Source organism: Antechinus flavipes, chromosome 4, assembly GCF_016432865.1.
Source record: "Antechinus flavipes isolate AdamAnt ecotype Samford, QLD, Australia chromosome 4, AdamAnt_v2, whole genome shotgun sequence".
In the NCBI taxonomy this organism is placed as follows: domain Eukaryota; kingdom Metazoa; phylum Chordata; class Mammalia; order Dasyuromorphia; family Dasyuridae; genus Antechinus; species Antechinus flavipes.
In genome coordinates this window covers 7,169,869-7,301,159 of record NC_067401.1, presented here as the reverse complement: position 1 = coordinate 7,301,159, position 131,291 = coordinate 7,169,869, and the positions used below count along the sequence as shown (strand labels likewise).

Below are 131,291 nucleotides of genomic sequence, written 5' to 3'. Positions count from 1 at the left end.
AAATCTCTATTTTCTCTGCCTTGTTGTCCGTGAGAAGGTGATTTGCTTAGTGTTCCGTGGCCAATATGGCAGATGTTGGATCTTCTACACTTTGAGGCTGCTCTCTCTCCTTCACCTGCTCAGTGCTGGAGATACAGAGAGAAAAGCAAAAGATCGCCTGTCCTCAGAGAGAGTTCTTTCTACTGGAGGAGCAACAACCAAGAATATTTTTGGGGGAGGGAGGGGAAGAGGTGCTACTTGATGAGAAGGGTGGTCAGGAAGAGGTTCATGGACTTGTGGCAGGAACTATCCCAGGCCCACAGTTGGCCCTTTATACCTATTGAGAAAGATGGAGTGTGCCATGTTCCTTTGGGAGTCCAGAGGATGCACCCCCTGTAATGCTTCATAGCTCTAGATCTGGGAGTGGCTCCAGAAGCCATGTAGACCAACCCCCTCATTTTAGATATGGGGAAACTGAGGCTGGGAGAAAGAAATGATTTCTTATTTGATCCTAACAATAATTGAAGGAGGTAGGTGCTCTTATTTTTCCCATTTTACAGATGAGGAAACTGAGGCAGACAATGGTGACTTATCCAATGCTCTACGCTAGTAAATATCTGAAGTTGGATTTGAACTCAGGTCTTATTACAATCCTGGAGCTCTATGCTCTGTGCTACCTAGCTGCCCCTAAAACCTTTCCACCAGATTTCAACCTAGATAAGAGATTGGTTGAAAGATGGAATCTTCTTTGTGGACTGCCTCTGTCATAGAGGGAATCCTCAATGAGGAAAGCAGCATGCTACGGCAAAGTGAAGGGGAGGGATTCAAATCCCGTGACTTTGGTCAATTTTCTTTAACTTTCTGTACTTCAGTTTTCTCATCTCTAAAATGAAGGGATTGGCTCAGATGGCCTTGGAAGACCATTCTAGTTCCATGAGCCTCTCTGGACCTCAGTTTCCTCATTTTGCACTCACATGCTTGGCACAGTGTCTGGCACATAATAAATGCTTGTTAACTGACTGACAGATTGACTGATCTGTAAAATGTGAGTATTGAATTGAAGGGCCCCAGAAGTCCCTTCACCTCGGCTTTCTCCTCTGGAAACCCCAGCTCTTCTGCTAGTGTGGGGTAACAGCAGGAGTTTCCTCCATCTCTTCGGGATAGCCCTCCCCGATTGGGTGATAATAAGAGGAACAATGATGTGGATGAGGAGGAGGAGGAGGGTGATGATGAGGATGATTATGATGTAATGATGATGAGGAGGAAGAGGATGATGAGATTAAGGATGATGGCAATGAAGTAAATGATAATGAGGAGGAAGATGAAGATGATTTGATGATGATGAGGATGAGGATAAGGATGATGAAAATGATGAAGATGAGGATGGGGATGATTTGTTTGATGATGGATAAGGATGATGATAAGATGAAGATGATGATGAGGAGGATGGGGATGATGGTGATAATGAGAATGGTAACTAGCATTTACAGAGCCCTTTAAGGTCCACCAATGCCTTACCGGTATCGTGTCTCTTTACCTTCACACCGAAAGGGGAGCAGATGCTATAATCATCTCCTTTTTACAAACGAGGAGCCCGGGACAGGGACAAGTTCAGTTATTTGCCCAAGGTGGCGCAGCTGGGAGAGTGCCCAGGGCCGCTGGTTTATTTTGGTCTCTGTGACCCCACGGCCTAGCAAAGGGCCCAGCACCGAGGAGGCTCACCCTGAATGTTCGGTGATTGATGAGGGTGGGAGTTTCTAGGTGGAGTTTTTCAGAGGGAGCGGAATCATCTGTGGTATCGGCTCAGAGCCAGGGAGTTCTGACCCCATATGACTACTAACGGTGTGATCCCAGCCAAGTCCCTTCACTTCAGTTTGCCTCAGTTTCCCCCTCTATCATACAGAGCTCCTGAGGTGCTTCTGCCCTATGACCTCATGTCGCAGTGATGGGCTGACTCCCGAATCCTCTGCCTCTTCTGAGGGCGCCGGACCTCGGCCAGGACAGGCCGCCATTGCTCACGGCTGCCCCCAGGGGGTGGGGATGCTAAGCTTGGTCGGAGACCTCTGAGGTTGGCGCTTGGTTCAGGGCAGACAAGGCCCGCTTTTCTCCGCTCCCCAGGGTGGGTGCGAGGGCAGGCTGGCTGAGCGGCTGCGGTGTATTTTTAGCCGCAGCCCATCCTTTGGGGTGGTGGGTGGGTGGGTGGGTGTGGGGGCGGTGGGGGCCGGGGGTTTGACTAGAGGAGAGAAGCAGGAGGAAGGACGACCTAGCAACGGTTACTGTTGACAAATCTTTCCAGCGGCTTGCCACAGGAGCCAGTGGAAAAGATTTCCACTTTGCTTATAAAACAGGCTCGGGGAGAACAGGCGGCCTTGCTAACTCTTTCCTGCTTAAACGCTTCATTCATTCATTTCGCCACCAGAAGCATGTGTGGTGCCGGCCGGCCGGCGGGCCTGAAAGGGTCTCTTTGGCCTCCGGGTTATAAATAGCCCCTGGCAGCCGGGCACTGCCTCGTCCACTGTGAGTAACACATCAGCGCCTCCCTGGGCAGGCGGGAGGGCCGGGAGCCTCCCAGCTGGGCCCAGCCCCAGGGGCCACACCCTGACTTCCCGCCTTCCTCTTCCCCTACATCCTGGCCCTTCTTCCAGGGTCTAGTGCAGCTCCCGGCTGGCGGCGGGCGCCTTCCAGCTTCTGCAGTTTGAACCACCCCGCCCCCACTTTTTTCACTCTGAAACCTTCCTTATTCCAGCAGAAAGAGGCAAGTGTCCTGTAGAGGAGAGTCACGGTGTGTGTGTGTGTGTGTGTGTGTGTGTGTGTGTGTGTGAGAGAGAGAGAGAGAGAGAGAGAGAGAGCGAGAGAGAGAGAGAGAGAGAGAGAGAGAGAGAGAGAGAGAGAAGGAAGGAGGAAGGGAGAAAGGGAGAGAAGGAGAAAAAGAAGAGAGAGAGGAAGCCAGACACAGAGAGTCAGAAACAGAGAGACACACACTCCAAGACATTGTATATATATAGAAACAGAGACAGTCCAAGAGAGACAGAGAATGAGCAAGAGTGAGATATATAGAGATAGAGAGAAACTGAGAGCAGAGACAGATACACACAAAGAGAAAGACAGAGAGACAGAGAATGACAGACAGAGACATACACAGAGAGACAGAAAGAGACACACACACAGAGACAGACAGACAGACAGAAAGAGAGACAGAAAGGGAGAGAGAATCACAATTTGAGAAGTAATGTAAGCAATGCATCATAATGTGTGTTTGTATGTGGAGAAAATGGGGAAAAGGGAAGAGTGAGAGAAAGAGGGAGAGAGACAGACACAGAGAGAGACAAAAGAGATAGAGAGAGGAGGGAGAGAAATTGACAGAGAGATAGAGAGATATAGAGGTAGAGATAGAGAAAAAGAGAAGAGGGAGAGAGATAGAGAGAGAAGGGAGAGAACACATACACAGAGAGAGAGAGAGACAGAGAGACAGAAAGAGAGAGAGAGAGAGAGACAGAGAGAGACAGAGAGAGACAGAGACAGAGAGAGACAAAAGAGATAGAGAGAGGAGGGAGAGAAATTGACAGAGAGATAGAGAGATATAGAGGTAGAGACAGAGAAAAAGAGAAGAGGGAGAGAGATAAAGAGAGAAGGGAGAGAACACATACACCAAGAGAGAGAGACAGAGACAGAGAGACAGAGACAGAGAGACAGAGAGAGACAGAAAGACTGAGAGAGACAGAGAGACAGAAAGAGAGAGAGAGAGACAGGGAGAGACAGAGACAGAGAGGGTTCAGGCCTCTCCCAGTCTGGCTCCATCTTCCCCTTTCCAACCCTGTTGCACTGGGCTTATGCTGTGGATTCTTCAGCCAGCCCAGATCTCCCGTGGCCTGTCCTCCTGGTCATTCCCACTTCCTCTGGGGCAGATCTCATTTCTTCCTCATCTCCATTATTTAAATCTTTCTCTTCCTTCAGGACCCAGCTTGGATGCCGCCTCTCTGTGAAGGACCTTCTCCCATATTCCCCATTGCTTTATTTCTCCCAATAGAATGTGGGTTTCTTGAGAACAGCAACTGTTTGAAATTTTTTTGCCTTTCTATGTCCAGTGCCTAGCACAGTGTTAGGCACAGAGTAGGACCATAATAAGTGCTTGTTGAATGAGTGTAATTATTTTTTATTTACTTATTTGTGCACATATTGCCTCTATTGTGCAGAATATACTCTCCTTGAGTCAAGTCAGTAAGTAAACACATATTAAGCACCTACTGTGTGCCAGAGACCGCTAAACCTTGGGGGCATGAAGAAAGGTAAAAGACAATTCCTGTTCCAAGTGAGTTCCCAGTCTACTTACAGCATGCAAGCAAGTGGGAACAAACCTGCCATACATAGCCTAAAATAAGAGATGATCCACAGAGGGACATCTTCCTGAATAAGGCGATGGCTTCCTGTAGAAAGTGGGATCCTAGCTGGGATTTTAAGTTGATCAGCAGGAGGGGGTGGACCTCTTTGGGCAGGTTGGATGGTATGTTCTCTTAGGGTCTCTCTCACTGCAGATCTGTGGCTCCCCAATAAGGGTCATCCCACCTCTGCTTGAATCTCTCTAAGATGGAGCTCCCTCCCATGGCAGTCCCGTCCACTCTAACTTAGCTCTCATTGTGGGAAATTTGTCTCAACAACGAGTATAATCTACCCCTTATTGACTTCTTCCCATGGCTACTGGTTCTGCCTTCTGGGGCCATGTCAAGGAAAGCTACCAGTGCTAAGTGCTGGGGATAAAAAGAAAGGCAAAATAGCCCCTGATCTTAAGGAGCTTCCAGTGCAATGGGGAGACAATGTACAACAAGCGATGGATGAGATACATTGGGGAAAGTGTCAGAAGGAAGGTACTAATGTTAAGGAAGTTCTTAGAACAAGTGGCAACCTTCTTCTTCATGCTAGATCTCCCAATCCTGGAAGACAGCTGTCATGTCTCTCTGAGACCTGTCTTCTCCAAGCTAAACATCCTCCGGTCCTTTCCACTGCTCTTCATCACTCCTAGTTTTCAATCTCTTTGACAGTCTGATGGCCTTCCTTTGGATGGATTGCATCTCTATGTATGCCGTGCAATCACAGGAAAGTTCCACCCATTCTCTCCTCTCCTCTTTCCTTCAGAAGAAGCCATGTTCCCATTACTCATTAAAAGTGTCTGAACTTATACAATTATTCATGAATACATCTCTATAAAGTGAACATCTAAATTCTGACTGTTCAGGACATTGGTGTGAAGTGAGATGAAGTGGAAATTCCCAGAGGAATAGGAATAACGGGAACCAGTAGTGGTCAGCGTGGAAAGTCTTCGTGGAGGAGATGAGTCTTAAGCAAACCTTTGAAGGGCGGGGTAAGGCCCGGGAGGCAGACGTGCCCCGATCCTTCCATTGGCTCAGAAGGATGGCTTCGAATGTTGGTGGTGGATTTCATCGGAATTTGAGATGTTATTTTAACAGCACACGTCTTGCCCCAATCATGGACTGAGCAGCACGGATTCATGTTGGGTGGGTCATTCCCAGTGACTCATTGAGAACATGAGTGAAGTAGCCTCCATGAACAGAGAGCCTCCAATGAGTTCTTGACTGGTGGCCAGGGGGTCATGGAAAGAAGGGAGAACTCCAAAGGAAAAGGGTCCTTTTACTACCTCACAGTTCTGGAGTGCTTGAATGTTTTAATAGCTTTACAGGAAGGCACCAGGATGACAAAATCAAAAACTCCATGTGTTCTTTAGTTTTTTCTTTCACAGTTCAGCAGGGAAGAATTCAAATTTCTTAGGCCATTTATCACAGATCGTTGGATTTTATCTGGAAGAGCTCTTAAGAGAATTTTCTAGCCTAATGCCCTCATTTTTGGATTTTGTAAAAGGCGACTCTAGCCTGGAGCAATACTAGGATTTTTTTTTAATGTCCTGGCACTTATCTCCTAATACCCCCAAAGATGAACAAAAAATACTCTAGAGATTATCATGGGGTCTTGGTCCAGGGACTTAAGTTCAGATTCTCTTTTCTGCTCTTCTCTATCTGTATGATCCTATCCCCTAAGAACAGGATGTGAGTGACTCAGAGAGGCACCTGGTGGTGAGAGAATGAGAGATGGTGTAGAGTTTCAGACTGACTCCAGAGTTGTAGTCTTGGGGGACAGGAAGGAGGATTGGGCTCTGGACAGCAATAGGGATGTTTTGGAGAATTTATGAGTGAATTTGGAGGAAAAGAAAATGAATTCTGTTTGGGACATATTGGGTTTGAGAAATCTACAAGACATCCTTGGGAAATGTCCAGTAGCAGTTATTGATGTGGAATTGGAGCTCAGGAGAGAAACCAGGAATGGATCCATAGGGTGGGAGTCATCTGTATAGAGATGATAATTTTCTTAGAAGAGAGAGAACAGAAAAGGGTCCAGAACAGAGTCTTGGGAAATACTAATAAGAAGGGGCCATAAGATGGAAAATGACCCAGGAAAGGACCCTGAGAAGAGATGGTCAGCCATGTAGAAGGGAAATAGTGAGGCCTTTAGGCAATAGACCCTTAATATGAACTCTACTCCCTACTCACCCCCCTCCACATGCAGATAAACATCAAAGGAAGAGCATGGGACCCATCTGGGCTTATTCCTTATATTCTTCTTTGATTTTAGCTCCAGAAGGTCCTTAAACTCTGGTATTTATCGTCCCTTTGGCAGTCTGGAAAGTCTATGGATCCTTCCCAGAATCATGTTTTAAAGGCATAAAGTCCAAGGAGACTACAAAGGAAAATCACATTAAAATAGCAACGGAAATATTAACAAAGAAGTTGAGTCCCCAGCTTGGGAACCCTTGCATTAGTGAGCGATTCCTTCCTTTATATTTGCCTTTGGTGCTTATCTTAACCTTATGGAAAAAAGGGATCCTGAGGGAAAAGGATCCTGAGAGGAGCTAAGGAAACTTCCTGAAAATGGTCTTATTCCAAGTCCTGGCTGGTAGTGCCATCTATTTGCCCACGATGGAGATGCTTGCCAGATAGAAGGAAAGGGGGAGAGACTTTTCTGAAATAACGGGGAAAAACCATCTCAGCTAGAAGAAGGAAATAGAGGCACTAACTACAGCTAGAGGAGGAAAAATGAATGAGGGTGATTGGACAGTGTGTCCTGATGGGCACACACACACGTGCGCACACGAACACACATGTACACAGCAACACAATGCACACACATGTGCACACATGCAAGACACATATGCATGCACACGCAGCACAAATGCACACACCCAGAGACTAAAGAAGGGTCCGAAAGCAAAGCAGTCACTCTGTCCTATTTGCTATCCACCCACTCAGGGTTCCTGCTCCTCCTCCCCCGCCTTCGCCTAGGCCATCATTCCATGCTACAACAATAGGGATGGGAATGTTCTATATCAGGAGTTCCTTAACCTGTTGAAATCCCAAATTTGGAATAAGGAAGCTGACTCAGGTTAATTAGAGCTGATACCCTATGGTTTATGCAAAGAGCTCTAGATTTGTGGTCAGGAGACCCGATGTGGCTAATTTCTAGCTGTACAGCCTTGGAAAATCATCTTATTTCTCTCTGAGATTCAGTTTTTCCATCTGCAAAATGTGGCGGGGGAGGAGGTTGGAGAAGGTTGGAAGGTCTCTCTCAGCTCTAAATCTAGGATTCAAACATCTTTGAGTCTCAGATTCCCCATATGTAAAATGAGGTATTCTATGACCTAGGAAGTGTAGGCTCCTGACCTCTATGAGCTTAATCTTCCCTTTGTAAAATGAGGCCTTCAAAGTTAGCCCACCCTCTAAGAGATGTCATCAGGAAAGCTCTTGGAGAACTTAAAAAGTTCCATACAAATAGAAAATATCCTGATTTGTGGACAGGAGAGAGCCTGGCCATGTGCTAAGAGCCCCGCCATTTTCCAATCCATGGATTTGCCTTAGATGGAAATTTTCAGGCCGGAACCTGCAGACCCAGCTTTTTGTTCAGCTCTTTGTCCTCTGGGGTCCATCTCCCCCAAACTTCCCATCCCACAACTGGATGCTTTCATTGACAAAATCAGGCCCACGGGAGGCAAATCTGGTGGAATTAAGATGACTTTGAGACAAAAATAAACAGTGCTCCAGATTCTCTCTTGGCTCGCTTCCTCCCCAAAACAATACTCTGGAGCTTACTTACATATGGCAGCTCACTTGGAAGGAATGAAAACCATATATTTAGAGCAAACATTTTAACTCTTTTTGGGAACTCTAGTCTCTAATAAGTCCTTTGACTTACAGATGCAATTAAAGACCACTTTTAAAGCATCATCATTAGAATGGAAGGATAAAGCTCCATTGTTTTTGTCTCCAGAAGCCTCCACACCAGTCCTGAAGCCTTAACCTCTGCTTGTCCTATTTGCTGGGACAACAGGGTCAAAAGTCAGGAGACTGAGAAAGGGTGATACTTGAGAAACAGCAAAGGGAGCAGGAAATGCTCAATTATGGTATATATTGCATGTAGCAAGGCTGAAAAGGTGGGAAAGCCCCAGGCTGTGAAGGGCTTTAAAAGTTAGCAGAAGCATTTATTTTTGATTCTGGCAGTAATAGGGAGCCACTGAAGTTTATAGGGGAGTGATGAGGGCAGATCTGCTCTAAAGGAAGAGTAGTGAGTGGAGAATAGATTATACAGGAAAGAGGTTCTGAGGCAGGGAGACCAAGGAGGCAAGTTACTATGATCCAGAAAGGGATGAATTAGTTTGAGTAATGAAAAATGTGAAATGGTCTCATTGTTTGAATTTGCATGTTTCCAGGTGGCTGGGACCATTTACTGTACTTTACATAATTATAACCTTAATTAGTGCAGATCTGAATGCATGTGAGCCCTAGCTACAGTCTAGGTTTGGAATGGTAAGGGCTAAATCTGGGCTGTAAGCGGATTGTAAATGGGCTCTCGGGACTAATATTTAGAGGTATGTGTGCTTGGGGTACCTTAAAGCCATTGCCAGGCCATAGAAAGAACGTAATGGCCCACGGCCCATGGAATATGAGCTAATATGGAAGTGAGAAGAACATTATATTCGAAGCCAAACTACCCAGGGTCAAATTTCAACTGGACTACCTCCTGGCTGTTTGAACCTCTGTTTGCCCATCTGTAAAATGGGGATCATGATATCAGAATTGTAAGCTGCAATAAAATCAAATATATGAAACTTGGAAGCGGAGTGAGAAGTTATCTCAATGTAAGATATGCTTTTCATTTTGCTAAGCATGTCGGGGCAATTACCTCATTAGAGACCTTCCTCACAGATGCTGAGCTCTGCCCTGGACTGGGTGCCTCCAATTGAGGTTGCCATCTTTGCCACAAGGGGGCCCCAAGGCAGACGTGCTGACTACAAGCAAGTAAAATAATTTTACTGAGAAATAAGTGTTGTATTTTAAAAAATATCTTTAGATAACAATCCACATTTCTAAAATGCCTAGAAATTGGCAAAGCGCTTTTATCACACACAAATCTGGGGATTGGGGATTCAGGTCTGCAGATGTGTAACTAGGGTGGAAGGCCAGGGGTATCATCCCAGGGTCTTGGATTTTAGAAGAAGCTGATGGTCTTTAACTCTCTTATAATGTGGAAGCTACTGTAATGGGTGAGTAGTTAATTAAAATAGGAAACTATAAGATAGTTGTTTCTCCTCCCTGATGTCACACTCATGGCCAAAGTCCTCAGGATCTGTTATCCCCCTATCTTTTCTCCATGGTATGGCATCCCAAGGTCTTTATCCACAAGGGGGTCTTATTATTGTTCTAAGTCTCTTCTTCTTTTACCTGAAAAAACATTACTAGTCGCCATTTTGCCAGTATGGTCATTCCCATTTCATAAGTTCAGAATTGAGGAAACTGAGGTTCAGAATCGACTTGTCCATGAACACAAAGCTAGTCAACGTCTTAGGCAAGATTCAAGCTCAACCCTTCTGACTCAAGTTCATTCTGTGTCCTACAAGGCACAATATTTTGCAAATAATCTGGCAATCTGGTAATGTTGTTAGGATTCTGGGCTTGGCGTCAGGAAGACCTGTGTTTGCAAAAATTTACTTATTAGCAGGCCCTGACTGAATCAGCTGACTTTTCTGAGCCTTAGTTTCCTCAACTGTGAAATGTGTGTAATAATACTGTCTACCTTACAAGGTTCTGGAGAAGGAAATGGCAAACCCTTCTAGCATCTTTGCCAAGAAAACCCCAAATGTGGTCACCAAGAGTCGGACATGACTGAAATGACTGGACAATGACAAGAAGAAACTTCACAGGTTCTGAGAAACAAATAATTCTGGGATTCTGAGATTTTCTGCTTTGGAGAATCTGCAGTTTTGACGGTCTTTTATTTGGTGATTTCAGAGATTCTGCAATTTGTGATTCCAAAAAATCTTTCATTATGTGATTCTGACATTTAGGACTGGACAGATACACCCCAGACCAATAGCAATTGGCTTTGTGTTTCAGGGCCCCAAAGACAAGCGATGTGAAAACAAAGCTAGACTCACAAAAGAAGCATTCAGAATGTTTCGGGAACAATTGGAAACTTCTTTTCTGAAGCAAAAAATGAACGCTGATAATCACGTAGTCCAAGCATCATTACCTTCTGGACAGAAGTTGTGTTTTGTTTTGTTTATCCTGATGCCAAGCGGCACTTGGATCAAAGTGACTGGATCCAAAGAAATCAAAAGAAGTCCTTTGGCTGCTTTCAGAAGTCAGCCCAACATCTTTCAAACCCATTAGCTGCACATGGTCCAGAGAGGTAGCGTTCCTTGAAGAAGCATTTCTTTAACTCTTTTTTTTTTTTTTTTTTTTTTTTTTTTGCTGAGGCAATTGGGATTAAGTGACTTGCCCAGGGTCGCACAGCTAGGAAGTATTAAGTGTAGGAGGCCAGATTTGAACTCAGGTCCTCCTGACTTCAGGCCTGGTATTCTATTCACTGCACCACCTAGCTGCCCCTAACTCACTTTTAAAAATAGCAACAGGTGACATGTTGGATCCATGATCTTGGTTTGGATGGACCCTCCATGGGTACAATTAGCAGCCCAGCTACACCTCCTATCCTGGAAGGTCCTCCCTCAGAAATCCCTTGGAGAAGTTCATGCTAACTCCACTCTGGTCAATGCCAAGCTGCCCCACCAGGAATTGTAAGGTCCAAGAAAAGGGAATCACAAAATGAAATGGGATTTTCCCCAAAATGACAGACTCAAGATAAAATAGAAACTTCATTCTGTCAGGTCCGTCCCTATCGTACCCTTAGATTTATATCCAAGGGCATTCCATAGTCAATAAAATTAAAGATGAAAGATTGATTTTTCCTTCTCAGAGTTTTCCCAGGTCCCTTTCTCTCCCTGTCTCTACCTGCATAAAAGTAGCAGAGCCTTCAGTGACTGAATGAGATCCACGGCAGAAACCTCCTCTCTGAGACTTTTGTATCAGAATTAATTCCATAGTCAGCAAGAAAGGCAAAGATGAGGAGCATTTAAAAAAAAAAAACAACAGGTGACATGTTGTTGGATCCATGATCTTGTCGGTTTGGGTGGACCCTCCATGGGTACAATGAACAACCCAACTACGTCTTCTATCCTGTACAGGTCTCTGTCAGAAATCCCTTGTGGAAGGTCTTTCAGATAGTCTGAAAGTCCTCTCTTTCCTTTGGGCTCTTCAGGGAAGCAGAGTATCTGTTGCCTGTCATTTTCACTTTCTTTTTTAGCCCTCAATAATAACTTTTCTGATGCTTTTTGTTAAATAAAGTCACTGTTGATAGCATATGTAGTCTGTTGATAGAGATGCCACATTTTTTCCATAGAATTTTGGGGTCACCTATAATTTTTATTCTTCTAAGAGTTTCTTATTTCATAGAATTAAAGGGAGACCACCAGAGCTTTGCCTCAGGGCAGGAAATTTAGAAGGCACCAACAGTGCCATTGTTGAGCACCATTCACCTCTGCTCCTGTGGTGGTCACTTCATCCCAAGGGATTCATCTTTTCTGCCTCAGATAAGGCCAGAATCCTGTCATTTTGCCCAGGTGCAAATATTGCTAGTTATAACAAATATTGCCACATTACAGGCGTGGCAGCTATATAGAATTACATGGAAAATGTTGGTATTTCATTAAGAAGTTTGAGATGACTAAAAGCACCTCATTCCCCACGTGAGCAAAGCACTTTCCTTGTCTGAACATCAAGTTCTTTTTGTAGAAAATGAGGGGGTCACACCTCATGATCTCTAAAATTCTTTCCATCTCTATTTCTTGTGGACCTTAAATACAATTTCATTCATTCATTCATTCATTCAGCAAGCATTTACTCAGTGCCTACTATATTCCAAGTATCAGGAGAATAGAAAACCAAAAATGAGAAGCAGCGTAGTTTAGTGGAAAGAACACTGACTGAAATTAGAAAACTGGGGTTCAAATCTTACTTCTTACCTTCATTAGCTTTCTAATCTTGGGCAAACCTCTCAATTTCCTTGGATTTTAGTTTTCTCTAATATAAAATAAAGGTGTAGGGTTAGTCAAGATGTTGGTTCCTGACGTCTTTCCAGCTGTAGACCTATGACGTTTGATCCTTCCTTCAATATGTTTACATTCTATTGTGGAAAACAATGTCTACATACTTTCCTCATCTCTGTCTTCTACGTGTACTTCATTTATTATTGTACCTACCTAAGACAGAAAAATGGATCATTTCCTTTAATACTCTGCTCATGTAGCTATATAGGATAATTTGGGCACTATGCGTTTTCCATCCATTTTGTTTTTCTAATGTGGATGTTTAGATCAGTCTTGTTTCTAGTTCCTTGGATTTCACCAAAGAAAGTTTTTTAATATTCTGGGCTCAATGAAATTAAGGCCATATTGTGGTCAAAGAACTTGATTGTTAAAGAAAGTCGAGCTTGATTCTTCAAAATCTTGCTTGCTAAGTTGAATTTGGATTCCTGTCTTTGCATTCTGTGACTTTGAGTTATCCCATTTTTTTTGGGAAAAAAAGAAACCAACTTTACAATGTCATCAGGGTGGGGAAATTCCCAGTGAGGAATTCCCTTCACTGATATAGATAAGCAAGAGAATCTCCTGGGGACACAGAGAGGAGTTAAAGGATTTGCCAATCACCTCACAGCTAATGTGTGTCAGAGATGAGACTTGAATTCAGAGATTCTTGATTCCAAAGTTAATCCTCTTTCCACTACATGTTGTTGCCAGATGGAAAGACTTGAGTTTGAATCTCTGATTTTTGCAGCTTGAACTCAGTAAATCCCTTTGTTTCTGGGGATCTCAACTTCCTCATCTGCAAAAAGAAGAGGTTGGACTATATGCTCTCCAAAGCCTATTCTGGTCTGAAGCCCAGGAGTCCCTGCAGCTAAGTTTGGGTAGAATTCCCCTTGATCCTTTAAAAAAGTTTATTCAGGAAGGCCTTTGGTAGGAAACATTTATGGCAAAAGCTTGTTAGGCTGGTGTCAGGTCATGGACGAGTTATGGGAAAACTTTGATCTAGCTAATTCTTCATTTTCCAATTTCATGGATGTCAGCTTTCTGAAAGTCAGTTAGCAAGCATTTATTATTAATGAGCAAGCATTATTATTAATAACAATATATTATTAATAAAATTTATTATCGTGCTAAGTGTTGGGGAAACAAAACAAGGCACAAGAGATTTCAAAGGGCTCCCAAGTAATGAGGAAGACACTATGTAAACAACTGGGTACAAACGACAAGAGAGGGCAAGTGGGGAGAAAATCTGGGGTAAGGGAAGAATCAGTTGGGATTATGGAGTTGGGGCTGAAAGCTTTTTAAAATATGTTTTTCTCTAAATTGCGTATCTTCAAGAAAAGATGGAACTCATAATCTTATAAAAATCAATGCTGAAAGCCATATTTACATGTAATTGGAAAAATACTATATTATTAAAATGAAATTAAAAAAAAATCTGTGTATCTTTTTTTTTTTTTTAACAAATTGGATTTAGTAACATTGCTTAATGTTCCTCCACTAATGCTCTTCTCTGATGCCTCCTTGTGGCCTGTGGGTGAATCTGGGTTCTCCAAGGTTTTGTCAAGAGCGCACAAGCCCTGGGAGATCCTACCATCCCCAGAGGTTTGGAGTGTGGATCGATGGGCCGTGTGTGAGGATCCACCCAGTTAACCAAGACCCTGTGGTGTCTGGGCTGATGCAAGTCTCCTCTGTTCAGCATTTAAAGCCCTTCCCAATTTGTCTCCACCTAGTTGTTTTTCCCCACACCTTGCTGTCAAGCCACACTGTCTTTCTAGCTGTCCCTCGCTTAACACCTCCATGTCTGTTCCTTTGTTCAGACTTTCCACATACTTAGAATCCTCTCCTCGCCTTTACTTCTTACAATCCCAACAACTCCATTCAAGCCCCATCTCCTACAGTAATTTTCTCCTGACACCCTCCCTCAGGGATTGTTGGACTCCCCTTACCCACAATGATATGACATTGTATTTACTTTCAATATATTTTTATATATATTATATTTTCAGAGTTCCTGCCCTCTCGTGGGAGAGAAAAAAAACCCAAAGAACTGGACATACAATTTACATTCAATCTCCACAGTTCTTTTTCTGGATGCAGATGGAGCTTACTGGATTGGATTTTAATATTGTGTTTATTTATCTATAGATATAAAGAGGGCACCCAGTGGACAGAGTGCTGGGCTGGAATCAGGAACACTCATCTTCCTCAGTTCAAATTTGGCCTCAGTCACTTACTAGCTGTGTGGGCAAGTCATTGAATGCTATTTTCCTCAACTTCCTTAACTATAAAATGAATTGGAGAAGGAAAAAGCAGACTATTCTAGTATCTTTGCCAAGAAAACCCCAAATGGGATCACGGAGAAATGGATGACTGAAGAAACAAAACAAAACAGCTGAACGACAACATGTCTTAAAAGAATATAAACTCCTTGTGAGCAGGAACTTTGTGCAATTGTGTCTTTGTCTCACTAGCACCCAGAAGTGCCTGGTATGCAGTAGATACTTAATAAATGCTTCTTGATTAATAGAGAGATGAAGTTCAGAGAGGTGCCTCCACTGACAAATTCAGAAATCTTTCCAAGATTGAGTCTTTGGATCTATTATTATTATTATTATTATTATTTATAAAACAGCATGTATCAGTGGAGTTTGTGTACCAGGTGGGATTTGAACTCACCTAACTCCCCAGAGAAGTCTACTCCTCCTTTTTTTAGTTGGCCACCCTTGTGGTAAACCTCAAAGAAGAACCCCAGGCCGCAGCCACCGTAGAAAGAGCCAGCCTGGATTCCAGGCAAAGTCCCCAGAAGGAAGCAAACGGCCAGCCTCCCAAGTGTTGGCTCCTCTGCCCCAGCCCCGTCAAGGGATGACAAATCAGCACCTTCTACAATAAGACTCATTCTCCTGCCCACCTTCCCAGCTGCCCATGAGGTGGGACTCCGGCCTCCCGCCCTTCACTTGGCCAGGGGCATGCTGTACCCAGCTGCCGCCCATGTGTTCCTAAGGTCTCATGACTCAGGTTCAAGGTATGAGTCCTGGGGATCCCGCCCTGTTGCTCTCCAGCTCAAATCTCTCTCCTTCTCAGGTGCCTAATGGATGTGTGTCCCCTTAGAAAGAAGGGGGCCTCTCGCATATAAAGCTCCCAGGTTTCCCCCCCACCCCCAACAAGTGAGCCATCCTTTTTGTGAGCTGCACACATCTTTAGAGTTTGAGTCTGGACCCTTGTCCAAATCCTGCCTCAGGCACTTCTTAGCTGTGTGGCCATGAGCAAGTGATTTCATTTCTCTGAGCCTCAGTTTCCTCATCTGTAGAATGAGGGTCTTAAATTGGAGAACTTTTTTGGTCCCTTTCAGCTCTAAGTCAGTGACTGTGGGATCCTTATGATTGCCAGGTCTTTAGGATGGAGCTAGACTATTGGTCTAGAAATCCTTGGTACTTTGGGAGAAACTTGATTTTTTAGAAAACAATCATTTTTTTTTTGATTTTAACAATCATCAACAGATAAGAACATTTTAGTCAGAGGGTTGCAAGTGAAATTGTGGACTTTGGTGACATAGTTTATTTTTATTCCATCAATATCCACTTATTAAAACGCTTACTATGTGCCAAGCGCAATGGCGAGACCAGGGATATGAAGAAAGGCAAAACAAATGAAGCAACATACCCAGAATCCCCTGCTTCATGGCAGGAATCACATTCTGATGGAACTATTTAGAGAATAATAGACTATGTGAAGGCAGCCTTGAACTCAAGACCCACAAGGCTGTGCCCCCTGAGTCCCTCAGATCACACTTAAGAGTGTTAGGTTCTGTTCTGGGCCACTTTTGAAAGGATGTTGAGAACTGGACCATGTTCAGGAGAGGGTCAGTAGTTGGGGGAAGGCACCAAAGGAGCTTTGGTTGAGGGAAGATGCAGATTATCTGTGTTCAGGTGTTTCAAGGCATGTTTTGGGGAACAGGATTAGCTTTAATCAGCTTGCACTCAGAAAGCAGAATCAGAGGGGATGCTGGGATGTAAGGAAGGAGAGAGGAGGGGGAGAAGAGGAGTGAAAGAAAGAGACAGAGAGAGTCAGAGAGAGACAGAGAAAGAGAGACACACACACATATCCAGACATACAAAGAGACAGGAGACAGAGACAGAGATACATACACAGAGACATAGAGAGACACAGACACACACACACACACACACACACACACACACACACACACACACACACACTCAGATAGACAGAGAAAGAAACCTTTATAGAAATGGAAACTTCCCAATGTTCAGAGGTGAACCAAAGTGAGCTGGGTTGTTTTGGGAGGCAGTGGATGGCCCATCACTGTAGGGTTTCGAATAGTACTTAGGCAGTTCTTTCTTAGGGATGCTACCGGGACAGGGTGATTCTCAGGTAGGACCGAGAGCCCGATGATTTCTTCCAGTTCCCCCAGGCTTCAGGGTTTCTAATCTCACTCCTCCCTTCCTCAATAAGAAATAGAATTTGGCAGAATGGAAAACCTCGCTAGTTGTGACTGCTGATTTTTGGAAAATAAATTTTAACTGACCAGCTATTGAGAGAAGCCTTGAGTCCAGACTTCAAGAAGAAAACTGAGGGTGGGGTCCCAGTGGGGGGAGGCTGCATTTCCTGTTTTCTTCTTTCAGTGATGTTGGAAAATAGTACAGGGAAAACCATGGCTACTCGAGCAGAGTCCAAGAATTCATGCTCTCTCCTCTTTAGAGCCCTGCCCGAAAGGTGACGAGCACATGTAGAACTGAGGTCCTTGACATCTGGGGGTGCAGGGTCTGGCTATAGGCTTGGTGGGATGAAGGCAGGACTCAAAGTGTGACATCAGCCTGCAACGGGGGCCAGAGGCAACAAAGCAGGAGTCTGGTTTTCATTTAGAGTTTGGGTCAGTCGTGCAGCGAGGGGGAAAAGGAGGGAGGAGGAGGAGGAGGAGGAGAAAAAGAGAGGAGGAGGAGGAGGAGGAGGAGAAGAAGGAGGAGGAGGAGGAGAAGGAGGCAAAGAGTCCTCCGCTGTATCACTGGAGAGCATCCAGTTGCAGCTGGAGCCTCCTACTGAAGGCAGTTGAGCTCACCACGGCCACAGCCCTCCTGGAAGCCAGCAGTGCAGAGGGCTCAGTCTCCCCTCCATAGGCTGCACCCCACATCTCCTCCCACCCTGCTCCTTGTGTAGAAAAGCAGCCTCAAGAAAGGACACTCAGCCCCAGAGGGAGGCAAAGGATGAAGCAGGAGCAGACATAATCCAACACAGAGGTCCAATACATAATTCCGCAGATTTGCTCAGGGTAAGTTCTGTTTCCTTCCCTACTTTCCAGACTGGGCTCAGGGAATTGCTTGAAACCGGAGGAGCTCCGGCTGAGCAGCTACAGCAGCGCTGGCCCTTTCCTCCCCTGACTTTGATTTGTGATGGAAGCTCCCAGGGTAGGATCTTTTCTTGATTTCTTTGGAAATATTTATGTTTCTGTCTAGGGCTTCCCCAAAGAATTCCTTCCTGGGCTGGCTTCTCGGGTTTGCAAAAAGTTTGAGTCAAGTCCTTTCATAGTCACCAGTTAGTTGATTTTTAGAAATTAAAAACAATCATCCCTGTGATCAGGCTATATTAAAATACCGAGGGTGGCAGGGTGACTAATGCGAGCAGCAAGTCGCTTCTGGCGGACCCACGAGAGCGCTCATTTTGGAGTCGGAAAACTTGGATTCAGATTCCAGCTCTGCCACTTATTCTCTGTGATCTGGAGAGCAAGGCACTTCCTTGCCTTGTGGGGCCTCGGTTTTCTCACCTGAAAAGGCAATTTGGACCAAAGAACCCTCCTAGCTCTTCCTCAATAATCTTATGACCAGATGATCAAATGAAGTAACGGGTGCGGGACACTTTGCAACCGTTAGCTCTTTCTATAAATAAATGCTAAGCATTGATTATTATTATTACTTATTAATTTCTTTTTTTAAGATGAGAGGGTTTTATTAGGTGCCTTCTAGAGCAAACAAAAGCTTCTGGTGCCTTCTTTTCACACCAAGATTTGCAGTATGGCATGGGCCAGAATGGCTAAGGGATTGAGTGCCCATTTAGTGCCCTACCGAAACTTGGTACGAGCTTATAGTTCACCCTCAGAACCAAACTAGACCAAATCAAGCCAAAAGAAGGAGTCTTTGTCTGGTACAACAGGTCCCGGTGGGTACGGGGGCCCTGAGAGCACTGCCGAAGGGTATGTCTTTGGCAAGGCTTAACCTGGATGCCTCAGGTTTGGGGGTGAGACTTGTCCCCTGGGACTGGGGAGGAAGAAGGAGTTTGATCTCTAGGCTCTTCAGTCAGGGAGGGTTGGATTCCTGCAGATTTCTGCTCCTGGTATGTGTAGGTCCCATGCCCATGGCAAGTGAGGGAGTTCTAGGAGAGCTTTTCTCCACCAGGGTGTGGTCAGGCAGGGCTGGCGCCTGCAAACAATTGGGGTAGGGGCTGGGCGGGGCTTTGCTCCTCTCTCAGTAAGGCGCCTCTGCGGAGGGCACAGAGTACTTCTGGAGGCAGCTGCCTTCCAGCCTCACTGGTGTGGAGCAACTACCTATGGGGAGGGTCAAGTGGGATGGGTGCTAAGCTTAGATCCCAGTCAACTCAACGCTCTAAAAAAAAATCTATTGCCTTAGGACAGGGCAGGGCAGAGCAGCAGCATCGAATTTGGAAGAAGTGGGCTCAGATTTTCCAATTGTTCCACATTAGCCAAGTTTAGACAATCTGGGGTGCCACAAGCAAGCATACAGTGCAAATTAAAAAAAAAATCAAAATACGCTTTTAGCGATTACCTGCTTAATTTGGGGCAAAACATGTTCTCTCTAGAGCATCCAATTCTTCATCAGTAAAATGAATGAATTGGACTCAGATGATCTTTGATATTCCTTCTGGTTCTGAGTTTATGATCCCATGGCCTCTCGGTACCTCAGTTTCCCTCTCTCTAAAATGAGGGGTTAGAAATAGATGGTTCTTTTAGCTCTAGAGCCAAATTTACCCCATGAGTAGCATGGATATACCCTTCACTGAAATAGGTTTTAGTCTCTCCATGACTTTGCAGAGAGGAGAATGCCACGTCCTTAGGGGAAGGGGCGCTCTGGCAAATGTTCATTGATGGGGAAGAAGGCACAGGATCCGAATGAGAGAATGTTGGAGCTGCTCTGGGTTCCTCAAATCACAGATGGGGGATGTGGGGCCCAGAAAGGGGGGGGTTGTCTGCAAGGGGATCCAGCTGGTTAGTGACAGGGACAGAGCCAGATTTTGGGTCTCCCTTGGACCAATGTGCTCACCACTGTTGAAATGCAGGAAACTAACACAGAGAAGCCAAAAACAGCAGATAATTTCCTCCTCCCCTCAATTTCTTTTGAAATCTCTGATGTGAATTTATTTCTCAGAAAATGAACACTCCTAATAACCTCTGGCTTATATGGGTATGAAAATGAATTTTCACTTTCTGAGTTCCAAATAATAAAGATGTATCCCTGCCTTTGTTCCACCAAATTGACTTTTATCCATTTTGTACATTCTTATATGCTCATATGTTGCCTTCGTGGATATAATGTAACCTCCTTAAAAGGAGGGACTATCTTATCTTCCTATACCCATGTTCTTAGCACTGTGTCTCACACATAGTAGGTACTTAGTAAATACTTTCTGATTGATCAAGTGATAGAACTTGTCAGGTGGTTCATGGACAGATCACATGGCATCAGTGGGAAAGCTCATTGAAATGGATTACTTATCCCATGATCATCCTTTTGTCCTGAAATTCAGGGCTCTTGGTGACAGGGGCAGTACCTCCCACTGCATCCATTCCCCATGATGGAGTGAATGAATGTTTAAGGTTCAGGGTGTGGGCCATACCTCAGCCCACCAAGTGGGTATGGACAATGACTAGGAAAGAGTGAGAGGTGGTAGTGGTGGGTGGGTTGGAGTGGGAATATGGAAGAAGGACAGAGGGACACTTTGTATTTGCTCAGGGTTGGGTCCATGACTAATTCATTCTCTCCTCTCCTAATCCATCAACTTTGAATGAACAAAGCTTAGGAAACCCTGCATAAGATGGTGGGCTGGTGGAGTTGGGTGGGCTGCTTATGTAAAGTAGGCATGAAGGAAAGAATGTGTATTTTTTTAGGCTTTGGTCCATGGCTAGTAATTTCTTCTTGCAGGCTGTCGACTGGTCATGAGTAAAGGAAAAATAAAGAGAGAGAGAGAATGAGAGAGAGAGAGAGAGAGAGTGTTTTATAGAACAGGGTTAGAGGCAGTCTAGATTACTTTTAAAAAAGTGCTGGTCTAACTGTTGACACAAGGGGTCTAAATGCACTAGGCTTATAATGCCCTAAATACTGATAAGATTTGTGAGCTCACTCTCTAACTTGCCACGGGCAAATCGCTGCCCCTCCCTGGGCCTCAATTTTCTCCTTTGTAAATTGGACTGCTGTCCCTTTCAGCTTCAGCTCTATGATCCAGTGATCATCTGAGGCAGGGAGGAGTCCCAGCCCGTTGCCATTCAGGGGCTAAGTCCTTGCCAGCAGAGGGACTCCTGGTCCCAAAGCAGTTATGTAGTTGCAGAATCTGTTTCAGACTTGGTGTCCAGAAAAGCCTCAACACTTGGAGCTGCTCGGGAGGGGGGGCGGGGGGGAGGGACTCAGGAGGCAGCGGCACGCCCTCTCAGAAGCCTTCAAGCAAAGGCTAAATGGCCTCTGGTTGCAGAGATTGACCCCTTTCCCCCCAGATCTGGTGCAGGCTGGGTTGGGCTAGATGGCCTCTGGGGCTCCTTCCAACTCAGGGCTCTGGGGCATTTCTTCACTTACATGTGTTCAGTGCATTGATTTCTTCTGCACAGAGATACTGAGCTCAGCCTTGGGATGAATGGGCAGGTTCCCTGCTTTCTTACTTGGCCATAGCACCGGACTGGAAGGTAGAGAGCCTGGTTTCAAATCCTGGCTCTGACTTGTTGTCTGGATCACTTTGGACCCCTCCCGGTCTCAGTTTTCTTCTCTGCAAAATGACCTCCAAAGTCTCTTCAGGCTCCAGGGCTGGGATCCAGTGGGTCTTTTTTTAAAGGGCTATCTCTTTATCTATCTATCTATCTATCTATCTATCTATCTATCTATCTACTCATCCACCCATCCATCCATTCACCCATCCATCCAACCATTTATCTATCTGTCTCTATCTCTCTGTTTCTCTCTCTCTCTCATTCTCTATCCATTTTCTCTGTGTCTCTATCTCTGTATGTACCCACCTTCCACAGAGTTCACTCTCTGCTCAGAGCCTTGTGGCAGCCAGGGAATGCTGGAACGTTCTGCATTGGTTTTCATGACATCTTTGTGTGAAATTCCACATTTTGTCTTAAAAAGCCCCCCCTTTTTGTCCCCCCTGCCCCTCACCCCCCTCTCCGCCTGGAGTTTGGTTGCATCAGCTTTCCGCCCAGGCATTCCCATTTTAGCCAAGAGTCTAGCCAGGGATTCTTTGTGCCCCAGCCTTTCTAGGGAGAGTGAGAAGTCGTCAATATATGGGTGAGCCATTCCAGCCCCCGTGAACCTTTTGAATGGGGGAGATGGGAACAGAGGGCTGTGTGTGTGTGTGTGAGTGTGCATGTGTGTGTGTGAATGTGTATGTATATGTGTGTCTCTATGTGTGTGTGTGTGATTGTGTGTGTGTATGAGTGTGTGAACATGTGTGTGAGTGTGTGAATGTGTATGAGTGTGTGTGTGTGATTTTAAAAAATTTTTAACCCATGCCAGGGTAATTTTTTACAGCATTATCCCTTGCACTCATTTCTGTTCCGATTTTTTCCCTCCCTCCCTCCACCCCCTCCCCCAGATGGCAAGCAGTCCTTTACATGTTGAATGGGTTACAGTATATCCTAGATACAATCTATGTGTGCAGAACCGAACAGTTCTCTTGTTGCACAGGGAGAATTGGATTCAGAAGGTAAAAATAACCCGGGAAGAAAAACCAAAATGCAAGCAGTTTACATTCATTTCCCAGTGTTCTTTCTTTGGGTGTAGCTGCTTCTGTCCATCCTTGATCAATTGAAACTGAGTTAGATCTCTTTGTCGAAGAGATCCCCTTCCATCAGAATACATCCTCAAACAGTATCGTTGTTGAAGTGTATAATGATCTCCTGGTTCTGCTCATTTCACTTAGCAATATATGTGTGATTGTGTGTGTGTATGAGTGTGTGAGATTGTATGTGTGTGTGAATGTGTACGTGTATGTGTGAGTGTGTGTGTGTGTGTGTGTGTGTGTGTGTGTGTGCATAGATACTTTCAGTCACTGCTCTCAGTTTTTCCCCTAGGAAAAGTTCTCCACTCATAGGTCTTACTCTTCTCCCCTCCCCCAACACTGCTTGAAGGCAGAGTCAGTAAGAAAGACTTTACTATTATATAAACAGTTCCAGGCTCAGGGCATAATTTAAAACCAGCCAGACTTGCCCCAGTAGTGTCCCGGCTCAAGGAGCCAAAGTAGAAAGTGACCGGTTTTCATGGAAGAAGGTTCAGAATGTGTCTACCCCTCTACTCCCCCCTCCTTCCCCCCTCCCCCCCCCTCCACTGTGGAGAAGCATAAAGAGCTTATTTCTCTCATCCTCTCCTCCTGGCTTCATTTTCTCTGTTTTAAAGGGAGGGAATTATCTTTTTTCTTTCTTTCTTTCTTTCTTTCTTTCTTTCTTTCTTCTTTCTTTCTTTCTTTCTTTTTCTTTCTTTCTTTCTTTCTTTCTTTCTTTTTCTTTCTTTCTTTCTTTCGCAGAGTGGGGATGGGGGGGAGGGTCTGGATAGACAGTATAATGTAGTGGAGCCAGCGTTGGATTTGGGTGAAAATTCTAATTCTATCCCTTCTTTTCTGTGTGATCTTGGCCAAACTCTGGGCCGCAGTTTCTCTGTCTGTAAAATGAGGTTATTCTAAATGCTGTCTGAGGCTCCTTCTAGCTCGAAATCTGGTATTCTTTGTGTCTTTGCTGGGTCCAGTTTTTGGAAGTGGTCTACTCCTTAGGAAAATGCTTCTCTCCCCCCGCCTCCCCCCAAACTGAAAAGAAGTATCTCCCAAATGCCTGGCGACCTCCCTGACGGCTTGGAAGGGTGGGGAAGTGGGAGTCCCGGAGGGACTTGGCGGGACCATTGCTCTCTAGCTGCATATCCTCTAGAGGGCGCGCTGCTCCTTTTGCTTCCAGCCAGGGTCGGGTTCCCCACTCTGTCTGAGCCAAGCCCCCCCAGCCCTGGAGCAAATCCAAGTCTGGGTCTGGGCTGTTCCGCTGGATTTCCACAGAGCCCGTATTGACTTTACGGAATTTGAGTAAAGTCATAGAGGCAAAGGCTCAGCAGTTACTTGGAGAGCATGAAGCGTCTGGGGACGGATTAGTGGGGATTCCGGTTCTCTTACAAGGCTAAGAAAAGACCAGCACGTTTTCTGTGAGCTTCGGGGCCAGGCTGCCATTGGGATGGGGCCGGGCCCTCGGCTCCTCCCTGTCTCTGCCCATCTCTCCGCGTTCCTGGCTTTAAGCATCATCGCTGTGCCACAAATCCACCAACAACGAGCATTTCAGTGCCTACTATGTGCCAGGCGTACAAGGTTAAAAGCAAAAAGCTTCCTTCTCTCTCTTTTCATGGAGTTGAGTTACTTGCCCAGGGTCACACAACTAGTATCTGTGTCTGGGTCTGGATTTGAACTAAGGTCCTACCCTGCTCCACCAATCCCTATTCTTAAGGAGCTCACGTGGGCGATTCCCAAAGCTGTACTTCCACCGCTCACCTCTCCCCAGTCTCCAGTCCCATATTTCCCAGTGCCTGCTGAACATCTCCACAAGCATGTGGGACTCGAATTCATAGGCGCGATGTGGCTCAGGGTAGTGTACTGGAAGTGGGGCTGAGGCTGAACTCAAAGGACTCAAGTTTGAATGTCTTCCGCCAGCAGTTTCTGCCTCAGTTTCCTCATATGTGAATTGAGGGAGTTAGGCAAGGTGTGCTTCAAGGGCCTTCCAACCCCACATCTAGAGCCTTATAGTCTTGTCTGCCATTTTCCCACCTTCTCTTATTCTGTCAACAGCATCCTAGCCTGTTCCCACCTGCACCATTCTCTAGCCACCTACTTAGGGCTAAATTCAGATGCAGTCTTAGATACTTACTAGTTATATAACTCTCAGTGAATCACTTAATCTCTGTCTGCCTCAGTTTCCGCAACTGAGGATAAAAATAATAGTACCTACCTCTTAAGAGTTTCCCTTCCTTTATTCCTTCCTTCCTCTCTCCCTCCCTCCCTCCTTCCTTTCTTCCTTCTTTCTTTCCTTCCTTCTTCCCTTCCTTTATTCCTTCCTTCCTCTCTCCCTCCTTCCTTCCTTCCTTCCTTCCTTCCTTCCTTCCTTCCTTCCTTCCTTCCTTCCTTCCTTCCTTCCTTCCTTCCTTTCTTCCTGCCTTCCTGCCTTCCTCCCTCCCTTCCCTTGTTCCTCCCTCCCCTTTTTCATAATTGATGTTGGACAATTACTTATGTACAGTTTGTACATCTGTAATATGGGGCTTACATATTGTCCTCATGAGGAATGGGTTCTGCAAAATCTGGAAACAAAACATATGGAATATGCTTTATAAACCTTAAAAAAGCTCATGTTGATCAAACGTAGGTTGTGATTCTTAATTCTTTTTCTTAAGCAAGAAGGTAGTTACATAATTGAAGGAAAAAAGGGAAAATAGGAAAAGATTTTGGCCACTTAATAGATTCAGAGTTGGAAGGGATATAAGGGAGCATCTAATGTAATCTCATATTTCAGAAGAGGAAACCGAGGTTCCAGGAGGTTAAAGTGCCTTCCCTAGACTTAGACCAATGAGTGTGAGATTTGAATTCAGGGAACTGACTCCAGAGCCTGTGTACCTTCAGCCATGCTGCTCTTTTTCTGCTTCAGGTGAACTGTTAGTCTCTTTTTTGGGGGGGAATAGAGTGGGGGCTGCCAATAGTGACAGTGACGTGAGCTTTTGTTCCATCCGATGCCACAGTGGGTGACAGAAGGGAAATGTCTGAGGTGGCGGAGCTATCATTGGCCCTTCAGCCCCCTGCCCTAACCCCCTGCAGGGAAGGCTTGGGAAAGGAAAGTGGGGTCCCAGAATTGGCCCATTTCTCACAGACATTTGACTTCCTCAGATGCTGGAACACGAGATTTCATTGTGAGACTGACCATTTCACAACCAGAAATGACTGAAGTGGGTCTGAAGATGGCCCAGGGATCTCTCCGAGACCTTTCAGGAGAAAGAAGACTTTTACAGGGGCCACTCTCAGGGGATGATGGTGGTTTGGAATAGCTTGGCATTTATCTGACACTTTACAGTCTGCCAAGAGCTTTACAAATGTGATCTCATTGGATCCTCAGGGAAAGTAGGTGTTGTTAATATTCCCATTTTACAGAAGAGGAAACTGAGACAGACTTGTCCTTGGTCACATAGCTAGTAAGTCTTGAACTCCGGTTTTCCTGAGAATCTCTATCCACTGCACCACCTTGGACAATTAATTCCTCTTTGCTGAACCTGTTTCTTCCTAATAGGAGGGGATTGTTGAGTCTATAACTTCTGATTTCTCTTCTAGCTCTAGTTCTCCAATCTGAAGTCATTTAGCCTTGCTAAGCCTTGGTTTACCTTTCTGTAGAATGGAGGCGATACATAATACTCTCTAACTCCCTAGGGGTGTTAAGTAGTTCCCTTGGAAGGCTTTTCAGTGGAATAGAAAGTGAAAGATCAGCTTTCTGAGCCTGAAGCAGGAGCCTGAGCTGACATTAATTGAAATTAATTAAAAACAGTATTTCCCCCTTATTCCCTCTTATTATGAGTCCAAGAGAACCAAAAAATGTGCAGAATTTTTCTTCTTATGATTCAAGGACGCTTCGATCACCTTTGTTCCAGGTGTTTTTATAGCTTAGAGATGGAAAGTTGTGACTGCATGGGGGTGGGGAGCAGGGGCGGACTGGGATGGCCAAACTGGGGGAAGACTGAGGGGGATGGGGGCAGAGGGCAGGGGGTGGACAAGGATGGCCAAACTGGGGGGGTGGAGATTGTAAGGGCAAAGCTGCCCTGACCCGGCCTCTCATTAGGGGAAAGCTATGTCATCAGGTGGAATAATGGCTTCTTAGGATCAGTGGGGATCAGCTTCCCTGGGATGACGTCTGGGCTCTCATGGGACATCCTTGTAAGAGCTTGAAATACAAATTTAGAGGAGGCCTTCAGTGGCCCCAGGGGATAGGTGCAGAGAAATCCATGTGGCTCAGGTACCTTGGAGAAGGAGGGACACCCTGACCTGAGAGGTCTTGCAGGGTGGATGAGCCCCACTGGGGATGTTTCCTTAGGTCTAGGATGGACTGGATGGCTTCTTCACAGATTGAGGGCCCACGAGTCTGGGGTCTTGAAAGAAGACTTTTGGGGGGAGGCACTGGTGGTGTCTCTGTCTGTAGGGGGGGGACAAGTGGAGGATTCGCAAAGTCTCCACATTTCCTTGCTTTATTCTCACTCAGAAGATGCTCTTGACTCCGTCTTGTTTGCAGAATGGTGTTGCTGGGTCCCATGCCAGCTCCCTGGCCCCACTTTCCCGATGTAGACTCCAGCACATGGGATCCTGATGGTCCCGAGTCTAGTCCATCTACCCCAATCCCCACCCAACAAGGAACGCAAATCTAGGAAGCCAAGGGCACCCTGGCACTAATTGTTAGTGTGTCAGTTCCCCAAACTCCCAAGTCTTGACCTGTATCAGGCGGATGCGTCACTCGCAGAGAAAACCATTCCCATGAAATAGGGCTTTATTATTATTATTTTTGAATGGAAACTTAAAAGTGGAATGGGATTGAGGCTCACTGTGCCCGGCACAGGGGAGGCTCCCCCGGAAAGATTGTCTGCCAACTCTCTGCAGAAAACTTCCCTTTTAGAAAAAAGCTGAAGGGTTCCAGCGTGAAAGTCAAATAAATTCTCTAAGTATAAACTAGGCGCCTTTCTCCTATCCATGTGTAGTTGCAGAGAAAGCCCCAGTTTCCCATCCAGCCATACTCTGAGGTGGGGAAGGAGACCTTCGGCTCCTTCCCCAGGGGATTCTCTGCCCTGGGAAAGAAAGGCTGAGGAGATGGCTGATCTACGGAGAAAGCACAAGAAATGGTTTAGAAGCCATCTAAGCAAGATTTGAACTCAGACTCCAGAGATCATCCTTTTTCTTCCCACTGTATTGTAATCTTACATATAGGGAAACTGAGGCTCAGAGAAGAGAAAAGGCTCATCCAATGGCACACATATAGATAGTAGAAGAGATAGTATTAGAATCCATACAAATCATCACTTTTGGGGTACCTTGATTTCTCTTTTAGCTAGATTTAATTAGTAGTAGCAGACATTATTTAGTGCTTTAAAGTGTGTGAAATGATTTACATATATGACTATGTATGTATATATATATATATATATATATATATATTATATATATATATATATATATATATATATATACTATAGCTCCTTGGTGGACATGGTGAATAGAACTCTGGGTTTGGGGTCAAAAAGATGAGTTCAAATCTGTCCTTAGACACTTTCTAGGTGGGTAAGTCACTTCCCCTCTTTCACCCTCAGTTTGAACTCTTGGAGACAAGTTTTCTTGACTTGGATCACCAAACCGCCCACCAAACCAAAGATGCTTTCATCTTTGGCTGATCTAACACCAAATGACTGTTTATCCAGCCAATGACATTTGTAGAAAAGTAGTGGAAGGTCTTATCCCCTCCCTCACTTCATTTTTACAGTTTTTGAGACTACTTCTGGGAATCATTAACACAACATTCTTTACAGATGGCCTTGAATAACTTGAATGCAAGTTTTCTGCATTTTTCCTTCAGATCATTGTATTTTCTTCCAGCCAGGTCTGGCATGTGTGCATATATATATATATATATATATATATATATATATATGCACATGCACATACATACACACATAGATACACAGATATACAGATATAGACACATCCATCCATCTATCCATCTATCCATCCATCCATCCATCCATCTATCTATCCATCCATCCATCCATATATACATTTATCTATCTATCTATCTATCTATCTATCTATCTATCTATCTATCTACCTACCTATCTACCTACCTATCTAAATGGAACTGACAACCTTTCACTATTTTATAAAAAGAGTTAATTGGTATTATTATAATTATAGCCTCAAAATTTTTCCCAGTGAAAATATGAAGAAAATATCTTAGAATGAGTATGTCTAATTCTTTTTCCATCTGAGTTAGTTACCTAAGATCCCCTCCTCCCCTGTCTAAGGGCTCTTAACAATGAACTTCTGAATATTGCCTTTTTTCCTCCTTAGGTTAAGTATTGCTTGAATTAATTTCAATTTGCTAATGTGCTTTCAAACTATTAAGCAGTGATATCTTACTTAAGGCCAAAAATGAAAGAGTAAGAGGATGTCAAGTCCTAAAACAGTCAGCAAGACCAGGGAACATTTCTTAGATTCTGAATTCCCCTGAACTATGGTTTTGCCATGGCTACATTTTAAATTTCTTTGGCTACTTCATTGTCATATAGCGTGTGCTTCTTAGCATCTTAGATTTAGAGCTAGAAAGCACAAGAGAAACCAATGAGTACAACTGCCTCATTTTATAGATGGGAGAAATTTAGGTCTAGAAGGGAATTGCCTTGTCCAAGTTCACTCAGTTAGGTAAATAACAGAGTGAGCCTTCTGATGTTAAATGTGATTTTCTCTCTGTTATTTTAGGCTGTCACTTACCATAATTTCTGTTGGTTTCAATGATGACCATGGTAACAATTCCAGGTTATCCAGCTTTAACCCTGCATTATTAGCTGCTGGAGTCAAAGTCCTAATAGTTCTTCCCTAGGTAGAATTGTTTTTGAGATAGCCCATGGGGCCTCCTCACTTCCCTGAGATTCCCCTACTCCTATATGCCATAGTCATTCCTTAGCCAGAATTCACAATTCTCTGTTACCTCTTCCTATCTCAGACTCTGTTCTGCTTATAGCCAGAGGAAAATGGCTCTAATTTGAATTGTCTTAAGACATTTACATGTTGGTTTTTAATCCATGTTATACTGGTTTAGAGGAAACTGAGGGAAATATTGTGATCTCTCATTTCACAGCCTTGTGTTATTCCTTTGGCTATTCTGTTTCAGAAAAGAATGAGCAGTTTGGATGATTGGTCAATTAGTAGCATTATGGCAGAGTTCCCCTCTTTGCTATTGGGACTATTCCCAGAAAAAGTCACACTGGTATGCTACTCTTCTTTGAAGCTCAACTTAGATTGTGCTCTCCCTTTTAAGGAATTTGGGAGGCAATGTAGTATGGGGAAAGCATGATGTGGATTGAGTTGGTGTGGGAAGACCTGGATTTGAATTCCAGATATGTCACTGACTTGCTAGCTGTGTGACAAAATAATTTTGACTATCTGGGCTTCAATTTTTTCCTCTATAAAAATGTAGGTGTTAGAATAGATAACTTCTACGTTTCATTTTCATCCTAAATGTATGATTTGGTGACAGGAAGTTTTCACAAAGTGTTCCTTATGCCTGTGCCTATGGCATGGTCTCCATTTTATTCATCCCTACTTTGATTCTTATAAGCTTAGTCCTCACTTCTCTTTCCTTCTCTTTTTATTGAAATTGTGATTTGTGACTTTTTTCTTTTCTCCCTACTTTAGAAAAATATTTATTCATTTATTTGTTAAATCGGCATTTAATAAGCACCTTCTGCATGCAGAAGATGATCCTAGACATTAGTGGAAATAAAAATTTTTGATAAGATACAACTCTGGTTCCTGTCCTCATGAAGCTTGCAAATTAGTAAAAGGATGAGATAAAAATAGCAACTATTAGACACAATATCATATGATGAATATAGCTTGGTTGTAGTAAAATGTCCTTTAATTTGTGAGGAAGAAAATAGGTCATTACTGACTGGATTGTATGAGAGAAGGACTCACAGAGGGGTTTGGAACTTAGGCTGATCTTTATAGTTGTATACTACATAGGAATTCATTAGAAAAAGAGGAAGAGAGAATAACTCAGTGGTTATAGTGAACTAGGAAAGTAGCCAGGAAGGCAGGAGACTGTAGTTGTCTATAGTAAGTAAGTAAATAAGTAAGTAAATGTCAGAGATAGACCTTGAAACCAGAATTGTCCAAGAGGCATTATGGAAGAGAGAATAGGAAGATTTAGAATGAGGAAGGACTAGTAATATGATCACTAGCTATGTGTGGAGGGAGGGTCACCTTATTCGCAGTCTGGTGAAGCCTATGGATTTTTCCTCAGAATCATATTATTTTAAAAAATTATTTTCTATTTTAAATAATATTTTATTTTTCCAAATACATGCAAAGACAATGTTCAACATTCACCTTTGCAAAACCTTGTGTTCCATTTTTTTTCTCTCTCACCATCAATTCCCCCAGACAGCAAGGAATCTGATAGGTGCAATTCTTCTAAACATATTTCTGTATTTGTCATGTTGGCAAGAAAAATCATATCAAAAAGGGAAAAACAGGAGAAAGAAAAAAAAGGAAGCAAGCAAACAACAACAGTAACAAAAAGGTGAAAATACTATGCTTTGATCCATATTCAATCTCCATATGGCTCTTTCCATCACAAGTCTGTTGACAAACTGGTCTGAATCATCTCATTGTTGAAAACAGCTAAGTCCATGTTGATCTTCACATAATATTCTCTTGGTTCTGCTCACTTCACTCAGCATCAGTTCATGTAAATCTTTCTAGGCTTTTCTGAAATCAGACTGCTCATCATTGCTTATAGAACAATAATATTCCTTAATATTAATATTAATTATTAATTAATAATATTAATATACCATAACCGCAACTTACTCAGTCATTTCCTGAATGATAGGCATCTACTCAGGGCATCCACTCAGTTTCCATTTCCTTGCCAGTATAAAAAGCGCTGCTACAAATGTTTTTGCAAGTATGGGTCAGTTCCTCTATTTTATGATCTCTTTGGGATACAGACCTAATAGAGACACTGCTGGATCAAAGGGTATGAACAGTTTGATATCCCTTTGGACATAAGAACTATTTCTTTAAAATATTATAATGAAAGTAAATGTTAAATTTCATTGAAAAGTTAGTGAAAATAAAGATCCAAGTTCACAGACTGCCCTGAAACCACCCAGGCTAAGATCTTTGCTTCCTGATAGTCTCTAGTGGAATACCCTAGGGATCTGTCCTTGGTCCTGTCCTTGTCTCTCTTTTTATATGATTTGGATAGAGGTATCAAAATGCCATGCCATGCCAAATTTGTGGAAGACAGGAGTTAGGAAGAAGAGCTGATAGATTGTCTAGAAGAGTGATGTCACAACTTGTGCTTCAGTTTCAAGTGAGCAAAATGGTACCATAGAACTTACTTTATATATTCTACTTTGCTACTGCTATTATGGAGACAAAATGAAATAATGTATATAAATCACTTTGTCAACTATAAAACATGATGTAAATGTCATACATTAGTATCACTTCTCTAAGCATCACTTTCCTCATGTAGAGAAATAAATAAGAGTTGACATTTTTATAGTGCTTGATGGTGGGCAAAGCACTTTTAACACATTAATCAACCCAGATGAGTTTAACAAGCGTTTAGGCACTGGGTATAAGAGGACAAATGGGAAACATTATCCACCCTCAAGGAGTTCACATTATTTCATTTGATCCTGACAAGAGGTGCTGTGATTATTCACATTTTACAGATGAGGAAACTGAGGCTGAAAGATGTAAAGTAACTTGACCAGGGTCACATGGCTAGCAAGTGTCCAAGGCTGGATTTGAATCCAGGTCTTTCTGAGTTTGGTCTACTATGTTGTCCAAGATGATTCCCAAGGTCCCATCCAGGTGTCAAATTCTCTGACTCTGTGGAAACAAACATTGGGGAATATCTAAAACCATTGAATAAAGGACACTACAGGTGCTTTGTGGGAGAATGGATCTGAGCCCTAGAGCAGCAATCATTCTCTGTCTCCTTGACAATAAATTGCCCATTGAGAGGAAGTCTTCTGCTGGGAGCAGGAATTTCCAATGTCCTAGACCTTAAGTACTCAAAGTGAAATCGATCCCTTGAGCTGTTCATCTAAGGGATTCAAAAACTTAGTTGAGGAGACTGCATTGGGAAACTGGAGAAGGTGGGAATCAACTGTTGCAAATGAAGCTGTTCCTTCCTTCTTCCTGAGAGCCTGGCTAATCCAAGTTAAAGACCAGGCTCAGTGCATGTATAATTAATATATTTCTAGTTTGGTGAGGAAATGGAGAAATACATTTTTAAATGATGCTATTCACATAATCCTTAATTCTTATTGGGTCATAGATTGGACCACAGATTGTAGATTCACAGCTGGATTTTTTTTTTACAAAAAAAGAAACTGATAACATTAAAGGGGAATGGACTTGTTCAAAGTCATAGGGGGAAGTGGCAGAACCAAGATTTGAGTCTTGGACCTCAAATTCCAGATACAAAGCTTTGCTCCTGGATGATGCTGTACTCATAGCAGATTGTAAACTCCTAAAAGGTACATAATGCTGAGATTTTTATTTTGTTTATCCACCATACCACCTTGCCTCACTACTACTACTACTACTACTACTACTACTACTACTACTATTACTACTACTGCTACTACTACTGTTACTACTACTTCTACCATCATCACCATCACCATTACCACCACCACTCCTACTCCCCTTCTGCCATGCTATGCTGCCTCCTTGATGTCATGGTCCTCCTCAAGAATGAAGAATAAACAACCCCTTCTATTATTCTACTCCTCCTCTTTCTCTTCCTCCTCCTTCTCCTCCTCTTCCTCTTCCTCCTCTTCTTCCTCTTCCTCCTCTTACCACTATCATAACTGGCAGTGATATGACTTGTTGGGTCACTTTACCACCATTACCCTCTATTTTTTGTCTGTAAATTGACAAATTTACTACACTTCTGAGGTCCCTATATAGTTATAGATACCCTTATTTTGGGTAAGTCACTTAGCTTCCCTGGGCCTCAGTCTTCTCATGTAGAAAATGGGAATAATAACACCTATGTTATGGTGTTGCTGCAAGGACCAGATGAATGAATGGATCCAAATTTCCCTTGGAAACATATATAGTCTGCTAAAGTGATGGATGACCATCAGTCATAGAAAGCTCTACCACCTGTGAAATATATCAGAGTGCCTTCTTCTGGATCTGTGACATGCCCTTTTAGTTCCTTGGGTCATAGCATTGCCTTGGAAGAACAAAGCCAGAATGGGAACCATAATTCTAAGATGGCAGGAAAAGGAATGGAAATTGACCAATATGTTTTCCATCTTTCTCCTCAGGTCCGATAGCTGGTGCTTTGACGAAAACAAAATGAGGAAGCATCGACATTTGCCCTTAGTGGCAATATTCTGCCTTTTAGTCTCAGGTTCCAGGGTGACTGATGCTCAAGATGGTAAGACCTGGGAATTCCCGATTTAATATTTTGTTATTTTAATTTTTCAGAACAAGCTGGATGAGGGTCTGTCCACTCTTATTTAGAAACTTCTGTAACTGTTTTGGCCAAAGTGAAGGCTGCATGAGCTGCTTGAAAAACCATTGTTTACAGGTTGTTCCTTTCATTTAGATACTACTTCTCTACTCAGGAAATGGGATTTTTCTTTGTGAACATAAGGAAATGAGCATGAGGATTGATCAGGGGCATCTTCTCCCTTACCCCAGATCAATTTGATGAGCTCACCAGGGAGATAAACCTTTGAAGGTCTGTACTTCTTTTCCTTAGAGTGGAAATGCTCATTGGTACCTAGCGTAGAAGTCCAATGAGACTGGGTCGATCTGGTGACTGCCTTTCCCAGTCTGGTCCAAAGGATTGCTCCTCTCTGGAGAGTCCATCTACTCTGGTCTCTCAGTGAGTCTCTTTTAACTTGGGGGCTGGCCTTCTCACTAAGAATTTTGAATGTGTTGTCTTGTCCCCTTCCCATGACGCCAACTGGCATATCCAATGTCCCAGAAAGAAAAGAAGTACACACGCTCGAAAGTTCCATGAAACAATTCAAATCCCATAGAATGATGACATTATTATCTTCGCTTAATGAGTTCTCATTGTTGCTTTCCTATCAAGGTATGATTGAGTAGGTTTGACTGATAAATCATATGAGCACAGGACTGCTGGTTGTCTGTGTTCAGAGAGCCCTTCAGGTTGGACTCCATGTCTGAGATAAATCTTTGAGATGACATTATTTGGCAAAATCACCACATGGTGACAAAGAATTTTAGGAAAATAGGGAACATTTCTTTTCATTCTGTATGCTTATGGCTGGTCCGGGACCCATTTTGCACAATGAACTTGGGTAACCATCAAAGGAAGTTGTCTGTGTGAAATGGCCTGTCCGCCATGTCTATGGGATCTTTGTTTTGGTGGGTAAGTAAGGCTTGATGCTGGGCCACTAAAAGATGGTCTCCCTTTTCCTCCTATACATGTTGTAACAGAAATATTAGTCACGCAGCCATGGCGTAGCATAGATCGTAAAATCTTATAGTCTCCCTTTCCCTCCTGCACATCTTGAAACAGAAATATTAGTCATTCAGCCATGGTGTAGTAGAGCTCAAGGCAGATGATAGAGAGTTTGGATGGGTAGAAATTAACTTCACAAAAATGTCTTTTTTTAAAGCTGTCAAAATGAGTGCCGCTGCAGATATAATATTTCTAGTGGATTCCTCTTGGAGCATTGGCAAAGAACATTTCCAACTAGTTCGGGAGTTTCTCTATGATGTTATAGAAACTTTAGCTGTGGGAGGAAATGATTTTCGTTTTGCTCTGGTCCAGTTCAATGGAAACCCACATACTGAGTTCCTGCTAAATACGTACAGTACTAACCAAGAGGTCCTGTCCCATATTTCGAACATGACTTACCTGGGGGGAGACAGCAAGACTGGCAAAGGCTTACAGTACGTGATACGGAACCATTTGACTCCGGCTGCTGGGAGCCGAGCGAGCGATGGTGTCCCCCAGGTTATCATAGTATTAACCGATGGACGATCCCAGGATGATGTGGCCGGGCCTTCGGCAGAGCTTAAATCTGCTGCCGCCGTGGACGTGTTTGCCATTGGTGTGCAGGATGCAGAGGAAGGCGAGCTGCAGGAGATGGCCAGTGAACCCCTTGATATGCATGTTTTCAACCTAGAGAATTTTACTGCCCTCCATGACATAGTAGGCAACTTAGTGGCCTGTGTCCATTCCTCCATGGTTGGGGACATTGCTGGGGCTCCAGAGATACCCAAAGACATCACAGGTAACGAATGCTCCCAGCACCAAGCTGTATCCGCGCCTTGCTCCCTTTGCTTGGCGTTAAGTTTGGCGGCAGCTTCTAGCATTAAAGCCACAGCTGGGTTGAGCTTTCTGGCTGGCACCAAGGTCCTGCCAGCCGTGATTGGCCCTGCTCCATGGAAGAAACTTGACCTAGAGCAGGGGTTCTTAACCTTTTTTATAGTCTGTCGAAGCCCATGGTCCCTCTCAGAATAATGAATTTTAAATACAGAAAAGAAAATCTGTAGAATTACAAAGGAAATGAATCATATTGAAATTGTTGTTAAAACATTAAAACCCCCTTATATTTGTGGACCCCGGGTTAAGAACCTCTGATCTAGGGGGACAGATGATGAATCTTCACAGGTTTAAAAACAAAGGTTCTAAGCATTTTCCAACAGTTTCTTCTCAAAGGCCAAGAACACTGGGAGAAAACTAGATTAACCTGAGCTGTAGAGTTAAAGCTGTAAGAGATCTCAGAGGCCATTGAGTTTAAATGTCTCATTTTACAGATGAGAAGATTGAATCTCAGAGGGTAAGTGACTGAAGATCATAGATTTAGAGCTGGAAGGGACCTTTATGGCCATGAAGTATTCGCGCACAGACACACATGCACACACACATCTGTCCAGCTAAATTGTATTGAATTGGTCTTCAGTAAATACTTGCTGAATTAAAACAAACATCCCACTTGTCAAAGTATTTGCTTAATTAAGCTAACTACTGCCTCCCTCATATCCTGAACCTCAAGCACGAGTAGTATTCCACTGTATCATACCAAACCCACTTGGGACATTATACTTGTATCCCTTATCTTTGAACCCAAGGAGCAGTGTGATGCAGGGGAAAGAGTTTGGGCTTTAGAGATAGAGGTACTGGATTCAAATCCTAACCCTAACACGTGCTTCCTGTGTGAACTTACTCAAGTCACTCCCAGTCTCAATTGCCTTCTCTCTAGAATGAAGTGGGAGACTCATAGAGTTCCAGCTTTAGATCACGATCTTATGAGCCATGGTGCCGTCTTCTGGGAGATCCTTTTCTTGAGAGACAGGCAACTCTAGGCTGGAAGTGCCATGGCTCTGCCCTAAATAGGCATTTCTACTTTCCTTGTGGGTGAGGGAAGATTGAAAAATTTCAGATACATAGAGCCAAGTAGGTTTGGGCTTGGCAGAAATGAGCAAGACTGAGAAGGGGTGAGGCTGACAAGGAAAGGGCAGCTTTTTGGATGGAAGAAGGGAAGAGGGTGAGGGAAAGGACCTGGGGCTTCGAGGTGGCCCAAAGCTTCTCTTCCAGAATAAATGGCGCCCCTCTTCTCTCTTTCTTCCCCTTCCCTAGATGCTAAGGCTAGACATTGGGAGGAATTTGTGCCCATGTGGGTACCATTGTGGTGCAGAGCTGAGTGGTTCATTGGACCTTCAAGACTGAGCTAGGAGAGATGACTGTAAGAGGGAAGGTTGGAACCTTATTTAACTGGAGTTTTTGATGCAATCTGCAATTTTTGGGCAGGCTCCTTTTCTACAGTGGGGATGACTCTACATAGGACTTATTAGCCTGGTCAAGGGAATCATTAATTAGTATGTATAGTAACAGCATCTTCTGTGGTTATTTTGCCAGTCCTCGGTGGTAGTGTTTGCAAGGGAGTGTAGACTTCCTTCCAAACCCAGTATAGCATAGACTTCATCACAGTCTAAATGTCAGGAGAAATAAAAGTGTCTGAGTGATGAATGTTCATTATCCAGAGGCAGGCAACATCAACTGCTTCCTCTCAGTATTTATCACCCAGCTATCTGAAATCTTCCTTAAAATGCTCCAATGCAGAAAGTGACAAAGTGAATCAGAACATCCAAGAAGGGCATCTATAGGGAAATGGGGAGACTTTGGTTGACTCCATTTTGCCAAATTAAAGAAAAAAAAAAGGTTGATCAGGTTGTATTTAGAAATGCATAAAAGGCTTCGGCCACCCAATAGCTTCCCAAGGGAGTGTATGTCAGCTCTGTCTGCACAGACCTGACTTCTGACAATGAAACCTTTGTTTTTATGCCCAGGAAAACATCTCTGCCTTCTAAGCAAGCTGAAGCACAAGCATCACCTATGTTCATTCAGCCTCTCTGTTGTTTCTCTTCTAATTAACCTTGCTTTGGACATCCACTGAGTCATCACTTCTCACTGCATGCTCCATGGTTTTAAATTGTCACGTTGCTTCATTTTAAATGTTTTTAAAAGGTTATTCAATAGGACAAAAATCTGGTGATTTAGTCATTTTAACCTCTTTTCCTCTGTCACTCTTCTGGTTTATTATGTATTAGTTATCCAGCCTCTATATTGTCTACTGTCCTCAATTTGCTCCAAAGTAGACTCTAACTGCCCCAATTCCTGCTGGGATGATCTGCCTTAAAACAAACAAACAAAAAAAACAACATGAAATGTTCTTTATATCAAAAGAGTATTGCTTGCTAAAGCACACTTCTCATTTAAAAATGGGTTTGCTGTTTTTTCTCCCTTTGCTTTTCATGACAAAGAAACTTTGAAACAAAAGATTAAAATGCATTAACAATTGTGTGTTTTGCACAGAAAACATAAATACTCCTTTACTTTTTAAGTAAGAGAATTATTTGTGCTATGGGATGTAAAAAAAAATCTGCCAATTTGGGATACCAGGAAAGCATTAACTTCTTGGTGGTTAATGATTCCATGAAGCTTGACTGTAACCCTTTCACTTTAAAATGCCATGGACATTATAAACCGGGAGCCAAGAAAGGAGAAAAAGGCCCCATTTTCCTCCTGGACTTGTTGAGAGAACAAAGTCCTTCTGGAGTTCTATTGTCCTTCTGGAGTCCCATTCGCCTTCCCTCTGGTTAAGGAACGTGAGCTAGCTAGGGTTCCTGGGACACTCTGGCTCCCTTGCCTAACCAGCATGCTGAGTTGTTTTCTAGCCCATGTTCCATCATTGTGTACGTGAGTACTATGGTTTTGACGGTGATGACAAATTATCCAACATTTCCCTAGGACCTGCCCCAATTTAGGAAGGGCTTAGTATATTTTTTCTCAAAGAATGAACAAATGTATGAGTTCAAGAGATTTCCCTAAGGGTACCTTTCACTTTTAAATTTTTTTACCTGAAAGTGTGTCCCTAATGAGAGCCTGTGATGTTGTGTGGTTGGACTGTATGATTGAGAGATGGAAGATTGAACCTTGGAGAACATCTAAGTCATTCTTCTGGTACAGATGAAATGGATTAAGAGATGCAAGGACCTGTCCATGGTCAACCTTGGAAGAAGCAGCAGAGCAAGGGTTTAAGATAGGTCTTCTGTCCCCAGATCTCGAAATCCTAAAGCTTCATGGTGAACACTTGAAAGCTCTTAACATGGTAACATTGACCTGTGTCTTCATAAATCAGGCTTTGTTGAGATTTATTGAGAAATTACAAAAAATACATTTGCTTATAAAGAGATTTGTAGCTATACAAGATTTATGTGATTTACCTATATACTGCACATCAACCTATATTTTAATCATTTTTAGTAGACTTTCTCTGAAAGATGAGTTATCCTAACCCTTCCTTTGTGTAATGTATTCACTTGTTTGCTTAAGCTTGGGTCTCAGATCTTGTAGCTACAATTCCAATGGGTCTTGTCTCTACAAGATACTAAAATTCCTTTTTTCAGAGGGATAACTTTCAGGAAAGCTTAAGTTTTTTTTTTTTACTACCTTTAGCAATAGGACTACTATCTGCATCCCAATGAATGGATTTGCTAACAGGGCTAAAGATCTGAATTGGACTAATGTCATTTTAAGTTATTTAAAAAATTGGAGGATATTTTTGTAAATGGTTATTGGTTGAGACCTGTGGTATTATCATTAAAGGGATCTCTTGGTATGGATATTCCCATCACCAATGAAGATTGGGAATTTATAGTCTTATAGACTTGATTGAGGACAGTTCAAGATTAAGTATTTGCCCGTGCTCATATAGTTAGTAAGTCTGGCAGAACTTGAACCTGGATCTTAGTGATTCTAAGGTCAATTCTCTATCCATCCTGCCCTGTTGACTCATAGTTCTAGGCCCAAATAGATAGTAGTTCAAGTTCCAGTCTGTAGCCATAATGAACGAACACATATTGTGTATATATCAGGGCAAAGAAAAGAAGATTTTAGAGCATTTAGTCCCCAACTTCCAGAAGGAGTTTTCATAAGACCATCCTATGATTGTCAAGCAAATAGTAAGATTTTAAAATTAGAAGGGATTGATTTACCATTAGTATCTCCATATTTAAATATAATGAGAAAGAACCCTTATTTATTTTCCATATTTTTAAAAATGTGAAGCAATATTCCTGAAATTACATAAAAATTCTATATGATGTGTTTATGTGTGTCTGTATACAGTATGTGTATATGTGTGTGTGTATTTGTGTGTGTGTGATTAGTATCCCTTTATGGTCTGATTAGGCAGTTAAAATAAATAAGTTGACTTTCTACTTAATCTAGAAATTCCATATTAATGTAACCATGATTCTTTCTGGAGAATCTTTGAATAAGTTCATCATATTTTGTAGATTTCAACAGAGCTATTCTAACTTTGATTATTTCCAGTGACTCCCATTTCTAACAATGGAATGGAAGCTACTTGTACATTCTTCTTAGAAGAGTCGATATTTTGGTAGTGATTTCTCCATTCCCATAATTAGTCAGCAATTGCTAACTACGATATAAGGTTTTATTATAGGCGTATCACCTCACCATATGATCAAATTAGGGTTGTCCCTAAAAACGAATAAGGTTGGATAATTATGTCATGACTGGTTTCATATCACCCTGTTTAACATTGTTCTGCATTACATGACTGGATAGAGGCAAGAATTGTGTTAAAACTTCTAAGAAAGCCAAGACTTGCAATTGGGTTGAATTTGAAGACCCATCATGGCAGTCAACAAGCCAAATTAAGCTGAATCCTAAATCTTAAGATATTTGGTCTTCACTTCACTGATTTAGTTTCTCTCCTATCATATCCACAAAAGTGAATTTGATGCAGTTTATCATTTAAAAAATTAAATTAACTTTCCCAGTAAGGACAAAGCATAACATGCCAAAGATATCTACTATATGATACCCTGGGTAAAAGCTGATGAATCTGCAAATCAGGGAGCATCATCTCACAGTCAAAAACTTGGGCTGCAATCAGTCTTCATGATTGAAAATGGAAAAGTTGCAGGACTGTCCTATTGTTTTTTCCCTTAATACATTCTTGGACCATACGCCATATTTTTATTTTGGTTGCTTTCCCTTTCTACCAACCAACTGATGAGCATTTATTAAATGCCTACCATGTAGCAGGGATGTGCTCTTTATTGGTTAACACTATGCAGATTCCATTTCAAACTAACTTCTAAAAATACATAGCAGAAGTCTCCAGAAATATTTAGCACTACTAACTATGGGATTTTCTGACCAAAATAAGGTCAGAAATGAAAGTCTTACTAAAACAGAGTTTGACCAGGTGCCTCTTATCCAACTAGAATGCAGAACGAAAGGAGATTTGCACATTTCTCATTCAACGTGTGGTGTGTTTTTTCCATATCCGTGTTTCTTATTGGTTTCCAAAGAAACATGTCAGAATGCTGTGTGACTGCATGGAATCACTCATTTTTAACGCTTTCACATTTTGCATTTCTCTCTTTTAAAGCACAAGAATCTGCTGACCTTATTTTCCTTATTGATGGATCAGACAAGACTGGAAGTGTCCATTTTGCAGCCATTCGAGATTTCCTTGTAAATTTCCTTGAGAGACTTTCCATTGGAGCTCGGCAGATCCAAGTTGGGGTAGTGCAGTATAGCAATGAGCCCAGAACTGCCTTCTATTTGAACAGCTACTCCACAAAAGCTGATATTCTGGATGCGGTGAAGGCTCTTAGGATCATTGGTGGTGAGGAGACGAATGTGGGGGCTGCCCTGGACTTTGTGGTGGAGAACCACTTCACCCAGGGAGGAGGCAGCAGAGTGGAGGAAGGGGTCCCACAGGTGTTAGTGCTCATCAGTGGATCACAGTCTAGTGATGATATTAGAGACGGGGTGATAGCCTTGAAGCAAGCTAGCATATTTTCATTTGGCCTTGGGGCTCAGGGTGCCGACAGGGCAGAGCTCCAGAACATTGCTACCGATGAAAATTTCGTGTTTACCACCCCGGAATTTCGTAGCCTTGGCGACTTACGAGAATACTTACTGCCCTACATTGTTGGAGTGGCCCAAAGAACAATTGTGTTGCAGCCCCCAACGATTGTCACCCAAGGTATGTATACCTCTCTGGACATCACTGAATGAATGGATTTTGTGGGTTATCTCTAAGTTGGAAGTAAAGCCAGTAATAGAGCAGATTCCTCCATGGAAAAGTTGTAAGTCAACATAGTCTCTCAGTGTCATGGGATGATATCTAGAATTTTTGGAGTTCAGTGTGATATTATATAGCTTCAGATCAAAAAAACTTTATTTGTTACTGGTTGGCTTTTTGGATATGAATGATTATCAAGACACCTTTCTAGACTAGTTCTACCAAGCATAATTAGTGAAAGTAGAAAAAATGATAAGAAACCTTGAAAATATTCATCCTTGAAACTGAAATCTACCTAAAGATTGGGCCTGACTGTAAAGAATTAGTTGTTTGTCAAAGTGGAGGATAGATGAATTACATTAAGTGGCTCATGTCACTGTGGGATTTTTGACATCTGAGTGCCTTTGTAAGGTAAGAAGTCCCAAATTCTTTTAAAACAGGGCTTTGAAAGACAAAAACAATTTTTTTAGCATCAAAACTTTTGGGAGGCATCATTGCCTAGCCTTACTTGTAGGGCTCTCTCTTGATTTTTTGGCCAGTGTGGACTTCCTACCATTTTGTTATGGTGCTGTGGTCTACTTCAGTGTTCCCACCTGAAAAGTGAGTGACTGAACAAGATGGTCTCAAGATTTCTTGTAGCACAAAGAGACTATTCCTTTGTATTATAAATTGAAATTAAAGGAAAAATAAGATTATATCCTCTAGATATTATGGCATTGTTGCAAAATGGGAATGATCAACTTTATTTTCATATTTTATAATTATTAATTTAAATGTTGCAGATTAAATCATTTTTTCAAATAGTCCCTCACTTGCTGCACTTATGATGGGCATCAATGTTTTCCTAATTGGAAAATTATATAAATGGATTAGGCAGGAGTTTATGTTTGCATTATCTATGAAAGTAGATTTTGCAGAGTAAAAGGAAATAACCCAAAACATCTTAAATAACCTGTCCAGAAAATACTGGTTTTACTGGAGAGACAAAGTCTTTGCAGGGCACACAGACTTTCCTTCCAAGAGAGAAATTGGAATGTTAGCAGAAAAAGACCTAGAGACGATTTATCCAATCCTTACCCAAATTAGAATCCTGTCTTAATAGGATTCTAAATCACCATGCAATCTCATTTTGAAGACCTCCAGCGATGGGGAACTCATCTTCCCAGGTAGTTCTTTCCACTTTTGAATGAATGAACAAGTACCTATTAAGCACTTAATATGGGCCATGTAGCGTGCTAATCACAAGGGAGACAACTAGAAAAATTGAGTTAGTCCCTTTTTTCAAAGAGTTCACTTTCTAAATGGAAGAGACAATAAATCTTTGCTTCTCCAGGTTATATTTTTATTAGAAAGTAGAGAAAATGAGTAATTGATATCAATGAGTACGTGTTAAATTTTATTGTGTTTATGTTTCTCATGATTTCTTTGCTTAATTAAAAATTACATTATAATGTAAAATATTTTATCAATATAAAATATTCTTAGCAATGATCCCTGGCACTGAGGGAAGGACTTCAGCCAGCTTGTGCTGAATATAATAAATTTGAGATATTTCTGAAAACTGTTTCCATGACAAGATCTAGAACAATACATAAGTAATACTGAAAGATATGACTGAGTTGAGGAGAAATCAACTTTGGGCAGTCCCATGAATAGTAATGAGAAATTTCAGTGAATAGATGCCATGACGATTAGTCAAGAGGAAGAAAGGCAGCTCAAATTAGACCAAGAAACTTCTCAAGTCCTGAATCCTGGGACCTTTCTTGTTATGACAAATGACTCCTCATACCATTGTAGGCCCTGAGGAAGACACTGCAGAGTAATCCAACATGATAATTGATTCCTAATGATAATTCCTAATGAAAAACCAGAGATATTAAATAAAGAGCATTAGGATTGAATTCAGAGAACCTGGGATCAGATCCCTGGGTCTTCACTAGACTTTCCATGGGATGTGAATGACAATGATCCCATTAACCCATCTGCTCTGACCAGACAACATTTAGGGGTTTGGGGAGTGTCCAGAGGAGGATGACCAAGGACCGTGAGATGATGTCGAATGAGAATCAATGTCAATGGGGTTGGGGATGTTTTAATCTGAAGAAGTCAAGTCAGGAGGGGCCATGGGAGCTGTCTGCAAGCATTTGAAGGACTCTCTTTGAGGAATGGGCTAATCTATTTCCTTATGGCCCAGTGGGCAGAATAAAGAGCCTTGGGGGAAGTGGTAGAGTTGGGTTGAAGTTTGGGGTAGGGGAAACTTCCTAATCACTAGAGCTGTCCCTATGTGAAATATCCACTTTAAGAGGTCTTCAAGCAGAGACTGAATTTGTGGTGGTGGAGGGGAGCCATATCGTGGGCAGAGTTGGACCAGTTGGCCTTTGATGTTCGGCATGAGCCCTCCATGCTGATGTTTGAAAATGACTCCTGGAGTTGCTAACAGGAAGTTACAGGGCCTGCTGACTCACAGCTGGGCAAGGCATGTAGCCAAATGGATCACAACCAATATGGTTTTCAAATAGAAGTACAGTTCCCTAGGAGTTTTTCTTTTGAATTTCAAGTAGGAAAGAAGCTATGCTGTCTCATATGAGTATTCCTAATTTTTATGTGTGTGTTCATACGTGCATGTGTGCATGCATCTGTGCACATATGAGTGGGTACACATGTGTGCAGTGTATGTGTATATGTGCACACATAGGTGTGCATGAGTGCGTGTGTGTGTATATGTAAGTATGAGTGTGTGTGTCAAACACTTTTGCGGTCTTCAATGTTAAGGCACACAGTCTCTTGCATTTTTATCCAGAAACTTTCTTTTTTTTTCATTTATATTCTTAGTCTTTGAAGAATTGGACTCAATGACCTAGAAAAGCATAACAATCAGAGAATCTGGTTCAAATCCTGCTTCTACCACTTACTGCTTCTGTGACCTTGAGTAGATCCTCTTTGACTTAGTTTCCTCATCTAGAAAATGAAATCATTATACTAGATGGCCTCTAAGGTGCTTTCCAGGTCTAAATCTATGAATCTCTTCAGCTTTGAGTTACCTTGAGTTTGTGATCCCATCTTCCTTCTCTTCTCCCAGATCCATTCTCCTGTTGGAGAGGCACAGGTCCTGAAGTCTAAGGATTTGTGTTTATAATCTACCTTTGGGTTTTTTTCCTATGTCACCTTGGACAAATCACTCAAAGTTACAGGAGCTCTGTTTTTCTCATCTGTAGAGTGAAAGGGTTGGATTAGATGGTGTCTGAAGTGCCTTATGGCTCTATGATTCTTGCTATTTCCTTTCCCCCAAATCTCTTATGTTAAATTTTTTTTTTCAGTCCAGGTATGTCTCTTTGCAACTTCAACTTATTGTCCCTACTTCTGCCTACATGGGCCAACAGATCAAGACCTGTCTTTTTGAACTCACTTTCTTTCTCCTCCCTTATCCTCAGCATTTACTATTCATTAGCCAGTTTTATTCTGTTCTTTTTAGTCCAATTCTCCCTATCAGAGAAAAGAGATGCAAAGTTAAACTTGAGCATTTCTGCCTTGCCTCCCTTTTCATCCATCCCCAAGAGTAGTGCTGTCCTTTCTGTTATTCTCCTGTTTTTCTATCAGAGCTAAAGACAACAGGGAAGACCCTTAAAACCAAGAAAATATCTTTTTGTTGTCCTGATACTTACTTTCTAGCCACAGTTCATTCTGAATTTTAGCCCATTTGACACTATTCTCAAAACATCATGATGTCTTTATTTTTGTGTTCTGTTGTTCCTTTTTATTTCCATGTTCTGTATATTTTGTTTAATTCTTTTTAGTTTTTAAATTACCTATGCATCTACATCATCCTCTTGATATCTTTGGAATTTTATTCTTGAGATCTTATCCTTCCTGGAATAGCATTTCCCTTAGGATTTTAGCCCATAGGATTTGACTTTTTTCCCCCACTAAACCCTTTGAAATATGTTTTCCACAATCCTAGGGTGCATAGCAGGCTATTGACTCCTCTCTTACAAATCTTAGAATGGAATAATGACTTCTGCAAAGCTTCTTATTATTTTCAACTCCCACTCCCAGCAACTGGTTTTTCTTTATTAGCAAGAATCAGAAGCAAAATGAAATTATCTTTGTTTGTCCTTTCACTTGTTGGAGGATGAAATCATTATTATGATAAGTCAAGGCATAATTAGCTTTTCCTTATTTGGAACAGTTGGAACTCTACCAGTTGTTCAGAACATTTAAATCCCCCATCATTACGATGCCATGCATCAATATCAGGGTTGTGACTGATTCCACACTGCTCCTCTGGTACTTTTTTTCAGTCAAGATGGCTTGTAATATACATGAGGATATCACTTCTATTTTGCTTCTTTTGCTCTCCATCCAATATTTTTTTATATGCATTTGGTTCCTGGAAAATTTAACTGGACCTCTAAGATGCATTGAGTTTTTCTATTCCTTTTGATGTTGTGATGTGGTTCTACAGATGGTCTGCTGTTGTTATTTCTCCAAAAAGGAAAAAGGAAGAATTGTTAATCCTGGTTATAATGTCTTTTACTTTCTGTTTTTATTCTTTCCACTTTGTAGTCTGTGATTTTGGTTTCCACAATAGAAAATACTTTGATAGAGACTTCTGTGGTCTTATTGATTTGGCTTTTGTATCAATTTTCCTTATAATAGTTATCTTGCATTTTTGTTTATTTCTCAAAGTGACTTAAAATCATATTTTATTTTCTGAAAAGTGAAGCTGCAAAAAGCCTTTATAAAGAATAGCTTTAACTCTACCTTAATTCTGCTTGATGTAGGGGCTCTTGTGGCCCTGTGTCAATCACAGGGGCACAGCTGGGTAGATTAATTCCATGTTTTTCTTTTGAGTTTCTAGTGATTCCTGTTCTCAGGATTCTATATCAAGGGATATATTTGGGGAGCAAAAAAAAGCTCTTTGAATTTTGGTGGTGAGATCCTCAAACAGGCAGTTGGTCAAGCCTAATTTGCTTTTACTTAGCTGATCTAACTGTTACCAATTATGATTCTTTAGGAATGGATGTGGTTATATATCCCAAAAGCATATATATCCCAGAGAACTCTCAACTGGAAATCTCTTAGTATTAAATCAGTCAAAGAAATATTGTAGCGTCTTCACTATCTTTGTAGGTTTTTAGAGAATCAAGTTGAATGTGGGTTTTTGAGTCTGTCCACTTACTATATAATATTACTGCCTGCAGTCATTGAAGTCAACAAGAGAGATATAGTCTTCCTGTTAGATGGCACAACTATACGGGGACCAGCCAACTTCAATGCCATTCGTGACTTCATTTTCAAAATCATCCAGAGGCTGGAAATTGGACCGGATCTGATTCAAGTGGCTGTGGCCCAATACGCACACACTGTTAAGCCAGAGTTTTATTTTAAGGACTTCCAAACTAGAAGGGATGTCCTCAGTGCTGTTCGGAAGTTGAGGCCCCTTAATGGCTCAGTGCTCTACACGGGTGCTGCACTTGACCACATCAGGAACAACTTCTTCAATAGTTCTGTTGGTTATCGGGCTGCAGAAGGAGTCCCCAAACTCCTTGTGTTGATCACGGGAGGTAAGTCCTTAGATGACATCAGCCAGCCGGCCCAGGAGCTGAAGAGAAGTGGTATCATGGCCTTTTCCATTGGAAGCCCAATGGCAGACCGAACAGAGCTGGAAGAAGTTGCCTTTGATTCCTCCTTGGTGTTCGTCCCTCCAGAATTCCGAACTGGGACTCTGCAAGCCATTCTCCCTAGTTTGCTGGCACCATTAAGAACTCTTTCTGGAACCACCCAAGGTATGTTTCATACCATTAGTAGAGTAGTAGTTTTAAAGTGAGATCTTGGAGACAAAAAAGAATTTGGCCTGTGTCGCTAAATAGAATACAGAACAGACTACTGCTTAAAAAAATAATAACAAGAGATGGCGATTAATCTTGAGGTCCCTTTTTATTTGGGGTTGAGAAGTGTAACTCTTGGATGGTTAAAAATCAGTCGTAATGGCTATATTTTAAAAGGGCTTCTGGGTAGGAAGGAGGAGTGCCTGAGGATTGAACTCCATCCTCTTCAAATTCCCTAAATAAAATGAGAGCTCAACAAGGATAGAATGGGAAAGTTCAATTTTGAGTTTATGAATGATTTCCTGCGAACCTTGCTCTGGGAACACGTAACCTGAATGGATTCGATCCACCCAGCCGTCCTTAATGAAGATGAATATCACGGAACTACCACCTCTCACCCTAATCAGCTTCTCCAAGTCACTGTCTCCTCCTTCTTTCTTGCATGACTGCATGTCAAGCCTTAAGATCACTTGGTGTCCCTAGATGCCCCACCATCTTAAGGCTTAGTTGTCTTTCTGTGTTTCAAACTTACAACCATCCCATGCCAAAGTTATTGAAACTTTTTTTGGAATATATTCCACTTTTTTACATTTTACATTTCTTTGATTCTCAAAGTTGAACGAAAGGGTTAATTAGCTGCTAAGGTCGCAGTGATGGCAGACGAGGTGAATGGTCAAGAGTGATGTGACATATAGCATCAATATCCTGAAATTTGTTAAACATTTATTTGCTTAACAGAGTAAATTCTGAAGTACCCATGATCACTTTCCCTACATTGAGAAGCAGGATAGTATAGTGAATGGAACTTGAAGAACAGCTGAATTGGAATCCCTTCCCAGTACTTCCTGTCTATGTGATCTTGGGCAAGTCACAACCTCTTGGATTGTAAAATGATCTAAAGGAGGAGGTTGGACTTCAAGGCTTCTAAGGTCCTTCCCAGTCCTAAATCTATTTATGACCTCAGTCATGTATTAGAAGCAGTATTTTAAAAAATGTAACTCTATTAACATGCAAGCCTTTTTACACATTCCATTTGAATATTGCCTCGAGTACATATTTCATATGTCACAAAACCAAACTAAAATGTAGCTCTGTGATTTTCAAGGAATAAAGAAATCAGCAAAGAATAATGACATTTCTCCATTAGAACATAGGGATGAAAGGGGACAAAACATGGACTGTTGTTTCCCTTTTACTTCACCCTTGCCCCTTGCCATGGGCATCCTACAGTAGTTGATGAGAGAGAATGTCACTTTTTGTATTTATCACCATTATTTACATACCATTATCACCAATTCTTGCCTCTGTTGGTCTGGCAAAACCTTTCATCTCCTTGTCTCATTTAAAGACAATTTGCCAAGAGAAAAAAAAACCCAAAATAAAGCAGATCTGTGACAGGAATTAAGATTAGACTTGTCATTTCAATGGCAAAGAAAGTTCCCATTGACACTATAAACCCTCAGTTTTTCATCTGATGCACAGATCAGGTTGATCCCTTTGCTTTAGGAAAGGCCTTCAAATTGTTTTCTCCAAATCCTTTAGCCAATCCTTACATAACAGTCCTTAGTCTTTCTCCCATTCTAGTTACCTTTCAACTTATCAGCACCCTTCCTAAACCAATAGGCTCAAAGTAGGGTCACTACTTCTCTAATCCTGGACACTACAGCCCTCAAAACAGCCTAAGATTGCATGAGCCTTCTTTATCTGCCATAATCTACCACAGGCTCATCACGAGCTTGTAATCTACTAATAACCCCCAGATCTTTTTCACGAAAAACAAAAAAAGGCACAGATGGATGGCCCCAGTCAGGCATTAAAGGAACAGCTCCAACCTATTTTAGTCACCTTCCTGAATAGGACCAAACTGTGACAAGAACAAGGGCATCTGGTGTGTGGATTTGTTCTCGGGTCACTGGGGAGGGCTTTCACCTGTCTCGTGATGATTTCTGACGCTAGCCACCTCACCTTGGGATCGTTCACTCCCGTGTTCTGTGAGCTCCACTCAGTTTCTTCCCCTTGACCAGCAACATGCTTCACCAGTAGCAGTAGTCGAAAAGAAATATGCAGAGCCATCTGCCATATTTGATTCCCCGGGCACGCTTAGCCTCATCGTGTGTTTCTCTTGGTCTTGATGTTCCCATGTTGTCTCCCCGTGTGTCTGCGCGGGATGCACACATGGTCCAGTCTCCCATAGTGTGTTATCTGTCTCTGAGTAAATCACTTTGTTTTCTGTGCTTCACTGCAGTTCCTGTAAACAAAAGGGATATCATCTTTCTTTTGGATGGATCATTCAACGTGGGAAACGCCAACTTCCCTTATGTGCGCGACTTTGTAATGAACTTAGTGAACAGCCTTGATGTGGGCTATGACAATATCCGGGTTGGTTTAGTTCAATTTAGCGACACTCCTGAAACTGAATTCTCCCTAGACACATACCAATCCAAGGCAGACTTGCTTGCTCGCCTGAGGCAGCTGCAACTCAAAGGGGGGTCCACTCTGAACATTGGCTCAGCGCTTGAATTTGTGCGCTCCAATCATTTCACCGAAGCCGGCGGGAGCCGGATTCATGAAAACGTCCCTCAGCTCCTCCTCCTGCTTGCTGCTGGGCAGTCGGGGGATTCTTACTTGCAAGCTTCCAATGCTTTAGCCCGAGCTGGAGTCCTGACCTTTTGTGTGGGTGCTAGCCAGGCTAACAAGGCAGAGCTCGAGCAGATTGCATTTAATCCCAGCCTGGTCTATCTTATGGATGATTTCAATTCCCTACCAGCCTTGCCACAGCAATTGATTCAGCCCCTAACCACGTATGTTAGTGGTGGTGTGGAAGAAGTTCCACTTGCCCCAACAGGTAATGTTCAATTTTCTTCATCCCACCTCTCTATCTTCTCACTCCAGTGTAGAACAAACTGGGAGGTAGTAGGTCAATACTTTTCCCTACCTTGTTGTGACCCTTAGGAGGGATGGAGATTCCCTGGGGTTGACTTCTTCTTCTTCTTCTTTTTTTTAATTGGATGTTGGAGATACTATACCAGCATGCCTTGGCATTTCTACAGGTGTTCTTGAAGGAAAAGATAAGTAAATTAAAAATGAATTAAAAACGATTTACTAAGTGCTCACCATGGGCCAAACATGGTACAAATTTACAAAGACAACACTGAGATCATTACTGCCCTCAGAGGGTTTAAATTCTAATACTGAATTTGGGGGAGCTTCTTGTAGCTCAGTTCCATTTCAGACTGCATATGACTCTAGTACTTTATTAGGTTTTTGCTCATACCATGTCTCTTTTTCACCAGAATATTTTAAAATTTAACTTTAAAAATAGAAAAAAAATAAATTCTGAGATCATATTGGCTTTGGTGACCCTCCAAATTGAAAAGTGTCATTGCCCTTCTGAGTTATTTTACCATGTTACCAAAAAACCCAATGTACTTGGTTCATTAAGCAGACAGGAATTTATGGTATCAGAGATTTAAATATCCTCACAGGTCACCCAGACCAACTCCCTCATTATGCAAATGAAGAAATGGAAGCCTAGAGAGGTCATAGAATTGTAAGTTTAAGGCAAGAAGGGACCAGAAACCATCTACTCCAGTTCCCTCATTATATAGATGAAGAAATTGAGTTGGCTGGATGTGTCCTGACAACATGATGAGTTGATATGCATACTTGGTCTGTTTGATCTTAAATCTGGTCCAAATTATCTCCTTGGGCATTTGCAACTTTTGCTGGTATGAACCTCAGTGAGAACTGAACTGGCTGAGACAATTTCCTGCATTTTGGACAGCTGATCCCAACTACATTTACACCTGATATCTTTTTACACCTGAGATTAAATTTGCCAGACCGTACAGCTACTCCAGGGCTGAATAATGCATCTGAGGCTAGTTAGTCTAAATGCTTACTCTGAGCTAAATCCTGGGGAGCTAGACAAAAACAAAATCCTTCCCTTGAGGAGTTTCTATTCTACCTTGGACCATTTCTCTGATGTTTAGCAAAATATCTAGGATGGCAAAGACAAATTTGGAGAGAAATTAGATTGAGACTCGGGCATGGTTTCTACCTTGCTTCAAATACTAATAGATTGCTTATGGTAATGGGGCTCAGAAGGCTTCTTGGGGACACCACTGCTGACTAATGATAGCCATGAAATCATTGGTTCTTACCATTAGAACACTTCCCAGGACCTGTTTGAATGGGATGGAGTGAAATTGAGTCATCCTATGTAGTTGGAACCATAAATGCTTCTCACCAATAGTTCTTTGCACCATTTTAAAGGGAATTTAAGAAGAATTAAATTTTTGGACAATGATAGAGTAGGTGAATAGTATGACAGTGAGAAAGAGTGTGCTGTTGGTCACTCTTTGAACCCTCTACCATAATCTCAAATTGAGTGAAATGATCATTAATTCCAAATGAATAAATGGTATATTTCTTGTCATCCATATTCACCAAATTATGGAACTCTTTGTCTTAGGAAATCAATCTCCCACTTAAAAAAAGCAGAATTGTGATAAGAACATTGTTAATTATTTCATACATTATTTTATTACCTTGCTGCCAATGGCATTTTACAAGATACAGTGCATTATGGAACTTTTTTATTTTTTTATCTTTTTGAGAAGCAAAGTGCTGGCTCAAATATACTCATCTTTTCTTCTTTCTATTGAACATAGTAGAACTTGAAATTTTAGCAAAATTTTAGTGGATTTACATTCTTTTTGGCTGCTGGTATAGCTATCTTCTCCCATACTTGGTGAATCCTGTTAGCAAGTCCCTGTAGCTCTAGACTGAAATTCAACCAGCTGCAATCACCAGTGTCTACTTTACTGATTTTGTTTCCATTCACCTTTATTTTAGAAAACAAGCGGGACATTCTGTTCCTCTTCGATGGCTCAGCCAACCTTGTTGGTCAGTTCCCTGCAGTCCGGGATTTCCTCTACAAGATTATTGATGAGCTGGATGTGAAACCTGATGGTACTCGGATAGCAGTAGCCCAATACAGTGACAATGTCAAGATTGAGTCTCGTTTTTCTGAACATCAGAATAAGGGAGAGATCTTGAATGTGGTAAAACGGATGAAGATTAAGACAGGCAAACCCCTCAATATGGGCTATGCCCTGGACTTGGCACAGAGAGAGCTTTTTGTGAAGTCAGCTGGAAGTAGAATCGAGGAAGGGGTGCCTCAGTTCCTCGTCCTTCTGGCTGCTGGAAGGTCAACTGATCGCGTAGATGTGCCAGCCCAGAACCTGAGACAAATAGGCATTATCCCATTCATTTTCCAAGCCAAGAATGCAGATGCTGCTGAACTAGAAAGGATTGTACCTTCCCCTGCATTTATCCTAAGCGTTGAGTCTCTGCCCAAGATTGGAGAACTTCAGCCACAGATTGTGAATCTCTTAAAAACTGTACAGAATGGGGAACCACCACAAGGTATGCTTGGCCATAACTACTTTTCTGGCTAGTTTTCTAGGATATTGGTCAGTGTGGGAGATTTGATTGTAACTTAATGGGGACATTGCTGAAGAAGTCAATTATGAGTTACATAGTAGTATTACATAATGGTATGATTTTATTTTTGCTATTGAATTATATCTATGACTGTTTCGGTTTCCCACCTATTAAATGGGGAGGTAGGTAGAAAGAGTACTGAGTTGGGAGTCAAATCCTGATCTTGGCACTGGGGGATTCCAGGCAAATTATTTCAATGATCTGTTCCCTCATTTCTAAAATGAGTGTGAATATATGATCTTTAAGGTCTCACTAAATCTGTTGGATTTAGAGCTAGAAGAACAAAATGTCTCTAACACTTAGTTATATGACCTTGGATTAGGCAAACATTTAAATATCAAGGATCTTGATTTCCTTGTCAACAGGAGGGGACTGGAGTAGAAGAGTTCAAAGTCTCTTCTAGCTCTGAGTCTGTGATCTTATAATTTGGTCTCAGAGTATTGTGTTCAAATCTTGCCCCTGATATTTACTACCCCACTGATCTTAAGCAAGATTTAGAATCCTATTTTCCTCATCTGCAAGGGTTATATTGAAGACTAATGAAACAATTTCTCTCCTCCATATTCCCCTTCAAGTCTCTGGAATTGCTCCCAAGAGACCTGTGACTAGTGGTAGACAGGAGCATTGGATCATTGGTTTGGCTTCTTCCTTTTAGGTCCAGGTGAGAAGAAAGATGTTGTGTTTCTGATCGATGGCTCCGAGGGGGTCAGAAGTGGCTTCTCTTTATTGAAAGACTTCATTCAGAGAGTAGTAGAGAGCCTAGATGTGGGCTCCGACCGAGTCAGGGTGGCCGTAGTGCAGTACAGTGAGCGAGCCCGGCCTGAATTCTACCTGAACACATACTCAGACCAGCAGGCGGTGGTCAATGCCATCCGCCGGCTCACCCTGCTTGGCGGCTCATCCCTCAACACTGGCTCTGCTCTGGAATTTGTCATGAGGAACATGCTTGTGGAATCAGCAGGGAGCAGGATCTCCGAAGGCGTCCCCCAGTTCTTGATCGTTCTCAGTGCAAGCAGGTCCCGGGATGATATCCGAGCTCCCTCAGTGATTCTGAAGAGGAGTGGTGCGGTCCCCTTTGGCATCCGGATTGGCCACGACGATGACACAGAGATGCGTACCATCTCCTACACCCCCGACTTTGCCGTGGTCATCCCCACCTTCCAACAACTCAGTTCTGTGCAGCAGGTCATCTCCGACAAAGTGACTCTTCTCACCCGGGAAGAACTGGATAAGATAACGCCTATCCTGACCGTGGGACCAACAGGTAGGTCTCCCATTCATTTAGTTTGGCCATGGCTCGATTCAAGATAGAAATGACCTTTAGGCCACCTTTCCTATGTGATGTGGGGTGAGAAGTGCTTTTGTTCAATATCAGAAGTGATGGGTCCTCGAGAATTCTGGAGCTTGCAATGAAGCAACAATTCCAAGTTTTCAGGGAATTTCAAGCTCAATTAGATGGTCAGTCAGACATCTATTAAACACCTATTATGTGCCAGAATTGTGCTAAACATTGGGATTACGAAGAAAGCAAAAGATACTCCTTACCTTTAATGTACTTAGTCTACTGGGGAAAACACCATGCAAATAACTATGAAAACACAAGATGTATATATTATAGGGTTGGAGGCTGTTATAGAATTGTGAGTTCATCAGTATAAGAAACACTCTCCACTGATGGCCGCCGATAGGCGCTTTCTCTGTAAATTATAATCTTAGTGAAGTATTTCTTCTCAAAGGGTGGTCTGTGGATCATCCCTGGGTGTCTCCAAAACCTTTTAGGTGTAGTCTGAGAGGTCAGAACTATTTTCATAATAACACTACTAAGTTGCCTTTTAAAATTCCCCTCCCATTCCCAACTACATATCTGGTGTTCTTTATATGCTTCAGTTAAAACAACATATTCAAGAAATTGGATGCAGAAGCTGATGGGAGAATCCAGTGCTTAGCATTGAGTCTGGAAAAATTAGGCATTTAATATTTATTGTTCTATGAAGCCATATATAAAATATATCAGCAAAATAAAAAAAAAAAACAACCCTGCTATTTTTGTTTGGGAAAAAAATATATATTTATAAAAAGTAATTTATGTTTATACATAATAGACAAATTCCAGCTCTAAATTTGTTTCTAACCCTAACTTTGGTGACTAGAGTGTCAGGAGTTCAAATCTGACCTCAAATGCTTATTTGTTATGTGACCCTGGGCAAGTCACTTAACTCCATTTAGCTCAATTTCCTCATTGATAGAATGAGCTTGAATAAACTCCATTCTACTATCTTTGCTAAGAAAACCCTAAATAGGGCCACAAAGAGTCAGGTGTGACTGAAAAAGACCAACTGTAAATTTAAATGAATTAATAAATAAAATTTATCAGTTTTAGTTACTAATATGATAAATATTGAAAACAGAACACACATAAACAAAAACTCTTAGTAATTTGTAAGAACATAGAGTCCTCACATGAAAAAATTTGAGAACTGTTGTCTTGAAGAGTGAGAGATTAAGTGACTTCCTTGGATCCCACCTCAGCATTTTTTCCATCGCACCATGTTGCTCCCTGGAAGTTTTTGGGCTGCAGCTTATTCCCATTTGCTCTTCTCCATCTGGGCTCTTTGCCCCTCCTGATCACCTGTGGTTCAATGTGCTTGACATTTCAAAGTGCAAAACAAATGTTTCTACCCAGTGGAGAGCTGAGAAAATTCAGATTTTATGCACTGACAGTTCACCTCTGGTTTTGTATTAATTTGGTTGGGACAGAGGTAAAAAAATAAAAGCTGTGGGGTAGCTAGATGGTGCAGTGGATAGAGCACCAGCTTTCAAGTCAGGAGGATCTAAGTTCAAATCTGACCTCAGACACTTAATTCTTCCTAGCTGTGTGACCCTGGGTAAGTCACTTAACTGGAGTTAACTGCCTCAGAACCCCTCCCCCCCTCAAAGCTGCTTGTCTTGGGACATTTTTTTTTGGTTTTGTCTCTCTCAACATCAGCCCCCCCTTTTTTCCATAATGGAATCCCTGAGATTTTAGTATAAATAGCTGATCTCTGAGCATGTGGAAAAAGAAAATGTGTCTGATGAATATTGAAGATATTGGAGAAATGCTGGGAACCATTTCTAATGCTTTTTAAGGAGAGAGGTCACATTCTGTTACTAATCAATCAATCAATCAGCATTGATTAAGCATCTATTAGATCCATAGCCCTGAGTACTGGGGCTACAAAAAGAAAAAAAAAAAACCAAGTAGTTTCCTGCCCCCAAAGAGCTCACAGTCTAAAGGGTGAGACAACATGCGAACAAATGAACACAGACAAGTTATAGACAGGCTAAATAGGAAGTAATTAGCAAAAGGAATGCTCTTGAATTAAGAGAGGAAGGCTTCCTGTAGAAGAAGGAATTTTAGTTGGGATTTAAAGGAAGTCAGGGAGGTCAGGAGTCAGAGCAGACAAGGAATTCCAGGCATTGGAGAGTGCCAAAGAAATTGCCCAGAATTAAGGGACAGAGTGTTTTATTTGTGAAATCACCAGGAGATCACTATCCTACGAGAGTTTCTATAGAATGAAAGATTTCCCCACTACCAATCTTTAAGATCATTTATTTAGGGCAATATTTAGTTTAGTTCAAACTCATTGTCAAATTCAGAGAATGGATCGCCTTATTTGTTTGGTGATCCTGGGAGATTGTAGGATTAGTTGTCACTTCAAATAAGACCAGTGGCTTGGACATAGATGTCTTTCTGTTTTTGTGGGGAAGAAAATAATGCAGGATTTGAAGCCAGAGGCTTCCTATTCTAGTTCTGCCATTTACATCTATGTGACCTTGTTGAGGTTCAAAAGAGACCCAAAAGGTTGGGTCCACAGACCCATGGTGTAATGTGTTTCAAAAGAATTTGCAGGCTTAAACTTATCTCTAAGTCAAGGGCAAAGTTTTTGTAATTTTAACAGCAAGTGAAACAGACTAAGGATTGAGCAAAGAACCAGGAGAAAGAAAATAAATTTATAGGACAAAGTTAGAGAGACCAGAGCCTTGTGTTCCTTATTTGTTAATTTTATGGCTTACAGATAGGTCTGAGGGGTGGTCTTTTCACTATTGTCTCAGGAACTTCGTTATTCCTGACCAGCAGATTATCTGACAGTCAGTAATGTTTATAGGACTATCCTTAGGCCAGAAGATTTGAGAATCATTGACAGACAGATTGTAAGAACAATAGCACTAGAAGGTCAGAGGTCCTCAGGATCACTGCTATAGTTCTCCTAGAAGCTGTTTCCCCTTCAACTTTGAACAAGGGCCTTAGAGCCTCTCCATGGGCTAGATGATCTCTGAGGTCCCTTTCAGTTCTAGATTCTGACGTTCTGACCCTTGTATTTTTCAGGGGTCGGCAGCAAGAGGGATGTGGTCTTTCTCATTGATGGTTCCCAAAAAACTGTGCAAGAGTTCTCCTACATTCGTGCCTTGATCGAGAGTCTTATTGAGGAATTGGATGTGGGTTTTGACACCACCCGGGTGGCTGTGATTCAGTTCAGCGAGGATCCCAGGGTTGAGTTTTTGCTGAACGCCTACACCAGCAAAGATGAAGTTCAGAGTGCAGTGCGGAGGCTGCGTCCCAAAGGCGGCCGGCAGATCAACGTGGGCAGTGCACTGGACTACGTGTCCAAGAACATCTTCCGGAGGCCCCTGGGGAGCCGCATCGAAGAGGGAGTGCCTCAGTTTCTTGTGCTGGTCTCTTCTGGGAATTCCGACGATGACGTGGATGACTCCGCTCTGCAGATTAAGCAGTCGGGTGTGGCCCCTTTCACCGTGAGCCGGGATGCCGATCCTGAGGAATTGATCAAGATTGCGCTGAGTCCCGAGTACGTGTTTTCAGTGAGCACCTTTAGGGAGCTGCCGAGCCTGGAACAGAAGCTCCTGAACCCCATTACCACTTTGACCTCAGACCAGATAGAGAACATCCTGTCTCGAACACAGTACCGACCCTCAGGTGAGATGCTTCTTGGAGAGATGAAACAGGCACTAGACAGAATGTAGATGAATGATAAGGAAAATGAGAGGGGCAGTGAGCCTTCGGAGACTCAGATGATGGGTTCAAATCCTTATACTGGCAATTCTTTCACCTCCCTTGTTCTTAATTTACTCACTTTTAAATTTAGAGATTCTCTGAGGCCTTCCTCTTCCAGCTCTGTGATTGGTAAAAGGAATCTATGCAATAATATTCTGGTTATTTTTTAAGCTTCGGTTTCCTTCTCTGTAGAATAGGAATAAGACAGACACCTATTACCCTAGGTTTCTATACGAGAAATTGAGCATTTGAGAGCCTTGTTTGGGGGAAGGGTGGTGGTGACAAAGAAAAAATATGCTTTAAGTTCAAAATTTAAAAATAGTTCATGACTTCAGTCTAACTCCCTGGTGTCTCCTGAAGGCAGGATTTCTCTTTTATAGTTAAAGTCCTCAAGAGAGCCAAAGAGACAGTGTAGTATAGTAATGAGGGAGACTGCCGTGTGGCCAGAAAATTCCCTCTTTAAATCTCTATTCTGGCTATGTGCCCCAGGCAGCTCCCTAAGAATATACTTTGTGGAGAAGGTGCCATCTTGCTTTAGAAGAAGGCATTTCTTCTCTTGACAGGTCCCAATATCCATGAAGTCCCAGATCTAGTCCTAATCTCTCTGGCTAGAATCCCAAGGAAGTGAACCCGACATTCAAAAACCATTGGGGGATCTGGTTGGCTATTCAAGAGAGAAATACTCATTTTTCTTGTTTTCCTTCTTTCCTTAGTTGTAGGAAGTGACGCCGCTGACATCATCTTCCTCATTGACTCCTCTGACAGTGTCAGGCAGGAAGGACTTGCCCACATTCGAGATTTCATCAGCAACATCGTTCGGAAGCTCAACATTGGCCCCAACAGAGTTAGGATTGGGGTGCTGCAGTTTAGCAATGATGTCTTCCCAGAGTTCTACTTGAAGACCCACAAATCCAAGCTTCTGTATTGGATGCCATTCGGCGCCTGAGGTTCCGCGGGGGTTCCCCACTGAACACTGGCAAGGCTTTGGATTTTGTGGCCAAAAACTTTTTTGTGAAGTCAGCAGGAAGCAGAATAGAAGATGGGGTTCCTCAGCACCTTGTCCTGTTTCTTGGAGGAAAATCCCAGGATGACGTGTCTAGATCTTCTAGAGTGATAAACTCAGCTGGGATTGTCAGCGTAGGAGTGGGCTCCCGAAATGTTGACAGAGCTGAGCTGCAGACAATCACCAATAATGATAGGCTTGTCTTCACAGTCAGAGACTTTAGGGAGCTTCGAAATATTGAAAGCCAAGTCATAAATTCATTTGGACCCTCCGGAGTGACTCCGACACCTCCGGGTCCATTTCCTCCTTCAACTCCAGGTAAATACATTACTATCTCTGCTTACAGATTGTGTTATTGTATTTGAACAGATTACTGATATTTTTGTTACACTCTTGTTATTTATGGTCATGTGTATTCCCTAGATAATTCCAAGATTGTCTTTCTCAGGGTAATATTCTCCCTAAAATCAGAACCAGGAGGATTTCAGATAATGTATTTACCCTGAAACAGTCTGGGAAATTGAAATCAAGTAGTCAGTCAATAAATAAGCATTTATTTATTAAGCACTATTTATAAGCCAGATGCACTGCTAGACATGGGATATATAATACCAAAAGTGAAAGTCTCTTCCCTTGAGGAGTGTACATTCTCTTGAAAACTAGGACAAACTGTTCCTTCTCCCTTCCTGTGCCCTATATTCTCTGTGGATGACAACTCTCTTTTTTAGTTTTTCTTCTTATCTTAGAGGTGTCCCTGAAAATGAGATTAGATTATAGGAAACAGGAATAAAAATCCATGGGAGGAAATACACAGAGAACAACATAGTTCTGTCAAATCACTGTCTTTCTCTGTTGCTTTCAGTTAACTTTTATATAATCAAGAATTAGGAATTTCCAGTGGGCACACTCAGACAATATCTCTTGATAAAATTTAGCCATAGGAGTAGAAATGGAAAAGATTTTGCTTGAAATCCCAGTTTCACACACCCTTGCTGTATGATCTTGGGCAATCACTTTCCTTGTCCAGACCTTAGTTTTCCCAATTTTAAAATGAAGGGATTGAACTAGATAACTTTGAAGATCCTTTCTGGTCCCAAAGTGATTGTCCTAGTCTGGATCACTCTTATCCTATTAAGATTCTTGTGTGTGTGTGTGTGTGTGTGTGTGTGTGTGTGTGTGTAGGGAGTCCTCTTAGTTCTGGAGCTATTTTCAACCCCTTCCTGTTCCCAGACTTCACTTCCCTCATTTTTATTCCCATGTGCTCCAGGAAGCTTGCTTGGTTGAAGTTTCCATTGTATTCCATTTTTAATTACTCTAATTAATGATATCATGATATTGAGGATAGAGTTGTCCTTAAACTCAGTAAGACCTGGCTTAAAATCCTGAAATAAAATGGTTATTAGGCTCAGAGTCCTAGAAGGCTGGGCAAATAACTTAATCTCTTGATGTCCCCTCTAAGTTGCAGAGTAAGGGCTGATCTGCATAGTGAAGAGTCAATGTCTTCTTCTGGGAGTTCTCTAGGCCAATGAAATTTTAGGGCTAGTCCCCCAACCAAGCAAAACCCCAAACCCCAATGGAAACAAAATACAGCCCCATTTACTATTAAATACAGGAACTACAACTTAACACAAGGGTTCCTTTTATTGGAGAGGGGAGACATAGTTTCCCTTTTTATAGGTTCCTTTTAATATTTATGATGAGCTTGCATATTTTACAATGCACTGTGGACTTTCAATGAGTTTTTTCTACCATTTTGCTTCTTTTTACCGTGGGAATAATAATAGATTCATTTTCTGGTTTTGTTTTACTTCAGTGGCAAAGAAAGCTGACATCGTCTTCCTGTTGGATGGCTCCATCAACTTCAAAAGAGATAACTTCCAAGAAGTTCTCCGCTTTGTCTCGGGGATAGTGGACACCATTTATGAAGGTGGAGACTCTATCCAGGTGGGCTTGGTCCAATACAACTCGGATCCCACTGATGAATTCTTCCTCAAGGACTACTCCACCAAAGAAGAGATCATTGACGCTATTAACAAAGTTGTCTACAAAGGTGGGAGGGAAGCCAACACCTTTGTGGGCCTTGAGCACCTCAGGAAGAACCATTTGTGTCCGAGGCTGGCAGTAGGATTGACCAGCGGATCCCTCAGATCGCCTTTGTGATCACCGGAGGGAGCTCTGTGGAAGATACTGAGGAAGCTACCCGGGCCCTGTCCCAGAAAGGTGTCAAGGTGTTTGCTGTTGGAGTGAGGAACATTGACTTGAGGGAAGTGTCAAGGATCGCTTCCAACAGTGCCATAGCTTTCAGAGTGAGCAACGTCCAGGAACTGTCAGAATTGAGCGAGCAAGTGCTGGAAACTCTGCATGACGCGATGCATGAGACTCTCTGTCCCGGCATGCCAGATGTCTCCAGAGGTACTGACTATTATGTGCATGAGATTGTGGGAAGAGTTCTGGAATTGGAGTCATCCAAATTTGGATCTGGGGTCCAATTCCAGCTCAATTTCTTGTATGACTTTGGACAAGTTTCTTTGTTCTGGGAATTGTCCTAGATGGCTCTCTGGTCCCTCCCAGTTTCCTTAGAAAGTGGCAAATGAGTTAATCACTCCCATCCCTAAAGATGTAAGCAGATTCCTTCCAAAGGTTCCTTGGCTATCCAGAGTGGTTTTCACTTGCTCTATCTTAACTTCATTTAGGGTGGTTAAATATCATGCTGGTAACCTGGCAACTGTGACTTGACTTTTGTTCTCATGGGAATAGAACAATCCAAACAACCAGCTTTTATTAAGTACCTAGTATGTGCTAGACACTGGGGATGTAAAAAAAAGTACATGTTCTCAAAAAGCTTGCCATTTAGTGGGGGCAAGATAACATGCACACAATCAATTCATCATCAGACCTTAACTAAGCACCTACTATGTGCTAGGAACAATGCTAGGCAGTGGGACAAAGATAAAGAAATCCCATCCCTTTCCTCAAGAAGCTTACATTTGATTGAAAGAGATAACATAAGTATAAAATAGTTCCAACTTCTCTTGCCATTCTAGGGTAGGTTCCTTTCCCTAATTTTTAATTTCCCCAGGATCTCTCTCTGTTCAGTTTCTGTTTAACTGAAATATGAGTCTAGGATTCAGATCCAAGAGACGCCATTTAGATTATAATTAATATTGGCCAAATGGATCAATTCTCAGTGGTCTCATAATATGTTAAACTTGGTACCCTGGTGGCCAATGCTTGCATATAGTAATTTCCCCCACCCCAGCACAATTTCCCTTCTCCGTTCTCTCTCCCCAGAACCCAGAGACACTGGCTACAGGAAAATCCTCCCCCCCACTTTATTTCTCCCTCTTTTATTTCATTGATGATTAGAAGCAGTGCAGTATAGGAGACAGAACCTGGGCTCAGAGACCAGAAGATGTGGCTTCAGACTCACTGTCTGGCTCATACTGGCTCTGTGACTGGCTAAGTCATTTAATTTGTCTGTGCCTGGAGAAGGTTTGTCTTGTTGGGAGTTTCCCTCATGCCGATGAAACCATGGCACCCCCTTGGATTTGGGCACTTCCCTACTAAAATGGCGGCTTGCCAGAGTCCCTGGGCTTCTTGCTGGAGATCACCCCGCTTGACATGGCTTTTGGTTCCCAGAGTGCAGCCTGGATGTGATTCTTGGCTTCGACGGCTCCCGAGACCAGAACGTGTTTGTGTCCCAGAGGGGCTTGGAATCCAAGGTGGACGCCGTCCTGAACCGCATCACCCAGCTCCAGCGGATCAGCTGCACGGGCAGCCAGGAGCCCACCGTGCGGGTGGCAGCTGTGGCCTACACCCCTTCGGGCCCCGTGGAAGGCTTCGACTTCTCCGAGTACCAGCCTGACCTGTTTGAGAAGTTCCAGACCATGCGCAATCAGCACCCTTACCTTTTGACGGCGGACACACTGAAAGCGTATCAGAACAAATTCAGGAGCTCCTCGCCGGGCAGTGTGAAGGTAAGAACGAGCTTGGCTTTCCATCCTTTCAGAGATGTCCCTGCCCAGTGGGAATGGAGATGAGAGGCAATGTCATGTAGCGAGGAGGGGCCTGGATTTGGAGTCGCAGGAACTGAGTTTGGATCCGGCTTTGTCACTACCTGTGTCATCTCGAGCAAGTCATTGTTCCCACACTCCTGGGTTTGTTTCCTCCTCTGTAATGATGAGAAAGTGTGTAAAACCCCCTTCTATCTCAGAATCCTCTAATACTTTAGGGAGTGGGCAGGAGGTTCTTGAAGGAGGGTCCCTCTGAAAACCCATACAATGACCTTTGACTTCAGAAGAATGCACACACCTTTTTTTGTTTAGTCATTTTTCAGTCATGTCTGACTCTTCATGATTCCATTTGGGGTTTTCTTGGCAGAGTTACTGGAGGCATTTGCCATTTCCTTGCCCAGGGTCATTCAGCTAGCAAGTGTCTGAGGCTGGATTTGAACTGTGAAGATGGGTCTCCCTGACTTTCAGACACTTTCAGACCGAGAGCTGGTCTCAGGGGCCATCTAAATGCTAGATTTCCCAGATGGGGAAACTGAGGCAACGAAGGAGATGACTTCCCTATGTGACTATTAAGCCACAGAGATGGGACTTGCAGCCAGGTTCTCTGACCCCACTTAATGCTGTACCTGCTGTAAGCAATGGGTCAAGAGCATGGATTCTGGACTCAGAGGGTTAAGGTTCAAATCCTGTTATGCTTGGGGGGATGCTGGATCTTAAAGGAAAGGCTCCCAAGTACTCTGGTAGTGAGCTAAGCCAGGGCTTGGACTGTCTGTCTCATTCCTTGTTGTGGATTATAGGGAGGGGAAGAGATTCTAGTTTTTGCAGTGAAATTATCAACTTACTCCAATCCATTTGTGTCCTCTCTTTTTTTTTTTAAAGTTTGATTTTGATTTCATAAATGAACCATAAAAGAGCACATGAGGCATGTCTGTTTCCTTACCATAAGCTCATGATGAGTATAAATGAGGTTTTCTTCCTTTTTAAAAAATGAGTGATCGGTTTCTCTTATTGGAGTTGTTCAGCGCTGTGCTCTGCATGCAGCAGGCACGTTTGTAAATTGATCTGAAGATCCCTTTTTGTTGAGAATTCTGGGAGGCTTGACATTTCTCCATTTTCCTTTTTCCAAGGTGGTTATTCATTTTACCGATGGGGTAGATGGCAGCCTGGCTGACTTACAAAAAGCATCTGCTGAATTGCAAGAAGAAGGCAAGTATAATAATTTGCTAAAAATAGATTTGCATAATGGTGGAAGAAAACTAGACTTGGAAACACGATCACCATCTTTAAGTATCCAAAGGGTTGTCTGGCATGAGAGACCACTGATACAAAGGCATAGAGGGGAAATAGTAGGAAATGGTTTGTCATGTGGGAGGGGTTAGCTAGCAGTCCCATTTGACTTGAATGGAGAGAAGGGGAAAGGGCTTAAACATGTTCTGCTTGGAAAAATTTAGAAGCCAATTTAGGTTTGACCTTAGAAGGAGAGCTCTCTGAGAATAGCATGGGATCTTTGAGCAGAGGCTACCTCGCCATAGCAGGTTTCCAGAGAGGAGTCTTGTTTTCTACACCTGTAAAATTAGGAGGATCCTCTAGTTGTTGGGCCTTTCCATGGGGATCCCTTCCGCCTCCGAGGTTGTTAATTAGAGTGTCAGAGGGAAGGGTCCAGTGTCCAGATTCATGTCTTTACTCATTCCTTTGCCCTCTATGGAGAAGTCACAGGACGTTAGTCACAACTAACTCTTTTACTACATATGGCAGTGATTCCCTGACACTTCTTAGGAGTATTAAGGGGAAGTAGTTTGGAACGGTAGGAAGGCTTTTGAGTAAGAGGAGATGGGTTTCAATCTCACCTCTGCTACATATTGTCTGTGTGATCTTGTGTCAGCCATTTAAGTCCTGGGTCTTAATTTTTTCCTCTGTAAAATGGGAGGGAGATTGGTCTAGGTTTGAACGTCCTGTGAACTACTATGAACTCTTAGGATCCGAGTGCCTATGAACCCATTCTATCATTTGTGGCCAAAGCCTTTTCTCAAATGTTCGCTCTCATGAGCCTGTTTCCCATTTTCTCTCTCAAGGTGTGAAGGCCCTGATCTTCATTGGTCTTGAACGAGTCGCCAACTATGACAATGTGATGCAGCTGGAGTTTGGTCGTGGCTTCACCTACAATCGGCCCTTGACAGTGAATTTGATGGATCTGGACTATGAGCTGGCAGAACAACTTGTAAGTCTGGACTGTCTTTACTCAATGGACGAATTTGGGAGAAACAGTGTTTGGTTTGCAAGTGTCAGTGATCTGAGCTGGAGATGGAAGCATTAACACAGATGGCTCAATGGTGGGTTATCTGCTTGAAGCTTGTCTTGGTATTGTAGCTATTGTTGGATCCCAAAATGGCACCCTGGATGGGACAAGAGCCAGAAAAGAGGGAACAGGCTCATCAGAGTTGTGTGTGTTGAAATCACAGCCCTCCATTCCTTTTGATGACTGAATCCATCTTCAGTTCATTATTGGAATAGGAGAACTTGCCCAAGATCACCTAGATATAGGTGACAGAGCCTAGATTTGAATCCAAGATACAAGATCAAAGCATCATAATTTTGGAAGGGACCTAAGAGGATATCTAGTCTGACCTCTTCTTCTACAATTTCTAGAACTAGAAACTGAGGCCCGAAAGGACAAATGATTGACCCATGGAATACAGTTAATAAGTGGGAAAGGTGGGATCAGAAACACAGCCTCAAATTCCTGCTCCCACAGCGTTTAACATTTCTGAATATTAAGAATATTTCAGAGTTGATTCCAAAAAGGGTCTCATTAGCCCAACACATCTGCATTACTTTAAGTATACCGGCTAATACATTTTAAGTTTTAGTTTTTCAAATGGCCCAAATTCCTTCCCTCCTTCTCTCCTTCTCTTCATTCTTTCCTCTCTTCCTCTCTCTTCTTCATTCCTTTCTCCCTCTCTTTTTTCTTCCTTCCTTCCTTCCTTCCTTTCTTCCTTCCTTCCTTCCTTCCTTCCTTCTTCCTTCCTTCTTCTTCCTTCCTTCCTTCCTTCCTTCCTTCCTTCCTTCCTTCCTTCCTTCCTTCCTTCCTTCCTTCCTTCCTTCCTTCCTTCCTTCCTTCTTTGAGAAAGGACCTATGAATTCATGTTTGTACAGCATTGAAACTGGTTATAGTGATGTAGTAGTACTAAGAGTTATTAAGCCACTCAATTTGGCTTAACTTACCATTGAAACACATGTACCTCTCCATCTGACCCAGATGTACACAGGTTTTCTCAACCCCCACTTGAAAGTACTATTCTCCTTAGAAAGAGAATGGAGTAAGCAGCAGGGAAGTTTGGAGAATTATCTGTGTTTTTTTTTTTCTCTTGACTTGGGCTGTCTCTCATTGCTCTCTTTCATTTCCACAGGATAGCATTGCCGAGAGAGCATGCTGTGGTGTGCCCTGCAAATGTTCTGGACAGAGAGGAGACCGAGGACCTCTGGGCAGTCTTGGGCCAAAGGTAGCATCTGAAATTTGATTTATTTCAGAAAACTGAAATTAAATTTTAGAAACATTACATCAGCATATTTGAGCAGAATTTTTCTTATTGTTTAGCCTGGGATTAAGGAGGAGTGAGGAAACTGTTCCCATTTCACAGCAGAGGACAATGAGATATTGCCAAGACTGAGTTGATTAAAGGTCATGGGTGGAGATGGGATGGGACCAAAAATCTCACCAAGCTGCCTTTTTCTTTAATATGCTGACTCTTCAATAACAGCAACAGAAAACCCAGTTGCTTACCAGCTTCTCTTAACTAAACACAAGCATATTCCCATTGGTTGATGTCTTAAGTCCCATTTATTTATTTGCACTATTAATAGGCTCAGGAGCAAAAAGGTGAAACTTTCCTATGTTTCATTTTGTGCCCTTCTGAGACTAGCTCCTGAGCATCAGGATATTTGGCATGGGGAATTTAGTGATAGAAATATTAGTAACATTAATACCAAAAAATATTAGTAGCATTAGCATTAGTAGCTTCAACAGTAGAAAGAACAACTCTGATCCATTCAATGTCTGGAAAAACAGACATACGTGTAGAAGGAAATCTGAAGTCATGCTCACAGAATTAATGATATTCCCTGAAATTCAGGAGAATCACCGGAGAATTGGAATTGATAGTGAAAACTTTGATGGCAAAGTATTCTATGAGTGAACACATAGCTTTGCTTTTTAGGGTATGCCTGGAGAAGATGGCTATCGAGGTTACCCTGGGGATGAAGGTGGACCAGTAAGTAACATTTTTTAAATTTTACATTCCTATTTCCATCTTGCTCCCTCCCTAACACCTTGTGGTTCAGGAGTATGATATATATTTCTATATCTATATCTATCTATTCATCCATCTATCAAATTAAACCTAGATCATCTCTTCTTTGTTTAATTAAAGCTCTTTATTTTCAAAATATATACATGGACAATTTTCGACATTCCCCCCTACAAAATCCTGTGTTCTAATTTTTTCCCTGCCTTTCCCCCATCCCCTCTCCATTTGGCAAGTGATCCAATATATGTTAAACATGTGAAATTCCTCTATACATATTTCCACAGATTAAATCATCTCTTCTTTCTGAAAATGTGTGCTTCTTTGTAATCCCTTATAGTTTTCCTCACTCTAATCTTGACATTGTTGTTCAGATCACAGCAGCTTATGTAAAGCAAAATAAAGCACAGCATTCAGATGTTCTTCATTCATATGCACTTCATATAATATTTCCAAGATAAGACATTCTTGACTCAGTGAAATAGACTTGGTAATTAAGAGGAGATTGTCAATTCCTCGAGGGCAGAGACTGATTTTTTATTTTTGTGTTCCCAATAACTGGCCCAGTGCCTTGATTTTACCATATGTGCATCTTAGCACAGTGCTTGGCACATAGTGTTCAACTGGTTTAAAACCAGCCACTTGGTGCATTCTTATAGCAAGTTTTTAATAAGAATTTGTTGAGTTGAGATATATTGTATTGACTATGAAGATTACTATTAGAAAAATTATGGTATGGTGACATGATGATAATAATAACTGATCCTTATATACTATTTTTAAGGCTAGTTGCAAAGCACTTTGCATACAAATCCCATTTGGTATTACTTATGGTCCTGAACTATATATACATTCCCATGGAGCAAGTTCAGTCTTGGATTGTCACTAAATATTTCTCTTAGGCTTATGTCTCCGCCCAGAGCTGAGAGACTGTGGTTCATGCTTAGATCTCAACTTAAAAGGAAAGGAGACTTCAGCTCCTATGCAAGCACTTGGGCTAACAAAGCACAGAATATCAATCACATTTTTATTTAACTTGGAAAAAATGCAAAAGATTTTTATCCAACCCATAAATAAATGAGGAAGATAGTCTAACCAACACATGTTTCTTCTTTTTCCAAAGGGTGAACGTGGACCTCCTGGTGTGAATGGTACTCAAGGTTTCCAAGGATGCCCAGGCCAGAGGGGAACAAAGGTATCTTGTGAATGGATGATTGGGTGAGGTCTGGGTAATGTGAAGAACAACTTTAGGCCAGAAAAGTGATTTTATCAGCATTTGTGGGAAGGAGAATATTTTTGTTTATGAGAATTTAGGGGAGGAAAAATTCATTTCTTGTAAGGAGGAAGGAAGATTTGAGAAGCTTTCTGTGAATTAGTTAAATGAGCTAGTATCTCTTTGGAGAAGTTCCATTTTAAATTTGGTAGGGAAAAAAACCTTTTCATAATTTTAAAAATACCATAGCCTCAAAATCAGAATGTTGCTTTATTAATCACTCACATTTATCATCATCATCATCATAATCATCATCATCATCAATCATCCTAGCACATAGATAGGATTTCTAGGTCTGTAGAATACTTTACATGGTCTTTTAATTATATAGTGAAAATAGTATTATTCTTATTTCATGAATGAGAAAATTGAGGCTGTGATTTGCCAGATAGACAGCCAATAAGCATCAGAAACATGTGGTTGAAATCTAAATCTGGTGCTCTTTCCATTAATCCACTCAGGGTAACCTCTAGCTAGTTCTTATTACTGTCTATATGTGAGTCACCATTCTGTGTATATGAAAAATGGCATGTGTTGAAGGATTACTAATTTATGTTTGCTTTATTTTTTAGGGGTCCCGTGGATTCCCAGGAGAAAAGGTATTTTAAAAAATTGTCATCTTTCAATTTTTAAAAATTGTTTCCTTTGAATTTTATTTTAGATTAATGGATTCATTTGCCTATCTCTATATATGATTCTCCTTTATGTTTTCTTTTCTAGGGTGAATTGGGAGAGATAGGGCTGGATGGACTAAATGGTGAAGAAGTAAGATCTTTCAAAACTACTTGTACTTTAAAATAATAATTAAAAAATCACTTTGAATTTCAAAATCATTGATCACACTTCTTTGATCAAGGTTGTAGAAAAAAGACCTTTTATGACATTTTCCAAAAACTCATTTTTCAGGGAGACAAAGGATTGCCAGGTTCATCTGGAGAGAGAGGAACTGTTGGCAGACGGGTAGGTCATGTTTTTTTCTAGTTGCTAAATACAATAGTTTTTTTTTGCAAGGAATTTTTATTTTGATCTATTATCAAAAGAATGCATTCTAGCAGCAGGGCCAAGAGCCGGTTTCCTTGTTGGATAGGATTGTCTCATGGAGAAAGGATTAGCTTTCTGCTATTTGGTTCTCAAGAGCATAACTGGGTTCTGTTAAGTTCTCTAAAATCAAAAGTGCCAGTTGTGCCCTGGGGAGAACAACCAGGCACCTTGGATAGAAGCTTCAAAGAAATATATTTAGGCTCAATGTCAAGAAAATTTTCTTAGTGATTGGAGCTGTCCAAATGTGGCAGCAAGGGATTGCCCATCACTGGAGCCCTTTCCAACAAAAATTGACTGACCATTTGGTCATGTTGGGGAGGCAACTTTTGGTCAGGTACACAATGGACTAGATGATGTCACTGGTCCTATCCAGTTCTAGGAGTTTGTGATTCTGTTTGCTGATAAAATGGTAACTTTTTAATTGTTTGCCCGTGTATCATTGCCATTTCTAAGCTGAATCCCATCACTTTAAGAATGGGGCACTGGTTCTGGAAACATTTATGAACTTCATTGTCTTATTGTGTTTTTATTTTAGGGAGACAGAGGTCCTAAAGGAGAGAAAGGAGAGAGAGGAGACATGGGAATTCGTGGTGATCCGGTAAAGAGAATTCACTATTGAATTGTTCAAGGGGAAGGGGAAGATAATAAAATTTATAGAGTACCTATTATGTGCTAAGCACTGACTTTGCAAGGATGATCTCATTTGATTATTTGTTCAGTGCCAAATCGAGGGTGGGGGTCTGTGAGGAAGGTTGGGAAGGAAATGGAGTTGTTCCCCAATTGAAATAGCAAGAAATGTTTGGCTAAAAAGAACCTAGTCATCCCTTTGCAGAAGTTTGCCTTTGCAGTGCTCATCATAGAGAGGCTGATTTATTCCTCTCTGACTTTAGAACATTGCCACTGGAAGCAAGAGTTTCTCCTGAATGGGTTTCTTGCTCTCCATTGGGCCCTTTTCTAGTGTGGCATTTCAACTCAATAAAGAAATGATCAGATTGATTCCATTTTAGGCTGACTCACTATCTCTCGTTATGACTGACCCTGAAGTGGGCCACACTGCAAAGATGGAGGATATGCTCATTTTGTAGTAGCTTGTAGCATCTTCTTTGAGAAAAAGCCTGTTGTTGGCAGTTTGTGAATGACTCTGGGTCTGATGCCATGGAGCTTCTGGGCAACCCCAGAATAAATCAAATGCCATGATTTTGGTGGGCCATTGTGGGTTAAGGTGATTTGAAAGTTTTCTCCCTCCAACAATCCAACATTGGTCATGGGGTCCAGCCATTAACTAATTGGGCTAATTCTAATACTGTTATACCACATTTTCTTATTGTTGTTGTTGTTTTCAGGGTGAAATAGGAAAGGACAATCAACAACGAGGACCCAGAGGAGAGAAGGGTGAAATTGGCCCAATGGTAAAGTATTATTTAATCATTTACTGTTCTTATGACCAAAGGAAGAAAAACTGAGCAGCTGAACTAGGCAGCTAGGGCAAAACTAGGAAGACGTGCTTTCTCTGAACCCAATGAAGGCTAGCCCTGTAGAGGATCTATCATGGGCCCCAACTACTTCCACAATGACGTGGGAGTCAATGTTGTTAAAGAAAACCCTTGTGTATTCTAAAAGATAAGATTCTCATCTTAATGAGTGAAATGAGTTTATAAGATACAAATATGAAGTGTGTGTGAATTTGTATACATATATTATACAAACAAATCCATTTCATATAATTTTCTAAGAAACTCAGTTTTCTTCTTTCTGCCAATGGGAGTTTTCTCTCTGTCTTTTCTTTGCTCTAGGGAGTACCTGGACTTGATGGGAGAGCGGGTGGTCCTGGAGGACTTGGGAAAGATGTGAGTATATTTCATTTTTTTGCCCAGTGATGGACATTTGATGTAAAATCACTGGACATCTCTCTTCTCTTGGCAAGAAGAGAATTCTTGAAGCCCTATTTCGCCCTAAAAACTTTGCTCCCCATGTTCTTTCTACCCTCAAGTTCACATGGGATGGCTTTCTCATGATTCTTTGCTACTGATTAAATATGGGAGGAATTGTGGTGTTAGAGTCGGGAAGACCCTAATATTCAATTCCTTTCTCTGATATACAGTTGCTGTGTATAACTGGATAAAACCTTCAAATTTTCAGCTCCAGAGACATCTCCTTGAGAGTATGAGGTGCAGAGTGGGCTCTCACGGTCATTAAAAGGCTCATAGAATTCAAGAAGCTCCCAAGAATGGGACCAATAGTTGGGAGCACACATGGAGGAGTAGCATTGATGGAGCATGGGATGCTTGGTCCTCTTAAAGGCTGGAAAATAAGGAAGTAGAAAATCATTATAGAAGGGCATTGCTCAGAAGAGAGCAAATAGTGAGCTAAGTGGATGTGTCAGAAACCCTGTAGCCTCAAAGATGGCTCCCAATACACATTAAGGCTGGTCCTACAGTGTAATGGCAAAGAGAGGAAGGATTGGTCAGACCCTAAACGCCAGCATCTATGAAGTTAGACTGTGCAGAGTGAATTACTGAGATGAGAAAATTACTGAGGTGAGAGTCACATTCTGCCTACAATCAAAGTAGTTCCTCAATTTTTTTTGGTCTCTGAATTCATAAATAAGCAAATAACTGTGAAAAGTGATATTTTAAAAGCCCTCAGTGCACGAATGGGCCCACACATAGCTCCCATGGAAGTGGCTTAAATATATCAAGGATTCATAATTCTCTGGAGGCCAATGGGTATTTGGAAATTCCATGTATAAGGAAGCCAGAACAAAGGTTTTGTGCTTGTAGTGGGGAGGGGGATATTCACATTTATCCTGATCCTTGGGAGTTCTCAAAGGCCTGCAACAGAGACTGCAGGACTATTTATCAGTGAAGATTCCTTAAGTGTATGAATAAAACTAGGATCCTTCCAATTTTCACATTTGGGGAAAACCATAACTAGGCTTGAATCAGTGGAGCTTTATATCAGGGCACTGGAACTTAGAGGGCAAAAGGATTCCAAAAGATTGTGCAACTTAAAAATTTGTCCAATTTAGATTTTTGACAGTACTTTCCTGACAGTCATGTAGGAACTAATTCGGTTACCTCTGAGCTCTGCTTTGTCTGGCTCCTCCCAGGGGCCACTTCACATTGTCCCGGTGATTCTTCCTTCCCACTTATCCCAGGCTTGCTCTGTTTGAGGAATCATTTTATACTACTTGACTCGGACCCCAAAATGACTGATTTTAGCCCTGGTTCACAGTCACTCACACTGCCTCTAAGGACTCGTGCATAACTGAGGCAGGAAGCTGGTGAAGTAGGACCCTGTGCTATTAATAAGTCCCCCACCTTGTTTATGGCTCCTCAAAAACTAAAGGAGAGGATGAGGATGACCAAAGACGGATGCAGTCCAGTCAGATAAATGGAGCACATTATGGCCTAATGGACGTAGGGGCTTAGCATCAGGAGGACCTGGGTTCAAATTCCACTTCAGACTCTTGGGGACTGTCAAGTGAGCAAATCACTCACTTCTCTCAGACTCAGTTTCCTCATTTGTAAAATGGGGATAAGAGCAGTCCCACCCTCACTGGTTTGGATCACATGAGATCACATGGATTAAACTCTTGGCAAATCTTAAAATGCTCATGAGATGTGGGTTTAATGCTGCTTATGCTTTCTTAGAGGGGCAGATGGTCTTCATGACCCTCCCCTTGGGCAGCTGCCTTTGCTCCTCCTATTTCTATAAATGCAAAGTACCCCCTCGAGATTCCAGGGATCCCAGGGAGAGCTTGGATCCCAGCTCCAGACTTGGTTTCTCACTCTTGGTGGGTCTGGGGGATCCGGGCATGGTGGTCATGGGACTCTTGCTCCAGCTGTTTCCAGCCCCCATCTTGGGAGCGACCCTGTTCAGAGGTTCCCGTTCCGGGGGCCAGGGGTCTCTGCACAGAGCCTGGCCAGAGTATGAAGAACGAGGCTCTGTGGGGTTCGCTTTCTGCTCTCAAAGCCGCCTTATTCTCCCTGCTCTCACTGCGCAGGTGTTACCTGTGGCTCAGAGGCCTGGCACAGTGGGCACCCCCGTCTTGCTTGCTCCCCACTGTGAAGGAGCTGGGGAGGCTGTAGGGGAGGGGGATTGCCCCTGGCTTCACTTCCTTTGGAAATGAGGGGGAGAAAAAGGAGCCGAGGTTGGGGAATTGTTTCATTTGGCAGGCTTGAGAACCTCCTAAAGACTTGGCAGCCATGGGGGATGATGGACCTTACTCCAGAGGGGTCAGGTGGCAGAGAAGCAGGGAGTCTGTACTCGGTCAAGCTCTGGTGCTGGTCCAGAGCTGTACACAGTAGGCACATAATAAAGATTTGTTGAACAATAAAACAGTTATAGTAATAATAATAATAACAAACTAGTATTTATAAAGCACTTGAAGTTTTACATGTTTATCTCATTGGATTCTTGCAATAAACTTGCAAGAGAGGTGCTGTGATTATCCCATTTCACAGAGAGGGAAACTGAGGCAGAGAAAGGTGCCCGATTTGCAGAGACTCACAGATAACATTTATTTAGCTAAGGTTTACTCTGCGTGTTGCACATATTACCTTGTGAGTTAATGAATGATGATGCCTTAGAAGCAGCTCTTTTTTCCGCTCACTCCACGGCGGTTTCTTGTTCACACAGGGTGGCCCTGGACGTCGAGGCCCTCCGGGAGCGAAGGTGAGAGCTTTTCTGTGTTCCCTCACTTTCCCATCAGCACCCGGTACGTTGAGGGTTTTGACATTGTCCACGTACCCTGCTCCTCCCAGGGCGAATGAGAAGAGCTCTGATCCGATCCCGTACTTTGTTATTGGGCCTCTCTGGGAGGAGTTTTCAGGGAAGAACATGGAAGGGACATGGAAATGGGGGTGATATAAAAACCAAGTTCTTAGTCAAGCTGGTGACCATCCTGCCTGAGCCAAGGTAGAGGGGACGCCCCTGGACGAAGCAGCCAGATGGGAACCGAGTCGTTGCTCTAAGTCTGTGATGCTCCCCATGAGCTGCTGCTTTGTTGGTTTATTTTAGCCACTGGTTTAGAGCCCACCCACACCAAAGGTTCCTCTGGGCAGGACATGCTCTGGCTGGGGATGTTTCCAGCATGTCTGTGGCCCAAGGTCTGGCCGTGTTAGCTCAGAGAAGCCCCTCGCCAGCAAGACGGCCACGGGGGGATGCCATTTTTGGCCAGTTATTCTAGGGAGGCTTCTACCTTGGAGGCAATGAGCACTGTAGGGGAGGAGCTCTGGGTAGGGAAAGTTGGAGGATCCCTGTCCCAGCCCTGGTTTCCCAATCTTGGGTCTGTCTGTGGGACCTGAACATGACGGCAGTGAAGGAAAATGGGGAACTACAAGGCTTGACTTTGAACCCGGCTCTGTGTGACCTCTATTCTCTCTTGTTTTCAAGGGTAACAAAGGAGGCCCAGGGCAAGCGGGAGTTTCAGGAGAACCAGGAACAAGAGGGCCACAGGTGGGTGAATGCCGGGGAGATCCTGGCTTCCTTCTCAGGGGACAAACGGCCTTTTAATTACTTGCCTTGACTTTCTCGAGCGGTAGCGCATTCTTGGGGCTTTTGCTGACATTTTTATCACCTTGCTGGTCTCATTTGAGTGATCGTACCCAGTGTGGACTCCTGCCAAGAGTGCTAGATAAGGAACTGGGAGGGAACTGGCCTCTGACACATGACGAGCAAATCATTCCCCCCTTACCTGTCAAATCAGGGGGTTGGACTGGGGGCTTCTGGGGCCCCTTCCAGCTCTTGGGCATAATTTAGGCAAGTGACTTCTCTCTTTCAATCTTAGTTTCCTAATTTGTAACCATTGGAATCATGTAATAATTTGGAATAATGTTTGTCTTACTAATTTCACTGAGTGGCTTGTTCCTAAAGGCTTTGCAAGCCCCGAGGTCTATCTGAATTATGAACTCTTATTGCCTTAACTGTTTTGGACAGTTCTCCCTCCCGAGGATCTTTCCTAAATGCTTCCTTTATTCACATCACTTATGCTGATCTCTGTCCATAGGGTCCAGCCGGCCCAACCGGTCCCCCAGGCTTAATAGGTGAACAAGGCATTCCTGGACCAAGGGTAAATATTCTTCCTTTTCTTCCCTCCTTTCTCACTCACTCTTTCTCCTGCTTTACCCCTTTCTCATTTGTTCTTTTCTTCTTTCTTTTCTATTTCTTCTCTCTCCATCAAGGGTGGGGAGGGGGAGAGCAGGTTATAAAGGCAGCTGATGAGCACTTAGTCTTCCATTTATGGTGGTCAGTGTTGAAGCCCCATCTCAGATTTTCCTTTTTTCTCCTCTGATAATCTGATACACATTGTGGGGAGTTCTTCCATGAACAAATAATTTGTTATTATATGAATGGAATAGAAGAGAATTCTGGAGGTGAAATCAAATGTGACAGAAGCAGTGCAGTGTCCCGATGGTGAGAGCACTAGAGTTAGAGCCTCTGAAACTTATTGCCTGTATGGCCTTGGGCAAACCTCCATGGATACGGGTATATGTAAAACCATGGCTTTGAAGTCCTAGTCCAATCCTAAAATACCAATTATAGAAACCGACTGACAAATATTGGCTTAGGAGAGCGTCCCCCAAACAAAGATGGATGGCTTCTAGTCTGGAATTTCCATTTCACATCTTTAAATTAAGCCCATTCCATCGAGGAGGGGCAGTGCCGTTGTTCCACTTTGCATCTCTCAGAGGGACTTGGACATTGTGTGTTAGCCACAGTAGATGTTTAATATCTGTACCTGCTGATCAGTCCCTGAGCACAAAGCAAGTGCTATGTCCCAATCAGCTGCCATAGAAGGCGGGATCTATCATGGACCATGCCATCGGTGTCAATTGTGGAAGGGGCAGAGATGGCTTCATGCACTCATATATTTATGGGAAAATCATCAGACCTGAGGGTTAAGGTAAAGTCTTATCCAAGGGATAACAAAGCAATTGAGTGCTGAGGGGGAACAAGTGGGATACATTTGGGAATTTCTGGGAATATCTATAGTAAAACTTGGACTAATTTGTAGTCTAATCCCTTTTCTTCTTCCTCTAGGGAGGTGGTGGGACTCCTGGAGTTCCTGGAGATCGTGGCCGACCTGGTCCCCTGGGACCCAAGGTGTGTCTTCAGAGACCAAGGTCCCCTTAACGTAGGCTGACTCCTAGATGAAAACTCAGGCTTACAAGACCCTCATTTGTCAGAAAAACTGACAAGCTACCTGAAGTAGCTGAGAATAGGCTTCTGATCCCTTTCAGAGATACTCTCTCAGGCCAGAGAGTCATGGCTACTCCCAAAAGAAGCCTAAGGCAGGGAGCTCTCATTTTTACTGCCTAATTTCCACTTCATTAAAGTATAGATAAATTGACACACGCCTCCCTTTCCACTACAGTAGGGTTAGGAAGCACCTTGAAAAGAACCCTGTTTGGAGAAATAGACAAGCCAGTTTTGTGTCCCAGCTCTGGCTCTTAATAGCTTTGTAAGCTGAAGCTTCTACTGAAATTGAGTTCAGTTGAATTCACTTCATTCTAACCCAACTTATCTCAACTCAACCCATTCCAACCCAACTCAACCTAATCCATTCCAACTTTAATCAACTCCACTCACTCAGCATTAGTGAGAGAATTTTATGTACAATTTGAAGCTAGGATGATTTTTCTAAGATCGCTTCTTTTCCTAGGGTGAGCCTGGAGAGCCTGGTCCCAAGGGAGGTAATGGACCACGTGGACCTCGGGGAGAGATGGTAAGTTTGAGAATGAACTTGGATCCCAGAACTTTTCATGATTCACTCTGGATAAGAAAAAAGATGGGTTTTACCTTCTGAAGACTCTTTCTTGAGCTGACACTGTTTCTTGAGGAAAAAACAGATTTTTGTCTATCTCCTTGGGTGTCCATTTGAAATCATTGAGCTCAAGAACTTTGGGTTAAAATGTCCTTTCCTGAGATAATAGTTTATCTGTTTGAATAGTGCTGTTTAATGATGATGTTCATGAACTGAGTCTTGAAACTTACTGTCTAAATAACCATCCAAGAGATCAAACCAAGAGTCTCTAAGACACTGGCAAGACTTCTCAGAGGGCAGGATGGTGGAGTGGATAGAATTATGACTTTGGAGTTCATTCTGGCTATATTCCCAGTAATAAGGGGATAGCTACAGAAGGAATAGGTTTTAACAAAACCCTAAGAACAGAGAATGTTATGGTACCCAATTATAGCAAGAAATTGGAGGAGATCTTTCCTGCAGTTTTGTATTGACTATAAAAATTCAACCTCAGCTAGTTGTACTGGGTAACCTCCAAAGCCTCTTGTAGTTTGAAGCACCCAGTACAGGGAGCTTTTAAGAAATTTTTGGTAGTTAGGTCTTCTATCTTACAGTTGTATGCTTTAATGACCAATTGTGAAGGTTGCAAAGGAGCATATCTTGGTTTGATAGAAGAAATAATTTTTTCACACTTGGCACTCTTCAATAATTTTCCAATTTACTTTTGAATAATTTCACAACCAGTCCTTCTTGTACCTTCATGCAAGTCAAAAAGTATTTATTAAGTACCTACTGTGTGCTAGGCATTTATTAAGTACCTACCGTATGCCAGACACTATATTAGATACTGAAGATACAAAGAAAGCTAAAGGACAGTCCCTGCTATGCTGGAGTTCTTATTCTTCATTTCTCTTTATCTATTATGAATGGCATAAGCCATTGTTGAGTGTGTGCTTCCAGTTTGGCAAATGGATCCCTTTCAACTCACCATGTCCTAAAATGGCTTTTTCTTACCTTTCTTTAGTAGAAGGATGGCACTGATCCTTTCAAAACCCTCAACATGATAGGATTCTTTGGGAAGTGTTTCGCTCTCCTCCTTCCCCTGCTCTGACAAGCACCAGGACTGCTCCATCAGATATCCAACTGATGATAATGTCTGTCTTTTCTTTTCCCAGGGAGATGATGGTCGAGATGGCATAGGCCTTGAAGGACAGAAAGGCAAAAAGGCAAGCACTTCACTAATAAACAGTGGTTGAATATTTATTAAAATTTAGTTCATTCTATTGTTGAGGTGGGATCATATCAGCTTACTGATGTTTGCTAGATAGAGGAGAAGGGAATCTGTGAGTTGTCAAGTCCACCTTGCATGTCATATTTATAATGAATGCAATTGAATGAGAGAATGACTGAATGAGTGTTGTGGATGGTAAAATGTCATAGAAATGTAAGTTAACTCTAGTTATCTTATTCCCAAACTTGTTGCATTATGATTATTATGTTTGTTGTTAATAAATATAAACTATCATTAATTAATATTTTAATTAATTTATTTAAAATTATTAAAAATAAATTAAAATAAATAATTTAATAAATAAATAATAATTGATATTATTATATAATAAATTATATATTATTTTATATATTATATAAATATGTATTTATATAACATATATAAAAACATATGTAAATATATAATATAAATAAATATAATAAATAAAAATATATTATAATAAATTATACAATAAAATTAATTATTAATTATAAACATTAATAAATACTTATAAAGCTTAGGTTTATTAATAGAATAACAATGTGAATGTTCAACAAATTCTTTAAGTAGAACCATATAAAGCAACATTGTCCTTTTATTTTATATACATATATATATACATACATATAGACTTTATAGAAATAAATGTGAATATATACACGTTTAAATTGCAGCAGACTCTTGATTGAATCTTTTCTTTTCTTTCTTTTTTCATTTTTTTTAGGGAGAACGTGGATTCCCTGGATATCCAGGACCAAAGGTAGATAGAGTTTTTGGTAGTAATATTATCAGTATGGCATGATCACACATAAATAATATTGCTAATCAACTGCTTTAAATCTGTGTCTGTATAATTCCATGACAAGGGAGATTTCTCTCAATCAATGTAAAGATTTACTATTGGGTTCAAGCAATCAATTTCACAAGTACAAGATGAGGGAGACATGACTAAGCACCATTAGGTGCTTGTGAGGGAAAGAGTTGGTATTGAACTGCAAAATCACCATGACTCAACATTGTAACATTACAGTTGTGAAAAACTAATGTAGTTGTACTTTGCTTGTACTGAGAGGCAATGCCCATAACGGAGGTGAGAGTTCCATTGTTCTGTTCTACCCTGATCTAGAGAATTGTGTTCAGTTTTGGAAGTCCTATTTTAAGGGGATCATTTACAAGTTGGAATGCATCTAAGTGATCTTAGGAAGGTAAAGACAATTAGAATGCTGAAGGGGTCTAGAAACATAGCATGAGATAGAAGAAACTCAAGAAACACTCAGGGGCCGTGATAGAAGTATTAGGTTTCCAGAAGACTGTCCTATGGAAGAGGAGGAAGATGTTTCCTGTTTGATCCCAGAGGAAAGAACTTTTTAATAATTAGAACTATAACCAACTGAAATTAATGGACTTGTAAAGGAGTGAGTTCCCTGTCATTGGAAGTAATGTTCAAGCAGGGACTATGTTATCTTCTGTCAGAGATTTCTGAATGAAGTCGATGATTGTACCTCAGTGACCTTCTAGAGACTTTTTGGAATTCTATCAATCAACTAATTTGATTTACTCAGTATAAAACACACACCCATCCACCCTCATTAGTCCACTGAATTCAGTGGGAAGAAGAGAGTCATTCAGGACTGATACAGTCTCCTTGACTTCAGCAAATACCTTCTTATTATATAAGGAATATATATATATATATTATATAATATTATATAAGGAATAATATATATAAGGAATACCAACTATTCCTTCCCTTTCTTCCTAGGGTGCTCCTGGTGACCGAGGTGTGGATGGAGGACCAGGACCTAAAGGAAGCAGAGGCCGTCGGGTAAGTCTTAGTCCTAGTATCATCCACTCAACCAATGAATTCCTTTGTCTAAGCAGGTCATCGTGGAGCTGTGGATTCACTTGGCCTTTTCAGACCTCAGCAGAATGAGGAGCCTGAACCAGTTAGCCTCTGAGGTTTCTTACAGCTCTACATTTATGAGTCTATGATCCTATGAATAAATTTCAACTCCAAAACACCACATTGATTATTTCCAGCTCATTCTTTTAGGCATGGAATAGAAATGAAAAACAAAAAGACCTTTTCATCCCAAGGCCTGTTATAGTCTATTCCTTTACATTCTGAAAAAAATAACATTATTTCCTATTCAGCTAAATGATTTTTATTAAGGGATAGTGCCAGAGAACCCTTCCCAGCTTTGGAGACACAATAATTAGAAACATGGAGTTGTTAAAACTTCTCAGACTTGGAGTTGGCCCAACTGGTTCAGTGCATTAGTTGGCAGCTTAGCTCAGCACCAGACATCTGGTGAGTGTTTCTAGGGTGGTTCTGGGCACACTGGGAATTCATATGTGGTGTTTTCCTTACTCATCAACCAGTGTGACTTCTCTACTTGACCAATGAGCCCATGATCTTGCTGGAGGTAAAATTTTTGCCATACTTCTTTAACTTGACCCCTGCAGCAGTTCAGATTGTGAGATAGCTCAAAGTCAGGTCGTTAACAAAAACTTAATTTTTAGGTTGTTGGGTTAGGCAATAAAGAGAAATGAACTATTGGACATTTGCCTAATTAATTTCATTAATCTAGACTGCCAGACCAAACTACTTGGCAGAAGGGTGGATTTAAAAAAAATTGGAACGATTGCTTACCCTCAATAAATACCCTGCGTTCTAACCTCATATCCAGTTCTCTGTCTTAAGGATAGCCTTTTCTCCAGTGACTCTGGTATAGTCAGACTACATATTCACTCCAGACCAAGGGCCCCAGATAACCTACTGATTCCTCTACTTCTATTTTTTCCCATTGCTTTTTGAGCTTAGACTTTTGATTCTTCTGAAATTGTGGCAATATTTGACTTGAAGCTAATCAGTCGCTCAACTGATCAAGTATTTATTAAGTGGATGCTTTGCTTGGGATACAGAGAAAGACTAGGATAGATCCTGCTTTCAAAGAGCTTATAATGGTTGATTAGCTAAGACATTGCTAGGAAAATAGTTCTATTCTGGCTACACAGAACCAAAAAATAGGTGAGCTTTTCTGACAGCAGACCCAGCTCCTTGTCCATCTTTGGAGTTTCTTCCAGATGTATATTTAAGGTTACACGGAGAAAGGTGTTTGGCCAGATTACTTAAACTTGTACTCTCTGTTGAACGCAATGCCAGTGAATACAGATCCACCCAGTTATTCCTTTGAGCCTAAACCTGGGTAAAGACCAGATTAATCCAAAAAGTCTTGGAGTTCTTTGTGGTTTTGAGAACTCTTTCCCAAGGAAATAGAACTAAATTTGCTTTGCTTTTCTGCAGGGAAATTCAGGACCACCTGGAGCTCTTGGACAGAAGGGAGATCCAGGATACCCAGGACCATCTGTGAGTACTCTTGCAACCTCTCAACCTAGCCTCCTTTTTGATCTGCTAGTAGTCACTGAAAGTCTTCTGTATCCAGTTCCCTCCTTCACATGGACCTTCTTCTAGCTTCACTTCTTGGATGTTGCAGAGGAAAGGGAAAAAATCCATCTCACTTAACATTCCAGTCTGCTGAAATGAAAGGCTTGGAACGTTGAAAAAAACTGAATTTGTTTTTACTGTGGAATTTAGGGAAGTAATCTAATCTAATTCCTCCACTTTACAAATGAGTAGCCTGAAACCCAGAGAGGTCCAAAAGATGTAATAGATGTAAAATGTTTGGGAAATATCAAGGCACCATTTGAGGGTCAGAGATAATTATTTTATCATGACTTGCCTCTATGCAAACAAGCAGGGGTGAGGTTTGGACCAAGTGCTCTGCTTCAGCATTTTGTTCATCTTACAATTGAGCTCTTGACCCCATTCTTTTCACTTTCTTCCCTGGGATGATTGGTTCAGAAGTTATTCATTCATTCGTTCACTCATTCATTTCTTCATTCACTCACTCATTCATTCATTGACCCAACACTTATTATTATTGTCTAGTAGTCATTTCAGTTCCTCATTCTCCACTAGCTCCTTCCCATATTTCCATTCTAAGAAGCCCCCAAAACTTACTTACTGTCTTCTTTTGATCATCTGCCAATACAGCTGCCATTCCATCTCTTCTGTGTCCTTCCCTGATAACGTTCCTGAAACAGTCTGCACTTGATGTTTCCACTTACTTTTGACCTCCCGTGTTTGTTCCTTGCCAGCTGGCATCTGTGCCCACCCCTTGACTGAAGCTATTCTCACAAGGTTATTAATGGCCTCCTAGTCACTAAATATGACAGCCTCTTTCCCCCCAGTTCTCCTTCTCCTTTTGATAGACTGTCTTCTGGATGTTCCTGCCTGTTCTCCCTGGCACACCCAAAGTCTTCTGGATTCTTTCTCTCTCTTTAACTGCCCTCTTCCAACTCCCAGCCCCAAGATTGCCAGTCAAGGGCTGTTCTTGACAAACTTCTTTACCATCTGTGACAAAACCACATTATGAGAGAATTGGGGATGTTCCATGGAGTCTCTGTCCCTGGAGATCTTAGGGAATGAGACAGCTGGCCTTCAAGGGCTGTCACCTGTGGAGAGACAGCCAAGAAGGTTCGGGTGATCTTCTGGGGTCCCAGAAAGTTTTCCAGTTCTGCTTTTGGGTTCTTCTGTGGGATGAAGAATGTGGATTTGACTTGACTTTTGATTCTGCTTATTTGCCTCTGTGACTTTGGGCAGGTCACTCTGTCTCTGAGCCCCATTTTTCTTAATTGTAAAATGAAGGGGTTGGACTAAAGGAGAGAGAAGGAGGGAGATGTGGAGGAGAAAAAGGGAGAGATAGAGAGAATGAGAGGGAGGGAGAGAGAGACAGAAAGACGGAGAGGCAGGAAGAGACACACAGAGACAAAGACAGACAGAGATAGAAATAGAGACAGACAGAGGGAGGCCATATAGTCCAAGTAAGAACACTTGGAAATAAATCCCAGCTCTTTTACTCATTAGCTAATGAAGAACTTGTAATAAAAATGTAACTTGGCTCCTTCATTTCTTCAGTGATTTTTCTGGAGGTAAAAGACTTAAAAATGTGAATGTGGGAATAAAAAATAAGATATATTTCTTTATTAAACTTAAGTAATGATCCTGGGAAATGGTCCATAATTTCTAATCTTTTCTTCCTTGCCTTTTACAGGGTGATAAAGGCAACAGAGGAGAATCAGTGGAGGTAAGCAAAACATAAATTAAAATTTAGACTATTGTTCATCAGGATTTCCCCGATTTATACATGTTACTCATCTGTGTTTGTGTTTTCTTTTAAAGCAATGTGCCCTGATTCAGAGCATCAAAGATACATGCCGTAAGTACTCTATCTTCACTCCTCCCCCAATTACCTTGAACAATTAGGAATCTGGTTCTAGAAATATCTTTCTAACTGCTTTCCTTTTCCTTTTCAGCTTGCTGTTATGGTGAGTACTTTTCAATGGATCGCCTTTCTCCCCCAGTGGTGGAGTGGGAGGCCGAAGTTTCAAGTCTTGGCTCTGCCATTTGCTAGCTCTGTGATGCTGGGCAGTCTGCCTGACCTTTCTGAGTATCAGTTACTTCATCTATAAAATAGGATTTCTTACTCTTCTCTTCCCAACTTTCTAAGGTTGATTTAAAAAAAGATTTCTGTAAACTTTTCTATACTAGGGAGACGGGAGCTCTCACTGCATTTCTCTATTTCCAGCAGTCAAAAAATTACTTGTATCGAAAGCATTTGTTTCTTTTCGGCAGGGCCCCTGGAATGCCCGGTTTTCCCAACGGAACTCGCCTTCGCTTTAGACACCTCACAAGGGGTGAGCCAAGATATCTTCAGCCGGATGAAGGATGCCCTCCTGAGGATTGTGGGAGATTTGACCATAGCAGAGAGCAATTGTCCTCGAGGAGCCCGAGTGGCGGTGGTGACCTACAACAATGAAGTGACCACGGAGATCCGATTCCCCGACTCCAAGAGGAAATCCCTGCTGCTGGAGCGCATCAAGAACCTGCAGGTGCCCTTGACGTCCAAGGAACGCAGCTTGGAAACCGCCATGTCCTTCGTGGCCAGGAACACCTTCAAGAGGGCTCGCAGCGGCTTCCTCATGAGGAAGGTGGCTGTCTTCTTCAGCAACGGCGTCGTCCGAGCCTCCCCTCAGCTCAATGAGGCCGTGCTCAAGCTGTCCGATGCGGGAATCACGCCCTTGTTCCTGACAAGCAGGGAGGATAGGACCCTCATCAATGCTCTGCAGGTCTGTGCTAGGCGGGGGGGAGGAGGGCCATGTCATCTTCCTGCCTGTGGATGCCGAATCCCAGGAATGCTGTCTCCTCCAACGGGGGGTCACCAGGGTCTAGTGAGGGTCATGGAGCTGGTCCGTGAGAAAAACCCAGAATGAGGCAAGTCTTACACTCGTCAGTCATAGGTTTGGAAGGGAGCCGCCAAATCAACTCAGTTAAAATAAGGCAGACAGAGTCCCTGTGGCACTGTCCCACACTGGCTACTCTGAGGGGCTGAGCAAACTGTTGTCTCAAGGAGGAAGGGGTGAGATTTGGTCAAGGAAGGCTCCTGATGGTTGAAGTTTTGGGAAAGCATTCCACGTGGTAGCTTCCTACTTTAAGTAATTGTTCTGGTTAACTAGATATTAAGCTCTTTTGCTTCTATCACACAAGGGCGAATTGTATCTGTACCCTCTAAATTTCAGCCCACTTGGTTCCAGCCCAGTTTCTCAGCCCTGGCTTTTGCTCTGGGAGATAAAACACCAAATGAGCATCTCTTCTCCTGTTTTTGGTTTCCAGTGCTGTTTATAATGCATTAGGAAGGGAAGAAGACAAAACAGCCCAAATTTCCTCCTTTGGGATCCAAATGTGATATTGGGGGAGGATTGGAAATGTTAAATCATCAGTGTAGGGGATTTCCAGGGAGGAAACTCCCTCTTCTACCATAGGTTGTCATGCAATCTGTACCCTAGAATTTTAGAGAGGCATCTGGGGCATTGAGAGGCTAAGTGACTTGTCTATATCCCATGCCTCCTCCTTCTCATCTTCCTCTTAGCTACAATAGTAATACAACAATACAATAATAATACAATAATAGCTATCACTATGTATATAATTATGTACTTTTATATCTCCTTGCCTTCTCCCATCCTCTATGAACCAGGACTTCATTAATTCACTTCCAAGGTATTTTCCAACTGTATGATTTTGTGAGTTGAATTCAATTCAATCCAAAGAACTTTAATTAAATACCTACTGTGCGTGGGACATTGGAGATACCCAAAACTCCCATAATAAAATAGTGCCTGTCTTCAAGCAGCTTCCATATTACTAGAGTTAGAGTGATGCTCACTGATGTTTTATCCACCAGAGCTATAACTAGGGCTGAGTAACTGGGATTTGGTCTCAGGGCTCTGAACTTTAGAGGATGTTGACGCTTTTCATAAGAACATAAATTTAAAGATGGAAAGGGCTTTAGAGACAATCAGGTCTTATTTCTCTCATTTTGCAGATGATTAAACTGAGACCCAAAAAGGTTAAGGATTAGCTAGAAACTTTCTGAGGCAGGATTTGAATTCGGGTCTTTGTGACTCCAAGTTTAGTGTTCTATGGAAGGACACAGGCATTGGAGGCTAGTTGGTGATTACACATGTTGGATAAGGCCTGGGATGCTACTTTCACACTCACCTGTGTCTAGGTGAGTCTAGGTGTCTAGGTGAGGTCACCTGACCTAGTGCTGACTAGTCTGTCCTATGAATCCCTGGAGCTCTTGGATCCTGACAAGTCATCATCGAAGGCTTGACCTTAACTTGGATCATTCAGGGGAAGGAGGAGGAGGGAGCATGTTGCCCTGATCCTTTTTTCTGTCACTTGGTCTATAAGTACTTGGGGGCATTTGTAACTATTGGTTAGTTGATAAAGAAGGATGGGTCAGAATGTTATGAATTTAGGCAAGACTGCTGGGTCACTGCGGAATCTCGGTGGTGCAGTGAGTAGAGCACTGGGTTTGGAGGCAGGAAAACTCGAGTTCAACTTTTGACACTAGCTGTCTCATCCCAAGCAAATCAGTTTCTTAATCTATAAATGGGGATAATAATAACATCTCTCTTACAGGGTCATTGTGAGGATCAAAGGATAAGACAATTATAAAGTGCTTAGCATAATTCCTGGCACATAATAAGTACTATAGAAATGATGCTGATGCGGAGGCAGAAATGGCCAGTCCCAGGGCAAGGACTATGAATTCAATTCTTATTTTTGATGATAATGTTATTTCAGACCTGGGGTAGAAAGGAAGGGGGAGCAGGGCTTCCATCTAGTGATAAATTGTTTGACTTAAGAAGCACAATTCACGCTGTGTTCTACACACACATACGTATTCACACTTGATTTATTTTTCCTTCATCTTTCAAAACTGTTTCCTTTGTCTAATTCAGATCAACAACACGGCTGTGGGACACGCTCTGGTTCTCCCCTCTGCAAGGAACCTCAATGAGTTCTTAAAGAATGTGTTGACTTGCCATGTGTGCTTGGGTAAGGCCTTATTGGGACCTTATTGTAAAGATTCATTCCGCTTATCCATGGGGTTGATCAAATTGAATCCGGTGGGGAAACTGTCAATCAGTCGACAAACATTTGTTAAATAATTCCCTTCTATGTCAGGCAGCATTGTGCTGGGCTCTTGGGATACAAAAAAGACAAGACCACTGTCTCCCCCCTGGAACAGTCAGAGTCTAACGGGGAAGATGATATGTAAATAACTATGGACATATAAGATATATCTATGGGAAATAATTTTAGAAAGAATTGCCTGAGAGAGCCCAGGAAAGGTCTTGTTTTGGGTTGAGGTATCTATCCTCCATGAAGCTCTGACTGGTGGTAGGTCCAGAATGATAACTTATGACTCATTTATGCTGATTCACAGGAAATAAGAGTCTAAAGTACCTTGTGATTGTCACAATATGTGTGAGGGGGAAGGTATTGTTAGTGTCTTTGTTCCCTCTCGTTATTGGTAGATGTTTGTGGTAGTCTGGGAGTGGACATTGGTGTAATGTGGAGATGTTTCCATTATATCCTGATCAGAACCGCCTTCCTTCTAAGGACAAGAATCGATCTCTGTGTTTCTCTAGATATATGTAATCCTGACCCATCGTGTGGATTCGGCAGCGCTCGGCCCGCCTTCCGGGACAGGCGAGCCGCGGGCAGCGACGTGGACATCGACATGGCCTTCATCTTGGAGAGTTCGGAGACCACGACCCCGTTTATCTTCAGTGAGATGAAGAAGTACATCGCCTACATGGTCAAGCAGTTGGACATCAGTCCCGATCCCAAGATGTCCCAGCACCTCACCCGGGTCGCTGTCCTCCAGCACGCGCCCTGGGAGCACGAGACCAACACCAGCGTCCCCCCTGCCCGGGTGGAAGTCTCCCTAACTGATTATGGCTCCAAGGACAAACTGGTGGACTTCCTCAGCAACCACATGACCCTGCTGCCCGGAACCAGAGCCCTGGGCAGTGCCATTGAGTACGCCATCGAAAGCGTCTTCGAAAGCGCCCCCAACCCCCGGGACCTGAAGATCATAGTTCTCATGGTCACCGGCGAGCTGAGGAAGGACGAACTCGACGACCTCCAGAGAATCATCGTCCAGGCCAAGTGCAAAGGCTACTTCTTTGTCATCCTGGGCATCGGCCGGAAGGTCAACGTCAAGGACGTCTACAGCTTCGCCAGTGAGCCCAACGACGTCTTCTTCAAACTGGCCGACAAGCCCACGGAGCTGAACGAAGAGCCGCTGTTACGCTTCGCAAGGCTGCTGCCCTCCTTCGTCAACAGTGAGTGCCTTGTTGAAGGAACTTGGGGAGAGCAAAGTGGAGAAGAGAAGTGATAAGGGTCTTCAGGGAAAAGGCTGCTTCTTGTTCTTTGTTTATAGCCCCCGCACTTAGTACTGTGCCTGGTACACAGAAAGTGCTTAATAAATGCTTGATGGTGATGCTAAGAGTCATAAAATCATAGGTTTTCAGATGGTCACCCAGCTATCCTCCTGTTTTACAAAGGCGGACACTGAGGCTAGAGAGGTTAAAGGATGACCGAACTGACACAGAAAGGAAAAAGCAGAGCACGGTTGTGAACCTAGATTCCTGACCCCAGACTCAATGCCCTCTCCATTATAGCAGGGAAGAGGGCGGTTTTATTTGGGTTGGCTCCGGAGGGGAGCCACTGGTGTCTTCGGCTTTGGGTAGGAGGGTCAGATGAATATTTCAGGAATATCAGCGTGGCGGATGTGTGGAGGGTGGATTTCTTCTCTTTAAGAGAGAGTCTCCCTGAGGGTCAGCTTTCTAAAATCTGAAATCCTGGCCATTCCACTACCTTTAGCTTCTGCTAATCTGCCACGTTGAATATATTTCCCCTCTGCCTAAAAATCAGGCATGTCTTCAAGTGCCGATAGGGCAATGTGACACAAGAAGTTCGAGAATCTTGCTCCCTGATAACTTTAAGAAAGTGTCACTGACCCCTCAAACCCAGGCCAGAGTGTGTTTGCTCACAGGGTGTTCTCTTCGTATTCATGGGATATGCTCTTAGCATCCATCCTTGACTTGAGGCTCATGTGAATTTGTACTTGGGTCTAATGGATTATTTTATTAATTAAAAAAAATAACCTTACCTTTTTTTGTTTTTTGTTTCCCTGCATAGGTGAAAATGCATTTTACTTGTCTCCAGATGTAAGGAAACAATGTGATTGGTTCCAGGGAGATCAGCCAGCCAAGAATCCTATCAAGTTTGGCCAAAGGCAAATGTAAGTGATCTTTCTTCTCCCAGAATGCCTTCTTGGGGGCAGGGTTGGGGAAAAGCAAGACCAAAATGGATCCTTTGTTTTTAAAGTTGTTCATTTTATACTTAAGCTACTTAATGGTTTAGTGGGCAGCCTTCAAGGCAGGGGGACATGAGTTCAAGCCTTACCTGATACTTTCAACACTTATGACTATGGATAGGACACTTGGCCTATTGGAGCTTTAGGGAATTAAAAAAAAATTTCCCTAAATAATAATCATTTATTTTCTCTCCATTGGAAAAAAAAACAAAAAAAATGAATAAAGCCTTGTAACAAATGTGTCCACTTAAGAAAACAAATTCCCACATTGGCCATGTCCAAAATATATATCTTGTTCTTCAACTTAAGTCCATGCTCCTGCCTTTAGAAGGTGGGCAGCAGGTTTTATCATGAGTCCTCTGGACTCATGGTTGGCCATTGCATTGGTCAGAATTATGAAGTTGCATAAAATTATTATAAATTATAAAATTGTTGTTATTGTATAAATTGTTTTCCTGATTCTGCTCTCTTTACTCTGTATCAGTTTAGAGAAGTCTCCCCAATGTTTTTTTGATCTTTTCTTCTGAACTAATAATATTGCAATATTATGTAAAAGTTCTCCGATAAAAATTCTATAGGCTAGTTGCTGCTATGCAACAGTTGAGGGATTTTCCATACTGGGAGCTTCCATTCTCATGCCCACCCTCAATGAAATTACGAAACAATATTAGGAGAAGTTAAAGAGTTCTTGTAAGCTAACCATAAGGCCATGCTTGCCTTGTACAAGCCAAGGTATTGTGCTGTGCCCAGAAGGCAGTGGCTGCTTAGCAGACTCTTAATGCCCATGTGGGCATTGGCAAAGTCTCAAGTACAACCACAGAGAGAGTATTTCCTGCCTTGAGGTCTGGGGCAAAGGAATAGGAGGAGGGGCAGTTATAACAGTGACAAGTGATTGTACAAAGCCGCCACGGCAGAGCCAGAGTCTGTCATTGGACGCAGTCTTCTGGAAGGCTGTTCCCTTCTACAAATGGCAAGATGGCGGCTCTAGGGACGACTTATATCTCAATCTTTGCAGACAAATGAATGTCTATTACTTTTTATTCTTCTAGGCCTGGGATTGGGTGGCAGGGAGATCTAATAGAAGAAACTTTAAAGAATTAAATTCAATACCACAAACATTTATTAAGCACCTATTGGATATGGGGGTGCTTTAGAGCTAACGGCTCCATTTAGTCCAGCTTCCCCATTGGAGAGGTGAGGAAACTGAGGTCTAGAGAATTGAAGTGACTCTCCTAGAACCACCCAACTAGCTGGTGTCAGAGATGAGATTTGAACTCGGGTCTTTTGGATTCTTTGTCACAACAAACAATCTCTGCCCTTAGATTGCTTACAGTCTCCCAGAGAATAGACACATATGAAAGTCCTAAGAAGATACAGAATTTTACAAAGTGTTTTCCAGAGGTAGCGACTGCCCCAGTGACAGGGGATCATTTCTCTGTCTTTTTCCTGTTTCCTCTAACAGCACTCAGCTCCCAAAGTTTTATTACATGTTGTTTGTATGGAGCTGTTTGCATGTTGTTTCTCCCATTAGGCTGTTATGAGCTCCTTAAGAGAAGTGAGTTTTTGTATTTCTTTGCATTCCCAGCACCTGCCCAGACCTAGTATATAGTAGGTGCTTAATAGATGCTCGTTGACTAGATGACTTAGAATTTTGCAAACCTTGCAGTGCTATGTAAATGTTGGTGTTCTTGTTTGGGGACACAATCTACTGAACTGCAAACTCCCTGAAGGGAAGGACTCCCAGACCTGTCACTGTCCTTGGAACACAGGACAAATGTCATTGGTGTTTATTGAACTAATTGGAAAGAGAAACACTCTGGAGAGAGCTAATGCTGCCTTTGTTTTTCCAGACACGGTCCTCACAATGCGACTTCCATTTCTACACCCAAGCCCGTGACTACCACAAAACTCACGACTTCAGCACCTCTATCTTCTGTAAAGCAGGCTCCTGCAAAACTGGTCCCTGCAAATCCAGTTGCTGCTCATATGCCTCCTGTAAAGCAGGCCCCTGAAAATCCATCGGCTGCTCATATGCCTCCTGTAAAGCAGGTCCCTGCAAATCCAGCTGCCACTAATCCAGCTGCTGCAAAGCAGGCCCCTGTCAATCCAGCTGCTGCAAAGCAGGCCCCTGTCAATCCAGTCCCTGTAAAGCACGCCCCTGCCAATCCTGTTGCTGCCAATGCAGCCCCCGTAAAGCAGGCCCCTGTCAGCCCTGTTGCTGCCAATGCAGCTCCTGTAAAGCAGGCCCCTGTCAGCCCTGTTGCTGCCAATGCAGCCCCTGTAAAGCAGGCCCCTGTCAACCCTGTTGCTGCCAATCCAGCCCCTGCAAAGCAGGTCCCCGCAAACCCAGCTGCAGTAGCTAGACCAGTTGCCTCAAGGCCAGCTGCTCCAAAGCCAGTGGCCGCTAAGTCAGTGGCTACGAAACCTGTGACTACGAAACCACTCACCACGAAACCCCAGGCCACGAAGCCACTGTCCCCGAAGCCAGCAGGTACGTACATAGCCACTCCGCCGGGCCTGCAGGAACCTTGCCGACTTCTTGGACTTCTTGCTTCCTTTGCCAGCGATGGGCTGTCAGACCATCCTCAGAAGTGTTTTTGGGGGAAGGTGCATTACAGGCTTACGGGTCAGCCCTTTGGTACTTGATGATTCCTGATATAAGAGGGGAAGAAAACCCAAAGAGATGGTTTTTTCTCTTGGAAATAAAGCAGAGACCAGTGCTCTCAGCCTCCCTATTTGGCGTCCTTAGCCCCCTCAGAGACAGACACAGGGTCACAGGTGGAGAGCACTTTATTTTGCAGACGAGGAAACTGAGCAACAGATAAATTATTTAATCACAGATTTGGAGCTGGATTTTCCGGTCATTTAATCTGACTGTATGATTCTACAGGAGGGAAAACTGAGTCTTAAGCGATGAAGTGATTTGACCAAAACCAGATAAATACTAAGTATCCACAGTAGGATTTAGCTGTAGCATTTTCTCAGTTCTAGCGCGTTGCCTTACGGGCCTTTGTTTTTTTATTTTTAATTTTAGTTAAGACTTCCAGAGAAGTCCAGGTCTCCGAGATCACCGAGAACAGCGCCAAGCTTCGATGGGTGAATCCTGACCAACCCAATCCTTATATTTATGACCTCACCATCACCTCCACGCACGACCGCTCCGTTGTCCTGAAACAGAACCTCACGGTGCCCGAACGGGTCATTGGAGGTCTCGTTGCTGGGCAGACGTACCACGTGGCCATCGTCAGCTACCTGAAATCCCAGGTCAAAGCGACCTATGAGGGAACATTCACCACAAGTGAGTCTCCTTGTTGCCTTAAGAAAAAAAAAATTTAAAAAATTCCCATATCTCAAATAAAACATAGAGTGGCCAATGTAGGCGAACTAATCCCTCTCACTTCTCTCCCATTCTTCACCTTGTATTTAAAATAGTAACAAAATGCCTAAAAATGACATTGGGGAATACTGGGATCTCTGACAATGTCAGGATGATCACTTATAACAAATGTCATAAATAGGGAATTCTAGTTCAAGTTTGGATTAAACCCCATGAACATGTTAACTTTCTAGCTATCCACTCTTCACCTACAAAAGCTCTTCTGTACAATGGGCGTGTCGGGCTAGATGACCTCTCGGGTTCCTTCTAACTCTTTGAACTCTGAACCTTGGAGCTCTCTTCCAATTTTGAGCTTTTATGGTTCTGTGTTCTTGTTCTTTACATTTGTGCTTTGCTGTGCTCTTGCATTTTCCCTGTGCAAGTTTCCTTCTTCCCCATCACCTTTGCAGCAGTGCCTTCTGTGTGCACAGGGAGAAAACCTTTCTTGCCCTTCACCTTGCTGGCCTGTTTAGTTTCTTCTGCTCTGAACTAATAGGGACCCTGGTTTGCTGGTAAAAGAAACACATTGGTGGGGGCTTCCTGATTCATGTCTCTTAATGGACACTGACCCAAATATAAAACATAAATAGAATTCTGGATATTATTTGGATTATACATACACCCATATATTATGCAGAATTATTTTTCTTATTGTTGTTCAGTTGTTTTCCAATAATGTCTTATTCTTTGTGATCCCATCTGAGGTTTGCTTGGCAGGGGCACGGAATGTTTTGTCATTTCCTTCTCTAACTCTTTTTACAGATGAGGAAACTGAGGCAAACAGTGTTAAGGGACTTACCCAGGTTCACCTAGCTATTAAGTGCCTGCCTTAAGACAGTTCCTGCCTTCAAGGAGGAACCCCACATACAGGCCAGATTTGAACTCACAAAAATGAGTTTTCCTGACTCCGGGCCTGGCACTCTACCCACTGTACCATTTAGCTGCCTCAGAATTTATTTTACATTCAACAGAAACTGTAGAGAAGCTGGACTTGCTGGATTCCCTGTTGTAATTGGATGCTGTCATATGACTGCGTTAGTATTGGGATTTCACAATATTAATGAAACTTAAATGGAAAAGATAGCCTTGTATTCAGTTCATTGTCCTGTTGAAAAGACTTTTAAGCCTATTTTCTTCTTGTGCAAATAAAGGACCGGAGATCTTTAGCATGATTTGTAATGAAATGAATCAACTGATCATAAAAACATAATTTTAGTCATTTTTGGCCAGCCAATGTTCTACTTTAGTATGCTCACTGTCCCTGGACAGATTTTGCTTCTGTCTCCCCAATACAATACAAGAGTCTTGAGAGAATTTTTGTCTTCAGACGCCCAGTGTCCAGCAGAGTGTCTGACACACAGTAGGGGCCTAACAAAGGCTTATCGAATTGAATAAAATATTTCTGAGACGATGTTTAAACATGGTTAATAGAAAAACTAAGTGGTTAAAGGTTGCCTTGGTTTGTTGGTTTAGTGACATAATCAAGGGTGGAATAATGAGTTAAAGAATGATCAATCAGTATTTATTAAGCACCAACTATGTGCTAGGCATTAAGTGTTTTTTTTTTTTTGTTTGTTTATAAAGTTGCCTTAATCTCATTTCAATGTTTATTTTCCACTCTGTTTAGTAAACATTATTAAGCCTGAAAAATTCCCTCCTGCAAGAGATAAAAAGTGTTGATATTCCTAAAAGTCTAAAACATCCTGCTCCTCTAATAGCAAAATTTAATTTGTTCCTATAGAGAAAATCCAGTCTCCACCACCTCAGCCTCCAAAGACAGCTTCGAGCGCCACAGTAAACCTCATGGTGAATTCTGAGCCATGGAAAGGGACAGAAGCAGGTGAGTTGCTCTATGTGATAAGTAGTGGTTTGGAGTTCAGATCTTTATTTTCATGAGCTTGGGGAACTTCCAGTGTGGATATTTTCTTCTCCAATGAAAAGCTATCTATAACTTGAATCTGACTTAGGGAGTTACTAGTGGTGCTACGAAGTGAACTGGGACTTGATCCCAGGTATTCCCACAAAACAGTGAGACCTGTTTTTCCAGGACACATGTTCTGAAAGTTCTCTTTAGTTATGAAGGACCCAAGAGGGAAATTACAAAGGAAAAGGATCCTGTGATCCTAGAAAAACAATTTTCTCAAAGAGTTGGAAAAGAAATTTACTGTTTGTCTGAGAATACTCAAAGTGTGTGTGTGTGTGTGTGTGTGTGTGTACCAGGCTCAGTGATACTAAAATCAGCTATTTGGTACTTTTAGATAACACTGAGGTACTTTTATTGTTATTCAGTCATTTCGGTTGTGTCCAAGTTTTGCCCAACTCTCTGTGACCCCATTTGGAGTTTTCTTGGCAAAGATACTGGAGAGGTTTGCCATTTCCATCTTACTCATTTGACAGATAAGGAAACTGAGGCAAAAAACCCAGTTTTGATGAACCCAGGGTCACACAAATACTAAGTATCTGAAGTTAGATGTGAATTCAGGAAGATAAACTTTCTTGACTCCAGACCTCGGGCTTTATGCAATATGGCGCCCCTTAACTGCCCAGGAAAACAAAGCACTCCACGAATACCAATATCCTCTGGCAAACATACTTCCCAACTACCAGGAGAGCCTCAGCACCTGTCTTAAAATTACCCATTTGGGGCTAATCAGAAAGTTAGAGAATGTTGAGCCCACCTCTTCCTTCTTATGTTGTAGATGAGTTCACCAAAGTCCAGAGTGGTGGGGTCACTTTCTAAATGTCACCAGTCAAGGGTGGATGTCACTCCAGGCTTCTCCAACTCCCTGAGTCAAGCCTGGATCCTCCCACATGATGCTGTCCCTTTTTCGATGGGGCAGGAGAACTCCTTCCTCATTCTAGCATCCATGAGTCATTAAGAGAAAATAATCCCACCATTAATTAGGAAGTTTGGGGATGTATGACCCAGAAGGATCAAGAAAATATAAATAGTTTTACATAGATATAAACAATGAAATCTTTAAATGAGGTTCTGGCTTTGTTTCTTTACTCTTTCCTTTCTTTTCATGATGAGTCAGAAGGACCAAAATTAGGACCAATTTGTAAGCTTAATAATGGAATCTTTTCCCCTGTGATCTTTTAGAAAAAGCTAAAAAGTAGCTTCTTGGGCTAGGTAAGGTAAGGCTAGGGAGTAAGGTGAGGGGGAAAGGGTGATGATCTGGGAGTTGGGGGCCTGAATGCTGGTATTACTTCTTACCCTGTGTAACCTTAGACCATTTCACTTCTCTGGGCTTTAGTTTTCTCTCCATAATGGGGAGTTATGTAGCCCTTTCAGCTCTAGATCCACAAATGTCCTTAATGTACTTTGCTTGACTAAATCAACCTTTCCAGGATTTATTTCTTTTCTCCTCCCACAAAGTAAAACACCCATTTACTTCCTAAGCTGCTTTGGGGAACTTCTCTTTGGAAAATGGTTTTAGGACTCTTGAAATCAAAATAAATACATTTAACTTTAAAAAATGAATGAAATTTACAAGTATTTATTAAATGCTATAATATGCTAACCACTGATCTAAGTGCTAGGAACACAAAGGGAAAAATATCCAGTCAAGGAGCTTACAATCTATTTGGGGAAAAGCATATACAGTCAACAGAGTCATTCTATTTACTTTGAAATTTAAAATGATTGCAACAAATTAAATTTTAAAAGTTGATAATGATAATTTTTTTATAGAAGAATGAGGACTTTAGAGAGCTATTCTGTATCTGTCCATTGAGGAACTCTGCAGAAAAACCTGGAATTCTTTGCTTGATGACTCTATTCCCAATCAGCCATTTCCTCTCTACTTTGCATCTCAAATTGCTGTTTACAAAATAGCCCTGTTAAAATGGTGAAAACCCCCAATGAAGGAGTTTTTCTTTGGTCCATTTCCTCAGCTCCTCTCCACACTTATTTTTTTTTTTTTTTGCCTAAATGCTAATGTTGTGCTTTTTGAAGTTCAGATTGGACAGCTCCCTCTCTGTTGGATTTTGACATGGGCACTCAGTGCCAGGACAATCAGATTAAGTGGTTCTTTGATGGCATCAGGCAGAGCTGTGCCTAGGATCGATATGGGGGGATACCAGTAGATTTGAGAGAGAACCTGAGTGCATTAGTAGATGTGTGGTGTCATATAAGTACCCCACAGAGGAGCCCATTCTGCCATTCTCGGCATCAACAAATTTTGGATTTGCCATGTGTTACTTTTGGCCCCACCAAAACACCCCTACCCCTCTCTCTGCTCTACAGCAGCTGAAAGAGCTCAACAATAAAGTCTTCTCGATGGCCAATGATCTCACCTTCAGCATCTCCTCCTATTTGGGCTGGTGGGCCATATTTCTACATCAAGCTTTACCTTTAGGAAGGTGTGATCAGATGACTTTTTTCTCTTTTAATCTCCTGATCACCTCAAAGGAAGACACTTTGGTGCTCTGGGCTGGTGCCTTCTCAGAACTAAGTCACTGGAACTAAGGTGTTTCACATCCCCATTAATACTTGCTTCTGTTCCAGGAACAATATTTGTCCTCCTTTGGCAGTGGCTGCCAAGCAGTCTCCTGGGTTTTATCTCTCTAATTAATGTCTGATGACATTCACATAGCATGTTAAACTTGGCCAGTGGCAATTTCACTCAAATCTCACAATAGCCCCGTGCAGCCGATGCTATGGGCGTTACTTCTCCCATTTTACAGATGAGGAAACTGAGGCACAGAGCAATGACTTTTTCATGATTTCCAACAGAGACAAAAATAGAACCCCAATCCTTTAAATTCTAACCCAGTTTCTGTCAGGGTTTTAAGATATGGAAAGCTTTGCTTTCATTGTTGTTTTTGCATGAGGAAAGAACAGCAAAAAGGCCAGAAGGAAGCGCAGGACAGCAGGACAGCTCTGAAAGTATCAGATTGAATTTATTACTTACTGAAAAAGAAAAGCAGGTGCTACATAATAGAAACTCACAGATTCATGTGTGGTCTTCTCATTCTGTTCTATAATGTTTGTGCAAACACATTCCATTTTTTAAAATTTAAAATGAAAAGAAGTGGGTTTTTTTTCAGGAGCTTTAAAACTATTAACAAATGTGACTAAGTTTATGAATTGAACAGAAATCTCTCTCTCGATCCCCATTTATTTATATTTGTTTTAATTTTTTGGTACAGATTTATGATTTCATAGAGAGGAAAATTCCCATTATGCAAATTCTCTCTACTGATATAAATGAACAACTCCTCCCCAACTTAAACGTTTAGAGATTTGTCAGGGGTCCCATTAGTGAAAATGCATCAGAAAGACGACCTCTGGATTCAAGAGCACGCTTATATATCCATGGTTTTACAATGCTGGCTAGTGTCAGAAGTCACTATTGACGTCTGATGCTTTTTTGCCTGGTTGATGAAGGGTGTGCATGACAATGACATGGCTTTGTGCCTGCTCAAGCTGCAACAGGCCATCGTAGTTCTGCGGGTCTCCTGCAGAGGACTCGGCCAGTCTGCGTCTCTTCCAAGATCGGGGATGGAATTTCTGGAGTGGGGTTTGCCCAGAGAAGGGCCTTTTCCCTTTCTGGCTCTCATTCCAGACTCGGATTCCTTTTGTATACCGGGGCCAATGTCGGGGAAGCCTTCCTGCTTCTTGATCCATTCCCTTCCATTTAAGGAAGGCATTTCTCCTTGGCTACTGCACATGTTCCATCCATCAGAAGCAGGCGGTTGCTTAAGATGGACTTAAAAAACCCATCTTCTACGTGGCTCTTCTCAACAATGAGATGCTTCAGGCCAGTTGCAATGGTCTTGTGATGAAGAGAGCCATCTGCACTCAGAGAGAGGATTATGGGAACTGTGTGAATCACAACATAGCATCCTCACTCTCTCTGTTGTTGTTTGCTTGAATTTTGTTTTCGTTCTCATTTTTTCCCTTTTCAATCTGATTTTTTTGTGCAGGAAGATAATTGTATAAATATTCATGCGTATTGGATTTAACATATATTTTTTACCATGTTTAACATATATTGGATTACTTGCCATTTAGGGAAGGGGTGGGGGGAAGGGGGGGAAATTATAACGCAAGGTTTTACAAGGGTCAGTGTTGAAAAATTATCCTTGCATATATTTTGAAAATAAAAAGCTTCAGTAAAAAAAGGAAAAAAAAGGGGAAAAAACCCATTTTCTTAAAGAGCCAGAGGAGTCTTTCTAAGGTGATGATTTTATTATCTTTTTTCCCTATTGTTTCCATTGACTCCAGAGAGGCAGGAAAGAGAAGTCAGTCTACTTCATGCTGAGTCTGAAACTGGTTTTTGATCCAAAGAACATTGTGGTAGTGATCCCAGAGTTATGTCTGAAAATTCAAACATATTCCAGGGAGGACACAACAGTATCTGCAGCACCAAATGAATTATAGGGAAAATGCTGCCTTCCAGGACTTGGGGATGAGTGGTGCTCTGCTTGACTCTCAGGAACAGTAGGGGGATGTTGCAAGGGGATGTATTTAGGCTTGATTAAGGGAAAATTTCCAAGCAAAGAGAAATGTTCAAAAACAGAAGAGGCTGCTATTGGAGGGAGGGACTCCCCATCATTGCAGATCTTCATGTAGAGGTTGGATGACACCTTGTTCAGGGATATTATAGAGGGGCCCTTGAATGGATACAGGCTGGCCAGGATGGATGCTAATGTTCCTTAAAGATTGGAGAGTGCATGTCTCTAGTTCTCAGTGGGCCTTTAGGGTGACTTCCCAGGCCATTTATGGGTCATGGATCTGTTCCAAATGAGTATCTCCTGAATTCCAGAGTCCATTTCTGAGAATTAAACAAGTTGTTCCCTTTTGGTGTCCCTTGATGGGGATCCTTTCTTAATTGGGGAGGAGGAGCAGGACAGAGGTGGAAATAACTGGGAAATGAAAATTGGATTCTTCTCATCTTTTTTGGATGACCAAGCTGAGATGCATCTCCCAGCAACTGGTGAGATGTCTTGGTGCTCATCTCTCTTGGGGTGTTTCTAGGCAGCCCGATCTAGGATGAATATTTCATCCTAGTACTTGGTTATCAGGAAAATGATGAAAACAAAGAAACAAAAAACTCCATCCTTCCTTAGAAATTGGGAGCTTTGTATTTTTTCTCTGCAGCTATTTAGGTTGCTGGAAGATTGATCAGGCAGTAGATCACACGAAAAGGGGATGATGAGAAAGCCAAACTGCCTTCTTTGGTCAAAGAAAAACACCTCCTACTCAGAATACTTGCACCGTGCTGGTGTGTGTGTGTGTGTGTGTGTGTATGTGTGTGTGTGTGTGTGTATGCGTGCTTGGGGTCTTTGTGGGTTTTGGATTGATGAGCATTTGTCCTCAATTCCTCCTTTAACTGCTCTAACATCTCCACAGAGAGCTAAGTCCCCCTCATCCCAGAGGTCCAGTCTCTCTTTCTCCCAGACCCTGGTTCTTGTTCAGAGTCATTTAGTAGGTGTTGTCTGTGACCCAAAATCAGGAGAGGGATTGGGCTTTATTTTGGAAGTTATAGAGGTGGAAAGAGGGAAGGATTGGGACTTAAGCTTCTTCCTTCTTCTCTGTCCTTTCCTCCTTTCTTTTCCCTTCTCCTCCCCTTCCCTTTACTTTTCTATCTTTTCTCTTCTCTTCTTTCTCTTCCTCTCTTCTCCTTTCTTCTCCTTCCCCTTCTCTATCTCCTCCCCTTTCCTTTTCTCTTCCCCACTTCTTTTTCTCTCTTCTCCTCACATTTCTTTCTACTCTCTTTCCCTCTCCTTCTGCTCTCTCTTCTTCTTTCCTTTTCCCCTCTTCCCCCTTTCCTTTTTACCCTCTCCCCTCTTTCCCCTTTTCTCCCACTCCTCCCTCCCTCTCTTCTTCCCCTCTCTAATCTTTTTCTCTTTTCTCTTCTTTCCTCCTCTGTCCTCCCCCTCTCCTCTTTTCTTCTCCTTTCCCTTGTTCCTTCCCTGATTGGAGCCCTGACACCTTGACCCTAGTAGCCAGCACACAGAAGTTGTCAACATGCTCTTTTCTCTTTTCTGAATTCAAGATGTCTGCAAGCGGCCCAAGGAAATAGGGACTTGCCGGAAGTTCAACTTGAAGTGGTTCTATGATCCCGAGACCAAGAGCTGTGGCCGGTTCTGGTACAGCGGCTGCGGGAGCAATGGCAACAACTTTGAGACTCAGTCTGACTGTGAAAGGGCCTGTTTGCCTGGTGAGTGGTGCTGAGAGGCGCTGTCCATGCCCCTGGTGCTGCCCCCCAGCTTGAAGTTACCTATCTCCAAAGCAAAAGAAATAAAAAAATCAGGGCTTTATAAGCTGCTCTCCCTCAAGTGAAATGTCCCAGCAAAGGCCCCAGTGAGAACCCCATGAATTCTTTCATTTTCTAGAGGACTAGACATGCTAGTCCCTCACTCGATCATCTGCTCTGGCTCCCTGGTGACTTTGGATCAAATGCAGTCTCTTCTATTTGGCTTTTACACACAACTGGACCCAACCTCCCTTTCCAGGCTTGTTTTCTCCCTTTTCTGAATGCTGAACTGGTTCTTTACAAAAAACCCTTCCTTTTGTCCTTTGCCTGAAATGACCTCTTCCTCTTCTGCTCACTCATCACCCCCAAGAGGAGGGCTTTCTCCATCCTCCCAGCTGCTGGCACTCTTCCTCCCTAACTTTCTGTATCTATTCCACTTAATCTGTGCATGTGCATGCATATATTTATCAGTTGTTTTCCCCACTAGCATGTGAGCCCCTCAAAGCCAGGGATGTTTACTTTTTGTCTTGGTCTCCCTAGCACCTAGCATGATATCGAGCATACAGTAGTTGCTTAATCCATGCATGTTGATTGCTTGCCGGTGAAGGGGGGTACATATGATTGCTTCCCCATACTTAATCCTACTCAAATAAAAGACTTGGGAGGTTAGAGGATGTACATGAAAAGAAACATTCCCCTGGATATTTTCAGAATTGACCACCTCCCCAAGCTGAGAATTTTTTTTTTATCTTAAATTAACCAAAACATTAACTGTCGACAATAGGTAAGTCCCCGTGCCAAGTATTGGGGACATAAATGTTAACCAGTCTCCTACAACACACATTTATGAAGTAATTCCTCCCTTTGGGACCTTTGTGTCAGGAGTACCAAGCTCAAAAGCAAGAGAACTGGGATCGGAACGCAGGGCCTCTGGTGCCAAATTCTGTGTTTTTCATATTCCTTGATTTATTATCAGTGCAAAGAAAAGGCAACCAAATTCAGCCTCTTATGACTCTTTATCACAACTGGATCATTACTATGAATTTTGATCCATGGGGTATGCATGACAAAATATACAAGCAGCATGAAAAATACTCTCAAATTAAAAAAAAATCTGTTTTAAAGATAGATTCAGTTATGTGGGAGTGGTAAGGAGTAGCAGACCATCCTACCTTTTGACTAGTTATTCTTACAAACTGGGTGATAAATCCCGATTCTAGATACTGAAATTCTGTTTGCACCCTTTGAATTTTTCTGCTCTAGGTAGAGTATGTTGCCCTATCTTAGTTTTGCCCCTGATTAGATTAAAGATATTTCTAGAGCTAATTTTCAGAATCAGAAAATGTTTTTCCTTGTTTGTTCAATAACTCATTTTTTACTCTTTTTTCCTTCCTTCCTTCTCCTTCTCCTTTGCAGCACACATCAATCCTGGAGTCATTTCAACAATAGGAACCTAACCGTGACAGACTGTTGACACATACCTCTTCCAGAAGCACAGGACTCAGCTATTCCCAACTTGCCCTTTTAGAAGCTATGGGTAGACAAGACCATGCACTGTTCTATTTCGTGCTTTACCTTATGAGCAAACCTTGAAGGAAATGGTTTTTTTGTTTTTTTAATTTTTTTGCTGCATGACCTATCAATATGGTGCTAAATTTGTTTGTGGACTGAGTGCTCTTGTCTTCAGGTGGTTATAGCCTATCCCTTCCACATTATGAAATACAGACACCCCCCAGCAGTGTTGCTCATGATCAATTCGCCCAAATCTCATTCCCAATGGAGGTCGGGATCCCACTCGTTGGGGGCCCGTGTAAAACCTCCAACAAGAAGCTCCTTGACTCCCTACAGCTATGTTATCCAGACCTGCTTAGCTCATCATTTCCTTAACTTGAGATGGGAAGTCTCTGTGTGGGGAGCTGCTTCTCCCCATAGGCTCACTATCAGCTTGGTGTAGTTTTGCTGGGTTATATTTCCATCTGATTTCTCTTTGTCGATATTCTGAACAGAACTAACATAACTAGAAACATGGAAGACGTCTTTGCACAGATGCACTGCTGGGACCCACGCCTCAGTTAAAGATTTTCAAGTCCTGGTGTAGAATGTTTTTGGCATTCCTCTGATGTTGTGGGTTTTATAGAATAAAAAATGGGGAGGGAGGGAATTTAATTTTTATTTTGTTTTTGGGAAATCTACACAAAGGAACTTTTTAATAAAGTTTAATGGAGGTTTTTTTGAGCTTGGATTTCTTGTTCTTTTTGTTGACGTATCGGCAAATTTATCCCCCGAGTTGATGGTGGGGGAGGATGATGCAGAAAGAGGAGGCAAATGAGAATCGGTGAGGATAGGAGGGACTAGGAGCAGAGAGTTCAATGTGGAGACCACTTTAGTAGTCATAAAGTCCAACCCTCTCATGTTACAGATGAAGAAGGAGATTTAGATGGGGGAAGTGATGTCCAGAATAGTAGCGGTAGCGGTAATGGCAGTGGTAGTAGTATTAATAATGAAAGGGATAATAGTAATGATAGCAGCAGCAGCAGCAGTAGTAGTAATAGGAGAAGGGGTAGTAGTAATAGTAGTAGAAACAGCAGCAGTAATAATAGTAATAGGGAGTAGATGTAAAAATAGTAGTGGCAGCAGTAGTGATGATGGTGGTTGCAATACTAATAGTGTTTATCATGGGCCAGAGCCTATACTAAGCACTTTACAGTTATGGTTATCCCATCCACATCAAGACTTTCCCCATCACAGTTTTGATATATCATTGATCAGCATAAGAAATCAAAAGGGAATTTTGGGGAAGTTTTGCAGAAGCCACATATGACACACGTAGGGCAGCAGTTGACATGGAAAAATTTTAGAGTCTTAGAAATCCAAAAAAATCTATATCATGCCATAAATAATAAAAGAATAAACATAAACAAAATAAACAATAAATAATAAAAGAAAAAGAAAAAATTCAGATCCTGCAGGACATGGGTCATATTTAGAAGTTCACTTGCCCCTAGAGTCATACTTTTATAGGTGCCAGCTGATGCTTCTCTCAGCCTTGGCTTGTTACAGTGTATGGAATCAAGACCTTTACTGACTTGGGTTCTGAATTACAACAGTTTTTTCCCTTGCCCTGGCAAAATTCCATTGGCAAAATCCAACTGGTCACCACTGGGGACTGGCCACTTTCATAAGAGAAAGCTTATTTAAAGTTCCTTGGTTGAGGCAGCTCTTGCCCTCAGTTCATCCTTGTTACCGATGCTCTAGTATTTCATTCTGAATGCCTTGTCTTGCCCCTTTACCTCCTATAGGTTAATGGTTTCTTACTGATTTCCTGGATTTCAAAACTCTCAACTTGCTCTTGTTGTCATTCACTTGTTCAGTCGTGTCCGATTCTTTGTGACCTTGTGGACCATGATTTCCATAAGGTTTTCTTGGTCAACACACTGGAGTGGTTTGCCATTTCCTTCTCTAGTCGATTGAAATAAACAGATGTTAAGTGACTTGCTCTGAGGTCTTCCTGACTCCAGGTCCAGTGCGCTGTCCATTGCAGTGCCACCCAGATGCCTCCAGTTCTCTGTATTCTGCTCTCTCTGATTTTTGTCCTGCTCTTCAGCGTATGTATATGTCCTAATACCACCTTGCTTATTTGATTATTATATCTGGAACTTATCTGATCTCTGATCCCCTGAGCTTTGCCTCGGGGTTTCTGGTCCATGACCATTACCTTACTTTCATCAGTGTGGCAGGAATCTTGGTTTTCAATCATATTGAGGGTTAGTTCTACAATTACTATGACAATCATGATTTGTCCCCTGCCCAAATTTCCTTATCTCCAGGCTGATCATTCCTTTTTCCTTTACATCCTTCTGTAGAATGGTTTTAAGTTTTTAGTGTTCCAATCATCCTATTCTGGATGTACTGCTCCCTTAAAATGGGACACTCAGAACTAGAAGTAGGGATTTTCTTACATTGGGTTCAAGCCATCAACTTCAGAAATACAGAATGAGGTAGTAGCCCATCGTTAGACAATATCATTTGAAAAAGACCCCAGAGTGTTAGTGGTTCCCAGACACAATGTGCAGCTTGGGATGGGGCAGCCAGGAAACCACATATCATCTTGGACCACATTAAGAGAGGCACAACTTCCAGGAATAAGGTAATGGCTGTCCTATTGGTCGCATCACATCTGGAGTAGTGTGTCCCATTCTGGGCATTGGGGTTTAAGAATGTTGTTGGTTGTACCAGATCTAAAACCATATTATAAAGCAATGGTCATCAAAACCATTTGGTACTGGCTAAGAAACAGAATATTCGATCTGTAGAATAAGTTAGGATCACAAGACAAAATAGTCAACTATAGCATTCTAGTGTTTGATAAACCCAAAGACCCTTTTGGGTGAGAATTCACTATTGACAAAAACTACTTGGAAACTAGTATGGCAGAAACTAGGCATTGACTCACACTTAACAACATATACCAAGATAAGTTCAAAATGGGTTCATGATTTAGACATTAAAGAATGATGTTTCAGATATGTGAAGGAAGAAGGAAGTTGTGACCAAAGAAGAACTAGTGATCATTATTGATCACAAAATAGATAATTTTGATTATGATAAGTTATAAAGTTTTTGTACAAACAAAACAAATGCAGACAAGATTAGAAGGAAAGCAACAAACTGGGAAAACATTTTTATATTCAGAGGTTCTGATAAAGGCCTCATTTCTAAAATTTATAAGAAATTAAGCCATTCTCCAATTGATAAATGGTCAAAGAATATGAACAGACAATTTTCAGATGATGAAGTTGAAACTATTTCTAGTCTTACGAAAAGTTGCTCCAAATCACTATTGATCAGAGAAGTGAAAATTAAGACAACTTTGAGATACCACTATACCCCTGTCAGATTGCTTAAGATGACAGGAAAAGATGACGACAAATATTGGAGGGGATATGGGAAAACTGAGACACTGATACATTGTTGGTGGAATTGTGAATGGATTCAACCATTATGGTGAGCAATTTGGAACTATGCTCAAAAAACCAGTTCCAATTGTTCAGTGATGAAGAGAGCCATTCAGACCCAGAGAGAGGATTGTGGGTACTGAGTGTGGTCTACAACATAGAATTTTCACTTCTTTTGTTGTTGTTTGCTTGAATTTAGTTTTCTTTCTCAATTTTTTTCCCTTCTTGATTCATTTTTTTGTGCACTAAGATAACTATGTATACATATATTGTATTTAACATGTATTTTAACATATTTAACATGAATTGGACTACCTGCCATCTGAGGAGAGAGTGGGGGAAAGGAGGGGAAAATTTGTAACAGAAGGTTTTGCAAGGGTCAATGTTAAAAAATTACCCATGCATATGTTTTGTAAATAAAACATTTTAATTTTAAAAAAACAAGAATGTTGTTGGTTAAACTGGATAGTGTCCAGGTTATCAGGGAGGTATTTAAGCCTGTGTTATAGGATGAAAGGAAGTTGGGATGTTTAACCTAGAGAAGAGAAGACTTGGGGGGAGGCTAGCTATCTTCAAATATTTAGAAAATTGTAACATGGAAGAGATAGTTGTTTTTTTCTTGTTGACCTCACAAAGTAGCATCAGAAGCCAAGTTAAGGCATAATAGAAGGGTCCCAGAGAGTCATAGGGTCATGGTTCTGGGAGGGACCTCAGAGATTATCTAGATCAAGGCCCTCATTTTATGGAAGAAGCTGAAATCTGGAAAGTCAATTGATTCACAGAGGCAGAATAGCCACTAGAAGCCAAATTCTCTGACCCCAAATCATCACCCTTTATTGTCATTATTTCTGCCATTATTATTTTTCCCATTTAATATCTTTGAGGATATGGCCAAAGTAGGTCATGGCTAAAGCCTGTTTTCCTAGAGATTGGGTAATTTTGGTTAAACTTTTCCTGAAACTGAGTCATTAGATTTGAAGTCAGCCATAGGTGCGTGCATCTTTCTTATTTCTAACTCAGGGTTGGCTGAGAAATAATAAGATGACAAATGATCCATTTATTTTTTCCAAGAAAAATAAGTCACATTTTATATTTCCAGGCAGTTTGCAAAGGTCGACACTTTATGTGACCACACCCCTGCCTGAGAAGAAGGTATGATGGATGTTGGCCCCTTGATGATTAATCCTTTGGCCAAGGAAACCCATGAAATTGAGGGAAATTCTTCCTTCTTCATGGGTCTTAGAAAACTGGAAGACTGGGGAGTGAGGCTCATGGATAAGAGAGTTAGAGCTGACAGAGACCTCGGAGGACATTTAGCCCAATCCTCCCATTTGACGGCTAAACAAACTGAGCCCAGAACATTCAAGAGCTTTGCCCAAGGTCACACAGGCAGAGTGTGACTTTGAACCCAGCTGCCCTGGCTCCAACTTCAGCCTCTTTCCACTATCCCCTGTGGCTCATTGCAGATTCTATCATTCCACAATGGCCACCCTTGGTTTCTTATTTCCAATGGATCCTGGCTCCTCCTCCAGAAGTGGGCTTTATGTGTGGACCAGCTGCTTACATCACCTGAATAAAATGGCGTCCGTGACTGAGAATGTATTAAAAATGAATCTGTGGCGCAATGGAGAGACCCCTGGATTCGGAGCAAGAGGGCCTGGCTTCTTGTTCCCATTCTTCTCCTTCTTGTGTTCTTGCAGGACTTCTCTGGGCCTCTGTTTCCCTTTCTGTAAAATGAGGGGGGGGTGGACTTGCAGGTCCTTCTAGCTCCCAATCTACAGCTTCATGCCCTTTTCCCTGGCTCCTCCCCCTCCTTTTTTTTACTGCATTCTTTCCCAGCTCTTTTCCATTCTGACTGAGTGGCCCCATTCCGGCCAAGTCTTAGAACAGTCAGAGCTGGGGCAGATTGCCCCTGGCTTCGGACGGAGGCAAACTGGGCCAAGCTCAGCCGCTCCTCCCGGGAACCAGGGCATTTGAACATCTGTGTGGAGAGTCGGAGTGGGTTTCTAGCTCCCTCTTCTCCCTTTGCTGAGCCTTGGAGAACAGCATCACAGCACGTGGGAGGGCAGCGAATGCTGGGGACGCGGCTTAGCCCGAGGTCAAAGGGCAGGGAGATGGGACAGGGGTTTGAGCCCAGATGCCTTAATCCTAGAGGAGCTCGCAGCCCATCCACCCTGAGCATTCTCTGTAACTCTCGCCCACATCTCCCAACTTCCCACTGGCTATCTTCCCAATGTGCCATGGACCTTCCTCACTTTCTGCTGACATCATAAGAGCTCTGGTGAGGACACAGTAAGTCCTCCTTTCATCCTCATCCTCACTTGAGCTGGAGACCACCGAGGGGAAACCTCATTCGCCTTTACTTGACCAAGGACTCTTCATCTAGAGGCAGTGAATTTAAAAAAAAAAGATTTTGAGAACTTTATTTCAGTGCAGTTGGTTTCCTTGTAATCCCATACTTTTGCTTTTATGCATTTAAAAATGTAATTTAGAGAAGGGACTCCTCGGCTTCACAGGTAGAGGTTCCATAGCCCCATTTTAGGTTCCTACCTTGGCCATCTCCCTCACCGCTTCCCAGACATCACCGAAAGGGCACCTGACCTTAATTCGTGGCCACGGGAAATAAATGTGACATCTTATGGAGGCGTTCTGATCACTCTAGAGGATTTGTTGAGATAATAATTGTAAAGCACTTAGCACAGTGCCCTGTGAGGCAGGACTTACTATTTCCTCCACTTTATAGCTGTGGCAAGTGTCTGGGGTACTCTCATTGTCTTGGCTCCACGTAGAGTGACCCTCTATTGGCTAGGAGCCCGCCGGATCTTCTTCCTGCTAGACAGGTTCTTAAAGGTAGCCAGGATCCGGCTTGGCCAGCTTCTGGGTCAAGATTGAGAACAGATTTCAGCATCGACAATTGAACCAGGAGCCCTGCTCCACACTCTGCCTCTTCGGTCCCCCCTTCCTTACAGAGATTGCAGCCCCCAAGATCTAGCTGGAGAAAAGCTCCCCCTGCTCACATCCCTCTTTGGTCTCCTGCCCCGGCCCATCAACTGTATTCCTGAGCTGGCTAATTCCTTATAAGGAATCCGGCCGGGGCCTTGGAAGCCGTTCACAGGCTGCATTCCAGTGTATGAGCTTGGAAGCCGGAGAGTCCATCTGCCAGGGGGAGAGAGGTGGGGGGAAGAAAGAGGCAGAGACAGACAGAGATGGAGAGACAGAGACAGAGACAGAGAGACACGAGAGACAGAGACAGACACAAAGACACAGTCAGAGATGACAGAGATAGAGAGACAGAGAGAGACAAACATAAAGACAGAGTCAGAGATGACAGAGACAGAAAGACCGAGAGAGACAGACAGACACAAAGACAGAGTCAGAGATGACAGAGACAGAGACAAACACACACAAAGACAGAGTCAAAGATGACAGAGACACAGAGACACAGAGAGACAGACAGACACAAAGATACAAAGTCAAAAACAGAAACAGACACAGAGAGACAAAGAGACACCCACAACCACACACACACACACACACAGATAGAAACAGAGACCAAAACAGAGAGACACACAGATTGAGGAGAGGCAGAGACACAGAAAGAGTGAGAGACAGAATGAAACAGAGACAGATACAAAGAGACAGAGAGACCCATAGAAGTACACACACAGACAGAGACAGAGAGACAGAGAGGAGAGATAGAGAGAGAGAGAAAAGAGAGGCAGAGACACAGAGACAAAAAGAAAGCAACAGAGACAGAGGAAACAAAGACAAAGACAGAGACAGATACAAAGAGACAGAGAGACACACAGAGGCACACACACAGATAGAAACAGAGAGAAACAGAGATACAGAGACCCAGAGAAGAGAGGCAGAAACAGAGAGACATAGAGATAGAGAGACAGAAACAGAGAGAGACAGAGACAGAGGGAGATACTCCCCCAGCATGGCTAAGATGGAGACCAACAATAACTGTGCAGCCCAGTAGGTTTTGCTGGGATATTGTGCTGTTCAAGCTGTCCTAAAATTCGCTGGGCAGTGTTGATGGTCCTGCTCGGCAGAGTCCATTCTTCAAACTCTAAGCCACATTAATGCTGTGGTTCTTTTTAGAAAAAGTCACTGGGAATGGAAGGGAGAAGCGGCATCTGCCAGCCACTTGGACAGCCATTCCTGGAATCAGGTTGTCTTTGGCCCTTAGCTTTGGAAAAATTAACCCTCTGCTCCCACTTCTGGAGAACACAGTGGATTAAACCTCAGAATATTCCAAAGTGAGCCTCTAGAATCAAAGCAATTATTAAATATCTCTTCTATGTTTGGCACTTAGAACACAAAAACAAATTAACCAGTACTGTCTTTTAAGGAGCTTATAACCTATTAGGGTGGGGGAGGCAGATAGGCAATAAATATTGATGACTTGATTTGAAATATTACCAAGTAAATGCAAAGTAATGGGAGTGCTAAGTGTTGAGGGGGCAAGTGATACCTAGACAAAATGAAGTAACTCCTGCACTCTCATTGTTCATTTTGGGGATCACAGAACAGAATTCCTTCTGTCTTCTTTTAAGCCCAAACCTTTTCCTTCTCTACCTTATTTCTGTCAAGGGCATGTACTCCTCCCGCATCGCCTCACTGTGAGTGCACCCTTTTATCAAGTGCTTTATTTGCTCAAGGTTGAACAGATAGAATCTCTTTGTTACCTCATTAGCTCTCCACAGCTCAGTTACCATCTTTATGGAGATGATTCTCAGAACCATATATTTAGCCCTCATGTCTCTCCTCAGCTCCAGTCCCAAATCAAGAGACACCCATTGAAATGGTAAATTGGATGTCCCAGAGGCAGAAAAACAACATAATAGACTCATTGTCTTACCTTCAAGTCCCCCACCTCACAACCCGGCTTCTCAGCTAGTGATCTTTGCATCTTTGGCTAAATGATGAACCTTCCTAGATCTCAGTTTTCTTTTCATATTCAATATAGGCCAGGACCTGTTCTTAGCACTGGGTTTATACCAAGACAAAAACTAAAGTTCCTGTCTCAAGGCGCTTGCATTCTATAGGGATAGACAATATACTGTTATGGTACATATACACACACATACACAAAGAGATTATCTATATCTACATCCATATCTATATCTACATCTATATCTATATTTATATCTGTATCTCTATCTATCTACATATCTGCCTGTCTGTCTTTCTGTTTATCTGTCTATTCATCTCTCTGTATATCTATAGCATACAGCCATCCATCTATCTGCCTTCTTGTCTGTCTATCCCTTTTTCCATATATCCATAATATCTATCTATCTATCTATCTATCTAATTCTCAGGTTTCATGGGGATAATGTCTCTCATCATTTTATCTATTGTATGTAGCCATGAATCTTCGTGGTTATCAACATGAAAGTGAAAATTAGATTACTTATAAAATCATATGATTGTTGAGGACTAACTTTGTATTTTAGTATTTCTTTTCTCTTTTTATGGAGAAATATTTATGCTTATTGATTTTTTGAAGTTTTTGAAGTTCATAATAATAAAGAAGATATAAATAAAATTATATGCAAAATAAGTAATAAAATTTATGAGAAATAAATAAATTTTCAGTGAAGGTATTAGTAACTTGAAGGGAGTGGATCAGTAAAGGCCTAAAGTAACTGATGATAGCTGAGCTGAGCTTTTAAGGAAAGGAGAGATTCTAAAAAGTGAAGCTGAAGAGGCAGTGTATTCCAGGTATGGGAATAGTCGGAAGATGGGAGACAGAAAGTATGTGCAATAGCAAGAAGGACAGTTGACTGATGGAGATCATGTAGATCTAAATAGATTTTTAAAAAACTTTATCTTTCTTTTTTTGTCTGTGCTTTCTTTCTCTGCTCATAATTAATATAGAAATATATTTGACATGATTGCATATATATATATATGTGTGTGTATATATATGTATATAAATAGGTCATATACGTGTGTGTATATATATATCCCATATCAAATTCCTTGTCTTTGCAATAAAAGGGGAATGGAGAAAATTTGGAACTTAAAAAAATGAATGTTAAAGATTGTTTTTATATATCATTGAAGAAATAAAATATTAAATAATTTTTTGACTGAGAATTAAAGAATGGAATGGACCTTGGGGATCTACCTAAGAAAATCATGAGAGAGCTACACCTCTGGGGAACTTGATGATAACTCCATAAATGGAGAAAAGGACTTCCACTCCAGGACTTTCAGAAATGTTACACTTTTGTCACTTGTCTTTTCTTTATGTGTACCTTCCTACCATTGTATTTTAAGTTTGTGTCTGCTTTTCTCATTAATGTTATGTATATTTATAAGAGGACAAAACCGAGATTTTGGAGGAAATATTTTGTACTAACTCGTTTTGCTATGTCATCTTAGGCCCCCCCCCAAAAAAAAAAAACCCTTCTAAAAGCAAATTAACTAGTTGGCTGATTGTAGTGGAGAAATCACTGATGGGGGCTCAGGAGCACTCATACTAGATACATAGAATTGCAAGAGTGATAACAACAACATTATCTGGGAGTCCCGACTTTTCAGTGCGACTCTGTGTTTGGAAGGGTAGTCCCAGAAGGAGTGCTATGTTTTACATTGTCTAAGACAGTGGTTCTCAAAGTCTGGTCCAGAGCATCCTGGGAATCTCTGAAATCCTTTCAGAGAGTCTACAAATTCATAATTAGTTTTTATTTTTAATGTGATCAATATCTATAACTATAAACCACATAACCAAAAACTCTTTGGACAGATCCTCAATCATTTTTAATAGGATAAAGATATTGAGAACAAAAGTTTGAAGACCACTGGTCTAAGAGAACAAACTCATTCACGAGGCAAGGTGAATTTGTCCGTGATTCAGGAAAACCTGGATTTAAGTCCTGTGTCGAAACATACCGTCTTTTGTTACCATTGTTCTAGTTGCAAGAGTCCTTCTTCAGGTTCCTTTCTTTTTTTTTTTTTCTTAATAAGAAAATGTATTGCTTGACAAAGAATTTCATCATTGCCAATGAGTACAAAAATAGAACTCAGCCTTGCAGAACTTATTAAAAAGCTTCAGAGGTAAATTATAAGTGATTTGTTGAAAACCAGAAACCCTGATTCTAAACTACAAATTGCAACAATCAGCTCTTGAGGACCTGATGGTAGAGAAAAAATCCACCTTCCCAGGCCCGCTCTGGGGAAAATCGCATTTCTCCGAGGCTGGCTGGGCTAGCTCCCCACCTCCCCTGGATTTTCCTGGCACAGAAAGCGGCTGTAATCATCTTACGTGGTGACCAGAAGCCCCCTCCTCCTTGCAAGTCGCTCTGTGTGCCCGCCTCAGCTATTTTCCATTCAGACTGAGGTGACTCATGCACCCGGGCTCACGTCACCAGCAGTGTCGTGTTCTTTGTTGGGTATGAGGGTGAGGAGAGAGTGCTTGCTGTGTGCCCGTGGGACCTGGGTTTGAATCCCACCTTTAGCCCTTTGTGTGACCTTGAAAAGGGCACAAGCTTTCTGAACCTCAGTTTCTTCTTCTATAAATAAGAGGCCCTAAATCCTAAGTCTGAGGTCCTGGCTAGCCCCAAATCAGTGAGTGTGTAGGGGATCCAGGCTGATCCAGGCCCCTATTCTTTAAGGTGTTAGCAGGGATGTTAGTGGGTTAGCCCAAGCCTAAAGATCTTATTGGCCTTGATCCTGATCTGGGAAATCACTGGGATAAAAAATTTCCCAAAGGGAAATTCTCTTTATCAGTTAGGATCAGTGTCTGTTCTGCAATTCAAGGGTTTAGAGAACTTTCCTGGAGAATGAAAAGTTAAGGGTCATACAGATAGTATGTGTAGAGGAGCCAGATCTGGGCTCATGAGTCAGTCGACGAGCATTTATTAAATGCTTACTTTTTTCCTGGCTCTGTGCTAAGTACTGGGGATACAAAATGGGGTAAAAAAAGATTCCTGTTCCCAAGAAGCTGGTCACCTGTAATGGAGGAAATTACCTGCAAAGAACCCTGTATGTAGCACACACATACGTGTCTACTGTATACAGACTACATACATTTGAGCGGCACAGTGTTTGGGAGGCGGTCTCAAAGGGGGAGGGCCCTAGCAGTTGTGAGGATTGGGAGATTTCCTGCCGAGGCAGGAGATGACAGGAGGAGATGGAAACTAGTGTTAGGGCTGCAACAACGTGGCCCTGAGGTGGGAAGCTGGAAAGGTCAGATGGTGCAGTTTAGGGAAGGCTTTTGATACCAAATGAATAATTTCATGTTTGATCATGATGGTGATAGGGAGCTATGGATGTTTACTGGGGAGGAGAGTGCCATGCTCAGAACTATATCTATATATATATCTCAGTGATTTTCTTGGGGCAGAAATGGGATCTGTTATGGGGCTATATTAAGAGTCCAGGTGGAGCAGCTAGGTGGTGCAGTGGCTAGAGCACCAGCCCTGAAGTCAGGAGGACCTGAGTTCAAATCTAGCCTCAGACACTTAACACTTCCTAGTTGTGTGACCCTAGACAAGTCACTGAACCCCAGTTGCCTCAGCAAAAAAGAGTCCAGGTGACAGGTGAAGAAAGCCTGAAATGAGACTGTGTATTCAAGAGATGGTCCAGAGCTGATATCTGGAGACCTGGGCAATAGATTGGAGAAGGGGGGTAGAGACAGGAGGTGCAAGGATAATGCTTTGGTGGCCTTCCTGGAAGGCTGGGAGAACGAAATGCCCTTAGCAGTCATGGGGAGGTCATTTTCCCGGTGTATGTGTGGGAAATATAATCCTTGTTTGCTAATGCTACAGGAAGATACTGGGGATCACTGTCCTGTAACTGAGCTGATTTGAGGAGTGCGAGAGGTGGGGTGCGGAGGAGAGAAAACTTAGGAAGAACAGCAAAGCTGCTCTCAAGGCTGCCGTGCAGATCTCAGCCTCCTGTTGGTGGGAATAACTCTGCTCTCCCCATGTCCCTCTTGTACCAAGTGAGGAAATTTCTCGAATGGTGAATGGCATTGTGGTTGGTTTGTCCTTTGTTCTCGGGGAAGCGGTGTGATGACGCGCAAGTGAATTGGACTGAAGTGAGGGGAGGGCCGGGCAAGGTCCCCGGCTTCACTGTCTCCTCCAGAGATAAAGGATCTGGACTTAGATCTGGACTTACTCAGTCTGATTCCTTGGAACATGGGGCTGGATGAGGCACTTTCCTACTCCCTTTTGCCAGAAAGAGGAAAAGAGAAAGGGAGCAGATAGATTGGGGATAGACATGTAGACAGGATGGATGGATGGGGAGATAGAGAGGCAGATATATAGACAGGATAGATAACTAGAAATGTGGATGGATGGATGGATTGCTAGGCTATAGGTAGATAGGTAGATAGATAGATAGACAGACAAGCAAACAAGAAGACTGATGTGCATCTGTGGGAGGACCTGGTAAAAGTTGTTTTTTCCCTCCACGCTTCAGCAGCTCAAGAGATTTTTCACTGATCTAACAAACTATGTGGGATAAGCCACCAACAAGCCAATTAAGACTCCGGGTATGTTAGATGGACTAAAAGCAGATAGAAAATAGGGTAAACTAAACAAGGATTCATGAGACAATCCAGTGATTTTAACACCCTCCCCCAACATACTCTGTTCTTCAGTGACACCGGCCTCCCCTGGATATTCCTTGGATAAGATGCTCCATATCCTCCCTTGGTCCACATTTTCACTAGCTGTCCCCGTGTCCCCCAGAATGCTCCTCCTCCTTATTTCCATCTCCTGGTTTCCTTGAGGTCTCAGCTAAAATCCCACCTTCCTCAAGAAGCTTTTCCCAGCGTCCTTTAGTGCTCACGCCTTGTCTCTATTGATATCTTGCTATTTATCCTGCATGTATTTTGTTTGCCTATTGTCTTCTCCAAGACATCGGACAACTTTTTAGTGATTGTGGGGACTTCGTGGATTTACCTTTGCTTCTAACATAAAGAGCTTGGAAATGTTTGACTTGATCTTATTTATTTGGTCGTACTCAGCTTTAAGAGATCTTGCCCTGAATTTGTTTCATAGACTTAGATATGGGGCAGACCCGTGATATTATTAGCATTGGTCAGTCTTTTTCTAGTCATGTCCAACGCTCTATGACCCAATTTGGGATTTTCTTGGCAAAAATACTGGAGGGGTTTTCCATTTCCTTCTCTAACTCATTTTTGCAGATAAGGAAACTGAGGCAAACTGGGTTAAGCGACTTGCCCAACATCACACAGTTAAGTAAGTAACTCAGGCTAGGTTTGAACTCATGAATATGTCTTTTTGAGTCCAGGCCAGCACACTATCCATTGTGCTACCCGGCTGCCCTTGTAATTAATATAGGATCCTCAGGTCAGGAAATTCTCTGAAGAGAGAACCAGGGGTCTAGAGTGCCGAGTCTGGCTTCAGATAATTATCATGTGACCTTCGGCAGTCATTAAATGTCTGTTTGCCTCAGTTCCCACAATGTAAAATGGGATAATAATAGCACCTCTTTGCAGGATTGCTGAGAGAATTAAATGAGATGATATTTGTTAAATCCTTAGCTCAGTGCCTGGTACCTACTAGGTGCTATATTAATGCTTAATGCCCTTTTTGCCTCATCCAAAAATAATCAGCACTTGCTTTGCAAGATAAAATCTTATGGAGTTTTCTGGGGAGCCAAGAGTTTGAATAATGCCCAAATTATTATTTGAATAATGAATAATTGCCACAGTCAGTGTTTGTCAGAAGGACTTGAATCTGGGTCTTCTTAATTTAAGCCCACTTAATATGTTCTTTGTGTGGTGTGTGTGTATGTTTGTATTGTGTGCATTGTGTGAGTGTGTGTGTGTGTGTGTGTGTGTCTGTGTGTGTGTGAGTGTGTGTATGAATAATTGGGAAGTGACATCAATGTTTAAAAAAAAGAGCTTTTGGAGGGTCATAGGATCCTACATCTGGAGCGGGACCTCAGAGACCCCTGAGACTAACCCCTTCACTTTACTTTCTATTGTACCTGGCAGAATTATGTATTTAAAAATAAATGTTAAATATTATCTCTCTCATGTATTTTTAATGAAGGTAAACTAGAAATGTCAGGCCATTTTCTTTGGCACTTCTAAGCTATTACAGGGAAAAAGCCCTGGGCCCAGGGGAGAGGTGTGAAAGCCATGACTGGCACTTATCGCTGCGTGATGGTATGACTGTGGATAAGTCACATCACTTCTCTGTGACTCAGTTTCCTCATCTGAAAATAATAATGACACCTCATGAAGTTGTAATATAGTAATATGTTTTGAAAATTTTAAAATGGTATATAAATGACTTCTATTTATGGCTATTATTAATACTATGAATATAAATATTTATATTATAGAAATCATTATATATTATATTGTTAATAAACATATAAACAGTATATTAATAATAATTAATACACAATGTAATCAATAATAATTAATAATAAAGAATATATATTTTTTCATTAACCAGCCAATCTGAGGTTATGCTGTAATGAAAACAATGAAAGACAAATATTGAGCCTTCCAGAGATCAAAGGCAAAGTCTGGTCACATGCGAGTGAACATCTTGTGTGAATGAACCGGGATTCATCCAGGGGAACAGTTGCTGCCCTGTTGGTCATGCAGAGTCAGAGAGGGGGATGTTTGTATTGTGTGCATTGTGTGAATGTGTGTGTGTGTGAGTGTGTGTGTGTCTGTGTGTGTGTGAGTGTGTAATAATTGGGAAGTGACATCTGGGAACACTAGGGCCTCTCATCTATCTGGAGCGTTTGGTGATGGCTTCATGAGGCAGTCGGCCTTTCAGGAGGAAAAGTCATGTTTTCTCACCGTTGGGAAGAAGATGGCTGCAGAAAGGGACTGAGCCGCCTCTGGGAATGTTGACATGATGGCGGGAGCTTTGGGGAGAGAAGGGCCCGATTTAATCCACCAACTTGTTTGATTACATTCAAACTGATTGTTAGATTCAAAGAGAACCAGCTGTCGGGTTGTGTTAAAGCTTTTGAAGTTGTGTGTGAGTGAGTGTGGTGCATGCATGCATTCGTGTCTATGTCTGGGTCCAACTTAGTTTCCTACTTAATCTCCCACTCCAAAGATCCCTGATTTTGACAGTGTGGGACTGACCATTGACTTTCCCAATTCCTCTGACTAGCACGGATCCATGTCTCTCTGGCAATTCTGGTGGCAAGCCCTTCCCGGCTGGGTGAGGTTGGTCCTTGGAGTATGGCCCCCCATTCCCTTCATCCCTGCGTTTCTCCTTCCTGCCTGAAACATGGGATTCTCTGGAGGAGGCTTCTGGAGTGCATGGTCACTTTCACCCCCCAGTGAGCAGCAGAGGAGAATTTTGATGGAAGTCTTGTTTTTATCTCTTTCCAAAAATGTGGAGTGTTTTCCATTAAAAAGGAATTACGCCATCCTAAATATAAAATAAAGTTCAAGGGAAGATAAGATGGATGACAAGTTAGAAGAGTAGCAGCTGTCGGAAGGCAGCTTGGTGTTTAGGGGAAAGCCCTCTGGAGGTGGGGTTGGGGATCCTAACTTTTACCGAGTCACTTCCTCATTGGGGACCTTAATTTCCTCTTCTATAAAATTAAGGGTTAAATTTGATGAGATCTCATCCAACTTTACAGCTGAAAATCTGGTAGACCCCTTTCAGGGACTCAGTTTCTTCATCTGTCAATGAAAGGATTGGACTCAGTGATCATGAAGATCTTTTCCAAATCTGATACGAAAGTCACTGCCCCTTTCTGGCTTTCTGTTTCCTGCTCTTTAAAATGAGATGAGACTAGATGGCTCTAAAGCTCTTCTAATTCTAAGTCAACAATAAGTATCATCAAAAGTCATGCAGGGAAAATTGGAACAAAAGGTTTGGCAATGGTCAATGCTGTAAAATTACCCATGCATAGAACTTGTAAATAAAAAGCTATAATTAAAAAAAAAAGTCATGCAGGGAGAGTGAGGACTAACACACACACACACACACACACACAGAGGAGGTAGGCCCTTTGAACCTAGTGAACCTCTGTGATTGAGAGGGAAGCTTTGGGGCTGGGCTGGAGGTCAGATGGACTCTCTCCATCTCTATCAAGGAAGCCAAGAACAGTGGGATAAGGATGAAGGTGAGGGTACCTCGGTGTCCCACACCTTGACTGGGAGGAGTGATGGAGACCGTGGTGAGTCCTGGGAAGCCACTCTCTCCTAAGGACCTTCACTGATTCCCTCCCTGGCTCTCCCACTCTCATTTGAATAATAATCATGATGATGTCAGCTTTATGTAGGACTTTAAGGTCTGCAAAGTATTTGAAACACACAATCTCATTTTTCCTTGTGACAACCCTGTGAGATAAGTAGTTACCCTTATTTTTAGAAATGAGGAAACTAAGATTCTGAGGTGATATAGCTGGTGTCTAATTCAAGATCTGAACCCCGTCTCCTGGTTCTAAATATAGTGGGCAGTGCTGAAGTATATCCCTCCTGGACAAGTGTTGAATGATCTTGTCTAGGGAGGGAGATCAGTCTATCCTCCCAGCCCTTGAGACTTGGTGCTGTTCTTTGCCTTGAATTTCCCTTCCCTTGTCCACTTTTCTTCAGACCCCTGGCTCTGGAGTGTTTCATTGCCAGTGTAAAATACAATCCAGATCTATTTCTTTAGGGATCATTGACCAATCTGGTTCTCTGGGAAAACCTCCAAGTCCCTGAGGAGCCTGGGACCTTTCCCAATCAGGATGTGCACAGATGCACACAATTGGAGGAAGGTTGGATCTTCATTGATTGGCTCATCTCTTTTATGCCCAGCCAGCATCCTTGAACTGGCGCCCAAGCCTTAATGCATCTCATCAAGTCTCATTCTCACTCTGCTGTGAGAGGCGCCACCCTCTGCGTCTGGCACGGAAGGCTCCTGGAACACGATAGCCCACCAAAGTTGGTCCCACGGGCTTGGAAGACTGCCTAGATTCCTGAAGAGACAACACTGATGGTGTAGAGCTGTCTTCCAGTGAGACGAGAACTTGACTTGGAATCCCAGGATCTGAATTCAAATGCAGTCTCTGGTCCTTCTCCCTTCGGTGACCTATTCTCTCCAGGCTTGTGCTTTTGCCATCTGTAAAGTATGTGGGGGCTCAGTTGCTGCCCAAATGCCCAGTTTAACCCTAAAGTTATTGATGCATTTGATGGAAATGAGCTTCACAGCCAAGAGTCCAAGTGGTTATCATCTGGTTATTGGGGTTCTGGATTTAAGGGAGGTGCAAAGGAGAGAATGCCTTTATCTCAGAGGAAGGGGATTTCTGTCTCCCCCAAGGCTTGGGAGGGTCCTGGTGGGGTCGGTATTGCCAAAAGCCATTGTGTTAAATCACAGAAGACTTGTGAGCTCCTTAGGGGCAGAGATGGTACCATGACAGGTCACTGAAAAGCCTGAAGAAGTGAAAAAATTTGACATGAAAATAGTGCATCATCATCAGTTTGTGAGCCACTGATTTTAAGTGGTTCTCTGTAAAGTGGGAGTGATGGTGGTGTGTTAGTGTGAGTGTGAACGTGTGTGTGAGTGTGTGTGTGTGTGTGTGTGTGTGTGTGTGTATGTGTGTGTGTGTATGATTGAGGGAGGACGTGTGTGTGTCTCTGCGTGAGTGAGCAAGGGTTTAAAGCATTGGATTGGAGATTGGAGAAAAACTATCTAACCCCTTTCTTTAGGCTGCAGAGTTTCTCAGAACTGGACTTAGTTAATGTGTATGAGCCAGGAGTTAAAGAGATCCCTAAATGGCAGGGGGCTTAGAATTAGGATTAGGAGGAGCCCCCAGCCTCTGGGCCCCTAATATGATCTCATTATACTCTATCAAAGGGTCCCCTTCATCATGAGTCCCTCCCTTCCCCTCATGGCTATCCCACCCACCCAAAATACAATCGACACCTTTCCCCTGTGTTTAGATCCAGAAGAAGCCTGCAGTGGTGGCCACAGGGTTGGACTATGTCAGGAAGATCTAAGAGTCACTTCTGTCTCAAACTATGACCACCAGTAGCCACTTAACTCTCTTGGAGACTCAGTTTCCAATTAATAGAATGGGGACAGTGATATCATGTATTCATTTTATATCAATGATACCATGTATACATTTTATATCTAACTGTGTATCCACTTCTCTGTGATCATGTTGTATCTCAGCATGGAGTCGGACACACAGGCGGTGTTTAATTCATCTTAGATGAATTGAAAAAAACACTGAGTTTAGTAAGAGATGGTGCACTTGGGCTGAGGTACTCTCTCCATCATTTACTAGCTGTGTTCGTGGGGGTCCTCAATCAAAGGAAGAGACAGATTGAGGCTATTTTGAGGCTCCTTCAGGCCTCTTTTGAGACTCCCACCATCTTATGAATTCAATTGAGGGTCTAGTGAATCCACAAGATGTAACCCTGAGGCAGAAAGGAAGAGTACTCATTGAGCTATCCCATTATTTTTTGGATTCCTTATGAGTAGGGACTTATTAAAAGATGCTTCAGTAGATTGATTCCCCTCATGAATAAAGAAATGTGCCCAGGTTGCAGATCTGGGCCAAGATGACCATCTCTTTCCATCTGGATACCTCTGAATCAAGACAAACAAAGACCATGGGGTGCTGAGTTTGTGGGTATGTACATGGATCCTTATTATCTCTTTCACTGATGTCAATAAATTGCAACTGCATAAGAACCTTGGGAACAATGCTTGTGTCTTTCCCTTGAATCTCTATCGGAATTGATATAGGGAAGTATTTTTATTTTTGGCAAAGGCTCTCACCAGGTGTGTGCATACCACACCATGTTGATGACTTCCTATTCCATCTATACATTGAGCCATACCCTTCCAAGTCCCCTGTCAGCTCTGGCAGCCTTTATGATGTAAATGGAATCAATAATCCCATTTATGACTCTGAGCCTAAAAGGTACATTTTATGGATGTGCAAAATATTAGCTAAGGAAATAGTGCCAAGTCTGATTAAACACATGAAATTACCAGCCAACTTTTGCCATCAGTGGAGGGGAGAGGAATGAGATAAGGGTCTATCCAGAGAGGAGCCTTTTCAAGAGTGATTCATATGCTCGAGGGCTATATTTAATTTTGCAATTATTTACATCAATCTTAGTTGATGTAAATAAAATAAATAAAAAATAAAATATTGGGAGTGATTACTCCAAGCTGGCTAACATGGTAGTTTGTCACTGTAAAAAACAAAACAACAAAAAAACTCTCCACACTGCACTGTCAGTCAAAAAAAAAAAAAACAGGATTATAAGCCTGACTGTCGCTTAAGAGCTATGTGACCTAGAATGAGGATCAAAAGCTCACAGAGCTGACCTGGGAGGGATCTTAGAGATCCATAGATCTAACCATCTTGTTTTATCGATGAGTAAACCACGGCTTAGACAGCTTCTTGACTTGTCCAAAGACACAAAAGTGGTAAATACTCTAAACAAGCTTCAGACTCAGGGCCTCAGATTCTGGATTCATCAGTCTTTCCACTGGGTCAAGAGACTCTTAAAGTCTCCATTCTATGAGAATGACCAGTGAGAGCACTTGGAGGCTGTGCTAGCCCCACTTTGGTCCCTGAATGATTTTCTCCAACAGAATGATCGTGGGTAAAATCTCTTCAGAATGTGAAGTGTAGTGTTCTTGTTGGTTTTCTGGAGGTCTGAGGCAGCCTCCTTTTCCACAGAGTAATCACCACAAGAATAGCCAGGTTAAAGTCCAAATTTTTTATTAACTCCTTCACAGTCTAGTTTCCTTGCCTGGGGCCTGGGCCAGCTTTCTGGAAGTGCAGGAGGCTAGCTTTGGTGTGAAATGAAGTGAATCTCTCTGAGTCTGAGGGTTTGTGCTTCAGCCTCCAGCCACCACAAAGGTGGCCAATAGAATGAATGTGTCTCTGGGTCCCTGCTGGCTGTTATGTACTCTATTATAATTACATTATAATGTAATATTATATTTACATTACATTACATTATTATTACATTATTATATTACATTATTATAGGTGTGAATCTTGTAGAACTATTTTAAGTATCATGTACTGAATTGGAGAACTATTAATCATCAGGCTAAACTAAATAACCATTGTCTTTATCAATTCCATCAAGTTAGCACCTTGTAAGAAGCTTTGTTTTAAGTAGAGAGTTCTGGCCCATAACAGTGAAGAGTTCTTTCTCTATCTGCTGTATATGAAATATGATCTAAACATCTGCCCTCCTCTTCCCATACTCAGCCTGACCCTGGTGCAGGTGCTTATCATCCCTCACTCAGGACATTGCAATAACCAGTTACCTGGTTCTCCCTTTCTCACGTTTTGCCCCACTCCAATCTTCTCTCGGCTGTGAAAATTATCTTCGTAAAGAAAGGGCTAACCATGTCACTTTTCTGCTAAATAAACTCTCCTAGCTCCCTATTACTCTCAGGGTTAAATATTGGTTCCTCTTTTGAGCATTGAAAGTCCTTCTCAAGTGTCTTCCACATGGATTATTCCCTTTTATATATTCTGTTCTTGAGCCAAGCTGGTGTATTAGGCATCCTTCACATTCAGTCAAGGCTGCCTCTTCCCCATCACTATATGCACTTCCTCCTATCTCTGCTTCTAAGAATCCCTAGAATTAGCTCCTCCATGTCCTTCCTGTCCGGACCTTTTCATTGGAGGGTTTCGGTACCAGCCCAAATCCTGATCATGGGTGAGGAGTGAAGGAGCAGAATTCTCAAAGATGGTCAAAACAAGAGTTTATTTATTCAAAATTCTCTCAGCCTTATGTATTTTAATACCCTTACATAACTATAGCACATTGCTTATGTGCTAACTATATACCGTACATGTAGGATCACATAAACAATTTGCTATTGTGTGGAGATGTCTCCTTGCCACTTTAGTATAACTCTGCTTTAATTACAACACAGGTTGTCATGTCCCCTCACTTTTCAGGAAGGCAAAGATGCCCAGGGATGAGGGGGAGCCAAACCAGACCTTTAGCAGAGTTTCTTTTACTGGACTAAAGGATCTTATACCTCGCCCAGGATTTCCCACTATCTAAGACCCTCTGCACCTTCCCTCATCTTTCCAGGTGTTGGTGTCTTCTTATAAAATTTCCTTATATTTAGTGTGTGTGCATGTGTGTATGTGTCTGTATAAAACACATATTAGGAATATGCACACATACATATTATATACTTCTTTTGAAATGTTTCTGTGTCTATGTTGCTTCCCTACGTTACACAACGTAAGCCCCCAGAGGGAAGAGACTGTCTCCTTTTTGCCTAGCACATGGCCGGTCCTTCATAAAGACTTAGTGGTTGGTTGACTGATTACCTGAGCTCTGCAATCTTGGTTTGCTTCAATAAATGCTGGTAATGACAGAAATAACAGGTGTCCATTTTTAATTTTAATTTTCCTAACATTCTAGCCACCGAGGACGGGACAAACAGCCTTTTTGCCACCACAGTTCAGTGACGGGAGGCAGAGGACAAAGAAGTGTTCGATTTAGCTTGATTGCAGAGGATGGGAAGAGTGAGCACTCTCCAATTCATCCTGAAAAATTGAAAACAGGTTATGAAGAGCTTCTGAAGAGGGAACCACATCTGGACCATTTCCTAATGGCTAGAAGTATGTGGATTACAGAGGATTCCACGGTGTTTTGTGCTTGCTGATCATAAAAACATATTCAATTTGTCGGGACCAAATGCTTCCCCCTAGGCTCTGGTCCAACAAGTTATCTCCCATCAAGCACCAATTATATTTGCCTTTTATTTTGAAACTTCTTTAAAAATGGATTCTTTTGGATGGTACAATGGAAAGAGATCGATTTGAAGTCAGAGAAACCCGAGTTCAAATCTAGCTTCAGACACTTATGAGTTGTGTGCTGCTGTGTAACTCATTTAACTTTTCTCAACCTGATTTCTTTATCTGTAAAATGGGGATGATGCTGTTAGCATCTACTTCATAAAGTTATTGGGAATCTCAAATCAAATAAATATGCAAAATTCTTGGCAAACCTTGAATTGCTGCATAGTGATGTTTTAACTTGGATTCAATAAATCTTTATTAAGCACCTACTGTGTGCCAGGCTCTGTGCTAAGTGCAGAAAACACAAATGAGAAAAAGACAGTCCCTGCCCTTAAGGAGCTTCCAATCTAATGGGGGAAGGAAATACACAAAAGGATTTAGCTACATTCCTTTCTGCCTGGACAGCATTGTACTTTGGAAGAGTCCCACTAGGAGAAACTCAAAAAAATTCTGCCCTTTGCTATGATGACTCTGAACAGAGTGTCATTACTTCTAATCACTTCTAATCTACCCCGCAAGCCTTTAAGAGCCACCTATTATGTGCCAAGCCCTGAAAGGGAGTAGTTTCTGCCCCCAAGGAGCTTATATTCAGCTGGGGCATCTGTGTATGTTATAAATTTTACAAAGGCAAGAGGACTCATCTGTCAAGTGTGAGGGTGGGACTAGCTCCCCTCCAAAATGGCTTCTCCCTCTGTGTTTCTGATCCTGTAATCTTCCATTGTCATAATGAGAGAAGTAATACTAGGGAGGGCTTTCAGGCATTGCCTTGGTAGCCCTATTCTTTCTGTCTTTATAGATCTCCATTTCTTTTTCTGCCTGTCTTGTTTTTCTCTCTTTGTCTCTGTCTATGTTTTCTGTGTCTCTGTTCTCTTCCTCCCTCCTCCTTCTCAGTACCACTTTCCTCTCTTTCTTTTTTCTCTCCTTCCTTTCCTCCTTCCTCCTTCACTTCCCTTCTCCCTTCCCTCTCCCCCCTTCCCCTTCTCCCTTATCTCTCTCTTTCCCTCTCTCCCCTCTGCTTCTTTGTCTCTGTCTCTCTCTATCTCTGTCTCCCTGTCTCAGTTTCTCTCCATGTCTCTGTCTCTGTCTCTGTCTCTGTCTCTGTCTCTCTTTGTCTCTCTCTCTCTCTCTCTCTCTCTCTCTCTCTCTCTCTCTCTCTCTCTTTCTCTCTCTCTCTCTCTCCTTCCCTCTTCTCCTTCTCTCCCTCTCTCTTCCAAGAATAGGGCACCCAGCACATCCAAGACTAGGGGCATTTTGGCACCAGTCCCCTGTACTAGACGCCTCTCCTCTTTTTCCCTTTTGAAGGAGAAGCTTTCGAATGGAGTTCATTAGAAACAGAAATGTACACACCATAGCTTTAAGAAATTCTTGGGAGACGAACAGGGGGCTGGCTTAGTCACTGAGGGAGGGCGAGCCCTGGCAGCCAGGAATATGTGATTTGGTTCAAACTCTGGTGCTTTTCTTTTAGTCCTGAAAGGAGAGATTTCTGCCACTGCCCCAGCCATGTGTTTTCCATATTTGGGTTCCAAATTCCCAGAAAACTGCATCCTTCCTTCTGTCTGTTCATATCATCAGAGAGGCAACATGGAAAGATTTGGCAGCAGAGGACTTGGGTTCAAATCCTAAGTTTTATTATTTGTATGACTTTAGGCAAATTAATCTCTTAGTGCCTCAGTTTCCTCATCTCTAAACTATGGAATCTGATCGAGTGGCTTCCTTCTGGGTTGATCCCAGGATATCTGGGAATCTATGGATCCTTTCTCAGAATCATGAAATAACTGAAGGATATGCAAATTTCACTAGTGAAAATAATTAATTGTTTTCCTATCCAAGATCATGGGTCTTTTAAAGTCTATCCATTGATGCATCTGGGGTCTATGGGCCCATTGTCCTGTGTCCTCTTTGGATTAGATACTTTTCTCTAAACCTCAAGGAATTTGAGTCTGAGATCTCTCCTAGCTCTAGAGACATGGTATGATGTGGGGCTTTGGCTACCTCTTGGTGAAGTTTTATCATCTGTAAAATGAGAAGATTTAGAAAGTTGTCTTCTGGGATCCCTTCTAGGCTTATATCTGGGATCCTATGACTGCTGGTGGTAGTCACTGGTTGGTCTCTAATCAATCATCGATTCACTGTGCTCCTCTTCCTATCCTTGGTGGCTGGCACAGAGTTGGTGTTTTAAAAATGCCTATTCATTGATTAATCAATTTCTTGGTTGGCATTTGCGTAGGAAGACGCTGCTCTCAAAGGGAAAAAATAATTATATCTGGTTGAATTCTGTGACCACTTTTGAGGTGACTCAGACTTCTGGTGAATCAGTTTTCTTGGCCCCATCACCCAAGTTTATTCATAACATACACTTAGACTCAAAAAAGGCATTTCTTAAATTTGGACGCATGTTGCCTGCACATTTTTGAATAGACTCAATAGAGCGACGTTGGGATTTATTACAGAAACAGCAAAGGAGAGAGACAATATCTGGGATATGGATGGGTTTGAACATCTCTTTTTTTCTTACACAAGTGTTGGCCTTTAGTTTTAGGTCAATAATAAAGCCTGGAGCTCCTCTCATGGCTTTCTGTCTCCAGTCATCTCCCATTTCTTTTTTGCTATTTTGGTTCAAATCTTTAGACTCTCCTGTCTCCCTGAAATCTCCCCTCCACAGACTGGGAATGGATTCTAGCTCTGCAACATCTCCCCTTCTCTTCCCTCATACTATCATCACTCTAGCTCAACACCTCATCTTCTACTGGAAGAGCTTCCTACATGGTCTCCCTGCCTTCCCTCCTTCCCTTTATATAATTCATCATTTACATGGCTGCCAAAGGGACTTACCTCATGTGCAAGTACGATTGCATCGCTCACCTGCTCAACAAGCACTAAGGGATCCCTCTTGCCTCTTAAAAAATACTGCCATCCTCTTCCAAAAGGAAGGATAACAACCAACCAAGAAAAATACAAAGTCCTGTTTTTGCCATTTAAAGCTCCTCACAATCTGACTCCAACTTCTCTTTCTTATTTATTATGTATTATATTCCCTCACATGATCTAGATTCAAACTCTTTCTATGACTCTTTTTGAATCCAGTTTTGAAAATCTGGTGCTGAGGCTTCTCTGTTACATGAATTTTCCCTCTTAAATTCTGTTGACTACCTCATGGTCAGCTACTTCACTACCCATGGACCCCCCACAGATCCACTGCCATTAGGCCGATACTGAATGTGCAGTCCCAAGTCCTGAGCCAAACCATTGAGCATCCTGATATTTCACATTAGAACTTAAAATGACATTACATTTCCTTCCTCCATGCTTTTGCCCTGGCTTTCCCTCATATACTCCCTTCTTATTGCTGTTTCTTGAAATCTCTCTCTCTCTTCCTTTAAAGTTCATTTCAAGCACCGCCACCTACGAAGCTTCTTCAGATACCCCCATCCAGATGTTCACCCTCCCCTCATGCCCTTGCCTTTCTTGCCTTGTATTTATTTTTTCTTGGCATATATGTGGACATGCTATCTCTATTTATAAAATATAAACCCCATGAGGGCAAGGATTTGTTTTACCCACTATATCCCTAGCTCATTATCTGGCATATAGTAGGAGCTTACTAAATGTATTTAAATTGCTTTATAAAGAACAGGGTGCATGGTTTCTCTAGATTCTAACAAATGTCTGGCACATAGTAGGTGCTTAATCAATATATTTTAATTGTTTTATTGATAAAAATAGGGAGTGGTTTTTTGTTTTTGCCACTATAGCCCTAGATCCTTGCAAATGTTTGGCACATAGTAAGCGCTTAATCAATGCTTGTTGAGTTGAAATGACTTAGTTCTTGATTTTTTTCCTTTCACATAAATACCAGTTTCAATGTGAGGCAAATTTTCTCTTTTTCAAAAAAGGAGAAATGAAGAAAAATTGGAAGATGGCGGCCGATTCTAAAGGCCATGGCATCCAAGTGGTTGTTAAAAAGTAGACATCCTGAGTAAACAGCCCCAACAACTGGTCTTGAGGGTGTGCCAGATGAGTAATGATTTATGCTCGGGGAAAACTGGGCTGCATCAGCTTCCCTTAAACAGTGAGGGGAGATCCAAACCAGATGCCGGCTTTTATCTGGGAGGCATTAAAAAAAAAAGAGTGAAAAGAGAGGGAGGGGGAGGAGAGAAGGAGAAAAACCAGACATGGAGAGATTTACAGAGCAAATGTTGGGAAGGATGAAGAAAGAGGAGAGGGTGGGAAGTAAGTGGGAGTGGAGGGAGATGAGGGAGAGAGAGAAAATGGGGCAGGAAAAAGAAGAGAAAAGGGTCAGACGCTCGAAAAGGGGGAAGCTAATGGAAATGAAACATCTTCCAAAGTCAACTCATAAAATAAGACATTAGCCAGGAAGTTCAGAACTTGCAAGGGCTATATGTTCAGTTTGAATGTAAGTTTCCATAGAAACCCCTCTGAAATAAAAGTCCAGGAATTTATTAGTGACCTCATACCACTTAGGAATCAAATGTATAACATTCAAAATACATTAAACATAAACACATTTCAATGGGACACTTTTTTCTTCTCTCTAATTAAATCTTTTTTAAAAATTTAATTAAAAAACAGGCAGATAATACATCTTTAGGAAAAGATAAAAATTTCTGTATTATAAATTGGCTACATATTCTCGTCCTTTCTTTTTGCTCTGTCTCTGCTTCTGATTCTGCTCTCTGACTGTGTCCCTGTCTCTTTCCTCTCTTTTCTCTCTGTCTCTGTCTCTCCTCTCTTTTTTCTCTTTCCTTTTCTCTCTGTCTCTGTCTTATCTCTGTCTCTTTGTCTGTGTTTCTCTGTCTCTCTCCCCCTCTATTTCTGTCCCTGTCTTTGTCTCTTATTTCTTTTCTCTCTCCATCTCTCTATTTTCACATTGTGCAGAGATAGAACTACGTGATGAAAATACACCCTCCTCCCCAACCAAGGTCAGTGACTCAGAGCAAAGGAAACCACACAGACCTAATGACCAGAAAGTCCCACCTTTGTACCATGAGATATGGGGGATTTTCCATCAAACTTTGTATCTGATGCTGATTTTGAAGTCACGGAAGGTAATGGCCAATGTAGTATAGGAGGAAGGGTGCTGCTTTTAGAGCTCATGAGTTCCAATCCTGGCAGATTTTGCATGGGCTGGGCATTTTTACCTCCCTGGCCGCAGGTCCCCCATCAGTGTAATGAGGAGGTTGTTCTGGATGGCTGCTGAGGTCCCCATCCAGCTCTCAGGTTCTGATCCCATGATTCGCTGAGTTGTTGGCACAGGAAAATTAGTATATGGGAGGAGAGCTAAGTTCTTTTCTCTGAATGGAACAGGCCCTGATTCTTAGAAATGATTTGGGAAGCGCCATTGAATGTAGCAGTGAGATACACAAACACAAGCACATGGGGTGTGAAGTCCACACCTGTGTTCCCACACTCACTGACTGAGCCTGACTGCAAGAAGGGATTAAAGTCAGTCTGGGAGAAGGTCTTTTGAACACCACATGCAAACCTGCTCTTTGTCATCCTTTGAAATGGAGTCGGAGCAGAGAGGCTGAAAAATAGCCTTGTGTTGAGGAGGCAGCGATGTTTGCCCAGATCACCCTGTGGTGTATACATTGGGTGTAAATGCTATGTATGTTGTGTAGGTGTGCCATATGTGTTCATCTTGCATATATGTGGCATGTGAATTTGTGTGTACACCTCTCCTTTCAATGTCTCTGCTCAACTTTGTTCCTATGTCTCAATCCATTCCCTCCTCCTCTCCACCCTGAGAATGCTTAGATCACTTCAAGTGCTGACTCAAAGGCCACCTCCTCCCAGGAGTCTTCTGGTAGCCACTAATTCACTAATAAATCACTATTCCCTAGTACATTTCTGGACTTTTATTTCAGAATGGTTTCTATGGGAACCTCCATTAGAACATATAGCCCTTGCAAGTCCGGAACTTCCCCGCTGATGTCTTGTTTTACGAGTTGACTTTGGAAAATGCTCCATTTCCATTGAGACTGCCAGTTGTTAGTGTCCTCCCTCCCTCCCCCCTGGGTTTAACTTTGCCT

The 131,291-nt window shown here is 42.2% G+C and overlaps 1 protein-coding gene across 1 annotated transcript; it reads left to right on the top strand.

Annotated features, from left to right (window-relative positions):
* The first annotated feature begins 17,486 nt into the window (after positions 1-17,486).
* COL6A3 (collagen type VI alpha 3 chain) lies at positions 17,487-103,753 on the top strand. Its single transcript, XM_051999189.1, is given in 46 exon segments — positions 17,487-17,744; positions 33,811-33,923; positions 35,140-35,760; positions 41,458-42,060; positions 47,301-47,885; positions 50,173-50,772; positions 52,785-53,357; positions 54,091-54,699; positions 57,802-58,407; positions 59,199-59,393; positions 59,396-59,806; positions 61,302-61,589; positions 61,592-61,900; positions 63,128-63,465; positions 64,629-64,707; positions 65,574-65,719; positions 66,909-67,001; positions 67,716-67,769; positions 68,926-68,997; positions 69,648-69,674; positions 69,796-69,840; positions 69,982-70,035; positions 70,652-70,714; positions 71,460-71,525; positions 71,910-71,963; positions 74,758-74,793; positions 75,514-75,576; positions 76,127-76,189; positions 77,161-77,223; positions 77,783-77,845; positions 79,039-79,089; positions 79,858-79,893; positions 80,896-80,958; positions 82,441-82,503; positions 84,251-84,283; positions 84,379-84,415; positions 84,513-84,524; positions 84,832-85,325; positions 87,507-87,603; positions 88,200-88,898; positions 89,758-89,860; positions 91,786-92,426; positions 92,970-93,233; positions 95,053-95,151; positions 101,318-101,482; positions 102,935-103,753. Coding segments are annotated over 45 exon segments (9,759 nt in total). The 5' UTR covers positions 17,487-17,744; positions 33,811-33,841; the 3' UTR covers positions 102,976-103,753.
* Positions 103,754-131,291: the final 27,538 nt, after the last annotated feature.